The sequence below is a fragment of the Puntigrus tetrazona genome, chromosome 2 (assembly GCF_018831695.1).
Source record: "Puntigrus tetrazona isolate hp1 chromosome 2, ASM1883169v1, whole genome shotgun sequence".
NCBI classification, from domain to species: Eukaryota; Metazoa; Chordata; class Actinopteri; order Cypriniformes; family Cyprinidae; genus Puntigrus; species Puntigrus tetrazona.
The window spans coordinates 5,579,681-5,701,576 of NC_056700.1; the positions used below are offsets into that span (position 1 = coordinate 5,579,681).

Below are 121,896 nucleotides of genomic sequence, written 5' to 3' on the forward strand. Positions count from 1 at the left end.
AATGTATCGAATAATACAACATAAAACATACTGATATTGTTTCTAGAGGCTGCGACTAAACCGGGATTTATCGTCTTTACCTACATATTGAAAAGTTACGCTTTAACAATGAATCCAAATAGCCTACAGCTGCAGACAGTTCAGAACTGAAACAACACAGCAGCTCTTTCTTCAAAAGTTACCAGTCACAACCCTCAATGTCACTGACGTTGCTGTATGTATTTCATGCGTTTATAATGCTCTCTTATGAAAAAGCCTGAATTGATCATATCACTCCTGCAGACTACTGATTGCACTCTGACGTCACTCTGTATGAATACACTTACACACCCACTCAGAACTCAGGCCTGCTGGGAATAAGCACAGCACTAAAAGTCTCATAGCTTTCAAAGTTCATTTAAAAGTGCTGCAATTATCCCACTAAGATGCCATGCAACTTTTCTTTTTTCTTCTTAAACAGCATGGGGGAAAAAAAAAAAACATTTCCATGTTAAGACAAACACTCTGATTAATGTAGAAAATACCTCCATTTGTGGCATACTACATCTGGTTAGGACACGTTTGGGACAAAAAGAGAAAGTCATCCACAGGTTGTTTTCTTTTTCCCTACTCTTTCAAAAGACAGACCACTGGACTGGTTCCAATAAAATTCTGATAATGGCCAGACAACCATGCAGGTTCACGATTTACAGTAAAAACAAGTGTGCAAGAGTGCTTTCTAGGCATTGTAAATCTTTTTAATATCACTCCTTATCTAGCACAGATATTCCATGCATGATATGACCACGAAGAATTTACATCATTATCCTACACCTTACATTAGCCTTTCTTCATTTATTCATTTTTGTTGCATTTGATGCGGTGAAATAATCCTTGCTGAAACCTGTGGCCTGCTGCATGAAGCTAGCTAAGTTTAAGTGTAGGTTACAAATCAACAAAAATCAAACAACAGGCCCTTTTCACGCTCCGTTTTATTTTGATTAATTAACAATTCACCATAGATGTTTCATCATAACATGTTGACCAAAGTTTTCCATCATTATTTGTGTATGAATGAGTGAGGAAAAATGCTGTCATGATATTCTGATGTATATTTCATAAATGCACAACGGATGAAAAATATTAATATTCTTAAACTTCAGTTTGATTTAATCCATGATGCCTATCAGAAAGTAAAGTACTGTATGTGCACGAAAGCAATACTATACTATATTTGATCAGTCTTTAGTTTAGTTTAGTCTTTATAAGCTGTTTAATCTTGCTCGACTGTACTGTGCTTTAATGTGACATGCTTGTATGATATTCTTGAATTTTTTTAATTAAAAGCTGGTCTGCCTTTTGCGTTTTAAATTCATACACCTAGACATCACATTTAAATCATGAAGCGTTGGAATATGACAGCATATTTCCTCATTCCATCATACCCGATTAATGATTGAAAACTATGTCATTAACATATTTTTACGAAACATATATGATGAATTATTAATAAATCCCAACAACCCTGTGCTGTGGGTATTGCCATCACTGATCTATCTATCAGTGTGTGTGTGTGTGTGTGTTTTTTCTATTATAGGCCATCCATACAGGTTACAGCTGAAGTTATTTTACACAACTACTCAAGTTTCTGGTTTTCAAACGCAGAGAATTAAAAAGGGCTATCAACCTGGGTGTGATCAGGTTCAGCTGGCTTACCATGCTCGATATAAACATTCTGTCAACTGTGTTAGTGATTAGTAACACATACACCTGAAAGTGTGCAGGCACTTTCAGCTGAACTTGGAACTGCTAACTGAAAATTTCATATTTAAAATACGTAGAAAATATATTGTTGAGGCAGAAAATATGCTACAAATAATGTTTAGTTAGGGTTTGTGCACACATCAACTAGAAACATAATAGACTTATTCTTGATGAAGGGCTTAAAACTCATTAATCTAAATGAGCACATCGAAATTCAGATATTGTTAGCAGACTTTTCAGAACACACAATACCGCAAACATGCTGAGAAAAGATATTACACTTACTTACATGAAACTGCAAGGGATTGATACTATTTCCTACATAATGACATTAGTCACTCATAAGCAAATTGCCCATAAAAGATGCATGCATCATGGTGCTCTACAAAATGTTACAAGGGTGACAAGGAAAAGTAGAATTTGTTAAATAATTGTGTAGTTGAATGAAGTCATAATTTCTTTTCTTACACAAGAAAAAAAAAATCTCGTAACTACAGAACATTATGGTTAAAGTACTGATGTGACATGGTCTATTTTGTTCATTTTCTTGGTACCTTGGTGTCTTTAGAGGGTCAGAAAGGGTGAACTAACACTTCATAGAGTTGCCTAGCCAGTCTCCTGACCTTAACATCATATATATATATATATATATATATATATATATATATATATATATATATATATATATATATATATATATATATATATATATATATATACATATACATACACATACATATACATACATACATAAACATATATAACATAGATATCGACATCAAGAATTATTGTACCCATACCACATGGATTTAAAGGAGAAACTCCTAAAAATCACGGTGTAGTCTAGCATAAAGGTGTACTGTATGCTGTATGTTTTTATGATGTCAGGTATGACATAGCAGACAGCCAGTGGCATGGTTGGGCTAGTGGTCAGGGGGTGGAGTCTGTGTACAGTCACCAGTGGGAAGTTTAAGAATGCCACCAGGCGCCATGCCTTGAATCAGTCTGATTCACATAGCCACCAAACCTCCACCTACAGCAAGGAACAGGCAGTTCAGACACACCACCCCATTCTACTCTCCTGCACACAAAGAACACTTTTGTCCACACAAAAATATACACAGTGGTACATTTCCTCTGCAGTTCTGGTTAGCCAGTTGTGGGGACTGACAGCAGATGGCTGACTCTTCCAGCCAAAACACAAACATTATGCAATAAGAGTTCAGTGAAAGGGCTGTGTTTGGGGTGTTGTGGGAGGAAACTGTCTTACCAAACTATCACTAAACATCTCATCACTGTAGGCGACGTAGGTTCCACTGGTTCCAACTTATGACAGAGCACAACCTCCGACAACCTGTCGACAAATGACAACACATAGGAACTGCGTGCCTGTGCACATTTCAAGGCACTGAGCGCCACTGACATCATGGCACAACAGTGAGGGCACAGTGCCATGGTGCTCTGCAATCTGCATTCAATATATGACAATAGCAGTCATTCACTATACCGTAGAGAGTTCTATGGTTATTTTCATGACAAAATCTATTTTTAAAAAGAAACTAACTGTAACGGAAAAAAAAAAAAATCACAATTGCACTGTAAATTGCACTGAATAAACAAAATCTAATTTGATCCTGGACCACAAAACCAGTTTTAAGTAGCAAAGTTTGATTTGTAATACTTTAATTAATTAACTTAGAGAGCACAGAGCTTAAATTGGAGCAGCAATTATTCAGTCGTTATTCATTCAAATTAGAATATTTAGCAAAATAAATAATCTAGGCCATGTGTTAAATCCCTACATATTTTAAAGGAATAGTTCACCCAAAAATAAAAATTAGCCCATGTTTTACTCCCCCCGAATGCATCCTAGGTGTTTATGACTTTCTTCTTTCAGATGAAGAGTTTTTAAAAAAAAAAATTGTGGCTCTTCCAAGCTTTGTAATTCGAGTAGATAGTTATATATTAGTTACATATATTTAGAGTTATTTTGAAGCACTTTGGAACTGTACAAGCCAGTAATGCCTGCAAAATAATAAAGCAGCGTAGCACAAAATTTTATGCATACAGTCTGCTTACTGTGTTTTGTAGCATCTGTTTTATGTTGCTAAAAGTATATTTTTATATTTCCTTTTCTAACTGTTATTATTTACTTTATAATATTCAAAGTCTAAACATCGGGGTTCCAGAAAAAAAGAAAATAATCAAACAAATGAAATTCGAATAAAGGAGCCATTTTCTCCTAAAAGAAAATACGTTTTTAGATGACACAGAATTTATTTTTACGCATTCAGTTTGTTTTTCTTCATTAGTAAAATGCAATTTTATAAGAAAAGTTGAATAAGGTTAAGACAAAAGGTTAAGTAAAAATATCAATATGCAATAGCACATAAATATAGAAAATGCTGCTCTTTAGTTATTTTTCTAGTTGACTGTTAAGCTAATAGGGAAAAAATGGTGGTGCATCAATTGGTTAAGAACAAACTAAATACTACAAAAATATAAAAATACAATTATAAAAATCTGTATGCATATGTAAGTGAATATATCTATATATATGCTATTATTGTGTGCAAAATAGGTTATAAAGCACAGTTTAAACAGAGAGTTTATATAAACAATGGACAGTATAAATAAATAAATAAAAATAAATAAATAAAAATAAGAAGCACAAACTCAGGAAAATTCTACATTAACACACATTCACTCTGAACACATTAACCCGTCATTTCTTTATTATATTAATGCAAGCAACATCTTAAATTTATATTCAATTACACACTAATATCCCTTTACAGTTGCCATCATAAAATGCTTGGATTACACATTGACATTTAAACCAGAATTAACATCCACTAGTGTATCGGCAAAATGCTAAAACGAAAAAGAATATTCTTCTTCTCGACTGCGTTTAGTCTGTCTGAAGTGCTACCACTCAGTCATTTAATGCAGACTGTCAGGACGAGCCTTCATGCAAAACAGAAACACTTGTATGAATATGTCAAATTTACAGACGAGGATATAACCGTGAAAAAAGTTTTGTGCCGAGGAATCCTATCACACGTTAAACACCATACGGCGTTTGAAATGATTTAGCGAGAGGAGGAACAGATTCATCAACTCCTTTTGAAAGATGATGTTCACACAGTACACACTGGCCATCAGTGCTGAATCATAAGGAGTAATGGCTGCCGAGTAACTGTGCTGAGTAATTCTTCTCATTATTACATACACAATCAGCTGCATAATGTCATCTTTTATGTGTCAGTCAATCTATACCTACATGAACTTTTACGTCCAGTTTACACAAAACATTCACATTCTTATATAATCAGCAGCCTGTTGGGCATGTTACTTTAAAAACAATTATTTGGTTACTTCTCATAAATTAGTAACTGACTTTACATCATTATAAAAGTAATTAGCTACCGGGGAAAGTAACTACTGCACTGAAAAGAAAATACAGTTCAAATGTCAAATAACTTGGATGGCCCCAATATTTAATGTTAAATTAACAAAATGGAAGTTATTGTTATAAAACATTAATCAAAACTACTGACGCTTAACATCAGTTACTGCATTACAATATAATATTACGATAATTTAGCAGTGTGTGATGATAGAACCTTAGTTATCACCTGAATTTAATCAGGGCTACTGTGAACTTATCTGATAAAATAAGAAACATCCTGGTTACACTGCTGATAATACAAAGAGGTACTGTATTAAATGCTTGGGGAAAAAAAAGAAAAAAAAGAAAAGCACTTCCATTCACAATACAGATGTGTCCCCATGACTAATCAGTCAAACAGTGACATGACAACCCATTCAAGTGTGAAGTGACAAATCAAAGCATTGCCTCATAGTGCAACAGGATATTCATCTCTGTTTGAAGGCACAACAGAACACATTTTCCAAAAGCAAAACCCACCTTACAGTTCTGGTTAGTGATACATACAAATCTCGTCCTTAAATAGACATTACAAAAAAAATAAATTGAAGCAGATGTCCTACTTCCTACTGAAAAAACAACAACATCTGCACTCTAGATTGCAATTAGAGGTTCTGTTGGACTAATTACACTTTAAAGGCATAGCCTCATTTCAGCTTTGTGGTTGTAATGTAAAACATTTTCTAGAGATAATAACCTCTGTGAGAATTAGTCTAATTTACAGAAAATGCTACTTAGTGCTAACTTTTTTCTAATCCCAAACAAACTGGGTTGTCAAACCTTAGCTTAAAGGGCCACAGGACTGTGGGAGAAAAGGGTCCTGGTTTGGGAAAAATTGTCTTTCACATTTACTTGCCAATACTGCACAACATATGTCATGTCCGCTGGCACTGAATAGGATCTATAAAGCATGAAAAATGTTATTGGCAGAGGCATTACTCTCCACAAGAGGACAACACTATAAAAAGGATTCTCATTAACGCTCAAGCAGACCACTGACAAAAAAAAAAGTGCACCCCCACATTGTGGGGGCTGAGAGCTAAAAGTGGACAATGCAAAACGTTATCATCTTAATTATATCATGGGCAAAGCCTCAAACATTAAACATGAAATATAAAGCTGGACTTATCAAGCTAATGCATCCAGTAAGGCATTGATCCGTACTGGATTCTTTGCACAAGTCAATGAGCAGCAAGAGTACTAACCGCTGTGAAATTGACTGGTCTAAATGCTTCACTGCGGTAATGCACTGTATGCACACGTTCAAAAAATTGATGAGGAGCTGAATGCGATTTTCTGCAGCGCCAGCTACTCGTGCAATGCGTTAATTCTGTGATCTCTCAACGGAAACCGTTACCAGTTTGGACCCAGCCAGCCACAGAGAAGATTGGCATGTGGCCACATTTCTAAGCGGAGAAGGGATGCTGTTATTAAGTTCAGGCACACAGCCAGCGGAGGTAATCCTGGGCTCACTGAGTCTGTCAAAATGAAAGCCATCACCTGAGTCAGAGATCTGCTGATTAAAAAAAAAAAAAGCATGGTGTTGGCTATCGGTTTGCTTCCTGAATTTCCCAATCAATTGTTTTAAGCTTCTCTCCTTGTGTTTCCCTTTTGATCCTTTAACAGGGTCATTTTTAATCATTTTGCTCTGTTCTCTGTGGTCCACTTATAAATGTTAGCGTTATTTTTACATCAAAAACATCATCATTTAGAAGTAATAGGATATTGTATGTCCTGTTTTGAGCTTCCTCATCGGACCACTATGTCTGAACAGATGCTACGCTGTGATTTGACAGCCTACCTCCTTTAGAGATGGACACTGCTTTGATTTATGCTAAAAACGGCAAGCAGAAGCAGACATGGATTTTCTTCGGCAGAGGCTGAGTATAGCTACATTATTTCATCATAAAGCGGCGCGTTCCTGTTGTCTGACAGATTAGCCTCAATAAGCTGTTTTTAGACTAACAAGAAGGTTTTGAGTTCTGAAACGTACAGAATGTTTTACAGCACAACGTCTCGTACATCAGATGATCGAGGAAATTTTGATTTCTCAAGTCATGACCCCTTTAACATCGATGCTCAGCGAAGTCAAAGGTATAACGTAGACCGAGTCGATCACTAGTGATGATACGGAGAGAATGGTCTGGGTCTCTTTTTACACTTAAATGTAATCAGACAGGTAATCTGCAAGTATCACAGAACAAATGTTCCTTGGGGGTGAGAGTATGCATCTTCAGTCAGCCCGTTTCTTCACGAGCAAAACAAAAGAGCGGGTTTTGTGGCCTGGCTTGCCTTTACATGCAGGGATACTATCACACCTAGACCAAGATACAGGGCCTAGGGGCAGCACTTCATCTCATACGCGCTGAGCGCTAGTAGGTAAGGCAGCACCCTACACTACAAACAAGAAACTAACTGCAGACAGCCTCGAACCATTCCTCACACTGCAAACGCACTGAAGGTCTGCAGCAGGCATCTTCCTCTATTAGAAAAACACACACCCCTACCTGCAGGCCTGGATGAGTCACGCCGTGCTGCCATAATACAAATAATCACACTTTTTATGCCAGTCATTACGCAACTCACTCACATTTACATGCTGCTGCAATGCAGGTTAAGCGCAACAGCTGCAGTTATACGTGTGACCCTGAGCTCTAAAGCAGCCATACATTCTCCGTCTGAATCAACCTTTTGTACTGCATGACTGTAATTCAGATTGATCACAAGTGAGCCTTTCTTTGTTCACAATAAGAGGCAGCAATGCAAATAACAATGGCAGCGATGAGTATGGTGCTTCTGACGTCGCAAGTTAACGAAGATGCAACAAGCATTATAGAATTGGAGCGAAATGTTTAAAGAAAGGTCTCCGGCATATGAAGCGGAAACCTTTTCATCCAGCGCTGCGCGATGAAGCAGGGATTGGGAAAGGATTCAGTCTCATCTTTGGAAAGTGACGCCAGCCATGTGCTTTAACGTAGTTCAGTTTTGATTTTAGCCTTTCAGTGCTACACATTTAAGCACTCCTCGCCCCGAAATGACACGCTTTAAGATGAAAATCTTACATAAGCTCTACAATTACAGTTAAGTTACACTAGGAGTTAATACTGTGAATCGAACACCACTTACTAGACTATAATTAATCACACCGCTGAAAGTTTCATACATACGCAGCACCAAACATGCAAAAACTAAACGCAAATCTCAGCTGTCTGAACACAAATAAAGACACTTCTAGACTGAGACTGAATCGATCTTTAAGCCTATAAAGAGCCACATTCCCGCCACTGACTTTTCTAACATGCAGGTGAAATCTCGATCAGCGTGAGGGTTGAGATATGAGGAAACGACAAAACAAATTTAGTCTATTCATTTGTATTTATCTGTTAAATTCCACGCCCTTTTGAAAATCATTTTTACAGCAGTGACAGGCAAGGCGTTACAATAACCCGTGATACATACTCTTGTAAGTCCTACCTGTCAGACTCGGTGCTCACTCGATAGCGCCAGGTGTCTGGTGACTGAACAAAACTTCACTCTATGTGGGTCCTGGGTGTTTACGGCAAAGCTCAACGGAGTTCTAAAGTTTTATACATTTGTTTTAGTGTGTACCATGCCTTGCCCTATAACCGCTGTCGTTTTTTCCACTCATTTCTGCCTCCCGTTTCTGTCGCTAAATTAACTTAAAGCAGAGCTCAGAGTCAGCGTCGTTACTCAATCTCACTCGCGTTCTGTACATGCTCATGCTTCTATTGACAACCCACTCTTAAAGAGACAGGACACTTACAATACGACGACACTCCACGCGGCAATAAAAACCTTTACACTTCATTTTAAACTCTACTCTACATTTTTAAAACCAAATAACTGGTATGGGTTTAATTTTGTATTTAGTGTGTTATATTTCTACAGGCTTTGGGAAAGACGAATTTTGCTTTTGAAAAGCACCTATTATTATAAAGCCTATCGCCATCGGGCTTTTTAAAGAAAGGGGTAAAAATCTATTTCTTTAAGATGTGAGCTAAACTTACAGATCCCCTCGCTTAATTATGTCAGTTATAAGATATTTGAAGAGAATTCTGCAAAGCACTTTAGTTCTACCATGTGGTCATTGGAAGAATTGCAGACAGATCCCTGGTACACACAAATAGCCTTATGACTTTATAGTACAAGAAAACATTGTGCATATTTAATACATTTAAAATAATACACTATTTGTACGTATTTGCTTAGACATAGCTTAAGGTAACCAGCTTCTATTTTTTTGCTCTGTTTATAACCACATTTAACCTATTTTATTATTGTAGCATGCCATTATACATAAAAGCTATAATTACAATTTCTTTATAAACCATTTTAGCTGTTTGCTTAAGCTAGATGTCCAGGTTAATATTTGAGGTTAGATAAGTGATGAAGAGGTAATTTTAGTGTCTTTTAGTCAGCAATCTTGGATGAGAATTTCTGCACTTTGTCATGGTTAGATAAAAAAAAAAGTCTTCACAGTTTAAATGAGTTGTTCAAGCTTTTTATTAATCACTTGCAGACTTATCATAAAACTGAGAATCAGTGCACGTGTAATGCTATAAACCAATTTTGTCTATAACAAAACGAGTACTGACAAAGCATTCTTCAGAAACAGGTTTTAAGATATGGATATACATAGACAATTGTGAAACTGCAAGTCATTACTAACAGAGTATAGAATACTCTTTAATTTCATATATATATATATATATATATATATATATATATATATATATATATATATATATATATATATATATATATATATATATATATATGACCTGTAAGTCTTACATGACATGAGTGTTTCTCACTTTTCGATTCATTTTTGTGTCTTTTTACAACCATGGTATAACAGATGATACTGGTATCAAAAGGTGAATCTTAAAACCAATTAGCCGAATAGATTTATAATTTAATCTCACTCCGATTTGCAAGTAAAACAGCAAAAGTGAAGTTAAGTACAAGAAAGAACAAAGAAGAAGAAAAAAGAAAATATTTGAAAGGCTTGACCATAATCTCCAAGGCAGAAATAACAACACACCAAAAACAAAAGAACTATGAAAACCGAATAAGAGAACAGAACAGAATCTTTCAGAAGCCCATGACAGGATCTTACAGAGAATGTTTCTATAGTCTTTTATTTCTGCTGTGATCATCACCCACTCCATATTTGCTTAATCCAATGCTTAAGAAGGTAACAGCACTTCACTGTGTATGAAAAACTGACGGATTACATGACTCACAACAGATAACTACTATGGTAAGAGTGTGAATATAGATGATTTTGTACATCATCATGGGAAACACAGTTCCCAATACTTACATCCACATCACAGTGAAATATGAGGGGCACTGCCCTCGATATCAACACATCGGTAGGCAAAAACTACCATCATCTTCGCATTATGGAAGGCACTGCTCCCGATAATAATTCTGGATCAGGTAACATTGATTCAAAAGGAGAGTGCCAAAGACTGATACATAGCAGTAACTTACTGATTTTTTTAATTATCATTTAAGAAATACAATGTAGTCTGTGGTCATAGCTTTTGAAAACAAGGTCATATCCATAGCAGATGCTGCTTTCACATTTCGACAGTATAACTGTCATAATTATGGAAGGCACTGCTTCCGATAATTATACATTTGTTTAAAAAAAGGCGGTACAAAATGCTATTTATAGTGATCCCTGTCACTGATAAATAAAAAAACTAATAAATAGAATTTCTGAGCCACATAGGAAAGCCTCTTTCTATTTGACAGAATTGATCCAAAGAGCCCCTGAAAAAGTGTATCCAACCAGAAAGTTGGAAAAATACTGTACTTTACGAGGTGTTTTATGATCACAGGTAAGTTAGGTTACAAACATTAAAATGTCAATGGTTGATTGTCTAACTGGAGTCTGTATAAAAACCCCTCTAAATCCAGACTGTTCAGGTATTATGCAAGAAGTTCCTAAAAGGAGTCTCAAAAAAAAGATTTTGAAAATAAACCAGTAACACATTCCGAATTTGTATAATCAAAACTAGATCTCAAAGAAAAACTTCCTCCAAGAATGAGTTTTCTACCTTCATGTCAATCAAACCCCTTATGAATTTTGATCTATGATGCAGAGGGTGAATTATAGCACATGAGTGATGGGAGCTACTTTTATAATATGTTACGCCCCTGTGTCTTTTTTTAAGTTTGATAGCTGCAGTTATTATTATTGTATACTTCAAACATCTTTCACAGAAGGGGTCTGGAATGACATGAAGATGAGTAAATGACACAATGTTTCATTTTTGGATCAACTACTGCTGTAAATACTGATGTAAACCACTTATCCTAAATTCACGTTAATAGAGCACCAAAATCATTTTTTGCTTTAATTTTCCTTTTTTTCCTTGAGTGATGGGTTCAAAGCTATCACACAGTTAAAGAGGTGAGTTGATTCCACTTGTCTAAATTTCATTATCCATATCCCATACTTCCCCTGCTAATGCATTGGCACAGCCCTGGATGGTCCAAGTGGCAAGAGCAAACTGATTCTTGAATTGGTCGATGTCAGCAGATTCAAGCCCTCCTTTAATAGCTTCAAGGTGATCCACCAGAGCTGCCAGAGTGTGTGATCCGGAGCCCAGCAGAATGTGCCGGAATAGACTCTCCCGCGGAGACACGTAAGGAGAGAGAAAACTGCTTTCCACCTTCAACAGACAGCATCATGTTAACATACACATTGTAAAACAGTAGAACTACAAAAACTACAACTGCTGCTGTTTCTAAGTTCGTATATACCAAGATTGCAATATGGTAAAAAAAAACACTGAGTGTACAGTTTTGTTGCTATTAGCCCATATGTATGTTGTTATACCCCAGACAAAGTATATGTTTAGCCATTAATCTCATTTAACATGCATCTAACAAAATTAGAAATTATATGCATTTACATGTATCTTTCTTTTATATTGTTGATCTATTAGCATCTAAAACAGTTTGTCCATTAAATTGGCCCAATTTCCTAACACCACTTGCTTCTAACTAACTATCAATAGCAGCAAAGGCTATTGGATATTTAATACCCAACTCAACTTCCTTTTTCAACAGGAAATATGTCAACACAGGAAAGAATGAAGCAGCTTGACCATTACCCTCATAATGCGATTGTTGATGATGCGGCACTGCTCGATGTCATCAAGATCACTGTTCTGGATGGCCGAAGCGAGAGCGCTAGCAGCACGATCGTATGAGCCATAAGCTGAGAGAAGCCACTGAATCGTCACAGTGGAGGGAAGGCGGCCCGACTTTAAAAGAAAAATGCAGAAAGTTCATTACATCTCCCTGTAAGCTTGATGTTTGAAGAATTTCTGTAAAGCTGCAGTTCGTAAGCTATGCCTCTTTGTCGCCATCTATGTTTGAAAACATTGGTATTGCAGTTTCTTGCGGGTTTTGTCTTGTGTGTGGGTTGTATTGCAGCACCACTCCAGCGAGTGTTTTGAGGTAAATGTGTAGCTGTCGGATTATGCGTTTTCTCAAATACGGATCATTTTTAACAAAAAAAAAAAAAAAAAAAAAAAAGTTACGGACTGCAGCTTTAAGTTCTTTGTTAGTCGCTACAAGACATAAAAACACACAGACTCACCATCTGGCGTGACTCAACTTTAGATCTGATTTCGGATACATAGTTGCGGATGACGCTGGTATACTTCGCCACGTTCAGCTTGAGCAAGTGGTCGTGTACCAGCCGAAGCGTAACCAGTCCGGCCACCTCTCCTGCTGTCTTGGCGAGTTTCAGGGTGTTGTAGGAAGTGTACCGTTCCAGATTTTGTTCTGTATCCTCGATAGTGCCAAAAGGGTATGACTTTGTAGTCTGCAAAACATCAGGATCACAATCACTTCCTAGCTTTCATCATGAAATAACTCTATTTTGACAGATTAAGTAAAATACTCACCGAAGTAAATCGAAATGAAATTGATGGGATGCCTGAGAAGGTCTGGAAAGGATAAGCAGAGTGAGACAAACCCATAGGCTCCATTCTGTGAGGGGGAAAAATTAATAAATAAATAATTATATGCATACTGAATTAATTTGAAAAAAAAAATGGGTTTAACAGCAACGTTTTTGGTAAAGGGGTCATATGATGCAATTTCAAGTGTTCCTCTCTTTGAAGTGTCACAAGCTGCTGTTGCATATGTAAGATCCATAAAGTTGCAGAGACTAAAGTCTCAAAACCCAAAAAGATATTCTTTAGAAAAGTTACGACTTGTCCACCCCACCCTAAAATGGCTTGCTTAAATACGCCCCTGGTTTTCTACAGGGTTCCTACACCTAGGTTAACTTAAAATTTAAGGACATTTCAACGACTTTTCAGGTCCAATACCCTCAAGTTCAAGGACTTAATAAGGGTGTCAACTTAGATTTAAGACTTTTTGGTGAACTTTTTAATACCACCTATATGAAATTTAAGACGAAACCTCTGATGTAAATTACAGTGGTATTTAATTTGTTAACTTGTACTGAAGCAATATTCGACCAGCTTTTACACCTATGTGATAGTAACCCCAGGATGCTACCCATTCAGTAAATAATTAGACAAATACTGTCTAAAAATGTAAGTAACCCAATTATGTGACTACTCAACTATTGTTTATTAAATTAAAATCAATGTGACATTCACAATCGTAAGAAGAATACTCATTACTCAATACAATTGGCTCCCTTGTCATTGTATGTTGCTTAACAAAAAAATTGTGTTTAATTTTGTTTAAATGTTTTTACCTCAGTAGTTTCTAGGTGTCCTGTTCAGCTGTTTTGCTCATTTCATTTTATTTTGTCTATAGAAAGTCTCTTACAAAGAAACAGGCAATGCAAGCCTAAATAGCACAGTAACACACTGTCCATTATCAATCACTTTTATGTTGACAAAATCTTATGTAACAAAATCTTTTTTTTTTTTTTTTTGGAATTTAAGTTTTAATCAGGCTATTTGACCGGTCAAGACAAGTAAAAGTACACACTTTATGTGAAAGCAAGAAAGGTGGAAAGGTGTTCCAGAAAGCAAGGTTAATTTACCATCTGCTTACTTGAGGCATGTTGGTTCCAAAAACGGTATTATAAAAATTTGAATAATATATTACAAATAATACTATCATCTATATGTACCAATATTGTTCTTCACTGTAATATTGTGCACAATCTGTCATGTCCACTAATATCTTGTCAGTAAAGCACGCACGCATGCACTGATAGCTCTTTAGTAAGCTAACCCTGAAATATACCCTACTCTGGAGCAGGTTATCTTCAGAAAGCAAGTTGCTATGGATACTTACATACCCTGAAAGTTACCTCTGTTTTTGGAATCGAAAGTTGAGGTTATCTGCTTACTCTTAAACATGCCAGGGTATGTCACAAAACCTGCTTTCTAGAAACAGTGTGAGATGAACTTACACAGACTTTTCCCAGTTGGATCCAGCAAACTGTTCATGCAAGGATTTGGTTGCATCAACTGGAGATGAGACCTGCATGGGAGAAAGGGTTATGCTTCTTTTTAGGACAGACAAAATTGGACAAAAAAAAATTATGCAAATGATAAAGCTAAAGATTGAGCGCTCGTGATACAGCACCTGTTTCATAGTGCTCTCTAGTAACTCATACAGCAGCGGACTGGCGGCTGCTTTGAAAGTGTCAAAACCTAAAGAGAACGTCAGATGATCAGCATCAAGATCGAAGTTCTACAATTCCTCAAGAAGTGACTCTATACAAACCTGAAATAACTTCATCAAGGCTGATGTAAGAAAACATTTTCAAATTGAGGGAGGTCAGGTAGCCCTGAGGGTACAAAAACACAAATATATTCACACATTTACAGAAACTGTAGGCTTTTTTAAACTGCACACTATACTATACTATAGTACTCTATTTCTGCAGTAATTAGTACAGAATGTATTGTACAGATTCTGAAATTTCACATTTTTATTAATCTCAAATACGATATTTCGCACAAACTTTTATATAACTAGAATGCAATGTGATGATTTAACAGCTTATTGATGAATAATCCACAGTGTTTTTACCAATTAGTACTTCATTAAAAATGCAATATCCATACACATACTGCAATTAAATACAGTAAACATTTATAATATCATATATTCATATTTTTTATTGTCTCTGGAAAGGAATGGAAATATGATGTACATATTTTTATTGTTTACTTGTATTTGTGTTGTTGTTATTGTATCAACACTGAGTATTTAAAACAGTTATTGTTTAAATGTTCAGTCCGTAACTTTATTAAAAATGTATATAAGAAGCAAGTACACCATGAATTAATTTTCCAAACCATGTTTTTGTCTTGTTCGGAATCAATATAGTACACCTATAATAAGTGACTATTTAGACTGGTTTGGGTAGGTAGTGCTGCGGAATTCATGATTCATCATTAAATACAGATAGAGAGAAGTAGCTCCTGCTACAATGACAGAGCAGTTCTGTTTTCATAACCGCTAGAGCGGCAAAAGTTACAGACTGCAACAGAAAGTAGAGAAAGATGGATTCATACCTCCAACCACTCAGTGGCCCCAACACTTCCATATTCACCAGCACTCCAGCTAGCAAAAATGATGCTCCTTTTAGGCTTGAATCCATCTAGGGAAAAATTTTTTTTATAGAAATTAAAATATATACTCTAAACTAAAATACATGTATAATTCATTATATAATGGCATTTATTTATGCGTTTAAAGAGACATTACTGTTTGAACTTAAATGTACCGTTCTTAATCATATCTGTGATAGTTCTGGCCAACTCCACCAGTAAACTAGTCCCAACTGTGCTTTTGGCAAATCCAGGGCCCCATGCATCTCGCTGGGCACCAATCACCATATAACGATCTAAAGCACAAAAAAAATTAATTAATTAAGTGATCAATGACCTGGACCAATTAACCGTTTGATGAGTTGTTTAAAATGGATTATAACAGTATATAGTACCTGTATCCATATAACCTTTAATGACTCCAAACACATTGTGGATTTTTTTCTGAATAAGGACATTCTTAACTTCCACTGTGATAATGTCATCATCATCGCCGAGCTTGTACATGGTATCGCGAAGCATCCCATCGCTCCAGCCATTAAGGGAAGTCCGACCATTTAATTTACTGTTTGAGCAGAAGCAAACGAATGTGACAAACATGTAAATACAGAAAATATTAACAAATCTCACTGGCAGAAAAATTGTCGCTTGTTGCTTGTGGTGCTTGCACATGCAAAAGTTGCTGCCAGGATGCTAGGGTGAGCTGGATGACTACCAATATTTAGTGTTTTGTGGGGTTGATAAATGGTTGTTTTGCGTGGTTGCTGCTGTAAGCTGGCTCAAGTAAAAATAAATAAATTAAAATATAAAAAAACTGCACTACATTAAGCCCATATTACCATCTGAGGCCAGATTTACATTTGTATGAATAAAATTCTTCTTAACTGCTTTCTTCTCATTATTCTCTAACTAAAAGTTACTAATATCTTGTATTCCCTAAGACATTAAAATTGTTCTAATTACCAAACAATAAAAATGTCCTCAGAATAATTGCAAATAACTTAAAAGTTATAACAAACTCCAATTTAAATCTCAAATGGTAAGATGTTCAATATTGTTACTTTCAAATATTAAGCACAAAAACATATATTTCTAAGGATGTGCATGAGTACACTGACCATTAATGTAAAGAACGATGATCAGTCATAATTAATTGTTGGAATTCAGTAACAACACCCCAAGTCAAAAAGCACATTTCGGTAAAAACAACAGTGACATTAAATAGCGAAAGGAAATGAATGGCACCTCATGATCTCAGTAGCCTGTCTTATGGTTATAGTTTGAGCCGGAATGCTGGGCAAGCCAGAGGACTTAGCCGGGGGAAACTGGGTATGATTGAAGGAAGGGAATCCTGGAGTATAAGGATCACCAGTGCCGAGATGGACCTATGAGAAGAGAACTTAATCAACCTAACAAACTTCTAAATACACAAATATCCTGATAGTAGAAAGGTTCCACAACTTACATGGCCAAAAAGGGCAGTGTCGTCTTTGATATTGTAGTTAACAGGATCTGGATAAATTAGCACAGCACTAGCATTCAAGCTAGCAGCATTAGCAACCTGTATTAAGCAAATGGAAAAAAAATAAAAGGATAAATATATACCTATCAATAATAACTCATTAATTCTTAACATACGAATGCGTTAGATGACCAACCTTTTCAGCATAACTTAAGAGCCCAGCTCTGACCAAGACAACCTTTCCATTTATGTCAACATTTAGCTCTTGCAGGCGCCTGAAGTCTTCTGCTCGTCCGTAATGGGCATACAGAGCTGCACCCTATACAACAGAATAAGTAATACGGAACAGGCTGAAATGTGTCATTATTCAACTTTTCCTTCTACTGGAGCTCCTGTAATCTCAATTTTATTCAGGTTTATTCACAGTAGAACTAAATATAAAAAAATAAGTTAGTCCATTTAAAGTGGATGGACCAAGTCGACGAATCAAAAACTAAGCAAAACAAACAAGACCATACAACCCCACCTTAAGAATCAATATCTGCTGAGTGAAATAAATGAAGACACCTTCAATCGTGCATTTTTGCTCCAACCTTACATGAAATCCTGCAGGAGCCACTAATTCTATGGCTTCAAAAGATTCCTAAAATTGCTCACGAGTTGTATGAACTAGTTTCAAAACTAACCTGCACCGTTTTCAGTGCACTGTATGCCAAATAGCCCTCGCTATTTCCCACAACGTTGCCACGGAACAGGACTCTGTTATTTGAAGAACCAGGCTCGTGGACTTTCACATAGTGCTCATCCGTCCAGGCAGTCATCTCAAAGGTTTTGAATTTCCCCATGATTTTATTAGCGAGTGCCTCATCTCCTGTGCTTCCAGCCTGGTGACTGACACTAGAGAATTCCCTACAAGGAGGAGAAACAAAACGTGTTTAATTTGAATACCTGCTGAATTCAGAGCATGAAGGAAGCAACAGTGCAGTGGTGTGTATTTACTTGAGGTTGCTGTTAATGTTGTCGGTTGTCAGTTTCTTTTTCAGCAATGTCTTAAGATCACTCCAGTCCAATGAATAAACTGCTTCTGCTTTCACTGGCACCATCTCATTAAAGACCGGACATTCCGACTTGATTTCTGTTTTGTTCGTGCTTCTGTTAGACAGGTAACCGATGAGGTATCCTGAAATGACAAACATGAGTTGTTTTTTTGTGCATAGAAATGATTACAGTTTAGTGGTCATCATACCAAAACAATTGGCCACATAACAAGCTTGAATATATACCAGCATATTGGTTTACCGATAATAAAAAGGAACAGAATGCCAATGACATATCCGCAGACGGTTTTGGGAGAGCGCTGGTTCAGTTTGCTGGGGTAATATGGACCATTATGTTGGTTTATGTTTTCCCCAACACCGTTAGCCTCAACTTCATCATCCATGTCAGACGAGAGCTTCATCTCCACATGGCTGTTGTCACCCTCCATGTTCTGGGTCAGGTTAAAGCGAGTGTAGGAGCGTGGCTCTCCATTGAACTGGAAAAACATGGTTACAAAATACCATGATAAAATTCTGTCCTGGGCTCTCTTCACTGTAAGAACACATATAAGGCTGGTAGCATTACATGAGGTTTTAGATTTTTACTGGAATACTGAAGGTTTTTAACGAGTAGTAAAACCGATATCAGGAACAGATTAAGAAGATTTTTCATTTAAAGTGCCTGAAAATATTCTCAGTTGAAAAGATCTCATAAAAATTGAGCTTTCTTTGCTAGCTCTTAAATGGTTAATGATTAATTCGGATGAGTTATAATGCCATGGCAAAATGAATTAGTATGAAAAGTATGTCTTACGATTTTCGAAATTGTTGTCCTAGCTTGATCCATCGTGGCCTCAAATAACTGCTGCAAGAGAATGAGAATTCTTGAACTCTGTCTCTCAGGGAAGGCAATAAATCATAATTATAAAACAATTAATTTCTTCAACCAAAAAAAAGGGTGTTAGTAGATCATAAACAGAGAGATTTTATTGTAATGCTGATTATGCCGATAATGTTTTATGCTTCTCTCGATGATATGGTCTTGGATTTTCATCTTAACTTTAGACCTGTGTGTTTTGGTGCAGCTTCACGCTTCCCTGTTACTTTTTTGAAGTACTCTATTCACCGGGAAGATAGTCAGCGAACACATTACTTCATTATCAGACTCTTCATTATCACATGACTTTAGAAGACTTTAATCATATTTTGGGGTATAATAAAAGTGGTCACTATGAACTGTCATTACATTAAAAATAACTGAATGAAGACTCTTTTTTTACTGTAGACTGCTGTGATGTGAAAAAATTTATCCTGACAAGTAGTCAATTAAGTGTGTGTGTGTGTACACTGCATATACTGTATATGCTATTTATGGTTTTTGCCACCCCTTATTTTATTTGACAGTAAAATTACAATTGAATTAAACAATAAAAGAACAATTACAATTTGGCATGCATCCACAGTGTGGAATATCTATTTTTGTATATTTTGTTCAATAAATAATAATAATAATAATAATAATAATAAATATTGTTATGGTCATTATTATTAATTTTATTATAAAGATCCTCTTTTTGAGTTTTTCACTGAGTGGACATGTTCATACAGTATTGCTAACTTTAAACGGTAATAAAGATTTTTTTGTGAACTCTCTCTTTAAACTAGGCTGGTGGTGGGATATAATAATTAGAAATATCCTATGTAGCCCAAAGTTAACATAGGGTAAAAGTTCTTGCCATCTATAAAAGAATTAGAAACTAGCTGAAACAGCTTTGCATGAAATATCACATTTCATTTCACATAAGCCCTTGATCTTTACACCCTCAAAAAACACGATCCTGGACTCAAAGAGATCTCAAGGACTACATTTCTTTTCTGAAAAAAAAGGTTGAAGGTTACAAGTTAATCTAATAATCCAAGGCACAAGAGAAAAACACTGCAGGCAAGATAACCACGCATCCTTGAGCCGGTCTCATTCAACAAACGAATAACAAAAAGGACTGCAAACACATTTGAAATTTGTTCAGAAATAATTAAAAAGTACACATTAAAATAAGTCGCACTGAAGCAATGCACCAAATGTACACTGCTAACTTGCTTGGACGCATGCAAGCTAGAGATAGGAAAATGAATGCGGGCTACACCCTACTGGAAGAGAACGTGCACACAATCAGATCAAACCAATCCTCACGTCCGTTGGGGCCTGACGCGTCACCCTTACTGTCTTTTCCTGAAAAACTGCAGCTTGCTGGGCTCCATTAGGGGCGGCCCACTAATCTTCATTCCTTGTCTGAGCAATTCTATAGGTACGCAAGAACTAGCGCTTACCTATTCATTTCTACATTTTATAACAAAAACAATGAGAGCCAAATAAACCTCTAGACAAAGGTCGCACTAGGAGAGAAAGTAAGCTTACGTTAAAACAACCCAGTCGTTTTTTTTATCATTGGAAAAATAAAAAAACTCTCCCTGTGCGGCTTTAAAATCACAAATGATTTCATAAAGTGCTGCTTTTCATGCAGCGCACCCAGAATTTAAATTACTATCTAAAGCTCCTTAACCGTGTGACTCTGTGCCACCGGATCTTGAATACTTTTTTCTGAGTAGTATGTGGATAAAAAAAACTTGTGTCATTTACTCACATTTAAAAATAACCCCTGTAGACACGCATTATAAATGTACAGCTGTATTTTTTTCTGGCCGTCATACTATTCTGGTTCACGATCTACAGTACATTCCCAAGAATTCCAGACACTGTTGATTAATCTTTACAGAACTGGCAAAGAGGATTAAAACTTCACTGTAGCAAATCATGTGATGGTCACACAGTTTGAAAACAAGGTAAAAATGTTTTGCTAGGTAACTCCAAATCTAAATTATGCGTTTTTATTCAAGTTAAATTAAACGAGTGCAATTCATGTTATAGGGTCAGATCAGCTGCAATTAGCTTCATAAAAAGGGAAACAACGGCACTAAACTTTTATAATCGAAAATGTATTTGCAAGCAACGCTAAATCTGATGATGATGATGATGATGATGATAAAAATAAAAACTACAATGTAAATATTGTGCCTTTCAAGCTCAAAGTGATAATTCATTTAACAAGCATGATAACAGGTGACCCGAACAACCCAAAAAGGTTAACTGGGAAGGACAAGTGTTCAGAGCTGACCCTGAAGAAAATGTCACATGCATCTGCCAGCTAATCTCAATACAAACAGTTTATAGCTGCTCATTTTCGCAACAATATTATTATTATCTTTAAAAACTGAAATTGTATTACTATTGAAGCTATCTTAAAATTTAAAGCTGCTATTTAAATGATCAAAATAGTTAGTGCTTTGTCTAATCTAACTAAGTTTAACGATCTAACTAATCTAATATCGGTTTGACAATCTGCGTGAAGGTCAGCGGCAGAGAGAGGCTCGCGCAGAGCACGTGCTGCATGAACTCTAGTCAAATAAAGGTTAAGTCTAGTCCGCACCTGTTCCGTACAAACCTATTCTGCAGCTGACTTCCAAGCGATTACTAGTATCGTTTCACTTATAAAACGTGCTGTGGGGAATAATCCAGATTTAAGCGGACAAGAAAGCAACGCACCGCTGCTCGTAAAGTAGAAATTGCCAAATGTTAACATTCAGACACCAGTGCATTCATACAAGCGTACGGTGATCTTACCAACGCTCTCAAGCTCCTGCCTCGCCGAAGGAGAAAGTCACGACCACCGCGAGCGCCTCACACACACATAATAACCTTGGAGACCCTGCGAGATCGTGAAGCGTTCCTCGTGAGAGAGGCGGGTGCTTTGGTGTCACTTCCTGTTTTCTATATTAGGGAATTAGTATTAAATATGTATGTCGGTTGACGGATGACGAAGATTTACTTTGTATTAAATAGCCTGCCTGGTTTTAAATGTAGCCCGATGTCGATTTATATTTACATTTTAAGAGAATTTAGTATAAAATGTGGTACTGTATAATTACTTAAGAACTGAGTAATACCAATTATTAGATGACATACGTATCGCGAGCAGATGGTTAGCAAATTACATTTAAACTTTCAATTTTACACTTTCCACCCCATTAAAAATAACTATTAAATATTCTTTAAGTAACGAAAAGATTGCTTTATTTTTATTTAAAGTGCCTGCTCAGCAGACTCGCACACTAACATCTGCAAGTGAGAAGGCAGGAGAAGAACGTTTGGGCCAAAGTAATCTAACCTGGGAGACATTTTCCAGGAGGAGCACGGGAAAGCAAAGGACACAACCAATGTGGGTTTTCTTCAAAATTGAGCAGCACCTGTGAAAATACTGTGAATAATATGGTAATTCAGATTTAGCTTTAACCGTGTCTACATGTCGGAGAGGCTTCTTTCTCTTCTGTTGGGGCGACTCTCTGGCTGCCAAAGCGCATTTATGGAAGTGTGTGTTTCTTACCTGTCACAACTTGAGAGGACACACACAGGAACAGAGCAAACAAAATGTGCTGGTGTCACGTTCATCATCATTTAATACAAAATTTGTATTAAAATAATTCTCTGTTCTCTTTTACCGGTTCAGATTGCCTCCAAAAACAGTTCCAACAAAACCAATGACGTTATTAAGTCTAGCTCAAGGGCACAAAGATAATATGAGCGCTGCAAAACACATTTTCTTCATTGATTTGTACGAATTTATTTGTATTTATTTTTGTGAATATCAATAATTCTATTATTGCTTGATTGCTGTTTAGAGTGACTTATATCCCGGGCTCTTCTGTTGCTATTATTAAGGCGAAACCCATTTTTGCAAGACACCAAAGCAGGTTTCTTTACAATCTCAGACACAATGGGTGGTCTATGATTCATGCCTCTGTAATTAACTATTGCTGTGGTTTAGAGTGAATCCCTCCATTTCTGTTGCTCAGCTGAGCCATTTCGTCCAGCTTTTATAAACGGCCCACGCAGAAGCGTATTTTTTTCTTCATGATGACAATCGCAGTAAAGAGATTTTGTCGTGCGCTTTTTCAGTGAAACGCAAGAAAGCTCTAACGGTGAGCTTTCGGGCGCTTTATTCCTTTGCAAGCAAGTCTCCACAGCACAAAAGGACACTGAAACGTTATTTATGTGTACACTTAAGCTTCATTACCCTGGTCTTTTTCTTTCACCCAGACTCTAAATTAGTTTCAGTAAATCACTGAAATACAGACTGCACTGGTCTGCGTTTCTCATTTCTTTACCTTTTCCCACGTAAATAAAATTCGTGTCTGCACAAGTGCTTCTGACGCTTCTCACAGTGCCGCTGTAATTCTTCATTCTAGAAACGTTAATTCCATGTCTGCCATTAGACAAGCAGATCAAGAGATGAATTCCCAAAAAACAAATAACCCCACCGCTCTGTTTGATAGTAAACACTGCTGCGGAATATGTGAGAGAATTGAAGCAGGATATCAGAGGTTGAACCAGTCAAAGAAACTCATAACAAAGTCTCAGCCACCTGTGCAACATTCACACACTGATCACATCTGCTCACAAATCTTGAAAAACATAAATAGTTTTCATTCCAAATCTTACATAGAGAAAGAAAATGAGGAGATTACAGAGGAGAAAATGTATCAAATGCATATTATAATATTAAAACGCTTTTACGTGCTGTTCTTTATTAGTTCATACGACAATGTAACAAAAATAATAAATACAGAACAATGTAAAATATTATTTCATAAATAATATATTAGTTTTCTGCATGAAGGCTTACTGCAATTTTGCTTTTGATGTCTGGTGCGCTGCGAAACCACTCTTTTTTTAACTAAACCGTTAAGTAAACTATGACGCACTAGTTGAAGCTAGCGCTCAGACCGTTGTACCTTGTCCTGCATGTGATGCGCAGCTGTGGTGGACTCTTTTCAAGGCCTTTGTGTACTGGATACGAGCCCCAGACACAGCTGACACGCTGCAGAACAGCTTGACCTTCAGCTTCAGATACCCGCCATGGCCGCACACCTCAAGTATGAACTTTTCCTACAGCAGCTGCACGCGATTCTTTCGCGCGTCTTTCTGGCGAAGCACACACCCAAGGCCTGAAAGGACTTCCTCACTTTCTCAGAAGATCCTGTTATCAGGGTCCCACACGCAGGGGGAGAGGTCTGCACACAACTAGAGTGAGATCAGAGAGAGAGAGAGAGAGAATAATGGAAAATATCTGCCTTGCCCTTCTCTGACCCCTTGATCTGACCACCTCAACTGCAGTTCTCTCACATTGCAATCTAATCTATTATTTAAACAGCTTTAGCAGATGGAGCAGAAAACAATGCAGATCTGACTATAACTACCCTTCCATGTAGCTACAAATTTATTTCAGACACCTTTTTGTTTGCAAGCTCCAGCAATTTAATGGAAAAGAGCCACTGGTACATTCTTTGAAACGTTTCTTTTTGTTTTTAACAAGTGAGCGAATAATGACAAGATTTCTTTTTTTTTTTTTCTTAAGAGATAAACTGAAGTGTGGGAAGTACAGTTATCTTTACGTTAACATCTTATTATGTGAAAAAGGTTATCGGCTTGAATACAGAGTGTCGCTCAGTCGGTGTGTTATCTGATAGGAGCTATTTCATTGAAAAGACGTTTTGTTGTTAAGAACATTTCGATATCTTTGTGTTTGGTTTGGTCAGAGGTGAAGCCATATAAGCGTTTCGCTCACAGCAGAAAGTGTTATTGTTACAGTAAACGTGAGAGAACAACGACGTGCTGTAGCTTCACGCAGGGTTCGTGGAGTTTGATGGAAAGTGCATGGGAATATGTGAATGCGGCATTGTTCAGTTGTAAAATTATTCTTATTTAAAGGATTTCCTGTTTGGCTGTGGCCGCTGAAGTAAGTAAAAGTGCGCTTTAAGCATTCGCTCACACTCTGTCTTTGTTTTCCTCGATGTGTGCACTCTTTTGTCACTCGCTCTCTAGCTGTATTCCTGAACAGTAGCCTATGACCTACTTATTAAAAATAAGCAAACTGTACTCAAAACGGCAAAAAGTGTGTTCAACGTTTTGGCCGTTTTAACTACCACAAACTCAAATAACATGAGTAAAATTAACTAAATAAGTCGCTTTTAGGGTTTATATTTCTATAGTCTTTCAACGGACGTAAACTCATTTCCGCCTGTGGGTGGCGGTAATGAGCTTTATTGCTTTCCAATACGCCAGAAGAAAAGTCTCTGCTCCGTGCATTTTACTTGTCTATTTTAAAACATACTGGTTAAATCGCTTCAAAATAGAAGGAGTCAGCAGGTGTAATATCAGGCAGTGTCGGTTTATTTAATGTTTTACACAAACTGGTAAAATAATAACGGAATGGTGATGAATTCGCATCTGAGCGCTCGGAGTTCAACTCGAAAACCGTTATAGGTGATATTATCGTGCAGATAAGTCAATTCAGCAAACATTTGCAACATTTCGATTATAATATAATCGTTCCAACGTGATGTTGTTGTCGTTGGAAAAACAAGCGTTTTAATTGTAAAGACGAAAGCGCATTTAACAAAGATTTAGAATCCTCTTTGTTTTGACATCTTAACTCGTCCAACAAAATAATAGCTGTTAAATAACGTTACGACTGTGACGATTTATCTAACTGAGAGACTCGTTCTGCTCAGAGCGTTGCAATACATTTTCTTTAAAAAAAAATACTTTTAAAAAAGTTGTACTAATCTGCAGTCTATTGTAACGGTACACTGCTGGAGTCAGCGGTTCACGTGGAAACCAGAAAACCCGCCAAACCGTGCAGCGGAAGTCGCTGCTTTCCAAAGAAGGAGTCGTTGATCCAACGCGGTTCCGTGGAATATTGAATCGTTATTTTTTCTGTGTCTATTATGACTAATTTCCGTCTATTATGACAAATTTTTGGAAAGCAGCCGTTTTAGGTAAGTCTCTCAGTTACCATGGTTTTGTTTTCTTGTTAAGCGTTTTATAATGTTATTCGTTTGTATGCTTTCTCTTGATGTTTGGTTTGAGATATGCTTTATATCTGAACTATCCTAAAGAGCCGACCCTTCAACTTCTTCCGAAAGGGCTTGGAAGACCCGAGGCACCTCGAATCCAGATTGCTGAGTCTATAAAATGATCTCCTGGTTGAGGAAGAGGAATGGATGTGCAGGCTCAGTACAATGTATTTTCTGTTCTTTTCAGTTGTTGTGACTGCTGAAAAGAACATTCAGTGAAGTACAGATTTTTATGTGCTTATTCGTTGGGATTGCATTCCTGAAAACCACTAGCACATACTGAGCTCAGGTTATAATGCAGAGCACAGAAAATCGTTCTTTTTGTGCAATTACTTGGATATAAAAAAACAAGAAAAAGGAAACAACATTGTAAACACATCTGAAATTCCATGTTGAACATGAAACGATTATGTTATGTTGTATTTTTCTAGTTACTATTATCAGAAAGTTAATGTCGGTTATGCTCGGATGTTAATGCATCAGGTTTCAATGGTTATTTATTCTTCAAAATAAAATGTACTTTTGCAAATGGAGTTTGAAATAGTATAAATGCTTTACTTTAAAGTACATTTTAATCTTTATTTGAATTTTTTTATTTTAACTTAGTAATAATAAATACAATTATTTTACATTTAGTATTTTTTAAATGTACTAAATTGAAACGTCATTCTTACAAATGTGTATTTAACACAAATTTGTTAGAAATATGTTTAGCTATAACATACAAGTATATTTTAGTTGCTGTTGTCAATACATTGAGCCCTTCAAAGACAATAGAAGTAATTATGAAAATTACGTATGCATTACATGCACAAAGGCCTAAGTCTTATGAAGTTGAAAAGTGCTTAACTAGGCTAATTACATTTATTATATTTTAAAGAAATACATTTTCTTTTAATCGTAAATTACATGCAGTTCAATGTCTGAAGACATTTCCATAATTGCAATATTCTCCTTACAAGAGATTTTTATTTTATGTTATTTGATATTTCATTTTATTTTATTTTTTTTGTCACTGCGGACAAAAATATATTTTGTGCTCCACATAAAATATCTGGTGGATATCTTTTACATAAAAGCAGTGGAAAAAAAGGCCAAAGCCACTAATGCTGCAAGGCGTGAAGAGCACTGAGCATGAAGAAAACACTGAGAGGAATGACTTCTACATAAACGGGTTATAACTGAAGTACGACTTCACAAGAACCGTCATGAGGGGAAAAAATAAAGATGGAAGATAAACTCGGCTTCCGTCAGTGCTGAAGTACGTTCATTAATTCAGCCCACCTCAACGTAAAAAGACCCCAAGGGATGATGCAATTCCTACTAGAAGTGAAACATACTTGGACGTGTGTGCGTGGTCAGGACAAGTGTTTCTAGGAGATACTTTATCAGCACTCTACAGACTGGGATCACTAAGATTTTATCCATTAAAATGCGGCACTCCAAAGGCAAATTAAACACTGAGTTCAGAATAATTGTACTGAATTGCTAATAGTGTGTGTGTATATTTTTTATACATATAGATATGAAATTTTCACCAGATGTTGGCAAGAACCAAAGCAATTGATACATACAAGTAAAACAAATGCATTTTGTAATAACACAGGGAAAAAAAAGTATTGAACTACTGAAATGTATTTAATACTTTGTACAAAAGCCTTTGTGAATAATGACGGCTTCAGGAGGTATCGCATAGATTACTCACGTGGGATTTTGACTCATTCTTGCACCTCCCTTCTTGTGTTTAATACGTGTGTCATTCCATTTTATTACACATAACTTAATTGCTGAAATAGTTTGATTTGTATGTATGGATTAATTAGGGTTTTACCCACATCTGGTGGCAATTTCATGTGCACATAGCACCTTTAGAAATATATTTACTGGGAAAAATGGTGTGTTCAATATTTTATTTACCCACTATGCGCATATATATATATATATATATATATATATATATATATATATATATATATATATATATTAGAGTGCAGGCCAAAATTATTACAACACTAGCATTTTTACCTGCTTAAAGTTTTTTTTTAAGCACAAACTCAATTAGACAGACTAAATCCAGATAAACTGGCAATGTCTCAAAGATACTTCAAGAACCTATCTGAAAAAGAAAAAAATAAGCTTTTTTTAAACGCAAAGGATGGTCACACTATGTTGATTTAATTTAGCTTTGATTTAATTTTAATTTTTTATTTATCAGCATGTTTACACTTAAAAGTGCCTCAAACTTTTAACAGGAGCTACTGTAGTTGTGCAGGTAGGTTTCTTGAAGCATCTTGGCTATAGTCTTTCTTGGTTCGTCAGTTTAAAGTGTATTACTCTCCACTCCTGTAGAGGGCACTGTGGCGTATCAAACGCTTTACACCGCATCGAGTCGAAAAAGACACGCTTAGTAGCGTGCAGAGCAGTCGATCGGGGACTTTTGAAGGTAATGTGTTATTTACCCAAGAAATGGTGAAAAATAATATCTTTGAAACCTAACGTAGATATTCGCGACAGGTTCAGAATGGTGCTGCGGCGGATCTTTCATGCTTTGATAAATAACGCTCAGGTGGTGGAGAAGCTCTCGGAGTCTCGACCTATCAGACGCGCGGCGCAGATCACGGCCTTCGCCATCACTAAAGCGCAGATCGCCGGCAAAGACGCCTCGACCAAGCTGCTCAGATCCCAGACTTTTCGCCAGATACGCGAGGAGACGTCAAAAATGCCCAGGAACGTGGAAGAGGTGGGCCGGAGAGCTAATAGACTACGGGATACGTTTGTGAAGGAAGTGAAAGAAGGAATGAGAGACGCCGACAGACAAATAAAAGGCAAAAAGTGACTGAATGGGTGAACCTTATATTCATGTCGTTATTACGATTCCATTTGTGAATAGGAGGAAAGCGTTAAAGACTTCGTTAAGAGCGTTCTGCTGGGGTTTTATGGCCCTCAATAAACTAAATTAAATGAAAACCACTGTTAATTCTGTAAGTGTTGGTAATGATGCTTGAATGGCTGCATGTACGTGCCTTGTTGTGAAATAAATGAAAGCTTTGCGATTAGTTATGCCACCTTACTGAGAACATTTGAAACCAAAACATTTTAAACATACAAACATTTTATGATCTCCACGAGGAATGCATTGCAGATATGACGTCTGTGTGACGTGGCATGGTGTTTGTCCAGCAAAAACATCTCAAGCTTTGTTAAAATTAGAAGTGCCTAAATGAAAGAAAATGTAGTATTAACCTTTTTTTCCCATGGCCTCTTGTTAGTTTTTACACTGAAGTGTGCTATTGTTTGACACTGACATATAACAGTTGATAACTAAAAACCAAAATTGATTTAATTGGACAAGCTGCTTTTCATTGGTGTCATTTAAAAAAAAAAAAAAGTAAAGTTTTACTGTACTCAGCTGTGTTCGTTTTTGCACAGAATCAATCACGTGGTTGACAATGCTGTAAAAAAAAAAAAAAAAAAATCCCAAACTAAAATAATAAAAATCAGAAACGTATTTTATGAGGTGGCATATATACATTGTTTGATTAATGTGGAGGGGGGTACAAAGCAAGAAGGTCCACCCTAACTCCAAATATAACCATCAGTGGAGTGAGCAGATCTTACAAATTCATTTCAATTAGGAATTTCCAACTCTGCTCCTAGAAAGCTACTGTTCTGTAGACTTTGATTCCAACACACATGCCGAGAGTTTTCAAATGATCGGGTTCATGTGTATTTGATTACAGTTGTATCCAGGGTTGGAAAGTTCTGAATTGGCTTTTAATTTTAACATAAAATAACTACAAAATATCATGAGTGTGTAGGAAAGTTCTGTTGTCATTTATTATTATTCACCCTCATGTCAATCCAAACCTGTATTACGTATTATTTGAAAGTTAAATAATTTGAACATGTAACAGTTTTTAGGTCAACCGACCTTTACAGAGCAAAGTTTTCAAAATACTGTAAACGTATAGTTAATGTTCCACAGATTAAAGTACAGGTTTGGAATGATAAAATGAGTAAGTGAAGACAGAATTATGTCTGTGGTACCTTAGAAGTATAGTTGACTCAAAGTTTTGTGTACAGCTAGACAGAATAACGTGTCCCAATGTCACGCCTTACAGATATACTGAAGCCCTCTATCTGAAGGAATACTCACACCAGCACTGTGCTGTATGAGAAAGATTTCATTTTATTTTTCTTGAATTAGCCATTCTCTTGTTCGTTTTGATCAATGGAATGAATCAGATCAGTAGGTTATTTACATGTTTCTTTTTTTCCAGTCCCAAAACGTCCCCAAAAAAGCAGAGGTGGTGAGGTGGTAGAACAAGCAGTCTTAGTATACAAAACAATCATGTCGTAGGAAGAGCAGGCGAGACCCCCCTCTCCGGGACAGGTTTAGAAAAAAAAGGAGTCTCTTGTGGAGCTTCTAGCTGGATAACGTCAGCCCTGCGCCAAAGCTTCGTCAGCCCCCGTGAAGTTCTTCTGTCTGGGAGGATAGAACGTTCTTCTCCGCGCATAATGACTCTGATATTGCACGCTTGCAGCAGATGATGTTAAAATGGTGGGCAGAGGGGAGGAAGAGACAGAGCTAGCTTCGAATAGCACGTTAATCATCCGCTAGGCTCTGTTTTCTCCCCGTTCCCCTCACTGCCTTGAATTTTGTCGTTTGTTTCAGTTTAGGAAAATAAAGGGTGGTAACAGAAAAAGGGGAACAAATATATATATATTATACTGTTTGTTTTGTTTTTTAAATCTCTTGCTCTAATATACATCTTACAATGTCAAGAAAATAACTCCCATCATAATAGTGCTTAAGTAAAGCTCAATATAGACTTTTATTATAACAAAATAGGCAGTTTATGGAGGGTTAAATATCTGTTAAGATCTCATTGTACAATAGATTTCTTCCACATACGCGGTGGCATTTTATTGCCTCTTAAAAAGATCAGTTCCTTACAAATGGCAGACTTTCCTAAATGTAAATCAAAGTGTTGAAAACGCATACTCTGTGTAAGACACTGATTGTAGACTCCGACATTCTAACAGTGGCGGCACACGTCTCACATCTGTGCAGCGGGACATCATCTAAACACAACGGCTCCATGACGCAGACAATCAGAATGAGGAGAACAATAAGCATGCCAATACAACAGTAAAAGAAGAAAATCGACAACGTGTGGAACATACGGGACTATGGTGGAAATGAACAATGAGAAAGAAGGGCTGAAGAACACCTGGTCTTAGAAGCTACAACGTGCAAAGTTTTGCTTTTTTGTGTGTGTTTCTCACCATTTTAATTAATCTGATGCCTGAGACTTGAGCTCCATGTTACCATTTTCACAAAAAACAAACAAACAAAAAAAAAGAACACAGAATATAATGAGTAAAATGAAAAGAGAATCGTCAGAAAATCCAGATCGCCGTCTTTGTCCTTACAAAGTAACCTCCCTTAAACATTAAGGAACTGTACCGTTTCCAAACCCCTGGTAAACAGATGCTGGTCTGGCATAGCTTTGCTTTCTGTAAGCATGGAAGCAGTAAAGATCTGAGTAGGACAGATCATCTTCTCTTGAAATAGCTACTGAGGAACTAGAAGTAGGAGGTAAAGATATAGGACTGAACAGAGACTGAAGTATGCTGGATTAAGGAATTAATCTGTTGAGTGAAATCTGTCAGCCAGAGAAACCCAGCTGAGATTACAAAAAAAAAAAAAAAACTGAATTAATAAATAAACCAGGCAGAGAAAGGGGATGATAAACTCCTGAAGGCGTTCATAGTTTCTCCTTGGACTGTACCCATATGTATGGACCAGACTGTTCCTCAATTATCTGTTTGACTTGATCGTAGATCTCTTCCAAAGTGTCCCCCTGAACAATAGCTGCAATGGAGAGATCATCACAGTGAGGAGACGGGAATAAAAATGACTAATATATTTAAAACACAGAAACTGCCAGCAGTCATATAGACAGCCAAAGGTGTGGTCTACAAATAAAAATATAGCATGTTACACCAAGTCTTTTAATCTGCATTGTTTATCTTCACATATAAAGTGACACAAAGTTCTCTTTGTCATCCATCGCAATGATTTAAAAAAAAAAAAGTTCTTGTGTAGCAAAAATGGTTGAGCTTCACAAAATAAATATGTGGCTTTAAGAACATAGCTAAAGCATTGAAAATTCCCATGTTCACCATCAAGGCAATAGCCAAGACACCTTTATTTGTTTTGTGCTCTATGCAAAACAGTCAGCATCACAGAGATAAACAGGAAATAGCAGAAGCAATTCTGAACTTATCTACGGAAGCAGTTTACATTCTGCTATAAAGTAGCTCTAAATGACAGTCCGGTAGTTTTATTATTTAGCTCAAGTCTGTACAGATCAAAAAGAGTGTCAAGTTAAATGATCAGTTTTACAAAAAGGAAGTTCCAATCAACTGGTGATGTTAAATATCTATTAAAAGTGAAATATAAAAAAAGTCAATTATTTTCTCCACATTCGATGAATGGATGAACGTCAATATCAACACAAAATGGGCCACTGAGCACAAAATAAAGATTCTGCCATGGTCAAATGACATTTCTGTGAATATTTTCAACAACAGACCAAAAGGATAAGCAATGCAGATTTCTCACAGCATTCTTTGCTCGTATTTACCAAAGGGCCTGACCACAACAGCACAGCATTGAGAAAACAGACCTGTGAAGTGCTCCATGAACTCCTGTTCCAGCTTCATGGCTCTGTCATACGTCTTCCTGCCCTGTTCCTCCGTCAGTCTTTTATTCATCTCCCTAAATAGAGAGCAAACAGCATTACAGCATATTGTTTTATATATCAGTGCATTCAACTTTTATGAATCAGTGATACTTGCATAACTCTTAAAAAAACCCACACATTTAACATCAACCCAAGGAGGCGACTGGGTACAGGTTATGCAAATGTATGTTCACTGATAGCGTGACACTTTTTTAAATAGACAATGATCTTTTTAAAATACTAGTTGGATTCCTTGTCTTTTTACTCACATGATGTTCTCCATTGATTTTGGTTTGATGAAAATAGCGATGGGGTAAAGCACAGCAACCTGCAGTCTCTTTATGGCATTGCCTGATACATCTAGAATGCAATGTTTGCCCTGAGGAGAGCAAAGACAGTGTTTCCATACAGTAAGCAATAAGGCTGCTTGCTGTGCATTAAAGAAGTGCAGATATATCATGTCATTTTTTCTAGAAACAATACTAAGCACTGTTCCTTAACAACACTTCATGTAAACATTGTGTAAATGCAAACGTCAAATCTTTGCCTTGTAAATGTAATGTTTGTAGTGAAAAAGAAAAAAAACAAAACGCTTCTTATGGTGGAAAGGTAAATCTGAATCTCACCTTTTCCGCCACCTCTCTGACAGACTGCACACTGGTTCCATACAGGTGATTGTTGTACTGGCCTGCCTCGATGAACTTGTGCTCCTGTATATCTCTCTCCATTTGCTCTCTGGACACAACAAAGTGGTAGTCTCTCCCGTCCACCTCATAATCTCGCTTCGGCCTTGTTGTATCTGAGACAGAGAGCAGAGAGAATGTAGTTTCCTGGTGTTTGACGGTTTGTAGTTCCAAGTATTTATATGTTTGAACAATGCATAAAGTATTAAATCCCGATGCTTACTCTGCCCTATGACCTTTCCAGTTTTTCAAGATTTACTCAGTAAGGATCAGGAGAAGGATTTTTGAAAATATTTTTTTTTACTCACAATCACTACCTAATTTTTTTAGGGCTCGTCATAACCAGAAAAATAAATATCTGGATTTGGCTTATATTATTTGGCTTTTTTTCTGGGCTTATTATAAATCTTTTTAAGTGGTATTTTGCTTTGGCTGCCTGGTTAAGAACCACTGACTATATCTGTATATGGGATTTTGTTTTATGAGACATGCTTACAAACCTGTTTGTTTGAGCATATCACAAAAAAATATTGTGAAATGAAATGTTTTCTTCCACACTATTATTGGTCTATACTGTGGGGCACAGCACCAACTTACTTTTAATTAAGTAACATTTTATTAATCTCACTAAACCATACAGCCAGATTCATCGTGTAGCCCTATCAAACTGCCTCCCTTTTTATAAGACTTGCTTGCAAACCTATACTGTAATTTCACGGTAGCAACTGTAATAATGTGTCCCTTATGTAACCTAATCAGTTCATATAGTATACAGACACTTACGAGGAACACAGGAACCAAATTTGTCAGGGAACTCCGAGATCAGGTCATCGTTTACTCTGTCTTTCATCGGACCCAAGATAATCACTGGTCGCGAGTAGTTAACTGTTAAAAGACCATTCATGAAATCAATTACATTCTCCTAAATAGAAATATTCATGTTGCTGATATGGAAAATTATTTGCATTTACCTTCCTGCTGACATACTGGCTCATAAGACAGAACATATTCCTCTTGACCACCTGATATATAAACACACACACACACATGTAAGGTTAGAAAAAAAACCCTTTTTGTACAATTCATCATTTTATACTATCACATCCAGTTAAGCATATTAAGACCCTGAAATCAATGCAATGGTTTCTGCTCATGCATTATTATTAAATGTATAAAATCGCACAGACAGCTATGTGAGATCCACTTGCGGCCACTAGAGGCCCTGTATGCCACACAAATGAATAGTCAATAGCAATGGAGTCCTCCGTCATGGTTGGTATGAGACTGTCATAATGATTAAAGTGGAGCTCTTTCTGTGGATCTCAGTAGGCCTGATTGCCGAAGGCTGACTGCTCGCGTGTGCACTATGAGTTAGAGGCGGATACGTGCTGTACATTAATGAACACTGTTCTTCAAAGTTAGGGGCAGAATTCCTAAGAGCCTCTGACATGCTAGTGCTGTTTACGGTATCAGTGTAGCATATTGTGTATTTAATATACAAAATATGAAGCATTTATCGCAAAGAAATAGAATTAGCTGGCAGTTAGTTATTTACATGTATGAGAGATCACAAAGGAAAATACAGACTAAGGCCAACAAGGGTCTTATGCTCACTAAAGCTGAATTTATTTGATAAAAAATACAGTACAAATGATAATATTGTGAATTATTATCCAAATCTGAAAAGTTTTTTCATCTATCAAGATTCTATCAGGATGATTTTATTATAAGAAAAATCTAAAGTAATGTATTTATTTTTAATTATTGAAATCGTTTGTCCTTATTGTCACTTGTGTCCTAAAAAAGAAATCTTACTGACCCCAGACCTTTGTACAGTGATGTAGCAGGATCAGAGAAAATATTAAAGCTAAAAAAATAATAATAACCATACATTTTTAATTGTTTATCTCTGCATTCATATAATTTTCAAATGTTGGTGGGCAAACGCGCTGATCCCACAGATTCAGTTCTCTTTTGCCCTCGCCGTTGTTTCAATTACAATCCCATTCTGATTTTGTGTACCGTACCATGCTGGTAATACCCTGCACTAATGCATAGTCTGTACTGCTGATCACAGCGGTGTGTAATATCTGGCCCCCGTGAGACAATATATATCTTTAGAGAGGCTTTGATACAGCACCGCTGTGACTCTGACTATCTCTGACAGAGAGAGGGCAAGGGCTGGGAAGTGATGGGGGGTGCACTGTTGCTATGGAGACTGAGCCAGGGGCTGGCAGAGGGTTCACTGATTGATTTTGGTATTGTATCTGTGTGGCTTCTGGAACATTACCCAGCCTGTCTCACTGCAGTGCTGCTCAGTTGAGGGGGGGGCAGGCATTCAGCAATTTAAACTCCACACAGCATAGCTCGGTAATTTATTAACATCTGTAATTTATTTATGATGTTGCATTAAAAATATGATCTCCCATACATGTTAATGCATAGCAGAGAGGATAGGAGAGATAATAAATGTTAAATGTGCGAAGTAAAACCAGACGAGAAAGACGGATGAAGGGCACAATGGAAGAACTTACGGTAACTACTCTCACTATCACTGGCATTAGAGGTGACATGCTCTGAAATCATAACAGAGGGGGAATGGATGATGAAAGCAAAGAATAGGAACATGATGATACATGTGGTGACTTCAAATAAGCGAGAAATACCTTCCTGGTGAGTCTCACCATAGTGGAGAAATATTTACACCACTAATGGACACAGTACACCTTCTGAGATTGGTTTTGTGGCTTGTAGTACACATTTTGCAGTTCTGAGGTCATGTTATAATAGTTGACAAAGTTAACAAGCACATGTCGTAGTAAAATTAATAATAATAATAATAATAATTTACGATTTACGATTCAATTCTGCTTTCTAAAGACTGGTCAGAATTAATGAGATTAGTCATGTTTTGTTTATCAGCCATTGATTCATGTATCTCTTCGGGTTGTACATCTAATAGTACTCCAATAAAACATTAATCTTAAAGAACATAATTATTTTCAGCTAGTTTTACCTATTTTCCCCCCATGTATAAAGAAAATTATCAAAAAAAAAAATAAACAAAAATCTCTAAACTAGCAGTTTTCAGATTTAGAATGTTAATAGAATATGACAAAAGTCCAAATCCTGTTGACATTTACTTGTAAAAACCCACAAATGTTTTTTATCTTTGGAACAAGACACATTAAAAAAACAAAGCCTGAATTAAATCTCTTTATCATATAAAGCTAAGATATCTTTGAGCTCCAACCCTAATCATATAAACCTTAACCAGGTAATCAAAGTTACAAGCAGTTGTGTTGGAATAGGGTTGGAACTGAACCCTGATATAAAGTGACCTTATCTCTTCAGAAGATTTGTTTTTTCTATCTATTAAATAAAAATAGAATTTTCATTTTTGAATTAACTATCTCAAATACAAGTCTTTATCTTCCAGCAAAAGATGACTCCTCTTGCATACACAGATGCATTCAAAGCTGTGTCCAATTAAATTGGACACACGGTCACACGTTGCCCATATCAGTGTGGCTTTCTTGCGTTAACTAAAACTATTGGATGATGGCCACTGTCAATATAAAAATATGTCAACCAGAAAACAACTGCACTTGTCAACCCAATATGCTTTTGTGGCATTTGAGCACTAAACAGAGTAAACTGTAATTGGATACTAGTTTGATCTAAAGTATGATGGCAAATATCAAATTAACAGATTTTTCCATCAAGAGAAAATAAAATATGCAGGTACTGAATGAGAAGAGATTCCATAGAGCACAGTCAGAAAGTGAGAAAGGTTTCACCTCCACCATCAACAGCAGAAACTGAAAACACTTTTGTCTGCTACTGTATGAATTATGAAAGTGAGAAATGAAATATGTGAGAAGAAGAGAGATAGACTGGAGGTCTGGTCCAGAGGTGACCGAGTGGGCATCTACATGGGGAACTTACTCTGGCCTTTGGATAGCATGTCATCTGGGTTGTCCTGTGGATCAGTCAGGAAGGGAGCAACAAGAGAGACAACAACCACAAGAGTACAAGGGTTACTGAGACACTCTAAGGCCTGGTCCAGCCACTGAACACAGCAGGCACCAAGCTCTCTCTGTCCACTGGTGTTGCTCTGGTGTCTGCTGCGTCCAGTGGAGCAGTGCCCACCTCTGTCCTTATGACCTGCTGCCCTATTCTTGCCCAGCATTGAGCTGGAGTGCTGATTTCTGTACTTACGGTCCACATCGCTTGTTTCCTGCTCACTCGCCTCCTTGTTCTTGTAGAAAGGGAACTTGCGGGAAAACAGATTCTTTTTACGCTTGTCATTGAGGGACTGTTGAGGAAGAGAAGGAAAGGGAGGGCAAAAGAAAAGAAGGGAAGGGGAAGAGGGCTGTCTAATGTCCATATGGAAAAAATAAAAGATGATTGTTCTGCTCTCGACTTTGTGGCCCTCTGACACACCTCTTAATACAGTTTATAAGTGTTAACTCAATTAATGGAGGATGTCACAAAGTCAGAATCGTACATGAAATGCATGAAGAACTGCAGTGGACAAATAAATGGATTTGAGTCACAGATTCGAAAAACAGCTAGCAGCAGGAAATCTCAAACACAAGAGAAGCAGACGGACAGATCTGCATGCAGAGGGTAAGAAGCATTGTGAGGGTGCCAGAAGCATGTGGAGGCCTATAACTGCTTTTCTTATCAGCAGAAACATGCAACAACAAAAAAAAAAGCAAGTTGGCCTGATTTTCCTTTCCTTCGTTCAAGGGCAGGTGAATGTAGCATGAAATACGTTGCTGTAGAAACAGCCTGTCTGTAAAATTATTTAAACATTACTGTATGGCTTTTTTCTTTGGCAGTGATGCTGCACCGGGACTACAGGTGCATCTTCATTCCTATGCAGTGATCAGTTATAAGCCTGGCTGGTTAACACTGCGGCACTATGGATTACTGGAGAGCAATGCAAGGTAAGTAAAAGGAGGAATGTGTGAGGATGAAAGACAGGAGAGGAGAAGGTGTGGCATACAGAAGGACAAGCAGTCCGACATCAATGGCAAGCGTATTTGTCCTTCGTTTTCCTATCATGCATGTTTTGTCGGGCTGTTAGATAAACTGGTGTTTTGACTTCTATGCCTCATAAATGAGTTATAGATGTATTACAGTTATATGCTTTTTTTTTGGACCTGCGACACTTGCAGCTACGCATGCTGTTAATTTAGACCGGTCCATTCATATGGCCGACTGATTAGTATCAGAATATTACATTCCACTGAATGCACTGAGCATTATTAATTGTGAGTTAATATCAAATGGTCAAACTTTCACAGAGGTAGGAACATTAGCAAATACTAACTTGTAAAGCAATTTGAAATGCATTTCAATGTCATTCTAAATACAAAGTATAAGCAACATACTACAGGAGCTTTGTTCCAATCCCTAGTGAGTTGCCTACTTCTAAAGCATTTAAATCATCAAATCCATGATGAACTGGTTGTTCCATAAGGAAGGAAGCAAGCATATTAAAATGCTGCTTTCTAGAACGCTAAATGTTGGCCAAAATCTAAGGCAGCATGCCAGTGTAATTAATCAAATGGATGAGGTCAGTAATAATTATTTATTTATTGAAAGAAATGACTGTCTTTATTTAGTGATGGTTAGGTAAATTATAATTTGTAATGTTACTAAATAATTCTATTTGACAAAATGCTAGAAAACCGTAGTCCAACTTAAAATCTAAATCTACTCTTGAGTATTTGTGTATGCACGACACAAGTGCTATCAGTTACTTGCAAGGCTTGATTCAGTCCGGGTGTGGTCTTAAAAGACATAGCTAGTAAGGCAGCAAAGCAACTCACTTGGTATTGTTCAAGACTTTGTAGGTGTGCATGTATGAAAAGATTTACTCACCCCTTTTTCTCGTGACTTGGAGTTGAACTTAACTGTCTTTAACCTCGCTCTCTCCTTCTTCTCCACTCTTAAGAGAAAACAAAGACAATATATTACATTAGCCATTACTGATCAGTTACACTGCAATTTATTCTCGTTCATCTGAACATATCTAAGACAAGCACTAGACGCTACTGAGTGTCAACTAAGCATGCACAATGAATCAGGTTCGGTTAAAGAAGTCAGGAGGACTTTGGTAAAGTGGTGCTATGGCACCTATTTAAACTATTTAATATAAAAACAAACGTACCTGCAACAACAATAATATTAATTTTATAAGCTCCAGCCTCTCACCTTCTTTTGCTGGGGATAACGCCCATTTCTTCCACCTCTCCTTGCGGAGTGACCTGCCGTGCCTGCCACCACTCATCATCTGAAGCATTCACCACATGCAGTATGTCCCCAAATTTGAAATTCAGGCCTTGGCTGGGCAGCCCAGAATCCTTAGTTTTATCATAATCGAACAGTGCCCTGCAGAAAACCAAAAAAAGTCAAATTAAGACCAAAGAAAAAAGATGCTTGCTCCTTTAGCTGAGAGCACATGGTAAAGTCCAACCAGAAGCTTCAAAAATTGCTAAAACATTTTGATAGATGTGTGTAGACTGCAAATATAAGATATCCTGCAATGAAAATAGAAATTGTTATAGTCTTTTCTTCCATACAGTGACGTATATCCATCTTAAAGTGTTTCTTGACTATGAAAACGATCAAGTAGAAATGGTTTCACCTATCAGCTAATTGCTGTAATCTCATGTGAGTAACAGGTGTCCAGTACCTGACGTATAGTGATCTCTTTTGACTGGTCCTTAGAGATCCTGACCCTGAGCTGATGCTGCTGTTCATCATTTGCTCTCTTAGGTCATGGATCTTGGCTTCAAAACGGCTGTACTCTGAAATACAAGGCCACAAATGTCACCCTAATAAGGCACTGTATAAATAAAAGCTTGAGTATTTGTGCATAAAATCAATGTTACCAATAAAGCACATGATCCAAGTTATACAAATATTCCTACAAATAGCACTGTCAAGATAAGTAGCAATTGGACGCCAATTTATGTCCTACAGTGGAATTAAAGGGCATATTAATTTTCATTATTTTCCAAAATGTTCACAGGACGTAAATGTCATACAAATGTAAGTGGTTCGGAACAAACACTGACTCTAAGAAGAAATTCAAAACCTAAAAATCTGTATTTTAAAAATGTGAAGCTATTGTGAGTCTATCTGTGTTTACCAAGGGCAGTGCAAGTCAAAAGCAGAAAATGTAACTGATGGTACATTTTCTGCTTTTGACTTGCACTGCCCTTGGTAGTAATAATGATACTACATAATGATGGCCTGTAGGACTGAACATTCAGACCTGGATTTACATTTTTATGAGACCTGATTGATCTGACCTAATGGCAATAAAAGGCTCTAAAACTGAAGTTTTGTCATATTAGCTTTTCACATCTCGCAATAACACAGCTAAGAAACTCCTGCTGATCTTGTTTGATTGCTTTCTTGTTTGTTTCTTGTTCATATCGAGTACAGAGTGTGGTTTTTCATCAAGACAGACTCACCCTCTGGTCTGTACTGGGCAACGATGGTGACTGTTTGTCCGGCGTTCTTCAGTGCAGCCGCAGCCTGTTCATGAGTGGCACCACGTAGGTCTATTCCATTCACCTACAATAGATACAGCCATTTTTTAGATCAATAGAACAAGCAGTATAATAGTGCTCTGCACACCATTTAGCACTGAGCTCAATGTGTCTGCTAAACACTATAAGAAAAATTCCTGATCAGATGCTCATCTTCAGTGTGTGAGAGGGTTTCAGTGCCCGCTGTAATACTCACAGACACCAAGCGGTCTCCTTTCCTCAGTTCTCCACATAAGTCTGCAGGGCCTCCAGCCAGGATGAAGGAAATAAATATGCCCTCTCCGTCCTCTCCACCCACTATGTTGAAGCCAAGCCCTGTAGAGCCTCGATGCAGCACCACCTTCCTGGGTTCCCTGCATAAGCAAAAAATAAAAATGTAACTTACAAACTCGCAGCATCCTACAAATTATTTTTCATTTTTTGTCTAAAATAGTTACATAGAAAAAATGATTACAGCTGGCAAAAATCATTACAATATATCTAGTCTTAAATCAGGAAAGTATGCTGTGTTCTCTCTGCAGTATTGTACATGTAATACAGCATAATTCTATAAGAATTAGATAAAGAGATAGATTGTAAGATGAGATTTAACCACAAGTATCTTACGCAGTAATGCTGATGTAATATTTTCACAGTAATACAGTGAAATAATTAATTTAAACTGTTAAACTGTACATTTAAACTGTAAATATTACACTCTTTTTAATGGTAAACTATTTAACATCAAATAATACATAATATATGAGCACATTTCTGCTTTCAGGTGCCTTTATATCTGTACACCTAATTCCGTAAGTGCATTACTACAAGCAAAAAACATTTCTGATGAAATAAGTTTCTGATATTAATCCACAAATGAAAATTCCTTTAAGAGTGCCAGGTCAGTGTATATAACTGACCTCTTGGAGGCACTGCTGGTCTAGTTCTACCACACTCAGCCACAAAACAACCCTGTGGCTAACTTACAATACTGATACTGTAAAATCAAACACCATCTTTTCATATGATCTCTTGACTATTAAACAAGGCATTGCCATAAAAATCAACCACGAACACAATGACATCTAGAATGGGGCACATGCTCCTTTCAGGCTGTACAGTAGGGTTTGATTGTTGAGCTATACTTCAAATCCTCCTGTGCACATAAATGGTCAGATTAATAGAATCGTTTGTTCTGCTGGATTACGACAATCTTGTTTATTCATTTTCTGGCAAGCTGGCTAAGAGGCTTGATGATGCGCTGCGGTTTTTATGAAAATGAACCCACACATGACGTGGATCGGCTAAATTTAGAGCTTATCAAATTGCTAAATCAACAATGATGCATCATTTTGTGTAGGAATTCTCTATCTGTCCAAGTGTCTGGTGGTACATCTGGATAAATGGTATGACCACACCCTTTTTTGCAACCAGTCTGAGTTTTAATTGTGCTTAAGTGGGCTAATTATAAAATTTAAATAGATACAACCTCGTAAAATCATCACATGTTTCTCAGACGTGGATGGCATACTGAAAAAGAAACCATCTGTCCTCACAATGGTCAACTCCCTCAGTGAGCCATTGCAGCTTGGGCCAACTAACCTGAGTAAAAGTAAATCGTAATTCCATACTCCGGGGAACTATATCAAAAAAGTTCAGAGCATCTCATCTACTAAACAGGTCATGATATCATCCTGAACATCACACGTGGGACTCAGGGCAATTGCTCTGGCATCATATTATAAAAATCAGTCATGTACAGCTTGATGCTCCCCTTTTATTGAACTCAAACAATGAGCTTAAAAGTACAAGATTAATCTGACATTCAACTGCTGATGCTAAGTGTACTACAAAATAATGTCAGAAAAGCACCTCTCTTTTGAGAATATACAGCGATATCAAAAAAAAAAAAAAGATTACTATGAACTGTCCCTTTTAATTAATTACTGAAGACTATTCTTTTCTCAGATAGAAATTAAATTGTGTTTAAATTGTTTCATGATAGTAATTTTTTTAGGCATATGATTAATAACATTTAATTTAAACATTAAAAAGAAAACTAAAAGAAAATAAAGAAAAAATGCACCACCCCCAGCCTCAAATAAAAAGTTTTTCATTGCATTATGTCAAAACATCTTGTGTACGAGCATCACCGTAGATTTACGTAGACATTTTTTAACAATACCTGGTTACATCGTCATCCCCCACCATGGTTTTTGGGGTCGGGGAGAAGCGTCCGGAATGCACCGGAGGCAGCGGCTGGTTCAGATAGCTTGGAGGGCTGATATGGTTTTCCATGTGTTGCGAATAGGCTGGGAAAGAGGAAAACGGACAAAACCATTAAAACATGTCACAGAAACGAGTCTTAAACATCTCGAGCTGCATCATCTAAAAGCTTGCACCAAAACGTTCCAAGATCTCTTTTTACCTAATCCTCCAGAAATGTACTATTATATGCTATTGAGTTTGCATCCCTGTGAGAAACAGACACACGCTGACCGTAAATGATACCCTGCAATGAGCTTTTAGCACCCGGGCCTCCACTGCGTCTCCACTTACAAAGATATCCATGTGGGGGAAAGAGACCTGGGGGTCAGTGTGAAACTGAGCCTAAACTATCTTTATTTTACCCGTCTTTGTCTCTCTGCAAAGGTCTCATTTGAAGCAGGCAGGCAGACAGACAGCTCATAAAAAAAGGCTTACTGGTATTGGTGAATCATCAATATGAGCTCTGTTGAATAGAAGTATGATACATGATTGCACAGACACAAAATTATAGTAAAATAGGGAAAATTGTTGTGAAAAGTATTGAATGATTTTCTCAACTATCCAAAAGAGCTTTTATGTCCGTTTGTCATCTGCAGTCACTGTTGTAATATTATGTAAGCAAATTTTTTTTTTAAATCATTTAACAGCAATAATATATTATACACAATTGCTGAAATAAAAAAAACAACTTATTTTATAAAACATTATATATATATATATATATATATATATATATATATATATATATATATATATATATATATAAATTCTAATAATACTTCACAATATGACATTTTTGATCAAACCAGTATATATAAATTCCCCATGGATGAGACTAAATGATGAGTGATATGGGTGATATTAAACTAAACTGAGCTGATTAACATCACTGTTATCTTCTTTACACCCCACAGTTAGGCCTTTAATAACTATCTGTGCACCCATTCAGGTCTTTTTCTATAATTTGTCATCTGATATAAGCTCTCTGATGGTTGGGAGATGTATATTTAGGCCCAGTGGGTTGGAAGCAGCATTCTCTCAGTACTGTGCTACAGCCTATAACAGAACGAGAGGCTTAACTGCAAAAACCTCGTTTTACCCTCAGGCGAAGCAGAGTGGAACAGAGTGCCATGATAAAAAAAAAAAAAAAAAAAAAAAAAAGCCCAACAGATGGTAAAATGCATGCTTTATGGCTCTCCATGGGGACAAAAATATAATCTACTGACACGAAGGCTCCCCCTCTGCAATACACTAACCAAATCAAGCAGATCAGTGTGCCCAAAAAGCATGCTCAAAAAAGAACACTATCTACAAGCCATAAACTGTGTTATTTCTATTCTCAGAGTCAGGCTGCTGAATGATTGTGCGCGCTTAAAATTCTTTCTCATTCATTAATTCTGACTCAGGTACGCTTTCTGAGGCCTGTGTACCATCATTCCACGTGCTGCCTTCTGTGCATGAAGATATTGCTGCTTGGATTAGCAATAAAGAATTGACCATGTGATTCCAGCCATGATTGAATTTGTGATTTGTCTTTCAAGTCAAAAAGAAAAAAAGCAACTTTGTCCGCTGGCTCAACCAGTGTGCTATATAGATGGGTCTTAGGAATGGTGTGAGCCTTTCTGCAATCCTTGCAGGATCAGAATTTAAAAGAAACCTCTTAATAGACAGATGTGAAATGTGCTACAAAGGCTTTATGCACTAAACAATTATGCATAGGAAACTGTCAATAAAACATCAGAACAACACAACACTCTAACACAATTTGGGTAAAATAGTTTTAAATTATTTAACTATTTTCTATCAACTATTTTCTATTTAACCACTGAATGAAACAATGAAAATTTGTAATTAATGCTGGAGTTGCTTCTGTAAAGGATACATGTAGCATCCTGTCCTAAAGTCACAATATAATGGTAGTGACAAATCATTTCTTTTATTCTATTATTCGGAGTAAAACTGATTATCAAAGAAAAAAAGATTTGGAATGTGGTTCTAATTAAATGTTGCTAACATGATGAATGGTTCCCAATAAGATCCATCAAGATGCATTTAGATAATGTCAATTTCTGCTGACGAATACTGAAATACTGATGAAATGTCTTATCTTATAGACTAGACTTTAAGCACCCATAATGTAAAATTATACATTCTACTGCAAACTTGCAGATTTCAAGTTTGAAAGCTTTTAATTCAACTAAATGGTCACACTATGACATCTAGGGTCAAACGTTTTATACAAATATGCAGATAAGAGTTCAACAAACCTAAACTCTGTCTAGTGGTCTGAAGTGATTTCGGCATCTGGAATCATAAATTGTGACCGATATGGGGTGGTTTTGTCTAATTGCCCCATACACAGGGGGGATCAGCGCTAACAGCAGAGGCTCTGACTTTGAGACAGGAGTCATCCATCACACAGGGGTACATGGCAAGCAGCCTATTTAAGGATTAAAAACTAGTGTGTCTAAAGGGAGTTGTGTGGGTGCATCAGAAGGGGCAGAGAGATCAAGAGCTTTTTATGACGAAAGCGTGTCTGATTTGGTGGTGTGGTGTTGTGTCTGTAAGTGAGTTACTGTGCGTCTGGGGTCAACAGCCTTTAAACGGCTTAGCAGTGGAGAAGGAGGGTGGTTGATTATGTAAATGTAGAATAACTTTAAGGTAATGTTCTTTGACAGACATGAGCTTACTAGGAAATTATTCTGGTCTTCAAAAGTCTAAATGTTGTAGGTCAAAAGATGTAGTCACCGCAGTACTGGCGGCTTTGAAGCTACAGTACAAAGCTAAAGTCCCTTTCACATGACTTGCGTCAGGCTTACATCTCTCTCAGCAAGCGTCCTGCGGTGCTTTGACATCCACATGAACAGCACTTCAGACAAGGGCTGTTTAGACATGTTTCATCAGCGAAATTGTTTAATTCTGTTCTTTCTTTTTTTTTATTGTTACAGTCTGGCAAATTCCTATGAACACAATGTCATTTCTATGACATGTTTTAAACATCACGCCACCACAGTGCCGTTAAGGAACTTCCAAACAGATGAATGTGGACAAAGGATAAGCATCTTGAGTTAAAGACATGTTCCCCTGGATTCAACCTGGGTTTTCTGTAAGACGACACATAAATCATGTTGACTGATAACTGAAGGAATGGGTCACGTTGATTGACAGACAAACTAGCCGTCCAAGTCAATGCCTGTGATACACAAGCTCTTCTGGATTTCCTCTTTTATTTGCTATATTTTGGCAGTGGTTTATTTAGCATGTTAATAAGTGTTTCATGCTTTAGGTGTTAAGACAACTTTAGAAACTTTACATAAAGATGATTCTTTAAAGATTCTTCTTGGTGTATTGTCTTTATTATAATTTGAGTGGAGATTAGTGAGGAAATGAAGTGGGAAAGAGAGAGTGGGATCAGAAAAGCTCCTTGGGCCCGCAATTCCAACTTGATACAGCAATGACGTTTATATTGACACACTGCCCATTAGGCAATTAGTGCCGATAAAGCTGACATTTTCAAGGAATAAAAAACTAAAGTATGAAGAACAAATTATGTTAAAACCAGAAATATATCCTTTTTCGCTTCATTAAAACAGAATGCTTAGTCTATATAAAAAACTGGATGATGAGTAACTTCTCAATGCTAACTTCGGAAAAAACTGAGGCGCTAATAATTGGGCCTAAACATGTAATAATCTAGAACACAGTCTAACACTTGATGGCTGCTCTGTTAATTCTTTAATCAGTTAGGAACCTAGGTGTGCTGTTTGAGAGCAATCTTTCCTTCGAAAACCATGTTTCCAGCATCTGTAAAACTCTGTTTTTCCATCTTAAAAATATATCTAAATTACGACCTATGCTTTCAACATCTAATGCAGAAATATGAATTCATGCGTTTATGAAAGATTATTGTAGATGCTAGATTATTGTAATACTTTATTGGGTGGTTGTTCTGCATGCTTGATAAACAAACGTCAGCTAGTCCAAAACGCAGCAGCTACAGTCCTTACTAGAACTAGGAAGTAAGATCATATTAGCCTGGTTCTGTCAACACTGCACTGGCTCCCTATCAAACATCAGATAGATTTTAAAATCTTATTAATTACCTATAAAGCCCTGAATGGTTTATCTCCTCAATACTTTAGCGAGCTTTTATCACATTATAGTCCTGCACGTCCGCTGCGTTCTCAAAACTCTGGCCATTTGATAATACCTAGAATATCAAAATCAACTGCGGGCGGCAGATCATTTTCCTATCTAGTACCTAAACACTGGAACCTGGAACAATCTCCCTAACTCTGTTCAGGAAGCAAACACACTCAGTAAGTTTAAATCTAGATTAAAAACACATCTTTTTAACCTAGCCTACACATAACACACCAACACACTATTATTCAAATCCGTTAAAAGATTTTTAGGCTGCACTACTCCTAAAACACGATGTACTTGTAACATTGTAAAAAGAATGGCATCTACGCTAATATTAGTCTTGTTTCTTTCTTATTCTGTTTCACAGTTTGTATCCAGACTAGATGGTGGATCAGCACCCAGAGATTACCCAGAGAACACCTAGATGCGCACCATGGACAGATCACCGGATCCTGATGCACACACACACTAATTTATTTACACTATCTGACACAGCTGCGTTTAAAATTGAAGTTGAGGTTAAGTGCTGGGCGTCCGGTCAGAGGAGAACTGGCTCCAACTGAGCCTGGTTTCTCCCAAGGTTTTTTTTCTCCATTCTGTCATGGATGGGGTTTTGGTTCCTTGCCGCTGTCGCCTCTGGATTGCTTTGTTGGGGACACTTAACTTCTAGTGATTATTGTTGAATTGATTATAGAGACCGCCTCTGTATTTAATAACAAATTGTTCAAATCTCATCATTATACATCCCTATCTTTGTATTCTTCTACTTTATACTGTTTAGTGCTTTGATACAACCTGTGTTGTTAAAAGTGATTATAAAAATGATTGATTGATTGATTGATTGATTGATTCATTCATTCATTAATTCATTCACTCTGTAAATATGCAAATAATAACCGTAATCTAGTGTTTTGGAATGTATAGTGTGACACATCAGATTAATAACCAGTATTAATAAAGTGTGAATCAAAGTAAGATTAGCAGGGATTTAAAATGACCTAGTGTTAATTATTTCAAGTGTGAGATATCGTAATCTTTTAAAGTTTGAAGTACAATCATGTATTCTACAAAATATGCTAGGAATACAATATGTGTGGAGAGCAATCACACTTACCTAGGACATGTGAAATTTCTTTCGAAAATAGTTATTATACTGTAAGTTTGACTTAATAAAATTCTGTTTTCATAAAATTCTGATATAAAATCTTACAAATAACTACTGAGCTCAAGTTAATGTGCCATAATGTGACCATTTTAATTTAATTTAAGCTCTCAGACATGTTATATGCAACTGTTTTTTTATAGAGTGAAACAAGCTACATACTAGCTTCCAAATTATTTGTTCATTCCCTTTTAAATACACAGTTGTATACAAAGTGACCCGCAGTTGATTTTTATCCATTCAATTTTTTTTAAATCAGCAATTGGGACATGGAGCTGCATTGGGATGCCCTTATCTCTGGAATTAAAAATAAATAAAGCTTCCCAAAAATTCAGCCTTATTTCTAAAACCATACTGAGAAGATTTAAGTTGAGAACCACTGGTAAGCTATTCACAAGTATGCATTCTATGTAAATGCCCCCTGAGAAACACATCCCCTTTGGCTGTCTTAAAAACAGGAGCATTTGTGCAGCAGCGCCTTCCCCTCTCCAGCACAACGTAAGCTTTAATGGCTGCGAGGGCGGCACATTCAGACAAGAGCAATCGATAGTAGTTTAGTCCTCTCCTCTGTGGCCTATTAACGCTCCTGCTGGCAGGGCTACGAACAGAGCACAGATCAATATGACCACTGCCGGCATGGCCTTCACACACCATGTAACGGTCTTTACAAGAAAGACACTTTATCTTACCCCCCATACTTCTACCCAATATGGAACTCACAGTTGGTGATGTCAGGAGGGGCAAAACTGTCATTCATGAAGACACTATTGGGTTTAGCCACTTTCAAGTAGACCACGTCTGGGGTGTTTTTCAAGGCAGTCACGGCATGCTCATGGGTAACTTCCTCCAGGCAGGAGCTATTCACCTATGACACACACGAAAACACACAGAGACATTAATCTATTTAACAAGTGCGCAGTCATCAATAATAGGCAATAGACTGCTTTCTTACAGCGAGAAGTTTGTCTCCTATTTGCAGCCTCCCATCTTTGTGTGCAGCTCCACCTTCAATAATCTTAGTGACGTAGATGCTATTGTCCCCTGGGATGTGCTGATTCCCAACACCCCCTGCTATACTGAAACCCAGACCTGGCAAAAACCAAGATACAGAAAAATACAAAACATTATTTGATGGTGACAGCAAAACTTTGAGCAGCATCTCCTAAAACATACTAACATGCAAAAAACTAGACATCATAAGAAAAATTATCAGCAGCTAAATAATCAACAATATCTGCCATAATGAACACACAACAGCAACTTTAAATGCTGTAATCTTTTGAATTGAATTTAATATACAAAAAAGGAGGAGATAAACTGATAACTGCAAATTGTTGTGTAAAGGCAAAAGAGGAATGTATCCATGGCAACAGCAGCTTAGGTCTTTGCAAGTGTTGTGGAAATGCTGGCCTTAAAATAGCCCTGTTGCACTTTTTGGGCATATATATGTATATACATATACATATATATATGGTCTCCAGATATAGCGCAATCATATACTTTAAAGCCAATCAGATATTAATCTCAAGAAATGAATTGCATTCTTGTTTTCTCAGTGTAATGCAGAAAACGATTAGAGGTTAAAAATGTCACATTTGTTTGGGTGAAACTGAAACTGTTCTTCAACCATGCTATTCATAATTTTTAATAGCACAAGAGCCACAATTAAAAAACATTATACACAAAGCCTAGTCAAGCCAATTGTGAAGGTTTTCTGCAGAGCACAGCTGCAAATTGTTGTGCTTTCCTTTGAGGTGACTAAAGATTTGTAGTGTTTTCACTTTGTGTTGTTGTTTTTGTGTTGTAATTGTACATGTTTTACATATAACTTCTGCATAACTTCTTCAGTCTGGATGTGGTCATCTCTTTTAAAACCAAAATACTGCCATATCTTTGAGATGGTGCTTTGGCAGCAGCTGTGGGTGCCTTGGGCTGCCTCATCTTATTAGATTAGCTTGCAATAAAAGCATTGTGGCTTGTTGATTGTCTTGCATCAGAGCTTGTGCACACTATCGTGAACATACATCCCAAATAACATCTGCATACCAGATGCTATATAATCCACATTCACTTAAAATTTTGACCGTATATAACTTTCCAAAGCATTAAATCACTCACTTGTCACAAACCACTGCGGCATATGCACAATTGCGACACTTTAATTTCGATATATTGTGCAGCCCTACTCACACTTTTTCTGTAAGTACTTGTTATACAATGGTAAATGTTTACATTCAAACTAACCTAACACTTAAAAAGTTAGTATGACTTTTAAAAATCACAGTTACACAGGTTGTCAAAGGGTCAAAAGCAGCATTAATGAAAACTCTTGGTGAAAAACTTGGCTGGTGTTACTTTACCTTTGGGTCCTTTGATGAGCTTGATCTCCATGACTTTCTCTGTTGCAGACTTTCTCCTCCTGACATAAAGTCTGACCAGCGACCCTGCTTCCTTCAAAGCCTCCACAGCCTTACTGTGAGTCACATCCCGCACATCAACCTCATTCACTCGCAGAATCACGTCATTCACCCTGTGTAGAGTAAAGCACAGGTCAAAAATGCACAAGCAACAGTGAAGTGTGCGGACATATTGATCTTATTATGACTGCACAGTGTGCGTGCCATTCAAGAATCATGAATTTGACACTGACAGTGTTACATCTTTGTTACACTGTACAACAAAAAGTTGCCTTCTGTGTTGTATTTTGAAAACAACTAACAAAAAAACAAAAGGTAAAATTGTCCATAATCAGCACATTCTAGATATGATGTAACTTAATACTAGGAATGAGCTTAATACTAGTAATGCACTAAAATTATAGCAAACAAAAATTCTGTTTTAGGCAAATATTTTTGGTTGCCATTACAAATAGAAAGACAGAATAGGATAAGTTACATAATCCTCAATGTTCAAGCAAAAGGGCTGCAGGCTCATTAACTGTTGAACTCTTCTTTTTTACTACTATTTACAGCAATATCATATGAATGGATAATATTATGGATGACCTCTTCCTCACAGAACTGAATTCCTCAGCACTACATATATGAATGCATCAAATGATCCTAAAATTATGATAAATAACCATATATCATAATGCAACCCACACATTTGACGTGCGATACATTGGTTATGTTTTAATCACTTATTGTTTAAGTCCTTTTGAATAGCTATTGAATACTTTATAGATTTATATTTAAGTTTTGTGTGTGTGTATTTGATCATTTGTGCTTAAAATATTTCTATTTCAATCAATTCCTGGTAAGATGTGTTACATTCTTCTAAATTTCACTCTCTAAGAGTGGGAAAATTTGGACCTTGTGACTAAGATAACATGTTGATTTATGTATTGGAAAGAGAAGCATAGCCCCCAAGCTAACACCATTAGAGATGAGTCTAACAGCCAAGTTTAAAACCTAATGACATGAACAATTCCGTGTGTTCATTTGTTTCTGTTTGTTCAAGTATGCCTTTGTCACGTTTTTTGTTATTCTGGGCTTCTTCTAAAAATTACTTAAATGTCCTAATTGCACTATATAACATTTTTAGATTTGTCTAATAAAGTCTGGCTCGTATTGAAAAAAGTAGTGTTTTGTGCTTACAAGTTTAAATTTAAAAATAAATTTAAGCTAAATTGAACCGATTCCTTTACAGTCGTGTAACAATTTGTTTACCTCAGAAAAGCCATGCAGTCAGGAAAAAGAAAAAAAACTCTGGACAAAAGTGCTACATATATAAATTGGAAAAAACATTCATCATTTGTTTACCTAACCTGTAAAGCCATTTATGACCTTTTTTCCGTTAAATGAACGCATTTTTTCATCTTATTAGGCATAACTGGTTTAAAAATGTGCAAGTAATTGCATGTACTGTGGCTTGTAATGTTGTCAAAACATTGCTATTTGAGCACCCAGACCAGCCTGACATTGCAAAACTGGCCTCAACACAGCATCTTCACAGCTTCACAGAACAGAGGTTTGACCTAGGCTACAATTCATGTGTCAATAACAGATCTCACTAAGAATGAAGTCATCAAGCCAAGTGAAACAAACTAAAGTTCCACAATTATATATCTTATGGTCTGTATGTCTTGATGTCATACAATCATTAACTCTCTCTCACACACAATTTAATTCACAAATAATGCAAACAGCCATTGATAGGGCTCTTTTGTTCTCTCTCTGGGTGTGTGTGTGTGTGTGTGTGTAGAGCTGTCAGTGTGATGCTGTCAGGGCCTCAGTAGTACTGCTTTAATGAGCCTCTGACAGCACTGAGACACTGGAGGGCTCTATCACTTAGTAACACCAATTCAAAACAGGACAAATCCATTCTAACACAAACAACAAAGCACGAGGAGGAAATCTATTACTATGCTAAATGGTCAACACAATACAATCTCATATTGATACATATATGGGTGTGTGTGTGTGTGTGTGTGTGTGTATAAATCTCAAACTGATTTAAAATGTACATTGGAAAAAAAGGATGTCCTCATGTAGATTGAATGGCATTGCATTAGATATCATAACATTATCATGATATTTAGAGTATGAAAAGCAACAAGAAGAAAGCAGGAAAAAGATGGGAAACTAGAATTACCGCAATCTCCCATCCTGAGCAGCAGCACCTCCTGGAATGACTTTGGTGATGAAAATGCTGGGGTCTTCACCAATGTGAGGGTTATCTGTGCCACCGGCAATACTGAAGCCCAGGCCTGAATTCCCCTAAACAGCAGGTGAAAGAAAAGCTTAATCAGGGTTACAGTCAAAAAGCACATCAATTTACACAATACAACTACGCTTTAGCCAATGAGTATTGGAGGATAAAGCAGGTTTAAATTCAACTGGCAATTTGATAAGCCAAAAAGCAGTGTCTTTTATTCTTTTATACTTTTAAATTCACAATTTCAAACATTAGATGTTTATGCATTACAAAATATCATACTCTATTTGTCAAGGCAATAATGTATGCTACAAAAATAAATGCTACAAAATAGAGCGCCAGTGCTTGTTTTGCTCTGTCAGCTAGCTTCATATCGATTTGCATTGGTTTTACTGATTAGTTGTTGTAAACCTAGATATACAACAACAGTTAAAGTCAACCCACTGTCACTAACAATGCACCTAGCAGCATTTGTAATGGTACTAATACAACTGTAATTATTTGACTATATTTTAGAGTGCTAATTAAAACACGTTTAGATGAATGCTCTAATAAAGTGAATTTCAAGCAACACATTAATTACTGTAAGCCAACAAAAGAGACAAAGAGCATAAAGAAATGATGCACAGACTAAAAAACACATTTAGTCTTCAGTTGTTGATTGCAATGAGTTGTTACATTATTGCGAATACGAAGAAGGCTTTACGCTGGGCTCACAACAGCTTGTGGAGGAGCATTGTTTATTTATGCAGAGTTAATAAATGTGCACTACAGAGCAGTGCTGAACTGGGTCACAAAAAAGCTGATGAGAAGGGAGGTGGGGCCTTAGGCAGAGTCAGGGATTAAGACTTGACTGTGGAAGGCAAGATGGTGCTCTTTGTCTGGTAAGTCTGTAAAGATAAAGTGAGTTGGTTAGGCAGAAGACTGTTTCTCATGATTTCTCCAGCGCTGACGGCTCTGATGTGCTGCATTTTAATTGACAGCCTTTGAGCTGGTAAATGGAGTTGCTGCAGAGGACTATTTAAAGATTTGGCTGTGTGGCTGTTTGTATTTTAGCAATGGGTCAGTGTTATACACAAGTTGTTCGAAGGGAAAATAACAGACTCTGTGCACACTGCAGAGCTCTAATCTATAGTATATTACTACAATATATTATTGCACTGTAAGCAAAGAAAATTGTAGTTAGTCAATACTAAATCAAATTTATATTCTACATTTTGTGACCCCCTTAAAGAAATAAATCTGTCTGACTTTGTAATATTATATTAAATTCATGCTGACTTGTAGTTGTCGTTTAAACCATAAACTTTTTGTGGCCCAAATCTAACTTCCAGTAGATGTCTACGAAAAATCAATAACCCCGCTAGAGTTCCCACCTAAAAGAGTAAATCAAACAGTCTTATTAAAAAAAAGGAAATTCAATCTCTGCCAGCAGGAGATTTTCCCGGTGACGGCTGTACACGAAGCAGAATTGTGATCACAAGCACTGCTTTATCAGGCATTAAAGGCAAAATGAAATTAAAATGACAATTAAAAATTTATACAGTGATTAAAATACCCGCACTGCACTCTGATTTTGAAAAGTGCAGTGCTTATGTTTATTCAAAAAAGTCAAAGCATTTTGGAAAATATAACGTTATATGTGGAGGTAAGTTTTGATATTGTGGGAAACGTACACGGGGAAACACTGCATCCCAGAGCACAACAAATTGAGCCTTCAGAAAATTTAACTTCAGTTGACACATCACCTATATACACAGAACGGAAGTTAACTTCAGGCCATTCATTTGAGCTCGATGAAATCTTTTCACTTTTCACTAGGAAAAACATCACATTTTGTCAGTAAAATGTATAGTGCTGTATCTGTCTCCAGACTTGCCTGCAAATGATCCTGTCATAAGTACTATGTCTTAGTGGACTATAGAAACTACAGTATTTCTCAGAGAACAACAACAAAAAAAAGAACAGAACAGCAGCACGAGTCATTCCACTTACCCTTTCCAGTGTAATCTCCTCATACTCAAAGTCAGCCTCGGTACCATTAACCTGTGAACAAAACAACATGTCAGTGACTATTAACATATTTCAATACTCAATTTATTATCTTTAACAGACAAATTAATGAGTGCCGTAGACTTTTCTGTGTTAGGTATAAAGAAAAGCAATGAGATACGGTGTCCACTCAGGTAAAACATAAACGCAACAGACCAACTAAACTGTATAGGCCCTTTTCTCTGTTAGAATGACAGCTCGTTTGTGAAGTCTAACCATTTAAGAACAAGAACGAAACAAACAACTTCCTTCCATAATGGGCAAGAATAATAGGCAAATGACGCATTCATTGGCTGGTACCCACTTATTATTGTCACATTTTGATTTCAGCAAATCAGAAAGTGGTTAATACTCCTTAAAGGCTCATTCTCCAACTCCCAGTAAATAAGCTGAGTTTTACCATTTTGGAATGTATTCAGCCGATCCCTGGGTCTGGCGATAGCACTTTTTGCATAGCTTAGCATAAATCATTGCATCCAATTAGACCAGTAGCATCATGTTCAAAAATGACCAAAGAGTTTTGATATTTTTCCTATTCAAAACTTAACACTTCTGTAGATATATTGTGTACTAAGACCTACAGAAAATGAAAAGTTGTAGATTTTCTGGGTCGATATGATTAGGAACTATCTTCCTATTCCGACATTTTTGAATGCATTGCTACTGATCTAAATGGATTCAAATGATCTACACAAAGCTATGCTAAAAGTGCTATCGCCTGATCTGGAGATTGGCCGAATAGATTCCAAAATGATAAAACTCAACTTATTAACTTTGGGGGAGTTGGAGAATGAGCTCATTTCCAGAAATATGTATAATCAGCCAGCAGCTCATCACACCTTTGCGCATTTTAGAATGTTATTAGTTGTAGTACAATTATCATATTTTGTTTGTACAGTAAATCTTAATGACCAACAACATATTAACTAGTCTGTAATTTAGTCCATAAAGTTCTGTTTAACATGACAAATATGTATTTGTTTTGAAATATATATAAACTGGCAAGTAAACTAAAATAAATATGCACAATTATATATACTGTATATATAATTAACATGTATTTGTTTTCTTGTAGCAGACGCTTTTATCCAAAGTGGCTTAGTGAATAGTTCACCAAAAATCTAAATTAAGCACTGCTTGATCATCGGTTTTATCATCTAAATTTGTATTATCTAATTGTATACTCATATTTAACAGATGACAGCTACTTAACCTAATTCATTTGTGAGACAGTCTAACAGAAGCATGGCATTATCAAGATGAATTTGTTCTGACAACAGTATAAATATGAGTTCTTGCCATATTATATTACATTTTTCTAAACTATAATGAATAAACTGTGATAATGTGACAAATGTTTAAAGTTTACATTATGGTTGTACAAACTGGTTTTTAAACTGCCTCGAAATGCTGATGATGCGCAGTTAAGACCCTTACAAAGAAACACAAGAAAATACAGTTAAAACTTAAGTGGTATTTGATATTACTCAGTTTCAATAATATTTAGGGCAGATAGTATGCTCAATGGGATGCAGGCTGTGAGTTTTCATGTGCTTTGAGGTAAGCTTAAATAACTATAAATAAATGAACACAAACTGCTGTTGATTTTAATTTTTAGAGCCAAATTTTCAGTACTCTTCTAAGATTCTCCTTTAAATTTTAACCTTATGACACTAAACAAAAAAAAAAAAAAAGACAAAGATGACCCTTAAACTGCAGTGTCATGATGGTGTAATATGTGACTGCAGTCAAAGCAATTTTCCAGAATAGCTCGGCTTTGATTATGTAATGCATAGAGGGATTGGGCCTACGAATTCATTAGCACTGTAGCTGGCTGTGTCTGGTTTGGTCTCCATGGACTGGGCCGCACTGCCAGTCCTGAACATTGATCTAATGAGCAAGGACATAGGACTCCACTCAGTGATTTCTACTAATTTATTATTAGTAGTTTTGTAGATTGTATATTTTTATTGAGCATATTTAGTACATAGTATATTTGACAGGCTTAATCGATCACAAAATGTACACATTTTGAGTTAACGTGTATATAGCATATTACATAGAAAATACTGAGCACTAAATGAACATTTTTTTAAATTATTTCTAAAGGATCGTGTAACACTGACAAACAGAGCTATGGCTGCTTGGAAATCAGCCTTGCCATCACAATTAATTGTATTATTAAATATATTGAAATAACAAATATTACTGAAAAATATATATATATTATATACAAACTTTTGAACGATAGCTAATATTTTACTTTCAATTTGCCATTCACGTATTTCACTAGATGCGTAGATTGCATTTTATAACTAATAAATCTTCAAATATTCAACACATTATTACGACAAATTCAATAAACTATTTTAATTCTCATCTTAACTGAAAAACAGCAAATCTGTCCACATAATGTAGTTTCTCCTAAACAAGCCAAAGTAAAAACATTATTCTCACCCTGCTTGCCTTCAGTACATAATTTCCACACGAGTCAATTACAGCCCCTAATCACATAAGACAAAACTGCGGAGAGTCCCGTATGCTACCCAGAACCTGCAGCACTGCTGATACAGCACAAAGGCTGAAGTGAAGGTTGAATGTGTGGTACTTGATAAGAAAAACCGACGTAGTGCTCCTGAGTGGCACAATCAAGACTACTGACCTCACTACACCACAGGCAGACTCGAGGGAAATGAAGTGGAAAACAAACCCAAGACATGTCATTACACTACAGTGCTGAATGGACACCTCCCTTGACTAATGGGCCTCACAAATTATACCAGACTCTACGCTAACATGAGGTTGAGAAGTATACTGGTACAAGCAGTGCACTTAATAACATGATTGAATCTTGTCAACACGTATTTAAAATACTGATTTACAATAATTTCCATCCTTAAAGATACCAGTAAATATTATCAAATTTTTCACTTCATAGTCTTTAACAAAATGAAATAGACCCTGAAGAGGCTTTCTTCTCAAGTCACTTACGCCTCATAGGCTTTTGGATAATATAATTCAATAACATAATAGATACATTGTGCCCTTAATGGGACAACTTTGTATCTTATTTACCCTTATATTACCCCTACATATTAGTAACTGTAACATTAGTTTTCTGGCATATAATGCCTACTTTTCTCAATCCATTTTCTAAGATATAAAGTGCCACCTATGTATGTTTTTCTTGATTAATGTGTAGTAAATTTGCAAAAATGGCATTTAAAATATTGAACAAAGCAAATTTCACCCAATTGCACATTTTTTAGGTTGGCATCACCTAAAGTAACTTGACAGTAACAACTATAAAATTAAACTGACAGAACTATGTTGCATGAAATTACAAATTCAAAAATGTAAAAAACTAAGTATAAACAAGTGAAAAGAACACTTACATATGGAGCTGAATCCAAGCTCTCTGTATTTACCACGACAGGGGGAGGATTTGCCTGCAAGAGAAAACGGTACAGTTAAGGCACAGCTTTCAGGAAATTTCCCATTCCATCCATTCGTTGCATTTAGCAGTAAAGGCAACTAGAAAAAGCCATGTTAAGCATCATTCTATACAGCAAAGGTATGTTCACTTACTCTCCACATGACGTTAAATATACCTCCACTGGCACTCACACCAGATTAACACAGCGCTGCCAGCATACGTACATACATGGCATTTTAAACCGCAGAACATGCAATGCTGAAGCATGAATGCTATTACGAGCCAAAAGTAGCCTAAAATTAAATCCACTCTCTCTCGCTTGCTCAATCTCTCTGTCTGTCTTTCTGTGGGGCTTTCCACTTCCTCCGGCTGGTTGACACGCAGATGCTATTAGTCAAGGGGCGCCGTGCTACTTTACCCGACTCTGGGGCTGATAATCCTTCAGGCCCATCAACGAGCAGTGGAATGGCAGGGATCAAGAAAAAATGACCAACAGGAAGAGAGCAAAAAAATAAGGGAGGGAGGGGGTGTAGAGGAAACATAGAGAAAGAAAAAAAAAGACCTGTGACGTTGATGAAGAGATGACAGCGGGCTCCGCAGGGACAGTGGAGATTGGGATCACAGGGATTATGAGAGTGGAGGGTGGGACAGCATCTGTCTGCTGAACAATAGCATGGAAGGGGAGAGGTCAGGTCACATATACATACACAACAGCATAACATTGCACAGCACTGCATTGGAATCACCATGTGGGGTGGGTGCAAGTGGGTGTCTGTATGAGTGTGTGAGCAACATCCGAGGAGGGGGAAAAGGGTCACAACGGGGAGCTGCAAGACGCTCCGTTTGTGATTAATGGAGAATGGAAGGAGAGAATAGAAATGAGCATGTGAATGATAATGAGACCATAATCCACATAGCTGCACATGGCACACGGTTATAAAAACAAAGGCCGCATACATCTGAGGCTAGACTGTGAAATGCAACTTACACAGTATATCATTTATGTTACTGTGAGTATTTTTCCATGGCTGTCTTTGTGAAAGCTACATTGGTCTCTAAAAACTACTTTGTCTGCAGTGTTAGTGAGCAGCACCACAATCGCTCCTGACATGCAAAGTCACTCTAGTGCTTTATAGCTATATTTTTTTACAAGAAAATGGACAGTTCACCTATCCATCTATCCATTCGAACCAAAAATTTCACACTTCAGAAATTTCATAGACATTGGGATAGCAATACCAATTTTATCCCAGTTAAAGTCGACCGAACACACACGGTTACTTTATATGATGAATAGATTTCATTTAGATTCATGAACGTAGACCAACACGTATACATAAAGCACACAAAATAAGGCAAGAGGAAGCTCAAGCTGGCTTGACACAAAATGTTTTCATGTGCAATGCAAGTTTAGCTGAGATGCCATTGACCATCATTGATGTGTTCTAGGATAGTGTGTTGACTGATGATTATGTAAATAAAAGCAAAATATAAAAGGATATATTTCAGAGATAAACAGAAGCAGAGGAATTTTTACTCATTTGTACATGATCCCTTTTAATGTTGAGCCACGGGTACTTAGCAATGTAACCTTCTAGTGCCACATAGAAGCAGATGAAGATGCAAGTCTTTTAGCGATATAAACAAAATCCAAGTCATAACACAACGTAAACATGCTTTGCATTCTCATAGTTACAACAAAAAACTCCATAGCAGGAATTAGTATACATTTATTTTTTTTAGGTCAACTATTGCCTTGGCAGAAGAAGTTTTAAAGACTTTCAACATATTTATAGTGAGTGGAACAGTGGCACAGACAAGGTCAATTCTCACGCTATCTTGAGTACTGAGGTTTCTTAACCCCACAGAACCAGAGGAATGCATGTTAAGTAGACAAGCAGAGGATGATATTCATGGGTGAGAAAACACACATTCTAACACTCAGATGGCAGACATCACACTCTGACATCCAGCCTGGGGAATGGCTTAAAGGAGTTTGGCTTTCTCTGACGTAAAACTCGCACACCACCGGTGATACTTTCAGCCAAAGTAAAAAAATTTAGAAGGAAATCTTCTTGAACTATGCCATACAGGATTTATGTGTGTCTGTTTTAATTCTCAGTAAAATACACTGACATTTTACCACAGAAAACAGCTTGGACTGACTCAATGAATCGCTTTGAACAGATCTGAAAGCAGTGATACGGATATGTTAACATTTAATCAGAGGAATAATGCCCATAAATACATTTTTTACATGTTTTTTTTACAAGTTATATGATAATTGCAATAATCTATAATAGACATAATATTTTAAAACATTCTTAATGTTATAACCAAAATTATTTGAGCAGCAGTTTATTTCTCTCTGAAATCTGACCAATATGCATATACATTATTTATTTATTTTTGCACACACAGTTTTTTCTGGAAAAAAAATCTGTTTTTAATTTAGCAAGAAAGCATAAAATTGTTATAAGCACAAAATAACACACATACCTTGGGTTTACTTGATTTTCAACAATACTGATGGCACTTTAAATGTTGTGCAATACCCCAAACATTCGGTCTACAGAAAGTCAAATTAGAGCTTGTCAATAGCATTGACCGGAGTCCCACTTAAACGTCCCTCTACAGACCTTTAATTGTAGGATTAATTGCTTTAAATGATTTTAACATGGAACAAAACAACACATTAGCAGATAAAAAGCTTGGTATCGACCTGAAAATAACTGACATTCGAAAAGGAAAAAAGATGAATATATAATAAAGAACAATCCACTATGCTAAGACAATTCAAGGAATGCGGGGCTGGAAAACAACAAAGCAATGTAGTAATAAAACCGAGACACTCTGAGACATTAAACTGATGACAAATACCACTTCCATTGTTGTCAATGAAAGACAGACACTAATGAGCGAAAATATACACTGGAAGACCACAGTTTTCACACAACCACTGACAGAGATATATCATTAAGATCAACAAAAATGTGACAGAGCACACCAGTCATGAACCTTAAAGGAGGAAGCCAATTTAATAGCATTATTAAGATGCAGAAAAGCATCCTGAGCCAATGATCAAATATCTACGCAAAGCTGTTCCTTCCTTTGCTCTAACTTACCTTATCAAATGACACAGAAGGCCAAAGAGAAAACCTCTCACCCGGCCCGCTCACTTTGGCTGTGCTCTTAGTGGGGCTCTTCTTCACACTGTCGCGCAAATTGAGAAACTTAGTCCTGGTCTTTCCTATGTTTAATGGCAGGGTGCAGGAGTTGTAGCAGATAGGGTGGATGGAGCCCTCCTGGGTCACCATCTGCTGGAGATGCGATTGCTTGAGGATGGAGGTGGACGGTGGGTTCTGCCTGAGGTTGACCCGCACATGAGAGGGATTCCTCCTCTCACAGCTGTCCTCTCTCCGGCATCCGTACTCATGGCCGGAGAAGAAGGTCGTCATGGTCGGCACGTGAGCTAAATGTGAGGAGACGGCGTTGAATTTTAGGTTGATGTGAGAAGGCTGCTGTATTTTGGTGCAGTGCCTTGGCAACAAACGATTGGAGAGAAATTCAGCCTGGGCTCTCACACGTTTGTGTGCACGATGATCCTCTTGCGCTCGCTCTCATTCACCCATCCTTTCATCTCTTGCATTCTCATGCCAATTAGAGAGCACCAATGGGCAAAGGCATCAGACGCGGAGTGGCTTTTTCCTGGCATGAATAATCAATGCTCGGCTCCGATTCACATACAAAGCCAGCCTGCTGAAACAGCGCCAACACACAGAGCAACTAACCTAGTGTGGGGGAATCCATATAGTAAACAGCTCCTCACCTACATAATTAATAACATTTGACCTCCCTGTATTCCTTGAGTCAGCACGATGTTTAAGGAGGATCTTTTCTGTGTTGCTGTTTGAGTTCGCAGTTGAATTAGATATCGTGTATAATTTAAGCTGAATAGATTTCGTTGTTCGAAATTAATTTTTGTTCAGTCGGGGTCACTTATACGAAAATAATTCATATAAAGCACCACACAAACTAATGCATACGGCATATGACCACTTCTGTGACAGATGGCTTACCATAGTACATAGATGCAAAGGATCTTTCCTTTGGGAATATTATGAATAGATAAATGGCCTAGAATAGCTGCGTTGACATGACAACTCGGGTGATGGGATTGGAGGCTGATTTTATAAGTGGATTTGAATTGATGAGTGTGAGTGCACCAAGCTGTTAACAACCACTGCTTCAGCATTTAGAGTAGTATGTATGTCAGCTCGGATGAACTTGAATACAATGAGCAGGTTAAAGAGTATGCATTTCTTTATTAATGCAATATTATAGTGCCAAGCACAAAGCAATAGATTTCAGAGCAAAGACGAGGGAATCAGTCTTTCCATTCATAATTAGAAAAGCGCTGTTTTTAACCCTTTAAATGCTTCAAAAATATAATAACAGTAAGATGGTAATATTAATAACAATAATTCAGTGGCTTTCTGTAGACCACGCTTTAACCAACTTCTGGTTATCTCAGGTGCAGCTAAGAGATGTTAATCTAAAACTGCAAAGATGTAGTCATGACTGGCATCAACTATACAGCACACCATTTCACCTTAGGAAACAATGCAGCTCCAGTGCCATCTACTGGTCACACAACTAACAAAATGTTCTTGGACTATTTACAGATACTACTAACACCTGTACATTTTAAACAGAACATACAAAGTACAGAAAGTTTACAGATTCCCCTATGCTATGATCGGGATTTTGTAGGAATCACTTCAGATGACAGCACTAGGGTGAACACCACCAAGCAATTAATCAATTTAGCCTAAAAGATCAAACCTTTTTTTTTTTGAAACAGTTTGTTTGTTAATACGATAATGAAACCCATTGGGTCTGATTTTTTTTTTTACTTTTATAAAAATAAAATTAAATATCATGCTGTTATCACTTAATGGTTTATTTATATGGAGAAATACAATGATTTTTTTGTCACAATGCAACAAAAAAAAATTTTTGTACATTTTTTACTCAGAACTTATTGCTACTACTATTATAGTGAGATTCACAAGACTATTTTATTTGTAAAATGTTCACAATACATAGTTTCAAATAGAGTTGTATTGAGAAATTACTGATGCTCACAATCACTAATTTATATAGTTATATAGTTCGGTGAACATAAAAAAAAAAGCTATTGAGATTTGCTACATCTAGTGTTTAATGTTTTGTGCGAGTGTGCAGTATTCGTGCAGATAAACTGGATATACTTGTAGTTGTATGTTGGTAAGATATTTGTTCATGTCATATCAACGTATGAGGGCTTACAAAATTTCCTGTTCAATTTATAACAATTTGTTGTTGTGGCAATCCTATTACTTACTGATGCTGTGTATCACTTACACAGGAAATAATAAACATATAAATTACAATATTTAAGATTCTGGTCATATTTTCCACCCCTAAGAAGTTTAACTGACAAGTTATTTGAAATTAATTACTTGGTTATATGAAAATCATGCAATTATATTTACACATTCAGGTATGTTGAGAGATTTATCTGTTTCTTTTAGACTGTTCAAGGGGGATTCAATTGTTCATTTATCTCCCTGACCTTGAGCTGAACTGTTGCTATTATATGAAGTGATATTCAGCTAACTACAATTACGAAGGAACAAGAGGTTGGACAAAAAATTCTGCTACCACATGTAGTGGCATTACCTGTGCATATTAGCATACGCTCTGATCATACAGTATAAGCCTTCCTCAAATCTTGCCCTGGAGAGGTCCAATGCACTGCAGAGCTCCAACCCAGATAAAACTCACCTATCTGTGATTCTCTAATGATCCTGAAGACGCTGATTAGCATGTTTAGTATGTTTGATTAAGGTTAACTCTGCAGGAAAGTGAATCTCTAGGTCCAGATTTGAGGATCCCTGGTAAAAGGTAAAGCTCACTGATTAAAAACAATTATTAGGATAACTAATCATATAGCCTGTAATCTGAGACCTAACATTCTCCGCTGCAACCATCAGTCTTGCAAAAGTGAATAGCTTGGACTTGAATCCATGCTATGAAACTACAACCATATGTTGATATTTAAGTATTTTGAAAATTATGCAAAACACAAAAACTGCTAGCTCAACTGTAACAACTATTACTGAAAACGTAGACTGGCAGTAAACCCTGAAATGCACATGCGTAGCAAGCAAGTTTATTTGATAGAGAGAAGTGGCCACATTAAAAGCTAACATTATCACTTGAAGTCTGTGTCCCATGGCACATTTGCGTGAGCCTGCAGAACTTACCTGAGTATTCCTTGATACGATGCAATCAGTGAAGGTATTGAGTCGGGTAAGGGTAGCAAAAACACGGCGCCAACGGGATGGCGTCTGTTTTGCAGTCTCCTCAGAGGAACTACGTACGGACCACTGTCTGAGCTTGGGTCCAGATGAGCCACCGTGGGCCGAACTGGTGCTGCTGCCTCGACTTCCCCTGGAGTACAGGGTGTTTCCACCGAAGATGTAGTTCATCACTGCAAGTGCACTATTGATGCACGCCAGTCACTTCTCAGGAGTTTGTTGATGACAAAGACAGGAAATCGAATCTAGCCAAAGTCTAAGAGCTTTTTCAAACAACTTCCTTAATTATGAGTGTAGCTTCCTGTAGCAGACATATCAGGGGATTTCATCAGGACATAGCCTCAAGTGTACTGCGTAGACATGACCCTAGATACTCCATTCCACCCAAGACTTACTCCACGAAACAGCAACAACCATCCAACACTGCTTCAATTCAAACACACCAGAGAGGATGAAGTAAAGACAAGAAAGAAAAAAATTACACTGCTGCTGCTTCGAGATGCTGAAGAAATTAAAAAAAAAAAAAAAAAAAAGCCAATCAGACACTGGACAAATTACGACTTGGCACCACTTTGCTCCATCTGTGCAATCCAAAGAGCTTCCAAGATGGTAAATTTAAAGGCCATCAGATGATTAACAGCTGCCTATTCAAAGTCCAACTGGGAATGTCACTCTGCCCAATCAACAAGTGTCAAAAAATGTGGTCAAAACATGCTTCATTCTCCAATGACATTCAATCTCCAGTTTTCCAAGGATGCTTTCCCATATTACGAAAAGTTTTTATCCAAAACTAGATCAAGAAATGTTTTTTTTGAAGTATTCTCCAGGTCTAGATTACCATTTGTAGATTGATTGCAGTATCCAACCTTTAACAGTGGAACTCAGAAGATACCTCTTCCATACAACAGTTTCGTAGATAAGCCACAGGTGCTGGATGAGTTGGCTGATTTTGTCACCAGGCTCTGCCTCCACTCCCTTGGGAGCTTAAAGCCATGGCAACTGCTCGCACATCTAAGAGAGCCAGCAGGATTTCCCGTACAGGCTCCGGTCCCCTGTCTTGCACCAGAAGCCACAGTAAACACACTCTTTGGCTTCATCTGTTGACATATTCATTAGTGAACTAGAGCCTACAGCAGGGACTGGATGGTACGAAAACATTATTATTCGCATGTCAACACCACGCTGGCTCAAGCACTGTGATAGTTGTGCATGCCTCCACGTAATCAGACAAAGCCCTTCGCACATAAACACTTGTGAATTAAACTGAAGCATTGGCTTGTCAGGATTTAGCTTTAACTATTGATCTAGAGGGCAAGATGGCATCCCAAACAACAATGCTAAAGCTCCTCCCTTTGAAAAGATTGCCAAGAGATATGGCAGGACATCAATAATACATTCCAAATTACCTCTGAATACACTGTGTGCATGTCTAATGAGATGCCAGCAAAACCAATTTAGAGCTGCCTCTCAGAACCAAGCCTGTCACCTTGCTAATTGACATTTAGACCAGCACGATGCAGAACTGAGTAGTACAGAAAATCCGCATAAGTAGTAGTAACGGGTGGAACAGTCCTGGTTAACATATGGGTAAAAGAATAATATATGAAAAAAAACAGTTGGTTCAACTGAAACAGCTAATGCCGAAGGTACTGACTGAGTCTTTCTACAGGTACAATGGGCAGCTAACATTGGATATCAGTTTTCAAATCTTCCATAGGCCACACAATGGAACACAAATTAGGCTGGCTATTGACAGGGTCAGACTCCTGGTCAGCTTCTCAATAGAAGTTGAAAGCAGGGTCAGGATCTATAGATGTTGTCTTGGCTATTCCTGTCACCACCTTTTCTCTTGATTTAGTGTCTGATAAAAGCATGTTCTGTTCAGGAAACATGAAAGAACAGCCGCTAATGACAACCTTGCCCACGACTGTGATCCATGAAATGTCTTTTATCAAAAGAGAAACTCCATCCATAAACTCCATCCATAATTAAAAGGTTCTCAAATCAAATGAATGCATTGTCTAACGTAGGTCCTTGCAGAGCTAAAATATACTGAAGAGCAATGTGACAATATTATTTTATCTGCTTATAGTATTGAGCTGAATTTTATCTGCAGACTTTTCCTGCATTTTAAAAAATTGCATTTGCTATTTAACTATAGTAATATACTTCTAGATCTTTTGACATCCTTTTCTTATACATTGCACACAAAAACAAACATGGAATGTGATATTTGATATTTGATTGAGCTACTTCTTTTTAGTGAATCAAAACATGCTATGTGACCAGAGTTGATTGATTCACAAAAATATTATTGATTTCTAATATACTAATAACATTTTTTTAAAGTGCCTTTTTTGGAAAGGACCACAAAAGGGGACTAGTGTCACTTGAAGCACTATTGTGCTGGCAACAAAGCAATAGTTTTTATTAATATTTCTGAGTAAATAAAGTTGTGGCTTTTGAATTGCTACACCTACATTATATTTCCCTGAATAGTGTACATTAAAAAAAAATGGAAATATTCCTAATGAATCTTAAATAAATGAAATCAAATCAAACTGAGAGCTTATAAATCTGAACAAATAGGGAAATCTATATCAATAACCAGCCCATAACAACAAACATCCCAATTATGTGGATATTCCTTTTTGTAAGAAATTCTGTGCACTCTACTCCATAGAGGCCTAACAGACAAATACTGGGATTGTTTATTACCCTTTTTCTACATGAAACATGTTTAAACTATCCTTTTTGAAACCCCATTAAGGTTACATTATTTACTTGTGTCTTAAACCTGAACGATGACTTGTTATCTGCAGTGTTTTTGTCCAGATAATTTAGCAGTTACATTATTTAGATGATTAAAATGTAAAAAGGCCAATCGCAAAGTATGTGTGTCTTATAGAAAAGAACTGGAATATATACACAAAAAAGCAAATGGTGCTTTCAGACAACCCAGCAATAGGTACGGCTCAAGCTATCATGTGGGTATTTAAACATGTAACATGCCTTTGATGACAAATTACATGCATAATTTGGTAACTAGAGACCATAACAGTAAATCTGACCAGTTAAATGAGCTTAAGCGTTTCAATGTGTTCAACAACCGTGATCGGATCAGTGGCGAAGCATTCCTGCCATTCATGTCTGAAACGTACACATTTTGTGCAGCGCGTGTGTGTGTAAGACACTGCAAGCACTGCTGCATGACAGAGGCACGCAGGTTGCCAGGCAGCAGAGAGAAGAGATATGTGCTTTCACATTTTCTCATTGAAACACAATGACGTGCCAGACATCACACACTCACGCAGGTGACTGCCACAATGTAATGCACCACAACGCTCATATTTCACCCAACAAAACAAATGACTTTTCTGTGGCCCTACGAGACGGTCTGTCAATCAGTGCCTTTCAGACTCCATGACGTACTAACAAAAAAATGACGCACATCTGTTTTGTTAATGCACCTAGCTTCTCATTCTTAGGCGTGATTATGTAGTCTACTCCATCATTTTACTTGTTAATTGATTAATGCAGTTGCAAATGATGCACAATAAACTGTTTTATACAAAGCAAATCAAGTAACTTACGTCAATATCGAAAACTAAGTTTAAGCATTTATCATTCACCGAGAGCAAGTTCTGTATTCACTGCAGTGATTGACACACAGCATTTTCTTGTTGCGGAGTTCCAGACCTACCAACAAGTGCAGACGTCGCCTCTTGGTTCTCCTTAGGGTACCCATGATCCGGCGACCCATCTTTTTAGCATACCACACCGAGTTGAGCATTGTGGGCTGAGGCTGGAGTGTGCGTGTGTGGGGTTCACGCTTCGGTGAAATAGAACTCGTTTCCCGACTCTCTGACCTGCCCCCCTCCACCTCTTCTTACGCAGGCATTTCAAAGCCAGTATCTGCACATAGTGCGTACCGGCGACGAAAACATATGGTGCAGGTAGCTACAAAGAGCAGAAAGCAGGGCAAGAGTCTAAAAAAAAAAAAAAAAAAAAAAAAAAAAAAAGAAGAAACGGCTGCCTTACGTACACAAACTGCAGCAGAAATAAAGCGTTTTACAATCTGTGCAGCCCTCGGTAATGCTACTCGTTTCACCTTCTCTCTCTCTCTTTCTCTCTCTCTCGCTGCTGTGGCTGATGCAGTTCCTGGCAAGCTGATGCGATCACGGCTGTGCAGTGGTGGGATGCGTGCTCAGTGCAGACGGCGGCAGGTGCCTGCGTTCGTCTCTTCCAGCTCAAAATGAGTCAGCAGGAAGCTGAGAGAGTGAGACTGGGTGCTTGACTTGGCTAGCACTGACTGCGCTCCTCTCTGATTGCCTGAAAGAAATTAGTCCAGAGGCTTGCGATGCAGACGTTACTCCACTGCCGTGCCTCTCTGACAAACGGCTGCAGTGTCCATTTGCTACATTGTGATAAAACATTAGACAATGTTTTCCTCACGTTGCCTTGGAGATGAGGCAGGGTAACATCCTTCCGAGTGCCTGTGGAAATTCCTTGGTTGGTGCTCTGGCACCTTGACCTCTTCGCATTCGCCGTGCTCTCCGGATGCTTCCTTGAAAGTGCGATCAAGCCATTCAACTTTGCAACATGGTGAGATATATCAGGTCTTCTTACGTCACTAATGGGAAATGGGAGGCAGCTCGAGGCTCGTGATTTGTATGAGGAAAGTGACTGAAGGACACAGCCTCACCTCAAACTCATACCAACATCACAATATTCTTATCTACCACTTCCAGAAAAGTCATTCAAAAATTAGGAATTTGCTATTCATCTTACATAATGACCAGGTCATGCAGTAACCAGGCTTTAACCAAAATCTTCAGCACAAGTTCCTGAAGCTTGAAATAACATTGTCCATGCGCTGTGGAAGCAAATGTGCTTCCATGCATGGCGGCATGCACCAACAGACAACAAATGCAACAGTAAAGCTATCGATGCAATATATGAAGCCAAACAACTGTTGCATTTAAAAAACCAAGTCTATTTAACTAGAACCCACATGTGTGGATTCTAGCAGGCTCATGCACCTATCAAAATGAAATACTGCATAAATACCAACAAGGAGGACGATGAGAGGTACAATGCAAGAGCTGTACTGTACCCTTTAGTGACAGCATTAAGCCTGTCTGATCAAATGTGTTCAAATCATCATGAAACGATGAAAAGCTGCATCGAGCAGTCACGCTGATCACATAGAGATGACCGACACCAGACTGCACATGACTGACAGCCATATGACAAACACAGAATTGGCAAGCTGCAGGTACTACGTCAGAAGCACATAAAAATGCTTGCCAAGTCAGATGAGTGACTGTTACCTGGACGGTCACAGGACTCTGAGGGTACGGGTTGGAGAGAGGAGTAGTAGGAAGTGAAGGATTCTCCTCGTTCACTACAGTGGGTGGCCCATCGAAGATGCATTCCAGCGACTCAACCTACAGAGGGGCATGAACTCACTGTATTACAATACAAGCTTGACTTGAAAGCGGCAACAATTACATTATAAAGAGAGACAGACAAAAGAACAAATGAGAAGTAAGGATCTAGAGCTAGTGAAATGTTCACCTTGACACAGTTTGCATGTTTCAAAGCCCTAGATTAGGTAAGGTCTCAAGACGAAGCTTGAGAGTCACTAAAACAGTTGTATGATGAGTTGAAGGATGCTTAAGTTGATGAAAAACATACCATATAAATATATAGAAAAAAAATCAACAGGAAGAAAACCATAATCCCAAACAGCAACTATGAGGAGCATGAAGACAAAAGTCCAACACAAAATACATTTATGAAAAGACTATGTAAACCTAAGGAATGTAAGCCTATAGCCTAAATGGACCTTGCCGATATCATTCCCAGCTCCATGAAAACCATTAAGAACACTTGAACATTACAGTTCACAAACATAATAAATAATCTGAAATCCTGACTTTAAAATATCTCTATTAAAATAACTTACTTAAGGTTCAGCAAAAGTATGAAATTCATACAACTAAAATGACGACCATTTTCATTTTTGGTGAGTGAATTATCACTGTAGTGCATAAACACATAGCAAAGGTATTTATGTTGATACATGATCACTAGAAGCAGCATGTACACCTGCAATGACTATTATACAACACAGGGTGGCAATAGAGTCCACCACAGATGAACTATCCTCTAAATATCCTACTCACAAAGTATCCTTATAAAACTGTTAAATGAGAAATTACAGGGGCAACAATACCTGAGAGTGTCCACACTACATATTAAAAAAAGGAATTAAATAAAAAATGAAATTATAAAAATGAAATGAGTACCAATGTTTAGAAATATACAGTATGTATAATGTATTTCATGTTACAATTTTTATACCATCACAGCACCTTTATCCTATCAATATCATGAATTATTACTTGTCAAATAGAAAAATGCATCACATGAAATTTTACAACTTGAACTAACCTGAAATTATTATACTTTAAGAAACATACAAACCTTAAGAGAGTCATAAGACAGTAGCGAACTATGAGATAGTGTTTTATGTTTTTTTTCTTCTGCACATTTGTGAATTTAATCATCATCCTAATATTAAAAATAGGTATATTAAATAGGTTTTGAAATACATATTAAAATGTTTAATATATTATTAATATATATCAAAATAGTATCAAATCACAATCTCTATTTGAAACAAAAAAAATGTAATAAAAATAAAACTTAATTCTCACTTTATCCAGAAATGTGCCAGTCTATCTCGCTCTTTTGTTAGAGCAAAGTGCATTGGGTGGCCTGAATTAGTTTTGTGCTACAGACACAGGCTGGTCAAACTGCATTATTGCAGGCCTTCACACTGGGTCATATGAGTATTCAATAAGTTTGTTTTTTTGTTTTTGACAACATCATCAAATGTTGAATAATCAAAAACGACTAATCATGTAAGCTCTATTTAGTAGAAACATCCACCACAATGTTTGAAATGGTTACAACATTAATAAAAAGAGCCAGATAAGGAGTGCTGTTTAAAGCAATCTTTCCTTCAAAAATTATGTTTCCAGCATATGTAAAACTGTGTTTTTCCGTCTTAAAAATATCTAAATTACGACCTATGATTTCAACATCCAATGCGGAAATATTAATTCATGCGTTTATGACCTCTAGGTTAGATTATTGTAATGCTTTATTGGGTGGTTGATAAACAAACTTCAGCTAGTCCAAAACGCAGCAGCTACAGTCCTTACTAGAACTAGGAAGTATGATCATATTAGCCCGGTTCTGTCAACACTGCACCCTATCAAAATCCCTATCCCAAATCGGATAGATTTTAATATCTTATTAATTACCTATAAAGCTCTGAATGGTTTAGATCCTCAACATTTGAGCGAGCTCTTATCACATTATAGTCCTGCACATCCACTGTGTTCTCAAAACTCTGGCCATTTGATAATACCTAGAATATCTAAATCGATAGATCAGATCCTTTTCCTATCTAGTACCTAAACTCTGGAACAATCTCCCTAACTTTGTTCAGGAAGCAGACACACTCAGTCAGTTTAAATCTAGATTAACCTAGCCTACACATAACACACCAACACACTTTTATTATTCAAATCCGTTAAAGGATTTTTAGGCTGCATTAATTAGATCAGCTGGAGCCGGGAACACTACTCCTAAAACACGATGTACTTGTGACATCATAAAAAGAATGGCGTCTATGCTAATATTAGTCTTGTTTCTTTCTTAATCTGTTTCACAGTTTGTATCCAGATTAGATGGTGGCTCAGTACCCAGAGATTATGTTCATTAGAGACCAGAACACCTAGATGTGCACGGTGGACAGATTACCAGATCCTGATGCACATACACACACACACACACTAAGTCACTTACAATATCTGACACAGCTGTGTTTAAAATTTAACTGTAAGTTAAGTGCTGGGCGTCTGGTCAGAGGAGAACTGGCCCCAACTGAGTCTTTTTTTCTCCATTCTGTATGAATGGGGTTTTGGTTCCTTGCCGCTGTCACCTCTGGATTGCTTCGTTGGGGACACTTAACTTCTAGTGATTATCGTTGAATTGATTACAGAGACCGTCTCTGCATTTAATAAAAAATTGTTCAATCTCGTCATTATACATCCCTATCATTGGATTCTTCTACTTTATACTGTTCAGTGCTTTGATACAACCTGTGTTGTTAAAAGCGCTATATAAATAAAAATGATAAAATAATAAATTAATCACCTTAATCAAAATATGTGTATAAAAAGTTAAAATACGAGAATACGGGGAAGGGTTGGGTGATGTTTAAAGGGTCTCTGAGGAGATGAGGAGGTGACTTACAGATAAGCCTTGGCCATAACTGTACTGTAAGGGTGTGTCTGAGATGGATGGCAGGTTGTGAAAGGGCTGAAGGAATGAAAAGGTGCCAGTTTAAGTGTGAGCAGTAAAGGTTATGAAAAGTGGCAGGTATTATTTCTCATCTGAGGTTTGTTGTGTGCCGGCTTCTGGCTTAGGTTCTGATCAGGACTGAGGGGGAGCTGTGGGATCATAAATCTAAAGGCAAAAGAGAGCACTGGAGCACAACAGGAGCAGGACGAGCGCTTGTAAATGTTCACACATACATAACTACTTTCCACCACACAGAAAATTCATAGTCTCTGGAAACAGTTACCCTACTGCCTTCCACTCAGCAAGCAGAATTGGTATTTGTAAGTTTCTTAAATTACTTTAATGTGTCAACTTTAAAGGGTTAGTTCTCCCAAAAACTAAACCCAAATTAAAAGATATTTTTTGATGCCCATAGACAGCAATTGTCCTTACACAAACAAGGTCCAGAAATGTAGTAAAGGATATCAGTAAAATAATCCATGTGACATCAAGGGTTCAACCATAATTTTATGGAGCTACAAAAACACTTTTTGTGTGAAAAAGAAAAACAATTTGTCAATGAGTAGCAAACTACACTTCAGTCTTTATTTGATATTTTAGAAGAGTTATATAGAGAAGAGTTATATGAGATTAGATAATATGAACCACTTTTTTGCTTTTTTTCTCTTCATTTTTAACCTAAGAATTAAGTCGACGATACAGGTTTGCAACTACATTTAGTAAATGTCATGAACTAATAATGTACCATTCAAAACTAAAAACATCAAATACATGTTCCATGTTTTGTGTATAAATGTTATATCTTTGAAAAATGTGATGGCAGCAATACATGTCTTTGTATCCACTATGCCAGTCATACTAATCGATGTCAATTCAGCAATATAACAAGTTATAAATTAGCCTGTGGGCCCTGCAAACCCCTCTGTGTTATAAAGCACTGTGCACACCAATAATGAGATTTCCACTGAACCAAGTGCATTGGTGGATTAAGAGCCTATAATCCTATTGATTGAATGACAATTTTTTAGCCTAACCTAATGGTATGCTTAAGAAAAAATATTCATTTTGATTGCACGTGGTAAAGAAAGAGAACAAAGTTGTACTGACTGTTTTCTTGAAATAATGCAAGGAAGGAAAAACATTCCAAAACCTACAGCGTGTTTGTCTGCTGTGTATGTAAGGAGTGAGGTAATCAAAGTTACAACAATCTGCATGGTAGAATTTTGGACATGAGGTGATCGACAACACAGCAAATGTTAAAACATGTGAACTGATCAGGAAATCTAGATTCTAAGACCAGGACCTACCTTCATTGGGGAGATATGTGCATGTGCCACGTAACCGTGGACGTTCTCAATCTGGGAGAGGCTCTTCTCAGCCACTTGGACCAGCTCTGGCCCAGGAGCCTCATCGGTGAGCTGGGGGGAACTCTGCTCCTGTGGAGATCCTGTGTCTTCATCATGGTGTCTGTATTTCTACAGAGAACAACAGAGACCAGTTAGACAAGATTAGATGAATACCATGTTATAAGGAGATTTGATACCTTTTGAGGTCTTAGTTTCCCTTTGACACCTGTTTGGTGAACTGCATTCACACAAAAAAAAAACCTATTCCAAAACCCAGTAAGAATCCTACAGAGGCAGATTTTCAAGCCACATGTCTGATTTGAAAGTTGTTCTAAAAGGTACTTAAAGGAATGGTTCACCCTAAAATGTGAATCAAACTAGAATGAAAATTCTGTCATTGTTTACTCACCCTCAAATAGTACCAAACCTGTAATAATTTCTGTTCTTCTATATAGGCTGTTCAGTTCTATAACCAGGCTGTTTTTGGTCACCACTCACTTCCATAAAACGACCAAAACAGCCTGGTTACAAACTTTTTTCAAAATATCTTTTGTGTTCAATTGAACAAGGAAATTCATAAAGCTTTGGAACTACTTGAAGGTGACAAAACGTACATTTTTGGGTGAAATATTCCTTTAATTATGCTGCATAATAGTCCATTTTGGTCTCTCTCTCAAAAGTCAATCTCAAAACACATTATGACAAAAAATTACTCCAAAATGTATACCAACAAAAGAAATATCCTACGCTTATTTTTATTCAATACCCGGGAGTTTAAAAAAAATAGTAAAATTGGTAGGATGCTGCCTTAGAAGTCTACAAAGTAGGCAACAAAGTGGAACAGAGCAGATATCTTAGACTTTTATAAACAAATCATAAATATTTAAATATGGAAGATCTTAAAGACTGGTGTTTTAGTTCACTATAGTAACCACATAGTCAGTGCAAAATGATAGAAAAGAAATTTGTTTTTTTAAGGGTGGCATACACTTTAATACTAAAATATGTGAAGCTTTGACTTAAAGTAGAGACACACTGTAATGACTATTCAGAAGACGCAGGATACCCAGGATGACTTGGACCCAAGAATTAACCAAATATAAATATGTAGAGACTTCTTGGATTGTGCATTTTTGTCCTTGTTACAGCCTGAAAGATCCTGATGCTGTATAATTTTTTTTTTGCATGGGAAAAAGCAGCATCAGCATTCTTCAAAGGTGTTCCAAAAAGATTCATTAATATTATACTCTATTTTACAATATTATCACTGTGTCTAGATAAAATGAAAATCGTACAAAATACGAAAATAAATAAAAATAAACAAATAAATAAGTAAATAAATTATACTATCTCGTTTTTAATTTTAGGTGAAAATTAGGCAATATACTTAAGTATAATATATGTTGTAGCCAGCTCCATTTATCCACATTTTAATTCTAGAAACACAGAAAACTCTCAAACCATACATACCCTTGCACTACAGTAATGCTTTCAAATGACAATGAATGGGTTTCCCTTCCTCTAAACAGTGGCACTTGCTTACACAGAAAGGTAGCTGATGAGCGGTTTCCACAGAGGCGGAGGATGGCCACAGTTGCTATGGCAACAGGTCTATCAGATACAGACTACTTCTCACTATAGGTAAGCCAGTGATTCAAGCAGCCTCATTTAAAGCTAGCACAAGGCTCAGTTGTGCTGGTTTACCAGCATACATTTAAGTATTTGCTTAAAAAAAAGCAATTAGGAATTTACACTGAAAAGCAACTAAAAATAAGAGAAATGTTCTAGAACTAGAATGTTCTGGAAAATGTAATAATGAGCTTGAGGTCAACCTAGATAACAATCTTAACTCAGACTCTACATTATTGCATTTGCTTATTAAAAATCATCTATCAGAATGTTAGGCTTATCGTCCTATTTTTACATTATTTCCAGTGCCATCACTTATCTTTGCAAAATGTGAACATACATTACTTCTTTCTTCATTACATGGTCAAAGGCACAATAAAGAAATTATGTCAAGAAAATATTGTGTTGTCCATTTATTTTAACATAGACCTGAAATACACAATGTATAACCACAGATTGTCAAACTAGAGTTTAAAGAACCCCCATGAGACCACAAGAGGGTGCTGTGAGTTCCATATAATTTTTTTGGATTGCTAAATTTAGAACATTATTTATTTCTCATTTTATGGAACATTAACTTTATGTTAGCATGTTTTAAGCGTACATTATATTTATGCATAAAACACCTGCCTATTATATTTTAGGAAGGGGGTTCCTGGTATCAAAACGCTTGAAAGAACACAATTGTGTCTGTTTAGTGTACTTTAAGATTTCAATATGTACATAAATTCCAGAAAATTGTAACACTGACGTGAAACACTTGAATATTTACATTTGAGTTTAAATTTAAATTACTTAATACTTCAGCAGAAACATTTAAGATGGAATTTCTAAACTGTTCTTCTAAACACTGCTCAACCTATAACTCACAGTAAGCAATCCAATTACACAATGCACTGTGACTAAGCCTCGTCAACATTTAAAAGTCATAGAGGTGTCCAAAGACATAGCTTTTTCTTTGTGAATCTGGCCACAAGTCTTTCCCTAACAATGCCGCCATGTTATGTAATTTTCCTCTAACATCCATAAATGGAAATATCAGCAAGACCAGTATAAAGAATTGCTATCATTAAGACTGATTTGTAGGTGTTCAATGTGTAGAGCATGTAGGCGGAAGCACATGATACAAGAGGAGAGCTCGCAGTCTTCCCTGATGAGAGCATGAGGAGGAGGATCTCCTGGCAACCACGACCACTCACTATTGAGTCATGGTCCTCTGTGGCTGAGGTAAGCAGCACACTATTCGATTTGGAGCTTTCCTGGGATACACTGGATACTTCATCTCTGCAAACTGGGATCCAATCTGACTCTAGTTTTTGAATCCAGTTTCCACCTCTGCACATTTTGCTAATATTCTCAGCTTTAAATAAGAACATACACTGCAATAATCTGCTTTCTGTGGCAATTTGTCAGTAAAAGATGAAATGCTTTAACCACAGGTTAAAATTTCATGTTGCATACTTGAAAAAGTATTTGTTTTCATATTTGCAATGTTAACGTATCTGAATGCTAAGCTATTATTTATTATGTAAATTAAAAGTTTTGAACTTCAGATGTGTCCCAATGGTGACAGAGGCAGGTGCACTGACTTTTGTTTGGTTGACTGTATTTTGATAAAGTACTAACTGCTCTGTCAAGATTGCTGTGCGTGTATGAGCACCCACTGACACGACCACTTCAACTGTATCCTTACTTTAAACACTTATTGTCTTATAAGGCATCGCAGGTCTGCTTTTATTTGTTTCATACACTGTGCTTTTATGAAATAAAGAAAACAGATCAAAGGATGTCGCTTTCTGCCGTTTGAGTTTCCTTTCTGTAAACAAATTAAGCATATCACAAAAACTAACTGAATCTCAGCCTATGTTACCTATCACTTTCCCCCTTGTTCATCTGTTAACTAAATCTAATATATTTTAAGAATTTATTCTATACGTATAAGTACTACAGATTATATATGGCATATATTTTGTATTTTCATATATTGGTGAAAAAAATATATAATTTTTTCCCCATAAAAAAATTACAGTGATTTTAACAGAAAAAAAAAAACATAAATTAACATTCCTAGAATTCCCTGCGTACTGCCAGTGTATTTAAAAGGTACAAAACAGAACAATGCAATATGTTGGTACATTAATATTGTATTAGTTAATAAAATTACAGTATTTAACTGAAAATTTAAGTTTAAACTGTAAAACATAAAACACTGTAATCATATTTTTTACGGTAGAAGTCCTGCAACCACACCTGCCGAAATTTTACAGAGCGTAGTATTTGTTGTTTTCTTCTCTATTGTACTGAAATCATATCAAACCGTGACCCCAGGATAAAAAATAAGAAATACAGGAGACAGACTCTTTACTACTTAATAATATAGTGAAGCATCCAGTGACAATGCTAAAACAATAAGGGGGTGGATTTGACCCATTTGAATCTGCATGATGTAACATTTCAAATGTTCATATTTCACATGTAAACACACAATCAAATATGTATAATTCCTTATAACAGTAACAATGCATTTTAGCTCTACATTTGTCTAAATGCATTATCCCCCAAAGATAAGTGCTGTCCTGCTGTTAATACATGGTGACAGTATGGCAATGTCGTAAAGCGACAGTGTTAGTTATTGCCTGTAACTAAATCTTCCCAAGTTGTGGACTCCAGTTTTTTAGGAGAATCATTGGAAATGGTTCTAACAACAAAATCTGGGGAGACATGACATGGCATTTGGGCAATCATCCCATCTGTGTGATCAGATGCTAAAACTGTGCTGTCAATCTGACAGTCTAGAGAGCAGCATAAGCTCCTCTGCACAGCCACTATTCTTTCATATGTTGCCCTTCCTGTCATCAAGAAAATGACACTGAGTACAGAGAAATGACTAGTTTCGATCAATCTAGTCCAATCTGAGATCTGCCCAATGTGCCAGCCTGTATCTATCTGAGGCCGCAAGGAGAATTTGTGAGCAGTAGACCAGAGAAATTGGACTACACAGAGATAGTGGCAATTGTATGGGTTTCTCTTTGGTTTAGCTATGAGTGTGAGGTGTTATGCCCCTGTCAAATTTAGATGGATAACTTGACTTGCCATTATTACATCAATGGATCATGGCAGAAATAGAGAGCAATAGAGACAAGAAACCTACCAAAGCCATCATAACCTTCCACGTTTTCTTTAAGAAACTAAAAATAGAAGCTGTGCATTCAACCAGCATGTTCTGGAACAAAGGACGATTGACTAAGAAATTAGTATTTACAGGAGCAGCAGTCCAACACCCAGCATAGGCTCCTTCATACATCACTGTCACACTGCTGTTTCCCCTCCAGTTTAATCAAAGAAATGTCTTAGGTCGTTTAAGACAGTCTTTGCTTAAAGATGACCTAAAAACAACTTTTCCATGTTTGAACCAATATCGTATTTATGCGTTTCAAAATTATCTTTTAACCACCTATAGAAGCTAATCGCATTGGCTGTTATGTTACACTAAGGTTCTGCTTAAAAATACACTGTTTTCAAGAATAAAGTTCACAATGATCTTGCAGTACTTCAAGTTTTCACTCAAAGAAAAATACATGTTTTTAACCTTTTTATCAATTGACAATGAATTCCAATTCCAAATGTCAATCCTGAGCAGAGCAGATGACATGTAATCCTATGGGCTTTGCATCAAGGATTTGAGAAGTTAATGCCATGGTGGCATTGATGCCATACGGCACCCATACAGGCAGTAATCATGCCAGAGGCCAAAGGTTGCTGGTTAAACTATTCCAAAGACTTCTGTTTATCGAGTGATTATATAATCATTTAAATTAATTATCCCTCCATAGGCTTGATTGTTACAAAAAAAGCAATTAAGACAAAATCGATTCACCACAATCATGCACACAAATAATAGTTCACAATCATGCTGTAACAAGCAATTTATAGTATAAAAATGAAGAAGTTTCATACGTGAGATTCTGTAAGTGTTTGCTAAGGAGGTTCTTGTGCTCGGATAATGCCAGAGCTAACGCATTACTGTGTGACATGCTCTCATTAAGCACACATAGGCTTTACCCTGAGCTAATACAATGAAATGTGTGCAATCTCCATCAGTGTATAGAGAGTGATTACTGGTAAGCAGAGTGTTAACTACAGTAAGAGCAGAGATAAGCCAATGACTGATTAAAAGAGAAAGGGCTGTGAATAGAGGAAAGACACCCTTGACGTGTATCAACAGCCCTAATACCAGCAGTCGAGCAGTTGTAAACATGCTGGTAGTTAACATAAAATACCTTCCGAAAGTAGATATGTCTTAAGATGTGACATGGAACAAATTTTTTTGTAATTATAAATTCAGCTTTCATAAGCTCATGTTAATAAGGTCTACATAAGAGCTGTTGTGATCCAGATGGAACCTGTGTCATGCCCTCATCCCACTTTAATTTCTACACTTGACTTGTCATAAAAAAAGTAACTTAAAAGTTAAGACCCTATGTTTGCACCTTCCCCTACACATTCATATACACATCTTCAAGTTGGAAACATGGCCGTGTTTTCTCAATTCTGTGAGAATATCCCTACTTTTGGACTCAACTTCTCTTATCTCATCAAGTTGACTGTATGTGCCATAGTTTTTTTTTTTTTTGGCAGCTGTACAGAAGACAATTTTGGCAGCAACACCTGGATGCACATTCTGGACAGATTCTCACAGTCTGTCCTCTAGCTCTGACACAAAGCAAAGCAGAGAAAGTGAGCAGAGAGCTCCACAACCCACCTTGCATCCAAACATGAGTGAGATGGTGCTGTTCGTACAGGCCACTTTGCAGTGGCACAGCATGGGCGAGAAACAGTCCAACTTCTTAATGCTGGGTGACATTTTCTCGCCACTGTGACAGCTGAGCCGATCAGCCAGCGAAGAGCCGGAGACTCGCCTCCGCGAGCGATACTTGCTCCTTCCTCTCCGGCCACCTCCTGCTCCACCACCTCCCCCCGCACCTCCTCCTCCTCCTGCCCCTCCACTGCTGCTGCTGCTGCCCGCTCTCACCATCCACCCTCATTCCTCGTCTCACTCCATCACGCCAGGGAAGGGACAGCCAGTGTGCTTCCTTCATCCAGCGAGTTTTCCACACGCCCCCCTCTCCGTCACCACAGCTTCGGTATTCCGCTGTCTCTCAGTGCCGTTCTTCTTCTGCTTCACTTGCTTGGAAAGGAAGAATCTGTCTCTCCACCTTCCTCTCGCTCTACCAATGTTCTGTACTTCTCCTTCTTGACCGGCGACCTCTCGGCTGTCAGTCACGGTGGTGGAGATGTTTACACGGAGGCCTTGCAGGAGCCATGCTGCTTGAAAGAAAGTACAAGCTTTCGGCTCTTCTAGTTAAATCTTCTCCATCACACAAGACACCAGACAACCTCCTTGTTTCCCAAAAGAGAGGTGAAGAACGGCACAGTGAGTGCAACGCAGTGAGTTGTGAGGAGAACGAGGGAAGAGGAGGAGAGATGTGAGGGGAGGAAGGGAGGGAGGGGACGGTAAAGCTGTTGCAGCGCGTGGTGTTTGTCACATGGGCTTCGTCAGACAGGAGTTGGGTTGAGTCTCTCTCTGTCTCATCCTCAGTGTGGGTGCTCTACGTCACCCGATAGACTGAGGGGAAGGAAAAAAGCTAAAGCAGTTACCAGTGAGAGGAACAGCAAATGAACATCCTCAGGGAGCACAGTCTTGCATGGAGGAGGAGGAGCATTAATGGAGTGGCTTCCTGCACGTTTACATGGAGGAGAGAAAAAGTGCAGGGGGAGGGGGAGCTCAGAGACTGGCCAATAAGATGACAGAATGTCATTGGCAGCTGACTGGACAGTCTGGCTGTGACCTTCTGAGAACGGTGCCATTTCTGGACGGAATCCATACGATAGAGAAAGTGGACCGTGACAGGGCCAGACAGAGAGCTCCTTGAGCTTTACTGTAGTCTATTTTTTCCCCATTTGATTAAGATGTCCGTGGAACATTCGCACTGGATGAACCACTCGGGTCATTGGGCAATAAGAGGCAGCAACATGGGGGATGGTCTGCAATGACAAAAATCTCTCCCATGACTTTGCTTCGGGAAAATTTTAAATCAGCAGTCAAGCTAAAAGGGATGTAGCAAAATGCTGCCATACACACTAATCTAATCCTTAACGCTAATGAGATCCTGTTCGTACACAACGTGCGCATACATGTGCTATATCCTGTCAGTGCAGCAATCCTAGAATAAAATCAAGCCAATATTGTACATTTTGCTGTACAATTCTTTCAATTTCCTTAAAATCTTTGAGATTCTTCTCTCATGCATATTTACAAATTGTGCAAATGTCAAAGGGCTCCAAGCTAGTAGTACAACTAGCATCAATTACCCCCATTTTATGTTACTTCGGCTGTCAGCGTGCCTCACTGTCCAAGTGTGACTCAGATCCTGCCGTTCCCGTTATATGTATGCGTCACTCAGTGTGCAACACGACTAATGGCAAACTCCATTCAGGGCTACCGATCACCCGAATGCTCGTATGCTGCATCATAAAGACACATATGACACACTGCTCTCTGAAAAGAACAAATTTATGGATGCAATTAGTCTTATTTTAGACTGCTATTTCTGTGGCTACACAGAATTTCTGGGTAATATTCATTACTCAAGACACTGGGCATAGAGTCATGAGTCTCAGGAAAAAGAGAGATTTTGATGCTTTCCTCCATTATTAATGGCCTATTCCAAATTGTAGCTTGATATAGTACTGGCTGCTCTGGAATATCTTGGTCTCCGAGAGCAGGTTTAGTTGATTTAGATGAATAAAATCACTTCTGTGGTTTCTGACAGCAGAAATGGGGAGAAGCTAAGAAAATTACTAGAGCTCAACAACTACTAATAAGCAGATAGCGGAGAAGCTTTAGAACAACCTGATCTCAGATAGCTTGAAAATGTCATCTTGTCAGTGATTTCAAGTATACTGTTTCTTGACTTCTATTTTAAGTATGTTTAAAAAAGCTACCACCTGTGAAGAAAAAAGGAAAAAAGAATTATATAAAAACTTGTATGTCTACTTACTTGTTTTTTATAACTATGGAACTATAATACTTTATAATATTGTTTTATTTAGGCAGCTATGGTGGATAGCACACCATTTTTAATTATCTCCAAAAAGAGCTATAGTTTGTTCTGACTGTTTCAGGATACCCTGCTTTACTACAAATAATTACAGAGAATCATGTCATGATTTCAGCCCCTAATAAGCACTTATTGTGAGAACCTAATTTAGCACAATTCTCACCAACACTGTGACACAGCAGACTTAATATTCACCTTCTATACAAAAAAGTTGTTGTATTAATCAAGTTCCTATTTTTTTAAAAAGGCAAGTAAAACGCATCACCAGTCTAACCAAGTAATTGGCTTAATTGCAAATCTTCACCTGAAAGCGATGCAGTGATGAGCACAAAAGTATGTTGCCTTTGGGGAGCATGAAATTAATGCACACAGCTCCACCTTGTGGACTGTATCCAGAGTTCAAGAATCTTATGATTTGAGCCTGAGTTTTCATACGCTCTATTGCACCTGCTGTAGAGTTTATAGAGCATTTATAAGATGACAATGAGAAATTCCATGTAACTTTACGCAAAAGAAGCAGACAATGTACTATTTTGTTGGTTTACTATTAGAAACAAGCATGTGCATTACAACACAACCACACACACCTTTACAAGAAGCTGCCTTACAAGAAGATTTTCAGTATGCAATGCTATAAAAAATGCAAAAGAGGGATGGAAATTAACAATTACCAAATGACCAAGTCATTAAAGAATTTAATCAATCAGACCATGCACACTGCTAAACCACTGTAGACTAGTCTAAAAATGTTGTCTGATGTCGAGCATAGGCTTATGAAGACAAATAGATGATCTTGCCATATTCGAATACAGAGTTACAAAGGCTTAAAGTCAAGAGCTTTTTCTTTTTTCGCGTTAAGCACTTTACTGAACAAACTGCTTTGTCTCTAAATAAAGTCTGTAATCACTGTTGCAACCAGATGCAACTCTTCATACTGCAGTTTATTGCGCCACTGTAAATGGGGAAAGAGATTTAAAGCTCTTACACTTTTGAATGGAAAATATTCTAACAAAAACATTCTTGTGTTACAGCACAAGTACCTATGTACTGAAATGTACTAAGAATTTCTCGATGATCATTTTCTTTTCCAGCTGTTTACCTTCACAGACATAGGCTGTGTTTTGTAACATGGGTGTCTTTAACATTAACTTGTGTCACAAACCTTGTGGTTGACTAAATGTGATAAAAACGAACAATCACATTTAACACGGGACTAAGACTAAAACTAAAAATAGCTGACAAAATTAACACTACTAGGTAGATAACATAACAGCAGTGGCCACGCCTTTCGTCACGCTACACTACATCTCCACTGAGAGCTATGGGTCCATATGGACTAACAGCTGAAGTGAAAAAAAAAACACACATTAGAATGTGGTTTTGTAAAAAACATTTTTACAATTACTTCACCAGCCTTAAAGGAATAGTTCACCTGAAAATGAAAATTATTTTATTTTACTAGGTTTTCAGATAAACAAAGTTTTTTAAAAATGTGTCCTGGCTTTTCCAAGCTTGGCGATGCTTGTGGATAGAGGCCGTTATTTTGAATCTCCATAAATCAGATATATCTGCAAGTACATGCGTTTTTGTAACAAAAGTTTTTAAATGATAACATAACTGACTCAAGTTATTTTCCGTGAGCACACAGATTTCCAGCTTTTCGGCTGACCTATTTAACAACGTATGATGAAACTTACGTCATATGTCAAATCAGAAGTTTCTAAATTTTAAAACTAGAAATATTTTTGATACAAAAACCCATCAATCTGCTTCAGAGGACATGTGATAACCCCCCGAAGGCGTACAGGTTAGTTTTCTGGGTATACTTGTGGATATATGCGATTTACTGAGCTTCAAAATAATGGCTGCTATCCACCCTCATTACCAAGCTTTGAAGAGCCAGGATGGTTTGGGGTGAGTAAAACATTGGGTACTTTTCATTTTTGGGTGAACCATATTAACACACAGAGGCCATCCATCAGAGCTGACCAGAAGGTCCTTGTCACCAAAAACAACCATTATATTTTTAGAAGAGGAGATACTATTGCAGAGCCACTAAATGCATAATTCAACATAAAAGCACAAGGAGAAAGAAAAGGCCTGACATCACTACCATGCATAAAAATGACAAGAGTAACTGGGACCTGAGAGACAGGACACACGATACATTACTGCACTTCACATTGAGATCATAATCGAGCTTCCATTGTTTATTTCAGTATATATTAATGCATAATACGCTTAATGAGTAATGCGTAATAAGACATTATCAAGAACTAGTCATGGTAGACTGACATCAAAAATGTTGTATATTTGGAAGAAGTGATTAGCGTAGACTGTAATGCCCAGAGGACAACAGTCCATATCAAAGCCAATGAGTCATTTATTTGCGTGGATTGAGATAATGTGACATTTGATGTAGGCTACGCTACAGTGACTCCCACACAGCCCCACTAAACCAGATTTAAACAGTGCATACACAAGCACAAATGAGTTGAATTACTTGTGTCTGTTTAATCCCTTAGGCCAGTCTATGGCTAGTTTTTATTACAGAGCTCTTCGGCACTGCTGAATTTAACAGGCCTATAGACTATTAAAAGCATATAAACAGTAAGCCCTGATTGAAACATTTCAGAGTGCATAAAGTTGATGAGCAAATATCACATGCATCGCGACAGTAATTTGATGGCCAGGCAATGGAAATGTTTTAGTAGTTGTTTAGGGAGGAAAATGATACTAAACTCTTATAATATAATAAACTTTATGAGCGAAAACTGAGAATGTATGCAAAAAGAGCTTCTTTCTGCTTGTCCTAGTCGATGCACAGCCCACATGGAAATCTATGTGCTTTTAACTGCAAGTCTGACATGCCCTAAGGCTGGCACAGACCAGAGGAGACGTGAGCATGAGCACTCATGCATGCAAAAAACATGCAGTCGCTGCACACAACTAGAGCCCATCCTCTGTGACGCCTCAAAAGCAGGCACTCAGAACAAGGGGCGGGTGTGTCAGAGGTTAGGAAGAGAGGGGAAGAGACAGAAAGTGAGAACTCTTTGACAATTCCCAAACAGGGACGCAAACCCTGCTCTCTTGTGCAGAAATAGCCTCATCTGCAACATTTCTGACAACAGGAGCTCATAGGTTATTTATCGGTTTACTTAGAAATGTTTTTTCGGTGGTCTATATTTAGGGATCATAAATGTAAGCGTACGCTGCAGCTAAAAAAAATGATAACCATAAACTCTTCAGAAATGAAATAAACAGCAGTTTGTGAGTTCAGTTCAGAGCAATACGTTACTCCAGGCTGAGCCAAACTGCTTATAAACAAAGCATAAACTGCTGCAGCTTGCACTCTGCAGTGCAATCCAGTTTATTTTACATAGTCATCAAAGGTCCAGATTAAAGTCTGGACTTCTTGTAATATCACTTTTCTAACATTTCTGCATAACAGAAGAAAAGCGGCAACTGGGGGCAGTCAGTCATGATCACAAATTGCAAAGCTCAAGTTCTTCATCTCAAACTAGGGGTGATAACGTGTGTTCTGGGCCAGTCACAATGACCACCTCATATTTCCCTGTTTCCCAAGACATGTTACATTAACAACCAATATTCTGTGCGCTACCTAGCAGTATTTTCACAGATATTACTTCTCATTTTTAAATAAAATACACTGCATGGCTCAAATCAGTTAAAAATACAGTAACCCAATTTTATTTTTACAGAATGGACTAATATATATAGTTTTGATTAATCATAGGCCAATATGAATCAAACAATAAGTATCACTTCAGCCCACTGTTAAAAGAGACAGTGCCAGAGATCAAAGACAGAACGTCAGCCTCCTAAAGGTCAAAATAAATGACAGCAAGGCCCTTGAGATAAACAGCACTGAAAAGCAGGGCAGAAAGGACTTGCATACAGAAAGCCAGATGTTGTCCAGACATCCTGCTGCCATCTTTCTTTCTCTCAAATAAAACAGCAAAAAATGTATTAACAATGATTAATGTATTGGTAAATGTAAAAACAATTCAGCATTGCATGTTCAGTCATATATTAACAGACAAATAACATTAAATAGGGAAATAAAATTACTTGACTAAAATACAGTGAGAAACCACGAAGATGTAGTGATTGATGTAATGCAATGGCAGCACATCTATAAAACTGTTGGTATTGGTATCCATTGCTACATTAAGGATACTATGAACGGAAAATAAAAATGTAATGCCTACAGCCCCATAGCTTGTAGACAGGCTGATAATATATATAATAATAAAAATAATAAATAAAATAATAGGCTGAAAATATAGGGATGCTGTGAAACAAATAAATAATAAAAAATAGCACATTGACTTAAACTTAGTCTCAAGCCATAATTCTTTCAAGAAACCAGGTGAGAAAAAACAAATAACCAGACAGATGATGTAGGAATAGTGAAAAAACAGAACACTGAAGGGACACTGAAAAGCGGTCAATAAATGGGCTATAGTTTTTCCAATGGCAAATTCTAAAACTTTTAAAATGTCTCGACAATCTTGAATATTTAATTACGGTGTTGGTTAAACAACAACATCATCGAAAGAAAGCAAATGAATAAAACACTATAAACTTTCATCGTCACACTGTATTGTCTTGTGAGCAGAGATATATTGACTTTCAACACAAAGCTTGTAGCTATGACTCAAATGTAATGCATTCAAGGGTGATCAAACAGGACACGTTACAATCATAAAACTGCCATAACTAACCTACGTAATACCAAAAACGGTTATTATAGTGTGTACACAGCCGATAAACCGAATTCCCATTGATAAAACGGGGTAAATGCCTTGATTCAGACGCTCGCAGTAAGTGCGCTTACCTTGGTTGTAACAATACAAATGCAGTCCATCCTCTCATACCGGACAGAGACCTCGCGCCTCTCAGCACGTCATTTCGCAACTCTCTTCTTTAACGAGAATCACGCTAAATCCGTTCACAGCTATTCCTTAAGGACCGAGCGTAAAACAAGAGCGATCCACGTGTTTATGTTTGTTTTCCATGTTGGCCATGTCAATGAAGTTCACACGGAGGGAGAGAGAGAGAGGTCCGCACATGTCTCCAAATGATCCCAAAACGCGCGAGTGAGAGCGCGCGCTGCATCACACTCCCGCTGCTGTGCCCAACATCTCACTGATTCAACTTAGAGCGAATGCCTTTACTTCTTCGCGATCATCAACTCGGTTTAAATTAAAGCGCTCGGAAACAGCCTCAAGCTTTCTAGAAATCCGTGCCCGCATTTATGGATTCTGCGCAAAGACCAAACCACAACAGAAAACGGGTCATTATCTAAAAACGAATGAATGGTTTTCGCGATGTCTATTGAATATAATGTGGTCCGTGGCGGGACATCGTTAATTACAGCTCAGTCGGCACCGGAAAACATCGAAAAAAAGACATCCGGTGAGGCATGGTGCGTGCAGTGTTGCGATCCAGGTCTAACTTTAATACTTTGTTAAAGACCGCATTAAAAAGCTCGCGTGGATCTCGGAAGAGTAATAACTCATATCAAACGTTTTTCATAGTTTTTCACTATTGTTAAACGCATTGCAGGGACGAAGGAGGCTTTTCAGGATGATCCAAACTTAAGGAATTAACCTGAACTTTATTCTTTTTAAAATGTGTTAATTACCGATTAAACAACATAAAATTGCGCTGCGATGTAATTTTGTTCACAGCAGCGTGTCTCGCATCCTGTAAAGACTGACAAGTGCAGATTTGAAAGTGACAACTCGTACAGGAGAGAAATCCAGACACCCCACAGAGAAAGTGTTTTGGCAGATCTCAAGCGTGTTCCCAGCAGATGCAGCCCCGCCATCAGTCACCTCACGCCGACGGTGTAAAAGCAGTCTTTATATAGATCACGCTGTAGATTGTCCTGAAATGCAGTGTAAGAATAAATATTTGATGCGCACAGTGATTAGCCCTTCCCTCTAGAAGCAGCCTCTGAACTAGTGTAGGCTGCAGCTGCATAAAGGGTTTTGGATCATAGGAAACATGAAGAACACTGGGTAGTAAACGGTTTCACACGCCTAACATTTTTTAAACATTTTAACATCCACTTTGTCTTTGGGTTAAATATACAATATTGAGATTCACAAAAGTGATGTACATGATGAACAGTGTAGAATATAATACATTATTATAGCAAGTCGTTACTGATCATAGGGATAATATGTCTGACAACTAAACGGGTGTTGCTTCAACCCACAAGGTACTTAGCTTTGTCGCTTATAATGGGAGTGATATAGCCACGTGCATTAAAAAGCGCACCACGTAGAAATTATTCAATGGCTGTCTGAAAATGCAAATGTGGACCTTGTACCCAAGAATAGGTCTCTGTGGAACAAAAATGTGTGTCTCCAAATATTGGTCTTTTTCAAACCAGGACAGGTATTTTATTTAAATCAAAAAACAGAAGCCCAAAGAGGCCATGCAGTTTTATTTTCTTTCTTGGTTTTTCATGATTGCAACTATTTTGCTATGCCTAGATCATGAGAAATCATTGATTTTTCCATAAAACTGGGCAAAATGCAATCTGAAAGTCTGTTCATAAAGACATGGAAGGATTTTAATCTTTTACTTTCAGTACTTACACTTTTTCTGCGATTGCGATGAAGTACAAGGTCAGACAAATTAAAAGTGAAATATAGGCTAAAAACAGTAGCTATATTGTGACAGTTAAACATTTCACCTTACGCTGTAACACGTGTTTTATAATATTTGATGAGCTTCAAAATAAATGAATAGTGAAGAACACAACTTATGGCACATGAGAAGCAACGATTTTATTCATATTAAATCCCTCACAGCTGATTTAAATCTGATTTAAATCTAAATCTAAGCTTTAAATCTGGATTAAAATGCAACTTATGTTAGTATTGTAGGTTTATTGGTTAGTTTTTCTTAACATCAACAACACATACAAAAGGCACTTAATTGCATTGGTGCATCTTACCCTATAGTATTTTGATGTGTAAGCTTTATATTTATTACTGCTATTTAACTAATCTTGTAATACGCATTAATATAAAGATGTGATCTGAAAACATTGCATCATTGAACATATAGACACAATGACTGATGCAAAACTAAGAATGAAGGACAAATAAATTTGCCAAATAGAACAACAAATGATAGCTCATTTTACTTAATGTCTGATTAAGAGCCGAAGTAGATTGCATGGAGCGTTTTATTGCACAAATTAAAAAAAAAAAAAAAAAAAAAAAAAAGTTCAACATTTGGTAGTTTACAATCCATTTATATACATGTAATCTCTCTTAATGCTTCTCCAAGGCTTGCCCAGACAATTGAACTGACCGATCATAATGCCATCTTGCCAAACAAATTGCCAAAAAGTCAGACAGGACAGATTACCTTTGGTGGATTTAAACTTATGTGTAATGATGTCTATGTTTGAAAATAACTTAATGAGATGCCTTAAAACTGGGAAACGCCTTTTTGTTCTGCAGATACCTAATTCTCTTTTCACTGGTAGAACTCCGTCAGAAGCCTTGCACCCAGACCCTGATGGCTCAAACGACTGCGGGAAAATGAGTGATGGCGCATTTCAGAAATATCGTGTTTATCGTGCATAAATAGTATTTTTTATATGAATAAACAGTTGCCCTGGTAATTAGAAGACTGGCTTTAATTTGAAGGCAGTCTTGCAGCCAACTGTAACTCTTTGATCTATTATAAAAGATCAGCTGTCTAGCTCACTAACAAACAATTATTACATGTCATTAAAATGCAATTACAATGCTTAGTAATCAGTCGAGTTACTTATAGCAGTCACTAACAGCAATAGCAACACAAGCTATATATTACGATAAAGTCTGGCACTAACCTGTGCTGTAGTGGCTACACAGAACAGTAGTAAATACCACCACAGGTAATGATTGAGAGTAGTGGTTGAAATATCGGCTCATAGCCGACCTTTTTTAAATATTGGCATCAGCAAATAAGGTTTTATATATGAGCTGTGAGTTTTATTTTGATGCCACTGAGAACGGCGGCACCTGAGCTCACAGCGCACACATTCTCCCCCTTGTTTGCGGTCACAGTTCTGTCTGATACAGATAGAAGTCTGTTTAAAAATTAGATAGAACTGTTAAACATGAGTTGAATTAAAAGGAGTACAAAAAAGTATTACAACAATTGCTTTTATATTATTCATAATGGAGAGGCAAATATTATAATACATTCTTGTTTGCCCTCAACATTCAGCAAATATGCATGTATATCATTTGAACAAATCTTTGCATGACTAATGAACATTTGGGTATATAAAAAAGTGTGCATTTGTAATGCATTTTTCTTTACGATGGTCTGTTTGTGCAAATTAAATGTGAACAAGAGGAGAGTTCAGCTTTACTGGCATTCAGCAAACTTTGCGCTTGTGATTTCACATTATATTGTACTTTATGAATTTGCATAAACCATGGCTTCAGTGGAAAAATATTCCTAATGCGCACAAACTTCTCAGAATACTGAGTGTCCTGTTGGTTACAGTGTTTATTGCCTTTTAAATTATATTTTTATTAAATATGTAATTATTTGTGATACATTTTCAAATATTTAAACATTTCTTAAATATGAATTAAAATTTTAAAATATTTATTTGCTTTATATTGGCCACCATTCTTTCCAAGATATCAGCATTGGCTTTCAAAAGGATTAAATTGGTCACCCACTAATTAAGAGGAATTATTTTTGTATGGGCTCACAATTATTTTTTTTCTTTGGGTTTTAGCTTATTAACTGTTTTTATAGATTAATACTACATTTTATTTTAATATAATTGCTTAAATTCCTATGTATGTTTGCATGTCAATAAAGTGCCCTCCACAATTATTGGCACCCCTGTTTAAGATGTGGTTGTGGACCTCTAAAAATGTTTTTAAACAACATAGAACACAGAGAGAAAAGAGAAAGGACCAACCTTTAAGTACATTACTTTGAAAAATAAATAATTTGGGGAAAAAAAACTTGAAATCATATGTCCCACAATTATTGGCACCCCTAACAATTCCTCTGAAAAAATTAGATTTTTGTTATATATTTCTGTAGTTGTAGTTGGTCAGGGTATCTAGGAACTTTTAATTAGTAATTCATGACTTCAGGTCACAAAGTCTCCATAACAACCATCAGACGCTCTCTACATACCAACAAGCTGTTTGGGAGGCATGCAAGGAAAAAGCCTTTTCTCATGAACACTCACAAACATAAACGTCTGGAGTTTGCTAAGCAGTACTTGGACTTCAACTGTGATTGTGTGCTTTGGACTGATGATACTAAGACAGAGCTTTGTGGCAACAAATGCTCTAAGTGGGTCTGGTGTAAAACAGTATGCGAAAAAGCAAATCATGCCTACCTTGAAGTATGGTGGAGGATCTGTGATGCTGTGGGCCTATTTCTCTTCCAAAGACCCTGCGACCCTTGTTAGGATACATGGCATTATGAACGCTCTGAACTACCAGGAAATTTTAAATAAAAACCTGATGGCCTCTGCCAGAAAGCTGAAGATGGGTCGTCATTGGGTCTTTCAGCAGGATAATGATCCAAAACGTGTGGAAAATCTACACAAAAATGGTTCAGCAGTCACAAACTCAAGGTCCTCCCATGGCCATCTCAGTCTCCAGACCTCAACCCAATCAAAAACCTGTGGGGCAAGGGCCCAGGACATTGGATAATCTAGAAAAATTGTACAAAGAGGAATGGTCAAAGACCACTCTCTCTGTGTTCTCCAATCTTGTGAAATGTTATAGGAGGAGATTAAGTGCTATCTTTTTGGCAAAAGGGGGTTGTACAAAGTATTAACATCAGGAGTGCCAATAATTGTGGGACATGATTTCAAGGGGTTTTTTTTCACTAAAGTATTGCACTTAAATTAAAGGTTGGATTTCTCTCTTTTTTTGTTAAAAAAAAAAAAAAAAAAAAAAAAAAAAAAAAAAAAAAAAGGAGAATTTTTAGTCCACAACCACATCTTAAACAGGAGTGCCAATAATTGTGGAGGGCACTGTATATTCAGAAGCTCCTGTCACCAAAGACAAATTATATTACACTAAAATATTATAGTAAAAACTTTGCAATGTTAATTATTGCAATTGAAATGTGTCACAGTTTGTTAAATGGGTCAACAATGAAATTTAGATTTGAGAAGGACATCAAGGTATACTCGATGTATACACGAAAGGCAAAAGATCAACAACGCAAAATACACAGATTTCGGTATAAAAATACACAGCCCTTGGATAATAGATTTAAACACACATTAGTAAAAGAAGATTTTAAAACCATAACACCAAACTGACATTTTCACAATTACTCTAAATTATATTAAATCCAATCCCACCAATTACTAGAAGGTATCAGCTATATTAGGCTGATTACATCTGGAAACACATGTTACTTTTCAGAGATTCAAAATTTAATGCAGCTAACATTTTGCATTTAAGAATTGTGAAAATGCCACCCACAGCTTTTAGCCACCAAAACTTTTCCCATCGATAATGCTGTGACATTTGTGCACAGCAGACCCATAAGGCAAGCCTAAATGAATGAAGCGTAATGACACATGAGTCCCTCTATTCTTTGAGTAAACCCCATCGACAAGGCTTGGGGAACGGGGTAGGAGGAAATGAGCGGCCCAGACATGCGGCCATGGGGGATGCCCAACCCACCAGACCCGTGCCGGCATGATACTTACTTGGTCCAGCTCACTGGGGGAGGATTTCGCTTTAGCGAGCACATGAAGGATTTCATTTAGGAGGGGAGAGTCCTGAGAGTGGCCATTTTATTAACAAAGAAAGAAACAAGAGGGAAAAGAAAAAGGACATTGAAATACGTAACAGAGGGGCAAGTTAGACAAGTTTGTTTAAAATCACCTGTATTCCACTAGTATGAAGTTCAGTAGCTTCAAAAAAAGCAGTAATATTTTGTTTGTATAAAACAAATACAGTGAAAGACAAATGAGAATAAACAGTCTTGCAGATCATTCCAAGTCACATCTTTAGGGCTCAAGATTTTCAAGCTGTAGTGATATAAAGGTATACCAGTTTACAGAATTAGGCTAGTTTAGTGACTAACCCACAGAAAAATAAAAATATTTTGTCTTGTGAAATGGATCATTCTTTTCAGAAAATGTTACATTGTGTGTTAATGGATCGGTAAAGGCCTTTTTCAAATTAAGCTCATGTGTGAAGCCAATGCAAAAAAAAAAAAAAAAAAAAAAACATGTTCTGTTCTTCTATAAATATATTTAAAAGTGTCTGTTCCTGTTGTACATGTCTACACACTACAGGCAGGTGGTGGTATTGTGACAACGGCCATCTAAAGAAAAAAGAAAAAAAACTGGTCCAGCTACAAACATACATTTTACTTCAACATGATTCACACATCAAAGTCTAACTACTGTTAGAATGTTTTCATATCAGATAAAAAAATTTTTTTAAACTTTAATAGCTCTAGAAGGAAATGTAATAAGATTTTAAAGTAAGGTACTTTTATATGTACAGACTTTGGAAGTAAAAAAATAATTTAACAATTGTACAGATGTGTACAGATTTCCCTGTGTGACAGTTCACATTTGTTTTTTCAATTAAATAAATATTTCTTCTTAGCTTAGTCGTATCAGGCATGTAGATTAGGGTTCCATGTTTCATCTTATGTTGTAAAATTCATGTTTATTGCATTATTTTATGTATTGAAATGATAGTTGACCCAAAAATTTAAATTTTGTTAATTTACTTATCAGGCTATCAAAGATGTAGGTGACTTTTTTTCTTCAGCAGAAGAAATGCAAGTCAGCAGCTGCCCGTATTTGGAAAAAAAAAAAAATAAAATCACATAAATGACCAACATTATAACCTGTGGTGTGATATATTAAGGTATTGTAAGCAATTGGTCTGTACAAGAACATAACTGACATTATTACCTCTAATTTATAGCATTAGGCAAACTACAGCTTGCAATTTATGAACCAACAAGGACCATAGTTTTAGCTAAAAACGTCTTTACTGAGGGTAAGTTAATTAACAGTAAATTTTATATTTTGGGTAAACTATGCATGCGAACACAGGAGACAGGAAATGTAAGCTTGCACAAATTTGTATGACATGAAGATATGTGACCAGTATAATATCTATGAGCTGAAATAAAACAATGAGAGAAATAGAATTCCAAAGTGACTGACAGAAAGATTGCATATTTTTTACATTTTTAAAGTCTATGTTGAATTATGATTTTTAAAAGGACAGAGTGTCACATCATTTTGTGTGCTGAAAGTCTAGCATGACCACAGCTTTACTATGATGTTGTTTTGTATTGGTGCGCACGACACAGTGCACATCTATATTAGTATTTACTTCAGCTTGTGGAAAAGCAACTTGTGATGAACTGTGATTCTTCACGTGGCTTTCCCTTTACTATGGTGGTTGTCAGTATATGTTAATGGAACAAAACAGTTCAGTAGCAATATGATTAAACAACATTTCATTTTATATAAATACTTTATATGTAAATACTTACAGGCTGTTCTGTAAAGCCATTTACAATTTTGCTGTAATTTTATAACAACAGCTGCAAGTTTTATTTTATACTTTTTTTTTTTTTTTTAAAGCTGTCAAGTCACTATCCAACTTCAATTTCATCATTAGTGTTTAATTCAAGTAGTCCAAAGCATGTTTTTTATCTATTTAGTTTTTTCATAATTATATTAGATATTATAGTAGGGCAAAGCATTTAGTAAAATTTAGTACAACTTTAAGAAATTTTTAACTGCAAAACTTGGAGTTACCTTAGAATTCCAAAGCTTATCTGCCCAGCAAGTAAACTAAAATTTTATAACAAACATTCAGTCAGGAGTATTTCTTGAACTACGTGCACTTCTATATTTCTCAATGTCAGTATTTTGTCTATTAGCAACATACAACAGTGGACATACATCACAAGAGAATACTGTCATTACAGTGTTTCAAAGCATTTCATGGCGAGATGACACTAGAAGCACTTTTGGAATATAAAATTTACGACAATAATGCTAATTTTACGGCTAGCAAGTTTCCTAAAAATAGTCCTGGGATTTGAGACAAATATCACGATTTGATACACATTCTCAAGCTTGCGAATCGATTTAAATCAATATTGATTTTGTATATATATCAGTTATAGCACATGCCAAATTTTCAGTATAAACAAAATAAACTAATGCTGTTAAATATACATAAGTGTCAGTTGGTTTTACATTAATAAAACATTATAAAACTGGGTATATAAAAAGGTTATAAATAATGGATTTGTACAAAAACATTTAATTTACACTCAATGAAGTTCTTGAAATAATGAAGTTACAATTACATAATAATAGTTCTACTCCAAGTCCAATATAAACATTTCAATGGTGACTGTTTCTGGAGTTCATGTTTCTAGCATCAGGCAGCAAAGGTCTAAAGGTCTTATACATTTATAAAATGGATTTTTACTGCTTGTTTAGTTTAGTTACAATTCTGTACCAAATTATCTATATCACGTAATAACTGAAAATTGCTTTCATTCAGGATATTCTGCATAAATACAGTATTCTGTTCCTCTGCATCAGGAAAGAGAACATCTGCTACTAAAGTATTCAAATGCACAAACAGCATGCTCAGAGCCACAGAGCGTAAAGACTCATTCGTTGTATTTGTTTTCAACCACGTCACTGCACAACTACTGAGACCAATTTGCTCTCCCTGAATCTAGGAAGACAGAGTGTCTTTTTATGACAGTTTCTGTGAAAGTGTCATTCTGCAAACTATTTCCAGTATACCCTTTTAAGATGAATTAAAGTCAAGCATGCAAAGCAGGATATCAAATTCTCAGAAAGCCTGACTTGTTATTACATAGAGTAATGTGCCCATTACCCTTTCAGAACGGCTACAAATAAAGATTAAGACTGCCATTAATCCCCAATAAAAATGCCAATCAACAGTAGGCCATGTTTGGTTGTTGCTTTGTACTAGCCTATATAATTGAATGACCATGTTGTGGCATGACTTGTTTTCATGACTTGTAAAAAAACAAGCAAGCATGGCAGTTTCTTAAACAGCATTAAAATGCATTATAGCATCACACCGAGATGTTTGTGAGATGCTAGAAATGTGTTTGCAGACAACAAATGATGTACAAAGCTTTAAACAAAGCATCAATCCGACCTTAAAAAAATAAATCCAAGCTCTATTCAGTAATTAAATGGAAGCACACTTACCTCTATGCTGGTGCTAAGGCTGGGCAGGGTGTCTGAAGTCACCGTTGTGCTTTGAATGCTGGAGAAATCCCACAAGTTCACTGGGGGTATTGCATCGGGCACTTTCACTGATTCCCCACATCTCTGATTATCCAATAAGGTCACTTCATAAAATTCCTGGATATCTGTTAAAAGAAAAAATGTATTTAATTTTTTCTGTAAAACCCATACCTGAGCGAGCTTACTGAAAAGATAAGCATAAACAAAATACAGTGGCCCTATAACTTAAATGTAAATGTATGAATTTCACTGCATACTCAATTTCATTTCAGTAAGTCATTTTTGCTATTCATTCTACACAACCAGCACCACTGTGATTTTTTTAGTGGATCCATTACTCTTTAGCTTCAGATAGGGCATAGCACACTTCACTTTATGTATGAATGCATTTCACTAATATTTGACAACCGGTAAATGCCCAAAAACCATCCTTTTTATCCTTTTTATTTGCATTTTAAGTGTCCAAATGTCTTTTAGTGGTTCTCTGTATTTGCAAGCTAGATATAGAGATAGACGTTTTTTTTGAAGGTCATTCGAGGGAATTAATGATCAGGGTCTCTTTACTGATGTGATTTATTAGCCAATGACACGCATCTATAAATACACATCTTAGAGTGAACATCAGTTTAAAGATTACAAACAAGAGTGTGGACTGAAGCTAGAGGTCATGGGAGATTTAAAAGGTCGTTCACAGCTGTTACAACATTCATCAGGTTATAATCATAACGATACAAGGGTCAGCAAGCAAAAACAACAGATGGACCCCACAGGAACTTTTTATTATAAACACTGATAGCCACCACCTAGTCATGAGTAAACACAGTGCATGTATGTTCATGGCAGATAAGACAGACGCTCACACCACATCACCAAAAAAAAGTAGCTCCACACAAAAGGCATATGTGCAGTTTAAAATAAAAAAGGGAACTAGTCTCTTCCACAAACAGAGAGGAAATGACTGTTTGAGAGAACTGCATGCTGTGGTTGGCTATGCTGTTCGACACATGGCCGAGAGAGAAAATAGCAGAGGGATATAGCTCTTCTATGCATGTCGGAGATTGGGTAACAGGTCTGAAAATACATGCTGGATCACATGGAGCTACACAGCAATGAGAATAAATATTTTTATAATGCACGCTGGTGGGGGTGATTCCCTCATCTCTGGTTTCCCTTTGAAATACTGAGTCCAGTGACTTCACAGTGCCTCTGAAAAACCACTGCAGGCTTGTAACTGGGCTCCCACTAGTGAGCATTTGTCCAATGACCATTACTTATTTAGATCTACTAGCATATTTTAGGTAATGTTAGGATATGTAATGCTTTTCATAAACTTTTTTTTTTATACTGGTTCAGAGTTTGGATAGCAATAGCTTCTGTGGAAGTCCCAGGATCTTGAAATCGGTCCAAAAAAAAACGCTTGTCGTCAAATGTATTTGCATACCTCTATGCGCCCAAAAGTGAGATTTTTTGTGCATGACCAGATTGTGTTTGGCCAGTGTGCAGAAAGAAATTCAGATATCATTACAGAAGTGCAAGCCAAATTCAAAGAATTGTGAAAATAAACAGAGACAGACAATGGGGTAATTGAAGGGTAAACACTGGTAGTGTTTTTACAAGATTGAGGAATTTGAAGGAATGTTTGGGCTTCAATTAATACCACAACATTAATTGAAGCCCAAACATTGCAAAAACAACATACAACTTTTTTCTCAGACGCAGAAGTTCTGGTTGGGTACTAATCCAGGATTTATTTCTTAAGATTAATCGCTGTTCATTCACTTGTCAGTTCCCATGTAAGCTTTAGAGAAGCTAGAGGTTGTCACAGAATCCAACCATTTAACATCTGACTGACCTCTCAGTCATGCAGCCACTCCTAAAATAAAACAACAAAAAAAGTCTGTTTACTGAAAACTAAAGGCCAGAGTTAATTAGGTGAAATGCAGGGGCCTTTACTTCAAAATAATTTTGATTTGATTGATTGTTTGAAAAACCATACAAATGATCACAGGTTTTTTTCTGACTCTGACTACCTGGAAATGGAAATGACTAGGATTAAGAATTTGACATTTCTATTTGTGTGCCATTGACTGACATTATTCCAAAGCATGTCTTGTTTATAACGTGTTGTGACATGTGATAGCAGGTAACTTCTGGTTATATGACAACTCTTTAAAGTGTAAGAACGGCAGAACACAAGATGACAAGAGCAGTTTGAAATCTGCAACCGACCTATCCAAAAGTAGGGAAAAAATTAAAACAAACACACACACACACACACACACACATTTAGAGTGTGTTCTTTTACTGCATGATTCAGTCTAACAAAATTCCTTTAAACTGATTACAAATTTCCTGATTTTGTGCTATTTCGACAACCATAAATAATTCCAAACACAACCGCAGCATTATTTTGTGTCTCTGTGCAACATGACTATGAATGAATCAAAAATGATTAATTCTGAGAATTGATGCGCTGTTAGATTTTTTTGAGAGGTGCACGTCAGGTACGGCATAGGTCTGTGCGTCTATACGTACGCTACGGCTTCTCATTTGTTTGTATCCCCCAGCATACAGTTCTCCTTTCAGGGTTAGTGAAAACAATCTGGGACAAAATAAATCAAAAGGTCCTAATGAGAGAATTGAGATTTCTGAAATGTTGAATCATCATGCATTATCAAGCAAATTAAAAAGGCATTATAAAAGAGTGTGCATTTATACAGCACTCTAGCTGAGTCAGCTGCATTATCTGAGCAAAATATTTCATAACTTCATTTGTAAATCTCATTGAAGCACATCAGGAAGCAGATGGTGAAAGGTCCTCATTTGCAAGCAAATCATTTCTGTACAGTTATGCTGAACAAGTAGAACTGACACATTTTGTATGTTTGCTTATAATCACTTGTGGGGTATTTAAACTTGGTACACATTCATTACATTTACACTTGGCCACTTCAAATGGACATGAATCTGATCTACTGCTCCTGCGCTAAAGAATTATGATCAGAATTCTTTTCCATAATGATATTAAAGCTAGCCGGCAAAGGTTTTCTCAACGCCTCATGTGGCAATCAACAATTCAACTGCCCAAACACCACCACCCCCTCCTTCCTTATCGTTGTTATTGTATGTCCATCAAGCCATGGCACCCTCACTCCACACATCATGTTCTCACACAGTGAAAAATATAGGCTTTTGCCTGACAGACAAGCCAGAGCAGGTTACTTTATGAAGCAAAGACTTGACAGTCTTAGCATTACAATTATGATTTTTAAGAAGTTGGAACAATAAATGCTGTTTTGTGGCTCTTTACGTGTCAGATTGTTACAGAGCCTTAGTTCAATCGGCAGTAGTCATTAGTATGAAATTAACATGAATGAACATCAGAATGTACCTTGTTTTAACACAGAAAATACATCCAATACACACAATTTTTAAGTTCAATTCCACTGACGTTAATTTACTCTCCTGTCTGGTTTGCCAGTCAGACAAAACTGGCAGATTCTGCACTACCGATCATCTGTCAATCAAAGTTCTTGCAAAGGGTCAATTACATATTGAGTTTTGTTTAGGTGTGGATGGAGGAGCTTTTAAAATTTCCATATCCTGATACAGGAGGAGCAAACTTTCCATATGCAGCCTGAACAATCAGATGCATTTACTTGGTTGCCTCAAATAACCAGTTTCTAATGGTAAGCTAATTTACATTTACATTTTTATAATGCTTTTCAAATTCAAATTTTTACCTTTAATCGAACACCTTAACTAACTACAGCTTAATTTCTGATTGGCACTTTATTGGCAACATTGAGTAAAATAACAGCTGATGTCTACATACTGTTGGAATGTTTGACAAAAAGATCTGACTGTTCACGGACTACTCGGAAAGGACACTGGAGCAGCAGTGTGAGGTATGATTAATCGTCTTAATTAATTATTCCCCCTAATAATGTACGTAACGCAATTATTATAATCACATATATAAATTGTTCATCTGAATGAGCTTTGTGACACAAATATCCAGAGCATATTACCTTCTGCATGTTCCCCACAGGCCACAACCAGACACAGAAATCCCAATCCCATCCCAATCAGTGTGTGAAACTGCAGACGGCCTCTATTAATAATTATTAACAACAAAAACATCACCAGAAAACTAATCCCATTCAAATGCGCTAAAAAGTGTCTATTAAATAAAGCCTTTAACTACAAGATCATCTTTTTGTTCTATAATAAGCACAACAACATGTCTGTCCTCAAGCTTTTAGTCAGCCAGGACAAAACATGCACATGACGAAAGAAAGTAAGGGAGCTTTAAGTTCTGGTCAGTGAGCAGATCAGTCTGACATCGAGTTATGACCGAATCAAATTAATAATAAGCATGCAATTCTACTCAGATACTCAGAATTTAAATCACCGTTTGAAAATCAGCTATTAAGAGGTTAATTCTAAATGTTCTACTTTGCCCTTTGTACAGTACCAGTGTCATTATGAGGGTGTCTGTTTATTCATGTCAGTTCAGTGACCCCATCCATGCTTTGCGAGTGCGCAACGTGCATGATAAAAATGGAACTCTTTTAATCTCTGCTTATTTTAGAAGGACTACAATGAAACATCACACAAAGGGTGTTGTTTCACACAAAATCTTTATATCATCAGCCTAAATGTGTCCAGGTGCACTGTTCTGAATCACTAGAAAACAAGCTGTATCAGACAATATAACAATTTAAAATTATTTATAAGGTCCACGATGGTCAATGGTACCATCACAAATAAATCTGATAGATATCAGAACTTACAACTATTAGAACTACATATGATCCTTCACAACTAAAGTTCAACAAGTTAATTTCCTTTAATTTGCTGTATTTGTTACATTCCATAGTGGAGACGACTGTTAGAGCTCATCGAAGGCGAACCCTATCTGTTGAGCCAGTCAAAACAGAGGTTTAAGTATCAGCCGATTCCCAGGTTTCTCCGAGTCTCATGTTCACTTTTCTCCCTGCGGAATGAGATCTGTGGTAAGGCAGCCCTTAAACAGAGTGCTGTATTGATGTCCGATTAACAGACCTCTGCAGCCACAGGATAGAATTTCTGCAGTTCACCAAGCCTGCCGAGTCTCTTTAACTCTGACACGTCTTCATTATGTGATGGCTCATTTAGAGACTTTGGATTGTTAATGCTTTCTGTACATATAGAAGTAATAAAACAATTGCGATTATCAACTTCGGCAATTACAATTATTTACAACACCACAATCAGCACATGAGGAAATCATTTGAAATCATTTTTAGCAGTTTGATGCTCACCAAAATGATTACAATGTGCTTTAGGAGATGCTTCCTATATACTTGAGGAAGTGATTTTAATCCATTACATATTCTGTTTCAGACAGGACCTCTGAATAAAGATTAGGAAAAGATATCGGCCTGCCTGTGTGCTATCGAATTCACCTCTCCAGCTCTTTATGAAGCACTAAGAGCTTTTTAAAAAAGGTTCTTCTGTGTGTGAATAAAACCTGGCCATTATCTACTTTAGATAATGTCATTTAATCTTACTTCTACTCTGAGTCTCATTTTCAAAACAATTACCTAGGAACTCATGAGGCAGGTGGGTTCTGTCAAGGGTAAACCTGGTCTATCTTGTGACCCACATTTTGCATGCAGGAGGAGACCTGCCCTGCTCTGGTTAACTCTTCTTCTCTGGCATCCAGGGAGGAATCTTAAGGCTCTAATCATTCAGATACATGCACCGAGTCTGCAGCGATGCGCTCTCTCAGAGAAACCATCATAAATCATCAGCCTACGGATTAGGACTAGGGTAATCATGTCAACAGACGGATTACATTTTGTTTGTCCTTTAGAATACATATCTGAAGACAAGTCAAATTGGAAACGGTCACTCCAATGCATTTTTCATTAGAGGCGCTCTTAAGAACGCATGCATGTGGGACATATATGAGATGAGAGATTTCTGCACGCGACTGTGTGAACGTGATTGGCGCTATGGATCAGAGTGACTGCACATGTATGGTGTATGAACTTAGCGATGCTGAGGACAAACATTCATCATGGCAGTGCTGAGACACATAATATTACAGCGTAGCACTTTGGCCTGGACAAAGAAAGCAAATATTTAAGTTCTTTCCGTCACCTATTGCTAAGTTTTTCTGCTTTTTACAAACCGAGTTGGCTTTTAAAAAATTTAGCAAGACGCATGAGTGAAATCGTTCACAAAGAGGAAGCTTACCAATCTCTGTCCTAAAACACGCGACTAATTCAGTAGACAAATCTAAAGCACGTAGCATTAGCACGTAGGAAGCATTAGCACGTAGAAAGCATCCTTAACTAACGCTCTTTACTTTTAGCCACTCAAGCAAGATTCCATGATTTTTTTTTTCTGAAGAAGAGGAAGCAGAGGATGAAGTTATTACAGGAAGCCTCCACACCTTGAGGGTCAAACACAGAGAGTCACTGGCACGTAGCCAGTCAAACCCCTGAGAAACTCAAACAGGCTGTTCAGCATTCCTTGTGGTTCTTCTTCGTGCCTAGTTTGCAATGGCTGGCCTAAGAGAACTAAGAAACGCTATATTGTGGCTCCTTAATGAAACAATTTAAATAAGATTTCTTTATACAAGAACAACCTAAAATAACACCCAAGTTAATCGTTTATACTTGAAATAAATATGCACAATACTTCAAAGCATTTATTCCAAATTAACCATTGACAGCACAGTGCTACTCTTTAGACAATGTATGAATAGACAGGAAAGCTGTTAAAGTTAAATGCTTTTGTATCATGGTCACCTAGATCTTGCCCCTCTGAAATCAGAGGCGGTAGTAATTGAATGTCAGTATAGCTGGAGTAACACATACCTCTGATTGGCTTTTACTACTTAACACCTTTGTGTAACAACAAGCACACACTAAACTTTTGGAGGGAAAATATCAACCTCCACAGACTGAATATAAACACCCCACGACCGGAAAACCTATACTGATTATTTCTTACAATGCTTACAACAAAGTTAGGTCATTTGTCTTTTGTTGGCCTATATTTTAAAATAAACTTGTAAGTAACATTAAACGATAGATAGATAGATAGATAGATAGATAGATAGATAGATAGATAGATACTCATGGGGATAAATAGTAGCTCTCACAGCATGACACAGTACTTTCATTATTACTAGGGCAGTGCTGAATGACACATTGTAGTACCTATAAGCGCCTGGAAGAGGTTACTCTGGAAGATGTCAATGACTCTCTGGATGGAGTTTCTCAGCTGTCTGTCTTCAGTGTTACTGAGTTTTGACCGGTATTCCTCCAGCAGTAAAAGAGCCCTCTGTGCATCTATACAAGGCAGACAGAAAGTTTTCATGAATTACATAATTGCACGATACTGCAGCAGACAGCTCAACGCCAAATTTCTACGTTTAACGTCACGTGAGAATAAAGCTTTAATAAGACATGACATTACTGTGACATGTACGGTGTTGACTGGGCAAAACAAAAATGACAGTCCTCAATTCCAAAGACATTTTGAGTTGTATGAGATAAAGCTGTAAACGACCGTATCTAATTTTACAGTGTGAAACGTTCAGTTAAACCGCAAAAGTAGTGAGTTACCAACTACAACGCCAGACCGTGTAAAAACATATCCGAGTTTTAATGAGAGTTTTCTCACGTTTATCTCACCTTTTTTCCTTACTGGCATGTTTCGCTTGGGCTCCTGCACGATAACAAATCCAGCAGAGCTCGCGATAGAAATGAACAATACACGCGATATTAAAAAGCTCCTCTCCCAACACCAGTCCGTCCAGAGTGTCTAAGAGGAGTAAGTCGGACGCAGTTGGCATGAAACTCAAATGTTTATCCGGTAAACATGGGGACGGTTCAGGCTGATATGAAAATGAGCCGCTGGGTTTTAGAGTTAAAGCGAGAGCTGCACTTCTTCAACCTGACAGTCGCACGACACCACAGAATTGAGCTTTACTCCACTGACAGCCCTGCGCTTCCATTCAAAAGACACACAGACGCTACGACTCAGCCTCCACCGCCAATCTGCTCCGCGTCTGCGGGGGAAAAACTGAACATATGTCGCCGCCAGTTGCAGGAGGGCTTCCAAAAACTCCCCAAACTGCAAATATACACCTCCCTGCCGTGCGCTTGCAAGGGCTCGGCGTGAACACAAGCGATTCAAATCCTCACGTCCGCAGTTTGCTACATTCTTCTTCGCCTTCGGTGCAATGAGGATTGTTTTCCTAAACGTCAAACTTCTTTCGTTATCTCCTCCTCTTTTTTCTTCCTATGTGTCAGAAATTCCAAACTTTCCTCCAAAATGGCGTCCCAGGGTTGGAAGAATGTCACGTGATTATAGACCCTACCCTTGACCGCCCAATCATGGGACTGAGCTACCTTTCAGCTCAGGGTTGGGAAGGTGAGACTTGACACTATCTTAAAGGAGACTCACTAACTCAAGCGGGCAAGCGGTATAAACAAGGGTCCATATGAGGAAATAGGCTGGAACAAGTTCATACGGGACTTGTTACGATTTAACGTTGCTGTGCCTAGACTTTGTTTTCAATCCAAATGAAACGTTCACGAGTATGACTACACCTGTTTTGACTTACCAATCCGCTGCCAAGAAGTTTGTAGTAGCCGTTCACGTGGAAGCTCAACTGAGGGGGCATTATGTAAAGCCACCCAGAACCTGATCTTGAGATGCGGCTTCACAAAGTTCTCTGTGTTAATCCAGGAGTTTAATGCTCAACCCTATAGGGCAGAACTATTTTTGTTTTGGTATATTTATATCAAAACAAAATGTATTTGAATACAGACACACACACACACACACACATATATAAATGTGTGTGTGTGTGTGTGTGTGTGTGTGTGTGTGTGTGTGTGTGTGTGTGTGTGTGTGTTGCTAAATACTGCATGTATAAATAAATCAACAGTGAAATAACCTTAACCAGGTTAATGTAAATTTTCTTAATGTTTTTTTTTTCATTCCAGTATGCACAATTAAGCTTGTCTGACGCCACAAAAATTGAATGAATCAGCATTTGATGCAGTTCAAATATATCAAATCTGACATATATCGACACAAACAACCAAAGCAGTGGCCCAGATTGGAAAGTAGTCATGGTAAAAAGAGGATTTTATTTTTAGACGGTCATGTTTTATGAATGATACTCTCTGATCTTGAAGAGGCTACCTCCTCCTTGCCACAGTATACAAGAGCAGTCAGGTTTGCATTGTATCTTACGAACATTATTGATTTGCTATGACTGTTTATTTAGATTTTGTCTTTAGGCCAGCGTATCAATCTTGCTGACAGATGCGCATGATTCGTGTACGAGTTTTTGGGAGTGCGGCATGTTTGTGTAACTTCCCATACTTCAGTTGGTTTAAATTGTGTTGTTTTAGTTCAGAATTAATAAACCGTGTCAATGTAATCAACATGTATTACCATTTGAGACTGGGCATATTTTCTGTGACAGAATGTGGATCTGTAAGCAATATGACATTGGCGCTTCCCAGCACATGTCCATCCCGTCTGGCTCTCTCATACTGAACAGTGATTATAGCAGCTGTTTTTGCTGTCATCTCTGGACAAATTGCTCACAATTAATCTTGGCATAAATCAGGATTTTGGCAGCAGTGTTGGCGTAAGCGTAATGACATGAAATTTTGTCAACAACAAGTGAAATAAAATGGTGTAGGATTTTCTCTGAGCAGTTAGTGCTGCATATATGTGATCGTTTTCTTAAATTCTTTTTGTCTTGTCACCAATAATGATAATGTGATGCTGTTGTGTTGCTGCATTGAAGTCATTATTACCAGTATTGCTCATTTTACTATAATCAATCTTTTCGGTATTATGATAATCGCACAGCAGCATGGCATGTAATTTGATTTTATTCTCTTAATGTGATGATGGCCTATTAAACAAATCCCAGCCTGTAAACAGATAATTCTCTGGCATAATTTCAATGGGCTGTCAGAATGCCAGGACATGATCGATCCAGAACAACAGCTTATCTTTCATTTGTGCATCTCAGTGCATCAAAGGTACTCCACTCCGTGATAAATGTTAGTCGTAATGCCAGCTTGTGATGTTTCTTATGATGATTATGTTGTGATTCCATGAGAAGTGAAATTTAGTGATTGTACATGCACATGTCAATTAATTGATTTTGAAACATCATTATTTAATGCCAGAGCATTTACCCGGGGGTTCCATAAAAGTCCTGCTGGGGGCCATGAAGGGATAAATAAAACGTAAATGAATAACGAATGAAAAAAAAAAACATCCAAATGTAAGAAACAACACAAATGTAAGCAAACAAGTAGTCATATTCTAAATGCAATATAATGTACACATTTATATTTTGGTAAATTTAAAAAAAATGAATAGATCTTATGGCTTTTCAGATTGATAAACACTTTACTTTCAGACAATTTTTTTACATCACAGTATCTCTGATTTGACTGTAACATTGTATATTAAAATTGCAGGGTATAATTAGTAATAATACTCTTTGCCAGTCTTAATTATCTGTTGAACACATTAACTTTTAATTACACTTTAAATTTTTTTAATTACACTTTTGCATTACAAAATCTGCTACTTGCTCCAAAACTTGCTGAAATCTTTATCAGTATTCAGTGGTAAACCAAATACATTCACTAGTCTTTATTTTCATTCATCTTAAGAGAATTTTACTTTATCATTCACTTACCACTTACGGCACAGTGTTAGTGCCGGAGGTACTAAAAGATATTACATGGGGTCCATATTATTTATATTATATTTATTTTGCGCGCGTGTGTGTACGCGCAACAGTCATCAGTATATAGGAACAGCAATATTGGTCGTAATGGTAGATGACAAGAGTTTTTTTTTTAAAAGAGTCATACTATCATACTATATTTTGCTTACATATGGTAAGGTAGTAATTTGACTCTCATGTGAAGGGAGATTTTCTTGTAATCTATTGCAGCCCCTTGATCATGTCATGATTAGATGATAGGGGAAGGGGCTTAGAGTGTATGTGAATGGCCAGATGGCACCCTACAAATCCCACCTTACATCATAAAATAAGTCTGTTAATGTAATCTCCCACAGTAGTATTAATACACAAGACAGGAAGTCTTATCAACATCAAAGCAGGCCTAACAGAGCACTATGGAGAAAGTAGCACACATACTGCGGTAGTGTAGTGCTGCAAAAACACAGCACAATAACTGAAGCAGAGGGGTTGTTGGGGTGCATGAAAATTATATACATGAAAAAGAAAATGAGGAAAATATGACCAAGACTATATGGTCTGCCCTGCCATTTATGAATATAAAAATTATTTGAAAAAACAAAAGAAAATTATTTTGTTTTGTTTATCAATAAGAGGAAAGTGATAGTTTTTTTGATCAGCACTCATACATTGCCAAGTCTAGAAGATATAAGAGCTGAACATCTGCGTATATTAACATATTATTATATTATTAATGTGACAATATTTCAAGTAGTGTGTGTGCAAATATATATATATATATATATATATATATATATATATATATATATATATATATATATATATATATATATATATATATATAAATATATATAATTTTTTTTCCCAAAATGCAATAAATCCATTAGCCTACACTTTTTTTATTTTATGAATTCAACAGGTCATTTTGTTAATGCTATAAATTAAGTACAACAATAAAAGAAAATGTCATCATGAGCATTACTTTAGACCATACAAATTCCAAAATGGCAAGTTCAGTTTCCGAAAGTGCATTCATCTTTGCCATGTTACATTCATTTAGTTCCCTAGTGCTATACGATGTATAAAACAAAAACATTAATGACACTAGAAGTGGGACTGAAAAAGGGAGAAAACATGACCGAGTAACACAGTGGATATCATGATTTGAGCAAATATATTTTCATTAGCAACCAGATATAATCCTGATTTTGGCAGATACTTTTTTTATGCTGTTTGTGGAGTTTTGGAAATAAATTATTAAATTAATAAATAAAATATTTTTTCAAAAACCATGTTTTTATTATATTATCATGTTTTTATATTCATTTTTCATAAATCAAAATTAACCCAGCTACGGTCTGATTGAAAGTAATGAGTAGTGAAAAGTTTTCTAAAAAGCATTGGAAATTTAGTTTTCTGTTTTTGCAAATCATATATATGATATTTGTTTATAAATGAAATGTATATATAAACATACAATTATTCAAAGAATGCACAATAAAATAATATTTTTATCCCATTCATGGAGGTCAGCTTTAATCAGTAACTGTTTGGATATCGACATTCATCAAATAAAGGTTTAGAATATGCATTACCTATATGTAATGCATATTCCAAAATATAGGATAATAAGAATAACATTCTGAGCTGTATATAGCAGCAACTTTTTCTCTCAGAAAAGCTCTTGATTTGTATCCATTACTGTAAAGCACCATAATGAATCCCAAGCCATTTTTTTCTCAGTGGAGCTCAGTCATGATGCTGTACACAAATGGTGTGACTCAAAACAATGAAAGAACAGGAAAAAAAAAACATATCGCTGATTAATGTGGACATAATGCCAGTTGGCAGGTTTAGAAGTTTGGAAATTAGACAGTCATATTAAATTTTTCCAAAAAAAAGAAAGAAAGTCTTTATGGAAGCAGTTTATTATTGTGAGTGACAGACCTGCTTTTTTGCAGTGTAATCTGAGCATGCTTGATTCTGCTCTTGATTCGAACAAATCCCAACGGTGGACAGATAATGGTTTGAATTAGCTTTTTTGACCTCGGGGATTAATCCCAGAATAACAGAGAACACAACAATAGATCAAATGCATGTGAAAAATGATCATAAAGTAATGCCATAAAATAGATTAAATAAAATACATTAAATATGCACAGACAGGTTTAACCTAGTGAGAGTGTGCACTGACTGAGCACACATTCATTAAGAGAAGAATCATATTTTGTTATTAGGAACAGTACTTGGTCACATATAACATTTTCCTCTTAAAACTGCTCTAAAAAAGTAAACTGGGTCTATTACACCGAGTGACTGCATTAAAAAGCTATTGTAAGAGATTAGATCCATTTCTGGCACAGTACGTTAACTCACTCTCGCACATCAGTTTCATTGTCCATCACATTTATGGGTCAGTGCTGTCTAACAGCTTCTTTTTTTTTTTTACAGAAGGGATTTGTCATATTTTACTGACAGGAAATTCATAACTGTGACTTATAAGCATAGCAATGCATCTATAATGCACATGGGGATCTGACGGAACTTACATGTTCTATCATATAATACTCATATATTACATGTTACGTATTCTCAGGCAAAAGCTGTTCCAATTCAAAGGCTTCTTCAAATGCGGCCTTGAAATGCATCATTTTTTTTTCCTTGCCATGAAGGATATAAAAGATTCTTACTTCATGGCCCAGACTTTTCCAAGATTTTTGTGACGTTTTTTTGTCAGATTACACTTTATAGTATAGAGTTTCAACTTAATCAAATATCTAATGTTACAATAAAACATAGATGTATTTTTAAATTATTGAATTAAGTTAAGCGTTTTCTTGTATCTTACAATGATGTGATTTCGTGGATTTTATTATGAAATGTTAAAAACTTAAATATGTTAAAAACTTAAATAATTACATAATAATGGGAAAAAAGACTATTTATTTAAATATCTTGGTTATGGTATTAAAGATTTGGCACCTTTCAGTGGCACGTCTGTTCTGTGTCTTACACTTTATTTTCCACTGAGCTCAGTGAAAGTCTAGCCACAATACACTAATCCAACCAAAAAAGCCGAGCAAATCCTAGTGTGGCGCTCTGTTTTAGAGGTGTGTGTGTGGTGTGAGAGTGTACTTTTCGCATTGACCCAGTCTGCGCAGCTATGACCGCATCCCACGTAAGGAAAACGGGGCCTTGTGCCAGTAGAGCCAATGAATGAGCACTGGTCAGAAGGCTGTTTTTACTAATGGGAGGCACAGAGAGCCCTGGTGTCTGGTTGCTGTTGAGAAAGAGTCAATGGAAGGGGAAAATAAAGGAGAGGGAGCAGCACCACAGAGCCGCCTTGGCAGTCTCGTCTCGGTAACCATGTACCAGGCTGTACAATAGCTTCCTCTGTTCAGGAGAGAGCGCACTAAGGGATGGGCGCATTGTATGAATGCAAGTGTGTGTTAATGTGTGAGAGCTTGTGTCGCCTTGCACACATATTTGTTTAAGCATGCGCACTCACACCCGAACACAATATGCACCAACACACCCTTTATCAGCTCTCGCAGGAGCCTCATAAAACTCTTTAACTAACCTTAACTAATCTACATAATCAAAAACCAAGGCATACTACACCAATGCATCATTTACTTACACCATTTTGCCTTTTCAACCCATGAATTCCCGCCAAACTTTACAACAGTATTGTGAGGAGAAACACCAGGCCTGTTTTTCAAACAGAACCATTGTGAGTGACTTCAGTAATGTGATCTAATGGCATTAAGGTGGGGTGGTCCCCATGAGAGGTCACTGAAGTAACCCTTTTAATAGGAAGTTTGCTGTCAGTCTGTTTGACCTAAAAGATTAGTTCAACCAAAAAAGCCTATGTCGCTCCAAGACTTTTGTTCCTAGAAGATTCCTGTCCCTCCTTTGAAAGTCTATCCCACCAAAAGCTTGAGACGTGAAAAATGTAATAGGGAGCGTTAGATAAATCTATATTTAATCCACATCTTCTATTACGAACAGATATAATTTAGTCTCTCTTTATTTTTTGTTTAGACATATTTATAGAGAACATTAGAAACATGCTTGCTTGTGCATTAATCAAGCAAATATTTGTGTTTTTATTCATCATAGTTTTGGTTGAATGGACTTCAGATCAAGGAAGTGAAATATCTCCTGTTTTGTTTATAATATATTTGTTAGTTTTTTTGCCATTGAGTGAAAGTCTAATAGGTCTGCTGTTAAAAAAAATGAATTAACAGGCCCTCCGTTTCACAGTCCTAGACTAAAATGTAAATCTGGGCCGTTTCAATTGAAAGAAACTTGCACTGACTGAACTTGTCAGTGTATTTGTTTTTTCTTAAGATGCACACCAGTGATACTTTTTTTTTCAAGGCATGTTTATAAAAATTCATTTAATGTCTAATTGAACTATGACCTAATCCTGGCTTAGTCTAATCCCTATCTTTTGTTTGGTTGAACTAGCCCTATAAAGAAAATTCTTGCTGGAAGTGTTACGAGTAATTGAAATAACACAAAGTTTACTTTTGAGCTGTCAAAAGTCAGTGGAACTACTAAACTAGTATAGTATTTGTTTGCAGATGCTACTTGGTTTGAAATTTCAATCTCAACATAACATTTACTCAAACTTTACCATGTCACGTTTACTTTTAAAAATGAAAAAAAGGACTGTAATTTAGTCTGCTAGTCATAACACACTAATGTTTAAACTACAATAAATCGTAGGCCCCCTCGATTTTGCTCTCATCTGACCTGCCTGTTTGAGTAGAACCAGTCGTTTGATGTAGCCTTTGGTTATGCTAATCACAAATTGCCTCTGCTTCCTTTTCTCCTACAGTGGAAATGAGCCATTCATTGTGTCTTTTCTCTTACATGCACTTTTTCTCCATCCTATTGAAGTGTGCCTTTGAAGTCCTGCAACTGATAAAGAAATAAACCGAAGCTGAATGAAATCCTCCTTTACTGATTTTTTTTTCATATAAAGAACATCAAACCAGATATTTATTTTGTTTTTGATTTAGGAACAGTGAATACTGACTATTCAAACTCATTATACAAGTGTTTTACACAGCAAAAGAACACTGAATTTTTTTTTTTATAGGTCTAAATCAAGAGCGTATACACTAAATATATATCTTCTCATGATATACCTTTAAGTTTACCATAGCAACCACAGGGGGGTGTAGTTACCCCTGTATCCTAGTTACTCTAATTTTGGAAAAAAAATAATAAAAAATAATCAAATAATCATAGATCTTTTAACCTAGGAATTTATACTAGTGTCCATTCTGTGGATGGTCAGGTTGAGTGCCATACTCTTAGCAGTGCAATGCTTTATAATGATATCAAGGATCATTTGCTTATTATAAATTATATATCAGCAGTACTTCATAAAATGTGTGGTCTGCAATAATGCTTTGCTCAACATAAGTCTGGCTTACTAATAAACGTAACAAAGCTCATCATTATCTTTCAGATTTGGTGTATTGTAAATTGTAAATCAGCATCAGAGTTGACATGCTAATGATAACGTAGAATGATATCCTAAACCACCTAATCAGTTTTACAGAGTTCGGGTGGTCTTCAGTTCTATTGACTTCTGACCAAAGCGGCAAAGCTGCTTATGATGACATGGACAGTTCAAAATCCTCACTAGGCTTGGCATAAGCTGTTCTCACCAGACTTTAGAATCACAGGACAAGGAAGATGAATTTGGTGCTTATTTGTGATTTGCAGAATTGTGGATGGCAGTGTCACTGCAGCACATATACTTTTACTAATGCATCTTGGTAAACTTATTCTTGGCAAACTGAACAAGTACCCGCGGGTGTCACAAATACCTTTAATTATATTAATATCTCAGCTGAACATGGGATGCCCATGTCAGCACATGCCAGATATTTCTGATCAGTAACCGTTGCTCACTGTACAACTTCACTCACAAGTATGCATGTATCAATTTCTAAATGTAAAAATTGTTAAGGTGTAGTCATCGCAAAATAACATTAATAGCTCAACCCTAGTGCCAGACCTGACATTTTGAAAAATAAATAAATATATAGCTTTTCTGGTTTGGTGTTAAAGAAGGATTTAAGCCTTAATGCACACACACAATGCAAGAAGTCTGCCACTTTGCAGTGTAACACTAAAAGGTACAGCAAAAGTGTACAGTCTATGTTTTTTTGAGTGCCAAAAACAAACACTGTATACACGTTCAATTACAGCTAAGCAAATCTAGCCTCAATTTAAAAGTGCATTTGAAATCTACTTTAAATGCAATATGAGACAAGTTAAGCATGAAATCTATTAGAAGCTGCAGCACTTTTTAAAAAAGGTCACTGCATATACTTTAAAGCAATTAGCTGCCATTCGGCAACTGTTCTTTCAAAAAAAAAAGAAAGAAAGAAAAAAAATTAATTACCCTTGCTTAATTTAAAGGATTAGTCCACAAAAAAGGCAATTACCCAATATTTTACTCTAGGTGTATATGACATTTTTTCTTCAGACGAACACAGTTTTTTAAGAATGTATCCTGGCTCCTCCAAGCTTGGTAATGCTCGTGGATAGTGGCCATTATTTTGAAGCGTCTGAAAGAAGAAAGTCATACACTCCTAGGACGGCTTCAGTGTGAGAAAAATATGGGGTAAATTCCTATTCCTTTAATTTAAAAAAATGTTAACATGTTTAGTTAGTTTAGTAAAATTTTTCTCTTAACTATTTATTACATTTGTCAAATTACATTTCCCTATGTGGGACTTTTTTTAAAAATGAATTTTCTTATGTTCTTATGTTCAATGAGTGTCCGAAACCTGCACTAACAACACTCTTCCACATAATACCACAAAGTTCCAAAACATTACTCTTGCAAAGCATGCTGGGGAATACAATGAATACAGTAAAATTAGTCTGTTATTAAATGTAAAAAAAAATCATGTTACTTTAGTTAACTTTAAATTCATGGAACTAGACATAAAAGACATTTTGCCTTATGTTTATAAATCATGTGTGATGTTTTTGACACCATTGTCAATTTTACAATTCATGTGCAAGCATGTTGCTCATCTTCTGTGGAAGAAAAATATTGACAACAAATGTTCATACGGTTTCTGGGACTGTGAAGAAAAATACAGCTATAGTACACTCATCAGAACTTACTGACTTACTGACCGTTACAGGAAAACACAAAAAGATTAATATATAATGACAAGATTAGTTTGAGCAAATCAGTACACGACACGGGGCCATTATTTACCCCTAGATGCCAGTCTGCAGTGATATGGCAAGCTGGGACATGCAACATTACCACAGTAACGTGACATATACAATCAATGACTTGCAAGGCTTGTGTGGAAACATTAATTGTGTTTCCATGAGCCGTGCTGACCCGTGCTGACCCCTTCCTGAATACAGTTAATCTCGTAGCAGGGTGAGAGCAAGGCCATTTACAGTTCAGTTGTACAGCTGTTTTGATTTATTTATTTAGTTTATTGTTATCTTGCTTTTTCATCCCGCATCAAACAGATTGAAATCTGTCCAGACTGCGCATAATACCAGCGGCTTAACCAATGTAAACGTGAACGCTGAATTTGGGTGGAAACGCGTGTTTATCTAACCAACAGCAGATTGGGATGTGTTTTAAAAAGCAAGAGTTTGCAAATCTCTTTGGTAATGCTGATGGTGCAGAAATGACACAATTCACCTTTAAAGTTTGCTGGTCAATTAGGATAGAGTGAGCAGTGCCTGTGGAGGTTCAGATGGCACACTCCGCTGAGCTTTCTGCCCACTCAACTGGAACCCAACTCTTCCATCATACTAACACAGCGTGCTGGATCAAAAGCCTCCTCACTCTGGTCCACTGTCCTTGAAAACGTTCGCCCTCACTCATTATACATCTCTCGCATTTGCTTTATCCCACTGCATTCCACTTTGGTCTTGTGCATCGCAACTGAGTAATTCTTATCCCTTCACCTAATCTATTCCTTTCGATAATGATAATTCGTGTATGGTGCGTGAATGTGACTCCTTTGGTGAATGACTGCGGGGAATATCCGTATGCCATTTAATTATTAAATTATTGCATTTTACAGGCTGTTTCATTGAGCTGAAGGGGCTGAAGATTATCTGTCAGCTACATGCTGGATGTCAGATAATGCCTGCACCAGGAGTTTTCAAAGAAGAGGCATTGTTGCTCATGTCTTAAGGGATATCCATGGACCAAAATTGAACAGAAACTCTTATACACTCATACAGTCTGGATGAAGATAGGTGAGGCACAGAATCCACATTGCTTGATGTCCTGTGTAAAGTTTACACAGTCAGTGATGGTTTTGGGTGCCAAGTCATCTGCTGGTGTTGGTCCACTGTGTTTTCTGAGGTCCAAGGTTAACACAGCCGTATACCAGGAAGTTTTTGAGCACTTCATGCTTCCTGCTGCTGACCAACTTTATGGAGATGCAGATTTCTAACTGGACTTGGCACCTGCACACAGTGCCAAAGCTACCAGTACCTGGTTTAAGGACCATGGTATCCCTGCTCATAATTGGCCAGCAAACTCGCCTGAAAATCTATGGGGTATTGTGAAGAGTACCCTGAACATCAACACCTGAACGATGCCACAGAATGCTCGACTGCATGCCACAAGTATTGAGTGCTGTACATGTTCATACTTTTCAGTTGGCCAAGATTTCTAAAAATATTAATATTCTAAAAGTAATATTCTAATTTTCTAAGATACTGAATTGGGAGTTGGCAGTTATAATTATCAAAATGAAAAGAAATAAACATTTGAAATATATCAGTCTGTGTGTAATGAATGAATATAATATACAAGTTTCACTTTTTGAATGGAATTAGTGAATTAAATCAACTTTTTGATTATATTTTTATGATATGACCAGCACCTGTATATATAGTACTGTGCAAAGGTTTTAGGCAGGTGTAAACAAAAAATGCTTTCAGAAATATAAATAATAATTATTTTTGTCAATTTACAAAATGCAAAGTGAACGAACAAAGAACAATCTAAATCAAATCAATATTTGGTGTTACTATCTTTTGCCTTTAAACCAGCAATCAATTCTTATAGGTACATTTGCACAAAGTCAGGGATTTTGGAGGATTATAGTCAGGTGTATGATCAACCAGTTATACCAAACAAGTGTTAATGATCATCAATGTCACACGTAGGTTGAAACCCAGTCAGAAACAGCTGTGTAGGAGGCTTAAAACCGGGTGAGGAACAGCCAAACTCTGCTTCCAAGGTGTTAAGATTGAGCACAGCAACAAGACACAAGGTAGTTATACTGCATCAACAAGGTCTCTCCCAGACAAAGATTTAAAGCAGACTGGGATTTTAAGATGTGCTGTTCAAGCTCTTTTGAAGAAGCACAAAATTTCGGCAATGTTGAGGATCATAGACGCAGTAGTCGGCCAATGAACCTTAGTGCAGCAGATGAAAGACAGCTTATTACCCTTTGAAAAACTATTGTAAATCTGTTAATAATTTAAAGTAAATAAGTAAAAACATTAGCGTGAGTCTTTATATAAATATAAAGTCTAAAAATAACTAAGAAACACTTGCACTTCCATACCTTATGCACAGATGTATTCTGACAAATCAGATTGGCTTTGTCCTGTCCATTACCAGGTTTATTAAAATGTCCATTTTAGATCATCGCAATTTCAGACTTTGCAGTGTGTACTTGAAAAATAATACATTCATTTAAATTATGTACCAGACATTTGACAACACTACCCTCAAAAAAGAGCTAATATGCTAATATGTCTAATATGTATGTACACTTCAGGCTATTCAATATACCTCAATGCAACTCAACTGCAACACCACAGATCCCACCACAGTCTAAAGAACTCTATGATATACATATAGAACTCCATGTGCCTGTACAAATACAATTTTGCATCAAACTAATTCTTAAGAAATTCTTAAGAAAAAAAAAAGTGGTTTAATTGGTATAAAAAATAAGTGGAATGGAGCCAGAGATGTCTGTCGTTTTTACCAGAAGTTCCGGTTATGTTCTTTTGATTAGGCAACGCATGCAAAAAAACATTTTAGCTGACAGGAAGCAAGCAGTAGAGAGAAAGAAGGGGGATGGGATCGGGAAAAGTCTGCAAGCTGGGACTCGAACTCGTGACACCTAAAGTGCAACGGCCCTGAATGTCAACGTGCTGACTGCTGAATTATTCTTAAGATGATATACAACAATCACTTGAAAATCAGGTAGAGGTTGAGCAATGATTTTAACTGCTCGTTCGAAACAAAAAACAAAAAAACATTTGTCTCCACCTACTGTTGTAACCTGCTATTAGTCACAAAAAAATCTGGAACACACAAACACAGACAAGTAGAGCGATGCAATCAAAGGACTGCCCCAGTGCGGTTGGTCTAAATATCAAATCTGATTACCAGAACTAACTTTTGTGTAATATTTATTAACTCATTTTTTAAATAAAAGAATCTGGTCCTGGATTAAAGGACCTAGTTTCGACCTTTAACCTATATCATGCAGCTTTCACTTGTGATCTGACAGCAGGATATGACAAAAGCAATGAGACGGAAGGCAGAAGACACAGACACACAAGGATATCAAGTAAGCCGATTAACAGCCAAGCTTGGAATAGGATCAGTGCGGGTGTCACACGCACAGAGAGACACAATCCCATCCATGGGCTCACGTACACATACTCACACGCTCACACCGCAGCACCTGGAATCCTACCAAAATCTAATATTAGAAAGCAAGAGTCATTCCCTGTGGTTCAGAGGTGGGATGGGATGACGTCATTTACTGTGATCCACCCAGATCGCTCCACGCATGATCGTACGGGTGGGAAATTAGTAGCGGAAATGTAGTGGGACCCGGGATATTCCAAGACAGGAGTAGCGATGACCCCTGTACTAGAGGTCCTTGTGCATCTCCGAGTGCACTGAACCTCTATTATATTTTCATTTCACGTTAATAATTAAGATGCACTTTCAACAAAACACAGCAGAGGACCCCTGTGCTTTCATCACCGGTAATCTTCCAGCTAAGGGACATAGCCTACATTAACTGTTGTTATATAATGTTACATATATCGGGTTGACTGCATTACTTTTCTCTGGCTTGCTTTCTAATCTAGTTGTCTAATAAAACTGGTTTGCATTTTACTATATTATATATATATATATATATATATATATATATATATATATATATATATATATACTTTGCCTTTGTTCTTCTTTGTAACAAGATTTTGGATAAACGCATGCAAGTTAATAAATAAATATGAACTAAGATGTAAATCCCAAATGCCCAGAAATCACATATTCGGTTTAGGAAGGCCTTGTGACGTCTGTGGTTCGCTGTGAGAGCTGTGCAAGTATACCACCTAGTGGTCGGAGAACAATATGTACCTAAGCAAAACTTGCAGAAAGAGATACATATGTATATACATGCAAAGACATACAGATACATATAGGTATATGGAATTTAATATATATATATATATATATATATATATATATATATATATATATATATATATATATATATATATATATATATATATATATATATATATATATATATATATATTGCAAACTCTTTAAATACTTAAAAATAATCCCTGTTTATTCAAGGGAGCGTTTCAGTCCATGAATCTAGCTGGTTGCTGTGTTCATTAATCCTAATTATTTCACCCAAACGCTAATACGAGGGGACCACTTACATCTCACCTTTATCTCAAAGCTATCGTGTTTCACAAGGACACCCATTACAATTAATCTCGCCGGGCTGGACAAGCAGTCACAGCTTTGCCTTCAGGGACAATTAACAATGTCCCCTGCCATTTGCTTTCCGTGGCACTTGCCGTATCCAACACAAGATGTCCCTTGACTATACGTTACTAAGCAAGGCTGTTTTGGTTCAAGAAAGGTGGGGTAACAAAAGGCAAGCTGGTGTGCATGTACGATGGGGGTGGAGGCGGTGATGGTGGGGGAGGAAAGTAATGACAGTAGCGGGGATTTACCCCTCCCCCAATCCCCAATTGAATACATCAACGGGTACAGCTGGTCGTGTCTCTGTTTTTTAAAAAAGCTACTGGCCACCTGCATTTGTATAGGGTTTGGAGACAAAGAACTTAGCCTGGCCAGAATGTAAAGTTCGACTAACAATTGCAGAGTAAAAACTTGGAAGAAGGAACTTTCGACATAGGATGCACTTTGGAGTACCACGTAGCTAAATGCCACGTATAACATTAAAGTACCACTATGTCAGAGTACTTTTTTTTCTCACGCGTAAGATTTACCTTTTTATTAAATGAAAAAAAATCTAAAAAGTCTTTATTTCCAAACATGTTGAATCACTAACGTGTTCGGTTTCTAAAGATATCGATTTTATTGTGATGTGTTATAAGATGTAATCTTTGATCCGGGTCACACAGAACGCGTTTTAAGTTTCAAAATAGGTTTAACCTTTTAAGACGGCTCTCGAGACCCTTTCCATCCTCGTAGGCTATATATAATGTGACGTAGCTGATATGCAATAGCTTTGGTTGTCAGTAGGCGGCAGAAAAGGACGGTGAAATTTAACGGTGGACGATTTATTTGAATGGGATGCGCTTCACTTTCTCATATCTACTGAGAACTCGTGCTGTCCGTAGGTCTGCCCACCGCGCTGATATAGGTAAATGTTAACGAGGACATAGACAACTTATTATTTTATATAAACTTCAATATGGGCATGTGTTTTAATTATCCGCAAAGCGTTTGTGTAGTTTTTTTTGGGGCTCTCTTAAAGGAAAAAAAAAAACATTGATTGTGGAGAAATTTTCAAAGTGGACTATAAGCGTTTTTATTACATCTCTGCACATTTGGTAAGATTATTTAATAAATCTTAAATAATAATAAAACGTTAACTTATGTTTGTAGTATCTGAGGCAGATGTTGTGCCGCCTAACTTAGT

General features: G+C 36.9%; 2 protein-coding genes and 1 long non-coding RNA gene across 32 annotated transcripts; 1 reads left to right on the top strand and 2 right to left on the bottom strand.

The window, feature by feature from the left end:
• Positions 1-10,109: 10,109 nt before the first annotated feature.
• tfr1a (transferrin receptor 1a) lies at positions 10,110-22,103 on the bottom strand. The gene is made up of 18 exons (XM_043260267.1): positions 21,974-22,103; positions 19,109-19,159; positions 18,557-18,791; positions 18,257-18,437; positions 17,944-18,166; positions 17,454-17,576; positions 17,261-17,356; positions 17,041-17,180; positions 16,191-16,360; positions 15,972-16,091; positions 15,760-15,845; positions 14,963-15,026; positions 14,822-14,889; positions 14,646-14,716; positions 13,150-13,234; positions 12,840-13,067; positions 12,349-12,501; positions 10,110-11,904 (listed from the first exon to the last, which is right to left on the bottom strand). Exons 2-18 carry the CDS (start codon positions 19,139-19,141, stop codon positions 11,662-11,664), a joined length of 2,319 nt encoding a protein of 772 aa, XP_043116202.1. The 5' UTR covers positions 19,142-19,159; positions 21,974-22,103; the 3' UTR covers positions 10,110-11,661.
• A 2,690-nt stretch (positions 22,104-24,793) lies between these two features.
• On the top strand, positions 24,794-27,745 carry LOC122357632. Its single transcript, XR_006252507.1, has 2 exons — positions 24,794-26,187; positions 26,308-27,745. It is a non-coding gene; the product is annotated as an uncharacterized LOC122357632 (long non-coding RNA).
• Positions 27,746-30,434: 2,689 nt separating this feature from the next.
• Positions 30,435-106,503, bottom strand: dlg1b (discs large MAGUK scaffold protein 1b). Of its 30 annotated transcripts, none has more exons than XM_043223025.1 (28): positions 105,840-106,503; positions 105,363-105,494; positions 98,107-98,270; positions 94,570-94,641; positions 75,031-75,198; positions 70,675-70,791; positions 59,539-59,634; positions 59,395-59,415; positions 58,936-58,989; positions 55,484-55,534; positions 53,426-53,550; positions 51,190-51,359; positions 49,782-49,918; positions 49,550-49,694; positions 43,439-43,565; positions 41,471-41,627; positions 41,197-41,299; positions 40,410-40,524; positions 39,929-40,105; positions 39,596-39,662; positions 37,922-38,018; positions 36,235-36,276; positions 34,672-34,722; positions 34,484-34,585; positions 33,644-33,816; positions 33,287-33,396; positions 32,961-33,052; positions 30,435-32,143 (listed from the first exon to the last, which is right to left on the bottom strand). In XM_043223025.1, the coding sequence occupies exons 1-28, from the start codon at positions 105,856-105,858 to the stop codon at positions 32,037-32,039; spliced, it is 2,991 nt and encodes a 996-aa protein (XP_043078960.1). In that variant the 5' UTR covers positions 105,859-106,503; the 3' UTR covers positions 30,435-32,036. The 30 variants fall into 30 exon arrangements, with proteins under 30 accessions (XP_043078960.1, XP_043078955.1, XP_043078968.1 ...); XM_043223020.1 differs by having other exon boundaries at positions 59,539-59,637; XM_043223033.1 differs by lacking the exon at positions 37,922-38,018 and adding an exon at positions 37,649-37,682 and having other exon boundaries at positions 59,539-59,637; positions 105,840-106,502.
• Between the last annotated feature and the right edge of the window lie 15,393 nt (positions 106,504-121,896).

Excerpts from the sequence above, each read along its gene's own strand:
- tfr1a (XM_043260267.1), bottom strand. The coding sequence starts at position 19,141 with ATGGATCAAGCTAGGACAACAATTTCGAAAATC. Across the intron at positions 18,792-19,108 it reads GGACAACAATTTCGAAAATC|TTCAATGGAGAGCCACGCTC; the intron begins GTAAGACATACT and ends ATGTTTTTCCAG. Across the intron at positions 13,235-14,645 it reads TCCAACTGGGAAAAGTCTGT|AATGGAGCCTATGGGTTTGT; the intron begins GTAAGTTCATCT and ends TCCCCCTCACAG.
- dlg1b (XM_043223020.1), bottom strand. Across the intron at positions 94,642-98,106 it reads GCCTTAGCACCAGCATAGAG|GACTCTCCCCTCCTAAATGA; the intron begins GTAAGTGTGCTT and ends GGCCACTCTCAG. Across the intron at positions 40,106-40,409 it reads AAGAGATCACTATACGTCAG|GGCACTGTTCGATTATGATA; the intron begins GTACTGGACACC and ends GGTTTTCTGCAG.